Genomic DNA, 121896 nt, shown 5'->3' with positions numbered 1-121896 from the left:
GGTAAAATGCATAGCTTCCTGGAGAAGTAACTCAAAAGTACACATCTTCCTGAACTAATGGCCCTATGTATGAAGAAGAAATCATATGGAGTTTTTTTCCTTGGCATCCAACTCATTCCAAAGGGTTTAAGGCAAACCATCACTCTTAATCCAGAATTTAGAGCTGATTCTTTATGAATCCATAAGAGATGAAAAGAATTAATTATGAAAAATTTTATAAGTTGAACTAACAAGGAGTATTTTATTTTTCAACAACTGTGCACATTAAACAAAAGATGAATAGAGGCTTTATTAACTGAGAAAGCAGAGAATTATCAACTCTTAAGACAAGGATAAAATACTATAAAGCTACTTTTATAGCCCTGATTCAGTTGCCTTAACTAAGGTTAACTCTTAGTGATGGGCAAAAAGATCATACATGAAGAACATTCAAATCTGAAGTATAATGCACTCCTGTCTTCATCGATTGCCAGAATCATGTGAGGGTGAGCTTGCCGCTGACTGACAAGCTGCAAGCCACACAATGTCTCCTGAAAAGCAAAGGTGCTGTACCAGATGATCACAGAAGCCCTTGCTGCTCAAACTCTGAATCCAATGTATTTTAGTAGGTATCACCACCCATTACCCTTTGGAGATTCTCACTGAAAGCAAGTCATTCACAAGTGGGAAGAGCCTACTTAACCTTAAATAAGAACCAACTGAAGCTGACCTAATGTCACTGTTACCAATGCGGGTTGTAATAAAATGGCCGTTCTAAGTCATTTTCAAAATCAACTTTAATCTTTGATTTTTAAATCTTTTTTGAATAGTCATTTTACTACAAGCTAAAATGCATAAGTCATGATCAAAACAGCATTTTCTCTTGCTTTTCTATACTTTTCTGACTTGTAACACTACACATCTGTCAACAGCAATTTTTTCTTTTACTTCAGTAATAAAGTAGGCACAGATTTGTCCACAGCAAACCCAGTCTCACCAAGCTGTTTTGTTTTCCCTCACTGTGCGCCACCTCTGCTTTGGCCCCTCTTCTGCTGAACCTCTTTTTTTCTTTTTTTTTTGGTAATATATACTTACTACAGAAGATTTTACTTTACCTATACATATTAAGCAAAATAAGTTATAGCCTTAATATGTTCAAATTACAAGTCACTTAAAAGCGTTTTGTACATTGAGGCTATCGGGTTATTTTATACAAGTATTTTTTTATAATTCTCTCACAAAACAGCTTTATATTCAGACTTGTTGGTGTTAACAGTCAGTGCTCTAGGCCAGTGATAGTCAGAATCAGAAGTGAGTGCACGAAAAGATAAACCAGTAATCATCCAGTCTTTAGCAGGGAGAAGACCATGACCAGCAGGGAGGGGTCACTCAACTCGGCATGTGGGAAGAGGCTGATGCCAGAGGGGACTGAGAAAGAGTTCTCGAAGTGTGGCAGGTCTCTCCTTAATGCCAGAAGATAGATCTTCCTATAGGCTTTTTAGAAGTTATATTCCAGAATAATGAACCATCCTTGCCATACCTCGAGTAGAACTTGTGTTCTGTAGCCAAAGGATTTTGACATCTTAACAGACACTTCAAAAGTGCCCCCCAAAAAGTGTCTAAAAGACAATCCCATTACATACAAACTCCACAGTACTCATCCTTAGGTGAATATTTTACTTAGTACTTTCCAGTTCTGAGTACTCAATTCCACACAAATATTTTGTAGTAATCTCTGTTCAATCCTGATGTGATGAAGTGTTTGCTTCCACTTGGACTCAGAGTATACGATTCTGCTTTTCATGTGTATCAAATAAATTTATGGCATCTCTTTTATGATCTTCAGCATTAAGAACTAAAAAAAAAAACAAAACAAAACATGTACACTCACACACATTCTAATAGTAAACATTTTGAAAAACCAGCCCAATTAAGTCCAGCTTGGCATATTCCCAGAAACTATCATAAAGATGACATTATCTTACATCACAACATTACAGTTGGGAATTGAATTTCCTAATCAAGGACAAGATCAAAAGAGAGACCAAGTATATGCCCAAAATGTACACAAAGCTATCTAAAACCTCTACAAATGTTTAAGTTAGTGAAATAATGTCCCAATGTCCTATATAAAATGGAAAATACTAAAAAAAATTCTCAAAATTTGATACAATCACAATCTCATCTGCAGCATGAATCCCTATCATACCTCCAGAAAGTATGTTTAGCCTCAGTACACCTCCAGCAGAAGAGAACATATTCTTAAAAGTCATTTCCAGCTTTGAAAAGCTTGCTACTACAAAGTTCTTTCTAACACAGAACTGAAATATATAAGTGGCTTCTAATATCTGGTCTTACACTATATTTTAACATACAACACAAAAAGATGTCATGGGGGAGATGATGTGGTTCAAGCAGCTGAGCTCCTGCCTCGCACATGGGAGGTCTGGGTTTAGGTTCCTGATTCCTCCTAAAGAAGATGAGCAGACAACAGGCACACAACTAACAGACGAGGAGCCATACAGGAGGGTGACTGGAGGGGGGCTAAAAAAAAGTCACATTGAGACCTAAATCCAATAATATTTTGATTTATAACTATGACACATTAAATGATTAATGATGGGATTAGCCTTTAAAAATTAAATGTGACTTCCAAAATTCCCTAATAAAGTTGGAGCTAATGCCATTTTTTTTTTATTTCCCTGGTGCAAGCAGTGTCAAACTATTTCAATAACAAATGTAAAATTTGAGCTGATGTTGACGACACTTCTTCAACTTAAAACTGTTTCTTAAAAGAGCAGGCAGCAATTACCTTCTTTACCTTGCCAACCTCCTAGCATTAAAACCTTGTGCAATGTCTTCAGGTCACGTGGGTACAGGGAAACTTATAACAAGGCTTCACTGCAAAGAACATGTTTAGTAGGACACTAGGGTCATTTAAAAGGTGGTTCAAATAGACGTAGGACAGTAACCAGACCATAAATTATGCTATTCAAGAATTGAGGAACAGATGAGTGGAGTCTATGACAAAGAACAGGAAAGTTGCCAACAGTCTTGTATTTACATAGCATTCTTACTTTTAACATATTGACTTTGTTGTTGCTTTAATTACCTAAATAATAAGCCATTAAAATCAAATTAGGACTTCCATTTCTAGAATCCCCAAACAATTCTATCATCTACAAGATGGATAAAATATGAAAGATATTTTTAAGAATGCACTGAGTCATAAGGAAACACTGGACAATCCAAAATTGAGGGACTATTTTACAAAATAACTGGGCAGTATGCTTGAAAAATTTTTTGTCATGAATGGTAAGGACTGAGAAACAGTTCCAGTTTAAGGACAGTAGAGAGATTTAACAATAAAGGTACTATATGATACTGAATTAGATACTGGTCCAGAAAAGGGATACTGGACAATTCACTATATTTAAATAATGTCTATAAATTAGATATTAGCCTTCTATCAATATTCATTTATTTTGATAATTATACCGTGGTTGCAGATGTTGACATCTGAGGAAATTTGGTGAGGCTATATGAATTGTTTTTACTATTTTTTAAAATCTAAGTCATTTCCAAATGAAAAGTTAAATTTTTTAAAAAATCAGGCACTAAGAATAATGCATTGCCTGTATTGCATTAAAAAAAGGAAGCTGCAAAAGCCAAAGTAAAGGGAGAGAGACTTCCTAAAGGTAAAGGATCAAGCCAGTTTTAACCCTGAGGCTTTCTGCTTAAGCCTGAAGTTACCAGTTGTCTGCCTTCACAGCCCCAAAAGGTGCAGGGGAGGGGGGACAAGAACTAAACTAGGGTTCCACTTAAAATGCAGAGTCAAGCAGGGAACCCCACATAAAGCTGAAACCACAAATTTCAGTATAAATATAATGGGAAATAAACCCACAATGAGCTTGGGGCAGAAGAACCTAGTTGGGCAGATCGGGGGATTCTTAAGCACAGGATAATGACTGTCCAGGTTTATAGTTTGAACTCATATTTCCTATGTAATTCAAAAGACCTCTGAAGATGAGACTTTGAAGAGGTTGTGAGTTCAGTGTCTCCCTGTGACCAGCAAAGCCAAAATGACCTGCCTTCCTTGTTGGGATGCAAATGTAATTCAGGTCTCAAGTATTTCCCAGATAAAGTACAAAGGAAAACTAGAAGCTCACAGTTAAAAAGCACAAAATACACAAGGAAACAAGTTATCATGAGTGAAAACTAGCAGAAACAGAAGAGAGAAAGACCCACAAAGTTTTCAGATATTGCAATTAAAAGACATGAATATAAAAACAACTCAACATATTTAAATAAATAGATGCTTTGTAACACGAGCAAGGAACAAGAGTCCACAAAAAACTACCAAAGTTTAGATATGAAAAATAAAATTAGAATTTTAAAAGACTGAATTAAAGAGCAATTAATACAAAGTTAAAGGAAAAGTGTGGCACCTGGAAATTATTTCTGAGGAAATTATTCTGAATACAGCCTAAACACCATGGACAGTATTTACAACAAAAAGGTTACCTTCAGAAGTTGGCAAGAAAAGCAATTCATTATAATTAAAATTGGTAAATAAACATTTATCCTGCCTACCCTACATGACCAATACCACCGGATAACTGAACATAGTTGAAGGATAGTGTCTACAAAAATATTCCAAATAACAAATGAAGCAAATGATCTATCATTAAAATTAATAGATAACCATCATTAAATTAATAGATAGACACTGAGCATTATGAGCCGTGAACTAGTATCACAAAAAGAATGAGACCAGACCTTACATGCCTCCCAAAGGAAGCACACACCACCCTCTACACAGCCTCACCAGGGGCCTGAGCCTGAGCCTGCGTCTGACCAGGCCACTGCCTCTATACTGCCCATTTGCAGCAGAGAGGACAGAAGAACATGCTCAGCTGCACCGTGGACATACACTCAGCAGTGTCCAGGCTGTGGGAAACTTGATAGGTCAAAGAGCTTGGGTGCTTTAACAGACTGCTTATAAAAAACAACAACAAAAAACTGGCAAGACTTAAAGGTGGTGTCCAGAGACACTCACCTGGATGATAACCCATACACTCAAGGAAATGCCTACTATAAAGTTAAGATGGTGGTTACTACTGAGGGGGAAAAAGGATCAATTCTGGGACTGGGACGGGACATGGAAGGGGTCTCTGAAGCCAGAAAAGTTCTGTTGACTGGGAGGCAGTTAAAAGGCAGTTCATCTTCAAAGAACCCATTTGTTTTGTGTAGTTTTCTGATTCTGTGTTTAATTTTAAAATAGAGACTAAAAGAAAAATCTAAAAGCACACAAATAACTAGATGAAAACCTAGGCAATGTGGGGAAAGCCTATGACTCAGTTTCCAGAAGCAAAAACAGAAATGACAAAAAATTTTGAAGCTTTGCCTGGCAAAAAACACCACAAACAAAACCAAGGCAAACTAGGAGAAGTCATTTGGAACTTATTTCAGAGATTTAAAAATTATATCATTCTCCCTCCCATATAAAGAGCTCTTAAAGATTGAAAAAACAGCAAAAATCAGATACAAAAAAATTAATTTTCAAAAAAAGGAAACTATGAGCCCAGGGTGATACTAAAACAAACAAATGGATGTACTTGGGTGTACTGGGTGAGGCGCTTTCTTAAAGAATAACATCAGCTAATAAATGTGACGGGACAACAGAATTAGAAAAGTCACCATTTTGCAACATCCAGTGTAATAAGTGGTTTCAAAGAGGTCCAACAGTGGATGGTAAAGTCATAGCATTTCATAGTGGTTCCTACGTAATAACTAACTTCAGAGGCTGGTTACTAATTACAAAGGGAAAATGTACTTTTGCAATGGAGAGACCTGGTGGTCGCCACCATAACCAAGGGATCAAACTTGGAATCACCAAGAGTGGGTCAGCCTGATGTTATGTGCCTTCTGGTGTGACACAAGAGGAACACCACTTTAGCTAAAAAAAGGTTCAACCTGAATCCAATCATAAGCAAACAGACAAATCTAGAATGTTTCACAATCTACAAGACACTAGCCGAGACTCTTAAAATCCAAAATAATATTACAATATAACTATTCAGTACAGCTCTGAAAAGCTGCTTGGAAGTTCTGCACGTATCAGGGCTTTCTGACTGGCGCTGTAGTGTGATCAAGCAATGAACTAGCATTTTGTTGGCAAACACTTAAATGTCACAGAAAGAAAAAGTCCTCCGAATGAAGGCCTACAGGTTTAAGCCCACTGAGAAGGCAGACTCCCTGGAAGGGCTGAGTCATCTTGGGCCTCTCGCCTCCCCCACTACCCCCTGCTTCAAAGGCTGCTGAAGAAAAGAGGTCTCCTTCAAATGACCAACTACTTACAAAGTTACGGGTGAGATTTTTGGTGCAGTCACTCCAAAAGTGAAGGACCAGGAGGAGGAAATGGAAGGTGAGCCCCCCCACCCACCACCACAGTTTTTACCACGTAGGTTTCTGTCACCACCTGCCAGGGCTGCCTGCTTGTCTGTTTCAGATTCCGCCTCATTTTCATCCATGTTGTAGTCGTCATCCCCTCCCAATTTTTGCTGGTTTCTCCCTGTTGTGGCAAAGACAAATAAAACATAAGTTATATCATTTCTCTATCTATGCCACAGGAAAACCAGAGCCCAGGGCCTGGGGTTATACCAGTCATCGTTCAGCAATCAGATCCTTTGGCTACCTCTCAGGGAACGGTACAGACTTGGGCATCTGCTTCCGGTACACATACCAAGGAGGAGCTCTCTCCTTAGGTATGCACCCCTTCGACTCTGAGTCTTACAGCCTAAGCAAAAGGCTATATTCCAGACGGAAAATGGGGAAACTAAAGCACAGTCCTGGTTTCTTAGGAGATGATGAACTGAAGATTAAAGGCAGGCACCATCGTTTCAAGGAAACAACAAGTTTCTAGATATCAACAGCATCTCCTTAGAATGGCGCCTCACTCCAAGAGAGAGGAGAGTTACTGTTGTGCACCAAAGGATAAACTCTTCCACTGCACAGAATTAGATCATTCAGGACTACATTCTCACCTGGAGAGAAGGGTGACTAGCCCAGAAGATCGGAATAAACTGTATTCAAGAGACATACTTACAGGGTTTAACTAAAACATTTTATGTCTGTAAAGAGGGAAGCAAACAAAATCTTTTTTAAAAAGCCTGCCTGGAAAAGCCAGTTGTAATTACATTTCTCTGCACGGCCTGAAGTGTACACAAAGCACAGGCCTGTATGCCCTGTAGATTTATTCTCCAAAGCAGAAAACTGCACCTGGAACCAGGTGTATCACACCGATCAAGCAATATCTCAGGCCCACGTTGGCAATGACACCTCTGTGAGTGGCCGATGAATGGACTAGAACTTCAGCACCGCTGGATAAGGGTCCCAGGCTTTCTTTCCCTGCTTCACACCTCCAGTGTCTTCTACATAAACCACTGTTGGGCAAGTGTGGAGAGCAGGGGCCAGAGCTGTGGTGCTAAAGGGAGGCTGATGAAATGCAGTTCTTCAACACAGACCTTATGAGGACAGCTTCAGGAAGAGAAGTTTAAGTGTAAATTAGATTTAAATGGAATCAGTGGAACTTCTGCAAAGTACACATTCTCCAACTTCCCTGGCCTGTTCCGTCCATAGCCCAGGTGTCTCCATAACTGCTCCTGGTTCACCTAGGACTGAAATTTTCCATGTCTCTAAGGAATCAAAAAATACATCTCAGAATATTCCATTGATCTCAGTGTCCCACATTTTCCTGTATTTCTTTTAGAAAGAAAAAAAAAGCCAACCAGACCAGAAAGGTAGGCTCCACGTATCACTTTTCCTCAATGCTCAAATACGAATTAAACTCCACCTACCCAACTGTGCATTCACTCACTTGCCAGGCATTTGCCGACTATCGATGCTGTACCAGATGCTACATCAGGAAGAGGAGATAAAGGCAAGAAACGGGGTCTGCCTGCCAGGAGGCTATGTTTACTCATCTCAGCGTCTTCCACCTAAAGAAGTCTCCTCTTCCTATTATTTCTAAAACCTCAAGTACAAGAGAGTACACTATTCCTGCTTCTTGCCTCTGACTTGATAACTGAAAACAAAACAAAATGAGCTTCCAAATCGTTAACTGCTATCTGGTAAAGTTAGGAGGATGGGAGCAAGGAGCCAGCGGGCGGCCTCGGAGCCCCTCCACCGGCCTTCCTCACCTGCGTCCTGCTCCTCCTCCTGGGCATCGACGACGACGAGCTGGTCCCGCCCAGGGCCTTCCGTCTCCTGGTTTTCCCGGCTCGCCGACAGAGCACCTGGCGCCCGTGGGGCCTGGCCGAGCTCCCGGGCTTCCCCGAGGCCTCTCCCGTCCCTGTGCTTGTCGTCCTCAGCAGCCTGCTCTGGGCCTGCCTGCTGCAGCAGCCCCAGGCCGTCCCTCCGAAGCTCCTCACTGACAGCCGGAATCTCGTTGGCCTCCTCTGTGCACAGAAGAGTTAGCTGTGATCGCACCGGCACTTAGTGAAAACACAGACCAACAACAGAGGCCTCATGCCACTCCACTCTCAGGGCCTTGCCGAGGAGTGTGGGCAGGGGAGCCGCTGGGGCCACTTGTCTCATGAGCTCGGCAGAAGACCCCAGGCCTCTCTGTGCCTGAGGCTCATCTTCTCAACCACAAGGAAAAGTAGTGTAGAAAAAATTATCTGGACTCAGTTCTCTCAGATACAGCAACACACTTCCACAAGTGGAGGAGGGTGCAACCGGGTTTCTCCGACCGCTGTGTCTGTTTGGGACAAGTATGTGGAGGCAGAGAATGCCTGTGTGCCTGGGAGTCACTCACAGTGCAGGGACACAGCGGCTCCCACTGTCCCTAAGTGACAGCCACTCGTGACTCAGCTACCTTTTCTTATTCCACAGGCCCTCTAATGCCCGAATAAAGGTGCACCCTGCACCCTTCTGCACACAGCTGCCAAAGAACAAGGCACTTCATTTACAGGGTTGAGACATCAGTAGGACAAAGAAAAAGCCCTGTGTCCCTAATTCCAGATGCCCAAGAGACACCACCTGCCACCTCCCAGGCCACCCCCAAGCCCGCTGTCTGCCCCAAGGAGTGCGCTCCGTCCTCATCGTATTTTATGAGCTGCACTGTTGATTTGATTTGTATGGGGCTCTGGAGGGCCTAAAAGTTCCCTGCCAGGCTCCCACTTACCTTTCTCACCTTTTCTTTTCAAATCCAAAGCTGCCTCGGAACTTGGAGCTGGTGTCTGGGGCACGGCGCTGCTGGGCGGGTTTCCTTTCCCTTCTGGCACCTCTGCCGGTGCCCTGGGCTGAGGCTCGCTGAGCACGTGGAGCTGAAACAGGAGCAGGGGCTCCGTGACCAGAACGCTCGACAGCAACCCCGAGCCTCGCAGGAGACCACCACACCCTCTGACTACTAACGGGAAACCCAGGGAAGCGCCCAGTGCTGCCCGATCACACCCTGTCACAGGCAGAGCTGAAATCAGAAGACTTGAGGCCGAGTCGAGGTCTCCTCAAGGCACTTCCAGCAACGGGCAGAACAACTAGGCAGAAGGCAGGGAACTAGAAGACCTGAACAGCCTGAAAGAATAAGACTGAATGCATGACGCAACAAGAGCAAAATACAAATTACTCTTCAGTGCACATAAAACAGTCTCCAAGGCAGAGCATGTTTTAGGCCACAAACTAAGCCTCGATAAATTCTGAAAGGCTGAAATCAAACACAAAGGGAGGAATTTCTAAATCAATAACAAAATGAAATTTGAGAAATTCACAAATACGTGGAAATTAAATGACAAACTCCTAAAAAACCAAAGAAGAAACCACAAGTCAAATTAAAAAATACTTTTGAGAAAAATGAAAACAAAGACACAACATACCAAAACTTATGGGATACAGCAAAAGCAGTACTCAGGGAAATTAATAGCTGTAGATGCCTTTATTAAAAAAATAAAATAAAGACCTCAAATAAAAAAACCTAAATTCCGTTTTTAAGTTACTTTCTGAAAAAGAGCAAATTAAACCTAAAGCAAACAAAAAGAAAGAAATAATAAAGATTAGAACAGAAATTAATGAAATAGAGAATAGGAACACAGAGAAAAATCAGTTAATCCAAGAATTAGTTCTCTGTAGAGATGAACAAAATTGACACCAAAATTACTAAATCAGGGAAGTGGACGTGGCTCAACTGATAGAGCATCTGTCTACCATATGGAGTGTCCAGGGTTCAATCCCCAGGGCCTCTTTTTTTTTTTTTTTTTTAAGATTTATTTATTTATTCCTCTCCCCTTCTCCCCCCACCCTGGTTGTCTGTTCTCTGTGTCTATTTGCTGCGTCGTCTTTGTCCGCTTCTGTTGTTGTCAGCCGCACAGGAATCTGTGTTTCTTTTTGTTGTGTCATCTTGTTGTGTCAGCTCTCCGTGTGTGTTGCACCATTCTTGGGCAGGCTGCACTTTCTTTCGCGCTGGGCGGCTCTCCTTATGGGGCACACTCCTTGTGCGTGGGGCTCCCCTATGTGGGGACAGCCCTGCGTGGCATGGCACTCCTTGCGCGCATCAGCACTGCACATGGGCCAGCTCCACACGGGTCAAGGAGGCCCAGCGTTTGAACCATGGACCTTACATGTGGTAGACGGATGCCCTAACCACTGGGGCAAGTCCGCCGCCCCCAGGGCTTCTTGACCCATGTGGTAAGCTGGCCCATGCGCAGTGCTGCTGTGCACAAGGAGTGCCCTGCCACACAGGGGCGCCCCCATGTAGAGGTGCCCCACGCACAAGGTGTGCGCCCCACAAGGAGAGCCAACTTGCACGAAAAAAGTGCAGCCCACCCAGGAATGGCGCCACACATGGAGAGCTGACACAACAAGATGACGCAACAAAAAGAAACACAGATTCCCGTGCCGCTGAGAACAACAGACGCGGACGAAGAAGACGACGCAGCAAACAGACACAGAGAACAGACAACTGGGGTGGGGGGAATAAATAAATAAATCTTTAAAAAAATAAAATAAGATAAGACCCAACCTCCACTCTAATTGAAGAAAATAGAAACAAGTCTGCTCGTGAGCTAAAATGCATGCTATTTGTCTTTATATGTGTGGGTTTTTACTGCTGATGGGCAGTGGCCATCTGAACTATTAAAATGAGGTTCACATGGGGCACAGCCCCAAGGAAAACACTGTGAGAATTTATGAGGTGCATTAAAGTGGGACATATCTACACCCACTGGAAGACCCCCGTCGGGTATCTGAAGTTAGCAGGAACTGGCAAGTGGAGATCTTGGTGCACTTGCTTGAGGTAAGCACCTGGGTCCATGCAAGGAGTTGTCATGGAAGGGCTGTAGCAATGCAGAGATGGGCTGAGCCTAGACACATTCCTCCTGCACCCTCTGAGGCACAAAATGCCATGAGAACTCTTCTGCCTGCCAGCAAGAGAGAAAGAGACTGGAGGGGGCTATTGGCAGATTCTTTGGGGGTTGGGAGGAAACCCCCGCTCTCCCCCCACACACAGAGAGATGGAGAGCCAGACTGATGCAAGTAGCCTACAAATGGGTCCTATCAGAAATAAACTCAATCTGGAAAGGGCTTTGCATACCTGGTGGTAGATGTAAATGTTCAAAACAGTATAAAAGGACTACAACGGAAGATTTGCAGTGGCCACCAAGTAACATTTCCTCAGAACAAGGAACACACTTTCCACCCATAACATGCAACAATGGGCAAAGAGGTATCAATGTGAGAGTAAAGGTTTGAGGACTGCAACAGGAACCTGAAACGGGGGGTGAAGGGCTGGCTCATGTGCCTTCCTGAGTCTGCTCACACTCAACATGAGGGAAGGCAGGGAGGTCCCCCTGGAGAGGCTGCTCTGCTAGTTGTGAGACCTGGGGGAGAGGGTGTGGGGAAGATGCTGAAAGATTACACAGTTCTTCCCTACATGATCTCAACTTTTCTATTGCCCCCTCCCCTGCCACATCCCCTCAACTTTCTTTTATTCCTACCTTATGCAGTGGTTCCACGACCGGGCCTGCAAATCCAGGCGGCGGGAGCAGAGATGATTCTGAAGGGAAAAACTGTACCTGTGTTTTTAAATCGCGATGACAGAATTCCTAAGGGCCGGAAGGAGTAGACGGAGCCTTCACCCCACATGGGAACCTGGACTTGGCGGTGAGCACAGCCGTACCAACGAGGGCTGAGCGCCCACCGCTCGGAGCTGTGCAGCCCTTCCCCACACGAGCGGGAGGGACCTGGGTGGGGAGGCACCTGCTAGTCCAGTGTGGTCCCAGCAGTCGGGACCAGCACCATGGCTCCAGCTAATGCCCCTTCTAAAGGCGGAAAGGTTTGGGGGAAAATAAATGATAAGTGGAGATAAGGGGGACTAGAAGTTGAGGGCAGACAGATGAACAAACGGGTATGCCATGAGGGAGACCCAGTATTACACTGGTACTCGAGAGCAGGTGTTCTTAACCAGGGGTCCATGGAAAGATTCAGGGAGGCACATGAGCCTGAACTGAAAATTCAAGAAAAGCCATTATTCCTGTGGGAACGTGTTGGTGCAGGAGTGATATATATATATTAAATAACGCACAGTACAGTGTGGACTCAGTAAGGCATCTGTGGTTTTCACCTGACTGGCAAAGGGGTCCATGGAACAAGAAAGGTTCAGAACCCCTGCTCCAGAGGGGCTCAAAGCAAGAGAAGGCATTTCTCTTAGCTTAATTGTAACAGGTCCTGCTAGGACCACTCCTGCTTTTGGAACCTAACAAAGTCGGATGGAAGCCTGCAAACCTGAGTGACACTGGTCACGTTTGGTCGTGTGACATGATGACGGACTAAACTTATTATCAGTGGCTGAGTGGGACTCTCACAATGTGCCAGTATCTTTCAGGTTACATATACCACCACACTACAATATGGTATAACACTGGCATTGTTGGAAAGATTGAAATATTAATATTGATGTCAAATATATTGGGAAATTGAGTGAAGCTGACTCCTTAAAAAGTCAGGCATATGATCAACTTTCTTATAAGACGGCCTTGATCAATCGCCAGGGGTACCCTGTGTAGTAAAGAACTTCACCTTGCCTAATAAGAGATGTGGTCTTTGCCATTTGCTTCTAGGAGGTAATCTCTAAGTCCTTACAACATCATGCCTGATAGGATTGTCTCTGTTTGCCTAGAAGCTTTGGGCCATGCTGGAAGGTCTAACAATGTGATTTAGGGTGGGGGTTGCCCACACCAGACAGTATTTAAGGTGGGAGATGACCAGGCCAGAAAAGTCTAAGTGTGAGTTGACTTTGGGTCACCCAGTGCCAGTCAGTCTTGGGAGGGGCTGGAGACTGAGCTCAGCGACGTGGGCAACCAATCATGCCTACTGGATGGAGCCCCAAACAAAAGCTCTGAACACCAAGGCTCAGGGTAATTCCCTGGCTGACAGTATCTGTGTAGTCACAAGAGATGTCAGGGGAGTAGCGCTCTCCTGACTCCAGAGAGGGGACACTGGAAGCTCCGCGTTTGGTACCCTTCTTTGACTCTTCTGCCCTATGTGCCTTTCCCCTTGGCTGATTTTAATCTCTATCCTTTAGCTGTAATAAACCATAACCATTAAGTTCTGTGAGTCCTTCTAGTGAAGTATCAAACCTGAGGGTAGCTCTGGGATCTGCACCTCACCATCCTCGAACTTGTACTTGAAAGCAGAAGTGAAGGTGGCCTTGTGTGGTCGTGTGTGAACTGTTCCTTAACTTCACAGGTGGCTGAGCTCTGCTAGTGTCAAACCTAATGGTGAAAGACTAAATGCCTTCTCCCTATGTTCAGTAACAAGACAGGGATGTCTATTCTTGCCATTTCTCATCAATATTGTACTGAGGTTCTATCCAGGATAATTAGGCAAGAAAAATAAATAAATACCATTCAGAATGGAAAGTAAAAGTAAAATCATCTCTATTTGCAGATCACATGATACTCTATGAAGAAAAAACCTAAGGAATCCACACACAAAAAAAAAAACTTAACAGAACTAATAAACAAGTTCAGCAAGGCTGTGAGATACAAATCAGTAAACAAAAGTCAATCATTATTTCTATACACAAGCAATAAACAATCTGGAAATGAAATGAACAATGCCATTTACAAAAACATCAAAAAATAAACTGAATAAATGTAGTGTATCTCTCCTCTGAAAACTACAAAGCACTGCTGAAAGAGATTTTAAAGAAACCTAAATGGAAAGACATCTCACACTCATGGATCTGAAGACTTAATACCGTTAAGATGCAATACTTAATTGATGTACAGATTTACAATCCCTATCAAAATCCCAGAGAGTTCTGGGAAGATGGCATTGGTGTGCAGAAGCACGGGTCAACTCTCTCACAAAAACAAAGAGCCAAAAGCTGTCCAAGGGACCTGCTTTGGGGGTCAGCAGACCAGGACAGTGCTACGCTAGAGGGTGCGGTACAGAGAAATGAAGAAGCCAAAAACAATAAACTTGAGTTCCCAAAAACCTTGCAGTGGCTGGGAAGGGCTCCCCTCCCTCAGCCCTAAGAAACAGAGCCAGGATAAAACCCCTGGCTCACTTCAGCCAACTGAGATGGGAACAGACGTCTTTCGTCTCCCTGTCAGCAGTTTTAAGAGAAAAGAGAGGGAAAGTAAGGGGGCTTTTCTTTAGTGAATCCAGCCAGCAAAACTGGCTTTGAATCTCCGCTCTGGCCAGACAAAAATACAGGAAAGCAGAGACTGAAAGAAACACCTCACTGGAAAGGTGTGTGGAAGAGTGTCATATGCTGACCAGTCTGGAAACTGCATGGAGAAAGAACATTTTAGGGCTCTCTTTACCTGAACCCCTGGGAGAAAATCTGTGCCCCATTAGTGAGTCCCTGGCCTGATTCTGATAACTTAAGCTGGGCAATTTTAAAGACGTAGAATAAGGTGAACCAAATATCAAAGAAAAGCATATTTAGATGCCTAGACATCGGTAAAAAATTACAAGCCATATTACAAAACAGGAAGAGATGGCCCAGCCAAAGGAGATACTGGATTTAAAGCAATTAATCAATGATAATCATACAAGGTTCCTAAATAAATCCAGAGAATTCAAAGAAAATATGACTAAGGAGATGAAGGATATTAAAAAGACACTGGGTGAGCATAAAGAACAATTTGAAAGTCTGCAAAGAAAAATAACAGGGGTTAAGGGAATAGAAAACACCATGGATGAGATTAAAAATACATAAGAAGTACTTAAGAGCAGTTTTTAATTGCTCAAAGACAGAAATCGTGATTTTGAAGGCAGAATATTTGAACTGGAAAAGACAGGAAAACAGAAAGAGAAGAGAATGGACAAAATAGAACAGAGTTTCAGGGAACTGAATAGACAATGCAAAACACACAAACATTCTCATTATTGGTGTCCCAGAAGAAGAGAACGGAAAAGGGGCAGAAAGAATATCTGAGGAAATAATGATCAAAAACTTCCCAACCTATATGAAAGATATAAATATTAATATCCAAGAAGGACAACACACCCCAAACAGAATAAATCTGAACAGAACTACCCTGAGATACCTATTATTCAGAATGACAAATATGAGAGATAAAGAGAAGATTTTGAAAGCAGCAAGAGAGCAAAGTATCACATAAAAGGTAAACTCAATATGATTAAGTGCTAAACTCTCATCAGAAACCATGGAGGAGAGAAGAAAATGGTATATATTTAAGGTACTGAAAGAGAAAAACTGCCAGCCAGGAATTCTGTATCTGGCCAAACTATCCTTCAAAAATGAGAGTAAGTTCAAAGTCCTCAGAGACAAAAACTGACAGAGTATGCTAACAAAAGACCAGTATTAACAAGAGGTTTACTGTAATTCTGGTCTTTTCAGGGAGTGCTGCAGCCTGAAAATCAAGACAGGTGTAAGGGGAGCAGATGTGGCTCAAGTGACTGAGCAACTGCCTCCCACATGGGAGGTCCCAGTTCAGTTCCCAGTGCCTCCTAAAGAAGAGGAACAGTCACAAAGGGCAGACAGACTAGGGAGACACCTGGGGAGAGGGGAAACAAGGGTGAAAGACTTAGAGAAGAGTGTAGAAATGATGATTATTAGGAAGGATAAATTAAAAGGGAAAAAAACAGACAACAGTTAGATATGACAATAGAAAGTCAAAGGACAAAAATGAAGTAATGCCTTTACAGTAATAACATGGAATATTAATGGCTCGAACTGCCCAACAAAAGATACAGACTGATAGAATGGAAAAAAAGAATGTGAGTCATCTATATACTGTCTACAAGAGACTCACCTCAGACATAAGGACACAAGCAGGTTAAAAGTGAAGGGTTGGAAAAAGATATTCCATGCAATAGTAACCAAAAAAGAGCTGGAGTAGTGATACTAATATTGGACAAAATAGATTTTAAATGTACAACTATTATAAGGAACGAAGAAGGTCATTATATAGTAATAAAAGGGGCAATTCACCAAGAAGAAATAACTATACTAAAAAAATGTATGCACCTAACCTGAATGCTTCAAGATGCCTGCGGCACACACTGGCAAAACCGAAGGGAGAAATAGATGTGTCCACAATACTAGCTGGAGACTTCAATACACCACTCTAAGTATTAGACAGAGCACCTGAGCAAGCCTGACTAACAGGATAGAGAACTACAGAGCATTGTAGACATCTACAGAGCACTGCACCCCAAAACAGCAGGATATACATTCTTTTTGAGCATGCATGGATCCTTCTCCAGGACAGACCATATTTCGGGTCACAAGACGAGACTCAATCAATTTTAAAAGAATGAAATTAAACAAAACATTTTCTCTGCTCATAATGGAATGAAGCTGGAAATCAATAATGGATGGAAAAGGGAAAATTCATAAATATATGGGGATTACATGTGGAGCTGGCCCATGCGCAGTGCTGATGCGCGCAAGGAGTGTCCTGTCAAGCAGGGGTGTCCCCCGCTTAGGGGAGCCCCACGCGCAAGGAGTGCGCCCTGTAAGGAGAGCCGCCCAGCACGAAAGAAAGTGCAGCCTGCCCAGGAATGGCACCGCACACACGGAGAGCTGACACAGCAAGATGATGCAACAAAAAGAAACAGATTCCCCTGCCACTGACAACAACAGAAGCAGACAAAGAAGACGCAGCAAATAGACGCAGAGAACAGACAACCAGGGTGGGGGGAGAAGGGGAGAGAAATAAATTTTTTAAAAATACATGTATATGGGGATTAATCAACACACACTTAAATAATTAGTAAGTCAAAGATATTGCAAGAGAATTCAGCAAATATCTTGATATGAGTGAAAATGAGAACACAACCTATGGGACACTGTGAAAGGCAGTGCTGAGAGGGAAATTTATAGCCCTCAATGCTTGCATTAAAAAAGATGAAAGAGCTAAAAGTGAAAATCTAACTGCACACCTGGAGGAACTAGAAAAAGAACACCCAAACCAAGCCCAAGGAAAAAACAGTAAAGATCAGAGTAGAAATAAATGAAATTGAGAACAAAACAGTAGAATCACAAAACCAAAAACTGGTTCTTTGAAAAAAAATTTTTTAATTGACAAACCCTTATTACTAAAGAAAAAAAAAGAAGGCGCAAATAAATTAAATCATAAATAAGAGGGGGGACATTACCACTGGCCCTGCAGAAATAAGAGATCATAAGAGGATACTATGAACCACTTATGCCAAAAAACTAGACAATGTAGGGGAGGTGGACAAATTCCTAGAAACACACAAACCACCTACACTGACCCAAGATGAAACAGAAGACCTCAATAAACCAAGCACAACTGAAGAGACTGAAACAGTCACCAAAAAACTCCCAGTGATGAAAAGCCCAGGACTAAGTGGTTTCACAGGTGAATTCTACCTACCAATCATTCAAAGGCAATCTAATACCAATCTTGCTCAAGCGCTTCCAAAAAACAGAACAGCGAAGAATGCTCCCAAACTCATTCTATGAAGCTAACATCACCCTAATACCAAAACCAAATAGATACTATGAAAAAAGAAATAACAGACCAATATCCCTAATGAATACAGATGCAAATCTTAAACAAAATACTTGCAATCTGAATCCAAAAGCACATTAAAAGAACTATACACCAGGATCAAGTGGGTTTTATCCCAGGTATGCAAGGGTGGTTCAACACAAGAAGTCAATTAGTATAATAAACCACAGTCGTAAATTGAAGGAGAAAAACCACATAATCCTCTTGATTGATGCAGAAAAGGCATTTGATAAAACACTCCACCCTTTCTTGATAAAAACACTTCAAAAGAGAGGAACAGAGGGAAGCTTTCTCCATGCGTATATGAAAAACCTATAGATAGCAGCTAGCACTGTACTCAGTGGTGAAAGACTGAAAGCTTTCCCACAGAGATAAGGATGCCCAATGACATCACTGTTTTTCAGTATCATACTAGAAATACTAGCTAGAGCAATTAGGCTAGGCCAGGAAATAAAAGGCACCCAAACAGGAAAGGAAGAAGTAAAACTATTCACTATTCACTGATAATATGATCCTGTATCTAGAAAATCCTGAGAAAGTCACAACAAAGCTACTAGCACTGTTAAGACGAGTTCAGCACAGTGGGGGGATACAAGATTAATACGCAGAAATCAGTAGCGTTCTATATACTACTGATGAACAATCTGAGGAGAAAGTCCTACAAAAATTCCATATGCAATAGCAACTAAAAGAATCAAATATTTAGGAAGAAACTTAAAGGACATAGAGAACCTATATTCAGAAACCCACGAAACATTGCTAAAAGATACCGAAGAAATAAATGGAGGGACATTCCGTGTTCACGTATTTCGGGAGACTAAATATCAAGATGTCAATTCTACCCAAACTGATTTACATATAGAATACAATCTCAATAAAAATCCCAACAGTCTTTTTTGTAGAAATGGATAAGCCAATTATCCAATTTATTTGAAAAGGTAAGGAGACCTGAATAGCCAAAAATGTCTTAAAAAAGAAGAAGTTGGAGGACGCTCACTTCCTGACTTTAAAGCATACTACTAAGCTATAGTGGTAAAAACAGCAAGGTACTGGCATAAAGACAGAATGACCAATAGAAACAAACTGAGGACAGAAACAGACCCTCACCAAGGCAGTCAAACCCTCCTAGCTGGGCCAGAACAATCTATTCAACAAACGGTGCTGGGAAAATTGGATCTCCATATCCAAAAGAAAGAAAAAGGACCCCTATCTCACACCTTATAAAAAAATTAACTCAAAATGGATCAAAGACCTAAATATAAAAGCGAAAACCATAAAACTCCTAAAAGAAAATGTAAGAAAACATTTTCATTTCTTGTGTTAGCAGTGGTTTTTGAAGCCTTACACCAAAAGCACAAGCAACAGAAGAAAAAGTAGATAAATGGCACCTCCTCAAAATTAAACACTTTCGCACTTCAAAGGACTTTGTCAAATGGGTGAAAAAGCAGCCAACTCAATGGGACAAAATATTTGGCAATCATATGTCCAATAAGGGTTTAAAATCCATGATATATAAAGAGACACTACAACCCATCAATAAAAAGATCAACGTCCTAATTTAAAATGGGCAAAAGACTTGAAGAGACATTTGTCCAAAGAAGAAAAACAAATGGCAAAGAAACACATAACGTTCATCATCACTAGTGATTAGGGAAATGCAAATCAAAACTACAATACAATACCATTACACACCTATAAGACTAGTCACTATTAAAAAGTTGGTAAACTGTAAGTGTTGGAGAGGATGTGGAGAGATAGGAAGGCTTATTCACTGTTGGTGGGAATGTAGAATGGTACAGCCACTGAGGATGACTGTTTGGCAGTTCCTAGAGAAGTTGACGATAGACTGGCCACGTGACCCTGCAATACCAGTACTAGGTATACACCCAGAAGAACTGAGAGCGGTGACACACAGACATCTGCATACCGATATGCATAGCGGCATTATTCATGATTACTAAAAGCTGGAAATAACCCAGGTATCCATCAACTGATGAATGGAAAAACGAACTGTGGTATATGCACATGATGGAGTATTATGGAGCGGTAGGAGGAAATGAAGTTGTGAAGCATATGCAACATGGATGAACCAGGACATAATGTTGAGTGAAGCAAGCCAGACACAAAAGGACAAATACTGTATGACTGAACTATTATAAACTAAATAGATTGTGTAAACTCATGGAGTTAATAATTAGAATATAGGTCACCATAAGAGAATGGAAAGTTGAGGGTTAATCAGCGCAGGACTGTTAAAAGGTTGTATGTAAATCTTTGGGAATGAAAAAAAAAATGGTGAAAGCACAACATAGTTTAACTAGCAGAGCTATTATTTAGGTATGACAGTGGTTTAAAGGGTAAGTCTAAAGTCATGAATATTACTAGAAGGAAAGCTAAAAAGTAACATGGGACTGTGTAACATAGTGAAAGCTCATGTAAAATATAAATACGGGTGATATTGCACATAAGACCGTTTTTACAAAATATAAATACAAATAAACTAGAGAGACAGAAACAGAATAGCAGCCATGTAAGGCAGGGGAAACAGATTGAGAGGCAATGTTTTTTTGTTTGTTAATTATTACAATAATGAAAATGCTCTAAAAATGGTTAAAGTAATGAATGCACAACTATGTGATTATACCAAATACCACTGATTGTGCACTTTGGATGAATTTCTTCTTTATTAATATGTATCAATACAATTGGTTAAAAAAAAATCCCAGCTGGCTTCTTCGAAGAAATTGGCAAGCCAATCCTAAAATTCACATGGAAATTCAATAGACACAGAATAGCCAAAACAATTTTGAAAAAGAACAAAGTCAGAGGACTCATTTTTCAGTATTAAAACTTACTAAAAAGCTACAGCAGTAAAGATTATGTGGTGCCCATATAAAGAGAGACAAATGAGTCAATGGAAAAGAACTGAGAATCAAAAAATAAACTGTCATATTTATGGTCAACTGCCTTTTTTTTTTTAAGTACCAGGGATCAGGGAATGAACTTGGGACCTCGTTTGTGGGAGGCTGGTGCTTAACCACTGAGCACCATCAGCTTCCCTGAGTTGTTTTTTCCATTTGCTTTGCCTGTTGTTTTTGTTTGTTTGTTTGTTTCAGGAGACACTGGGAACCGAACCTGGGAACTTCCATGTGGGAAGAAGATTCTCAACTGCCTGAGCCACATCTGCTCCCTTGTCAACTGACTTTCGACAAGGGTATCAAGACAATTCAATAAGAAAGAACAGTCGCTTCAACAAATTGTGCTGGGAAAACGAGAAAGCCACATGCAAAAGAATGAAAGTAGACTCCTATCTCATACCACATACAAGAATTAAAAGTGGATCAGAGACCTAAATGTAAGCACTAAGACCATAAAATTCTTAGAAGAAAACACAAGCGTAAATCTTTTTTAACTTATCAGATTGGACAAAGAATTCTCGAATATGAAAACAAAACAAGGGACAAAAGAAAAAAATAAACTGGACTTCATCAAAATGTAAAACTTATGTGCTTTAATGAACACCATCAAGAAAATGAAAAAGCCAACTCACAGAATAAAAGAAAACATTCACAAATCATATATCTGATATTATTTATCTCTATATCTAGGATATATAAAGAGCTCTCACAACTCAATTATGAAAGCACAACTCAGTTAAAAAATGGACAAAGGATCTGAATAGACATTTGTCCACAGAAGAGATACAAATGGCCAATAAAGCATATGAAAAGATCCTCAGCATTATCAGGCATCAGGGAGACGCAAATTAACAAGAAACACCACTTCATACCCACTGGGATAGTTATTAAAAACAAGACAGAGAAGTGTTGGCAAGGATGTGGAAAACTAGAACACTCACATAGTGCTGACAGGAATGTAAATAGCGTAGGCACTTTGGAAAACAGTCTGGCAGTGCCTCGAAAGGTTTAAACATGGTTCCACAGTTCCACCCCTTGGCATCTACCAAAGTCAGATGTAAGCATACGTCCACACAGACACGCACACAAACTTCCCAGCAGCATTATTCCCAACAGCCGCAAGGCGGAAACCACCCAAATGTCTACCAGCAGAGGAATGGGTAAACAAAACACAGTATACCCAAACCATGGACTATTATTCACCCACAAAAAGAATGAGGTTCTCATACACGCTACAACATGGATGAGCCCTGAAGGCACTGTGCAGAGTGAAAGCAGCCCGTTAGGGAGCACCACATGCTGTATGAATTCATTTATATGAAATGTCCAGAATTGGCAAATCTATAGAGAATAAAAGTAGGTCAGTGGTCACCTGGGGCTGTGGGGGATGGAGGAAATAGGGAAGTAAACTAATGGGTACGAGGTTTCTTTGGGGGCTACTGAAAATGTTCTAAAACTGATTTTGGTGATGGTTGCATAACTTTGTGAATAGACCAAAAACCACTGAACTGTCACTTTTATATGGGTGAATGGCACAGAATATGAAATTTATTTCAATAAAGCAACTATTAAAAAAAATAAACTGCCAGAAGGCTTGTGCTCTGCTCCTCACGGGCAGCAGGAAAGGCACGTGGCTGTCAGCCGAGGTCCAGGGTGGGCTCTACCTGTAAGCACATGGTGCAGCCTTGGGCACGGGACTCTGTGGGCCTCGGCTGCCAACGAGGGAATAAAAGTCCCCCGGTGTGGCTCTGAGGTTTAAATGAAATCATTCCCATAAAGTGCAGGACTTGTAACCGAGGCCAACAACTGCCATCAGAGTCAGGGCAACCCAGGGCCAGGTTTGACTCTGCAGTGACCAAACCCACAAGGGAAAGCAGAGCTTAGAGCAAATCCGACAGCAGATAAAAGGCAGGCAGGCCTGGGAGAGGCCAGGAATGCCTTCCGGAAATCCCTGGCAGAACCCCCCCCCCCACTCACCTGCTGACTTTGGTCTTTTTTTTCATTCAGCTCTCTGGAATTTACAGCTTCATTTCCCTTTCTGGTGACTTCTTCTATTCGCTCTTCACACTGCTCCTTCACCTCCTTCATCTGATTGATGCACTGGTTCCTTTGGTGAAAGAAAGCACAAGAAAGGACCAAGTATTTATAGCTGTGTCTGTCCACCAAGGAGTTCCCTGCTGTGACTGAAAAATCCACTTCAGTAAGAGACACCCATCACTGAGTTCCTGCTTCGGGCACTTCCTGTCTGAAGTGGGCACTTAAGGCACAGCAATGCGTGTGATTCAGAGTAAATTGTACCTGCCTGAACCTTACTAAAATATGCCACATTGTTCTAAAACAGGTGAACTTTAACGGCTAGAAAAAAACAAATTTTTTAACTACAACCTAAAGTTAAAAATTGGCAGTCTGAACTGCCAATTAACTAAGATACTGTGAAACAGCACTTCTGCTTTGTGCCTGGAATGTATTTTATGAGAATCTCAGGTGTCAGAGCTGTAAAGTAATTGAGAGACTACCTAGTCACACCTACTAGTTTTATTTAAAAAAAAAAAAAAAAAGGAAGCTAAGAGGTGAGCTGTCAGATGTGGACCTGGATCACAGAGAGAGAACTTGACAAGGCTGCAACTGGAAACGGCTCTCGAGGTTTCCTGACTCTGCTCTCTACCACATAGGCCGCCTTTTCTGAGTCTGAAGCATTTTATAGTCAAGTATGAGTAATAACTACATTCAACTGGCAACTCAGTTCAAAGCATTTACTGGGTTGCAATGTACCACGCACCAAAGGGTTTCAAGTACTGCAGAAATAATTTAAGACGGAGTTCCTGCCCCTGACAGTTTATAGGTCAAGAGAAGAGAGGACCTGCTGAGAAAATCACTTAACTAAAATTCTACAAGCATGCATGCCATAGTTGGTAGACTACCGCAGAGTAGCTTAAATGTGGCAAACAAAAGGGGAATCATCTGTAGACTGAAAGAACTGAATGTGTCCAATTCACTGTTATCCAAGTCACAGAAACTCAGGGTTAACAAATGAGCAGGTGCCTGGCCATTATGGAGCCTTTAAACCCTCAAAGGACAGACAGGGGCTAGTGGCAATATCCCCTGAATGTTGCACTGAGGCAATGAAATATTTCAAAACAACTCTTTATTTTAGAAAACACTTAGACCTGTGGAATAATGACCCATGTTTTCCTACTGTCATTTCAAATTTTCCCTTGAGAACTTTCTAATACCTTCTAGTTTTCACAAATCTGTTGTTTTTAAGTATTTTATATAAAGTAACAATTATTCTACAAATATTACTTTAAAATAAAGCCTTAGGTTGAAAATTTTTTAAAGAATTTTTTAGAATTAATAATAAGGGCTACCAGGTGAAATTGTTTTCACCTGCTCCCAGCCCCTGCCAAAATCAAGTTCCAAGAGCATTTATTTATTGCTCAGCACTGCAGAAAAAGTTTACCTCCCCACATTCCAGCTCTACCACAATTAAGGACAACCTCTGCAGGAGGCCCCAATTCCTACCCAAGGCCAGGCAGACTGTGGCAGTGTTACTTCCTGCAGGCCTCGGGCCAGTTTATTCTTTATGTACCTGGAAAATGTTAAGGCATTAACTGGAGCTAAATTGTAGATAAATAAGGACTTGGCCACCAGCAATTATTTTAACTGGTGCAGTTAATGACCGATTATCAACAGTGGAAAATGCACAATACATAAACCAGCTGGGGCAGTGACCCGACCATCCAGGATGCTTATCATCACGGTATGACGACTGCGTTCTAGCAACAGTGTTCACAATCTGTCAATTTCCTCCTGGCGATCAGGTGCTCACACCTGCCAGGTCTAAGTGCTTTACAGAAAAAAGACTGCAAGGCTGCGTTTGGGGGGTGCACCATGATCGCTTAGTGATGTCAGCCTGGGGGTAGTAGTAAGAAGTAGGAACATGTGTCCCAGAACTTGCTAACTCTACTAGTGAGGAAAGAACATTAACTTGTGCATCTGGGACCCTGCCCTTCCCATCAGCTTTTTCATTCGCAGCACTGCCTTCTACGAAAGGATTAGAACAGACTGGGTGTTTTAACTGAAGATCTGCAGTTATGCTTCAGGAGGGCTATGAACGTCAAGTGTTGAATGTACAAGTTCACGTATACATCCGTTTATAATTTGCTAATAACACGCCCATGCCTTTTATCAGATCCTCAAAAGGATCTATAATCTAAAGAAAGTTCAGACCAACTAGCTTTTCCCAGCTTCCAACATTCCATGACTGTTACCACCGGGAAGCATCCTGTATCTGGCACAGAGCCTTGGACACAATTAGTAAGACTGATGCAGGGAAGCAAACTTGGCCCAGTGGTTAGGGCGTCCGTCTACCACATAGGAGGTCCACGGTTCAAACCCCGGGCCTCCTTGACCCGTGTGGAGCTGGTCCATGTGCAGTGCTGATGTGTACAAGGAGTGCCGTGCCATGCAGGGGTGTCCCCGCGTAGGGGAGCCCCACGTGCAAGGAGTGCGCCCTGTAAGGAGAGCTGCCCAGTGCGAAAAAAGTGCAGCCTGCCCAGGAATGGCGCCGCACACATGGAGAGCTGACACAACAAGATGGTGCAACAAAAAAGAAACAGATTCCCGTGCTGCTGACAACAACAGAAGCGGACAAAGAAGATGCAGCAAATAGACACAGAGAACAGGCAACCAGGGTGGGGGGCGGGGAAAGAAATAAATAAATCTTTAAAAAAAAAAAAAAAAAGACTGATGCAATCAGCCCAAAAGAGCTTTCAACCTGGCCGCAGCCTCCAAGGAGGAAAAGGAGGCACCCTGCACGCACACACAGCCAGGCGTGGGAGGTCCGCTCGCCGCCCTCACGGCAGTGAGCCCGGCCAGGACGAAATCCTCTGCATCGACATTTATGGAGTGAGGCCATTAATAGTTTTTTGTATTTCTATCAATGGAGCAGAAATAGCCACATTAAGGACAAATAATGAGCCTGGGATACTTCGTTTCTGTCTAGACTAGGGCTACGCGCACTTTGGCCCAGATGAATCTCTGCTGTGGTGACTGCCCTACGCCTGGAAGGAGACCTGCCGAGCTGCTGTGGCCGCCAGCAACGTGCCCAGACACTGCTAAGTGGCCTGTGCGCCCTGAGGAGCGCTGGCCTCGCTGAGGGCATTTCCAGGTGTTTATTCCTAATTATCTTTCCATTATAATGAGTATCTATTCAAGCCCTTTATACACTGAGTTTGGGGTTCATGTTTTCAGTGTTCTTGGCTTTGAAGTGATTAGGAAGACAGTACCGTGAGCGAAAAATCTTCTGTAGGAACACAGGAAATCACCCCTGTAAAAGCAATGGCCATGAGAAGCTATCTTTCTCACCCATCACCAAAGACAAGTGCAGACAGGTAAGTCCTACCAAAAAGCAGTCTGGCAACTTAGACCTATTGATGTGCCAAACTTACAACTGTTCTTCTTTAGAAGGCAACAGTCCCCTCCCTGCCCCCATATATTTTTTAAAGTTATTATGCCAATTGATGCCACTGATTTGGAGCAAGTTACAAATAACCACAACTCAGAAGCAACCTAAATAAAGAAAAAAGGAAATGGGGGATTAATCTTGGCAATTAAGTAAATCTCCATATGATAAACTATTAATATTAAGAAGCAATTTTTAATGATGAAACATTTTGAAGCAATATAGAATTTTTTATATATAACGTTACTAAGTGAAAAGTTGATTCAAAGATTTTTATGGTAACTACAATTAAGTAAAAAATATGTATGTGCTTGGACGTGGAGGTCAGTTAAGAGAGAGGAGGGGAGTCGTGCGAGGTCCAGGCTTCTGGGTGGCTGCCTCTCTCTCAATCCCACATTTCCTCTCTCTCAATCCCACATTTCCCATGCTTTAGCTACTTTATTTTTATAAGCCAAAAAAAGGGGTGGAGGGGGGTAGGTGGAAATACACAGACCCAACTCATTCTCTACCTCCTACATTAGTTTTAACTCTTTTACAGATGGCTTTGCTCACTTTTTTAAAGATTTTATTATTATTTTTTTATCTCTACCTTCCCCCACCCCAATTGTCTCTCTCTGTGCCTTCTTCTGTGACTACATCTATCCTTATCAGCGGAACCAGGAATCAGTGTTTCTTTTTGTTGCGTCATCTTGTGTGTCAGCTCTCCGTGTGTGCCGCACCATTCCTGGGCAGGCTGCACTTTCTTTCATGCTGGGCAGCTCTCCTTATGGGGCACACTCCTTGCGCGTGGGGCTCCCCTACGTGGGGGACACCCCTGCGTGGCAGGGCACTCCTTGCGCGCATCAGCACTGCGCATGGGCCAGCTCCACACGGGTCAAGGAGGCCCGGGGTTTGAACTGCAGACCTCCCATGTGGTAGGCGGACGCCCTATACATTGGGCCAAGTCCGCTTCCCTTAGCTCACTTTTTAAAAGGTTCTTGTTTTAAACATAAAAATACTCCATTCTCACAGAAATTTGGAAAAACACGGAAAAGCCTCAAGAAAATAAGATGTCCACAATATCATTACCCAGCGATAAATCGCATTGATGTTTTGCCAAAATGCCTTTTAGCCTGAGAATTTGCTTTAGCTCACTTACAAGTACTTTTGGAACACATTTTTAAAGGCTTTAGATTGTTGACTTAGCCAGTGACCCTCTGCTTCACAGAGACAATTTACAACAGCTTTAAGCTGTTAAGTCGTTCCCTGCTTCCCAGAACTGCCCTCGTGTGTGTGCACACGTGCATGTGTGCGTGTGTTAGGACCTTTCTTAGGTATTTTAAGAGCTCACTGGCTAACACTTCCGTGGTTTCCTTGAGTACTGTAGACACTTAAAAATAAAGGGCCTGAATGCTAAGAAGGGGCCATACCCTTCTCACCAAGCCCTGTAAGAACCAGAAGGACCAGACTCTACACCCAGGAGGGCACAGACGTCACACTGGACGCGTCCAGCCCTCAGCATCAAACGCGTGAGCCTCCTGCACGTCGCGTGCTCGATCCCGAGGCACACTTACAGGTCGTAGGAGAACTTCCTCTCCAGATTGGTCTGGTTCTTCTGAAACTGGAGGACATCGTGCTGCAGCTTGCCGTAACTCCTCTCCAGGGACTTTAATTGGTCTAGGCCAAAAGGATGACAGTTAAGTGCACAGGCCATTCAGCCAAAACACGACCGTGGCAGGCATGTCAAAACCCACAGAGCGGAGCACAGGAGGCAGGAGCAAGGGACTAAGGGGAGACAGAAAAGGATGAGAGCACAGTCCTGCCCAGGTAATCACACCCCACCCAGGAAGCTGCTTCTGGAGATCGAAGATCGACAAACCTCCTTTAGCAAATGTCTCTGCTTTTCTCTCTGAAATCTCCTTTATGATCCCCAATAAGGACATTCTATTTGCCTGTTTCTTCCTTAGTCAAAGTCAGCCCCAAGCTACCCCACAAGGTCACACACAGCACCCTGTGCTTATGTCTGTGAAATGCTGATTTTGACATCTGGTCAGATAAGCATCCATTCTATAAGCTGCAGCCGCCGGCTACAGGCCAGCATGATTCTATCGGTATTTTCTGCCAACCTAGTCTCTGAGGCCCCGTGTTCATTTAATCACCCAACACACTTCTCTTTGAGGCAATCCACCCACCCCATACATGCTGCCCCAAGGACGTGGCTCATAAAGCTTTGTAGAAAAGAGCAGCCACTGAGCTAAAGGGCTGAGCCAGGGAAGCCACTAGACACGAGCCAGAGTGGGCAGCCAGGTACAGCCAGGGCTGGACCCCAGCCTGGAAAGAAACCACGCAGGGCCAAGCTCCTGTCCGACTTGGCTAGGTCACATTGTCCAGCCGTTCGGTCAAGTGAGTTCTGGCCTGATCGTTCCTGTGAGGGTATTTTGCAGATAGATTTAAATTAGGAAGTGACTGCATCTACAAAACACAAAGGAGACTGCCCCCAGCAAGAGGGTCAGCCTCCTCCAATCAGCCAGGGGTCTGAGAGAGAGAACCGAGGATTTCAGGAGTCCGAAAGAACTGCTGGCTCTACTGCTGGCTCTCCTTGGGCCGGCCAGCTCCTGCAGCCTGCCCTACAGTTAGGACTTACCAATCCCCCAGGAGCCAACCCTCATAAGAAATCTCTTAATGTTCCCATGTTTGGACCTCCTGTTTGGTTCTGTTTCTCTGGAGAACTGCCTAATCCACATCGAGGTCTGTCCTCAGAACACCAGGGGGCAGGGGGGCCAAATTAAATAAGAATAAAGGATCCACAACTAGTACAAGTGACATGGGCCGACCTGAAAAGTAAACCAGTGAGGAAAAGACACCATCCTTAAGAGGCCACACAGAGCACGATTCCATCTGCGTGTCATCCTCGCAAAGGCAACACTGCAGCATGGAGAACAGCTCAGTGGTTGCCTGAGGTGGGGTGACGGCAGGTTTGACCCCAAAGGGGCGAGGGGAGGCGGGAGCACTGTGGGGACGTGTAAGTGCTCTATCACTGTGCTGGTGGCATGTAGGACACGTATTTGTCAAAATTTATAGAACTGTACGTTCTGCAAAGGGTAAACATTACTGTATGCAAATCATATTTGAATAAACCTAACTTAAAAAAAAAAGATTCTATAATCAAACTAAGGACCGGACAATACAGCACTACTCAGCAATAAGGAAGGAGCGCCTGATAGCCTCAACGACAATTTTGGAGAATCTCAAAATAATAAGTGAAGAAGCCAGGAAAAAAAAAAAGAGCACAACTGATTCCATTTATATAAAATTTTTTAAAATACAAACTAATCTACAACGACAGAAAGCAAACCAGTGGTTACCTGGCGGGGAGGAGGATTACCAAGTGGCACAAGGGAACTTCTGAAGGGGGTGATTACATTCTCTGTATCGATTTGGGGGGTGGTTTCTTAGAATGTTTGCATATGTCAAAATCGTCAAATTGCATCCTGTAAAGATATATTGTCCCTTGTATATCAATTATACTTGATTAGGGCTGTTTAAAATACTAGGAGAGACGACAGACCACACCCCTTCTTGGAGATGAGTGGGCTCCGAGAAGCCCCTGCACTGAAGTAACCCATTTAATTTTGTTTATCCTACACTTCCCCAAAGCGAATCTTACAAAGCACCCTCTTCTCATATAAGAGCCATTAACAGTCTTAGAACCTCATCTGAAACTGAAATTCTAGACCAGCATGGTTCAATAAAATATAATGCAAGCCACATGAGTAATGTAAAATTTTCTAGTAACCGCATTTTTTAAAAGTGAAAAAAAAACAAAACCAAATGAAATTAATCTAATAATATATTTTGTTTAAGCCACACTATACAAAATACTAACATGTCAACAAATAACGGATGTAAAAACTTATATTTTGCATTCTTTTTTCATACTAAGTCTTTGAAATCCAGTACATTTTATACTTGCACTACATCTCAATTGATATGCTTAATTTTCACTGGAAATTCTTGATCTGAATTTGGATTTCATAAAACTTATAGTTAAAGAAGCAGATGGGTGTACCCAAGTTGTCTTTAAAGACAAAATGAAAAAATTATGACATTGGGGGAATAACTGGAAGAAAATGTCACTGTACATATAGGACAATAGATCTTACAGTGATGAAAGGCAAAATGTCAAAAAAAATCTTTTTATATTTTTTTCATTATTTTTTATTATCAAAATTTTTTTTTTTAATTTTTTGTATTTTATTTTTAAAACTATATTATTATTTCATTTTCTTATTAACTGTATTTGGCTATTTTATTGGCTTCATTTTTGAAGAAATTTTGGATCACAGAAGGGTAAATTACAACTGTGGCAGGGGAGGACAGTTTGTGTGGGGTGTCAGTGATGGGGGATACAAGGGAGGAGGTTCACCTGGGCATACCATACCTATAAGGCATATAAATGTGTTCAAATGTTCATGGGGCATTGTGACAGTGGGTGGAGATTTACATAATAACCAAAAGAATACAGAATTCCTATCCTGGGGAACTCGGCCACATTCTCTAATGGAAAAGCAAGAATCCCCCAAGGACAGAGGCAATGGCTGGTGAAGGAGGATGGTCCATTGACAGGCCCTTGATAATAGTGACTGTGCTCATGAACCTTTACGCTTGAAATTGAAACTTAGCCTAGTATTATAGAGTGCCTGAGAGCCTCCTTGTTGCTCAAACATGGCCTTTTTCTAAGTCAAACTCGGCATATAAATGCAATAACTTCCCCCGGCATGGGACATGACTCCCAGGAATGAGCTTCCCTGGCACCAAGGGATTACTACCAAGCACCAACTAGCAACGCAACTGGAAAAAGACCTTGACCAAAAGGGGGAAAAGGCAAAGACAAATGAGTTTGTGACTAAGAGACTTCAAAGTGAGTCGGGAGGTCATTCCATAGGTTATGCTTATATACGCCTCAGCAAGATCTCACTGACTACCAAACTAGACACTACCCCAAACAATGAGGCTCCTGAGGGCTCTGGAGACACCCTGGCACTATAGTCAGGGCAGAGAGCTCAGGAGTTTGATGCCTTGCCAGTGGGCGCTACTTTGGGGTTTGTGCTCCCCAGTGTGACAGAATTAGACTCAGTTGTGGTTTCCCTACACATGGCTCTTCTGTCCCTTCTATTTGAATCTACAGTTGGTGCTGGAGTTGGTAGGTGAACATCTAAGAGACTTGAATCTCTGGGCTGTCCATGTGCCAGCTGGGCCCTGAGCCTCAAAGGAGTTGCAACACCTACTCTCCAGGTCATTGGACTCACCCAGGACAATTAACAAGGAGATAATGATGCACAATCACCATACCAAGGAACCAAGAGAGTCTACAACTGCAAGCAAGAGAGTCCCATCCATCATCCGTATGGAACTGAAGCCCCCTCTCAATTATATGTAGGTGGAGTTGGCATCACCATTCCAGAATCCTCAGGACTGGGGAATGAACTATGAACTAGAATGGACTTATGGGCATTCTACTATAGATTTACTGTGATTCTAGCAATGGAGGAACTCATATCATTGATGTGGAGGCAGTGGCTACTGGAGTTTCTGAGGTCAGGGAGAGGGAAAACAGGTGTAATATGGGGGCATTTTTGGGACTTGGGAATTGTCCTGAATGACACTGCAACAACAGATACGGGCCATTATATATCTGGCCATAACCTACAGAGTTGTGTGGGAGTATAAATTACAATGTAAACTATAATCCATACTTAGTGGCAATGCTCCAAAATGTGTTCCAATGAATGTACCACACTAATGAAGGATGTGGTTAATGTGGGTAAATGTGGGTGGTGTGGGGAGTGGGGCATATGGGAATCCCCTGTATTTTTTATGTAACATTTATGTCATCTAAGTATCTTCTTTAAAAAAAATAAAAATTAAAAAATTTTTAAATAAAAAAGCAGATCATTGTACCCAAGTTGTCCAAAACATACTTAAGCTTCCCAATAACTAAATCGAGTATCTGTTTTAAATTTAAATTACTGCAAATAAAATTAAAACTTTAAATCTAGTTCTTCCATCCCCCTCGCCACACTGCAAGTGCTCACTGGCCACATGAGGCTGGTGATTTCCATGTCAAACATGACACTTTGGAGAGGCAGGCACTGGGCACAGAGGGGCTGACTTAGTGCTAAGGGATCACAGGACCCAGCGTTCCTTCTGCCACGTTCTAAAGCCATCCTAGACCCTGCTGGCCCCGTCAATCACAGCAGAAGTGAGGGCACTTCAAGGGAAGATACTCATGTGCCAACTCTATTGGTGCTTCAGAAGGGCCCAAAGAAGAGACAAAACCTAAACTGCCAAATGGAGTTAGAGTAGCAAAGAAGTAGGGCTGAGGTCCAGTGGACTTTTTAAGTTTCATGAAGAAAATATGAATTCAGGGTGACCTGACTAAAACAGACCATATACATAGTACTATTTCTTAACATATTCATAAACAAGAATCTGAATTCTTCTGTACATAATTGCTAGCAATGTATATCTATTCAGTATTCTCTCATTTTAGAGAAGAAAACAAACTTGGAAATGTATTTCAGCAAAGAAGAAACAAAAGCTTACTCAGTTACTCATTAACACTGCCCATCATGAGATCGTAACAAGACACCAACGGTCCTTGAGAAGGACAAGGGGAGACGTGGGTTTCTCCCACAAGGCCCAATGTCTGCTGGGCAGCAAAGGAGCATCGAGCCTACCTTGCAGTGTCCTGATGAGCTTCTCGCCTGAGGTGATGTTATTCACGAGAACCGCCTGCAAAGACGACAAACACAAAATGAAAACCTCCACAACCTAACGACTTAGAAGAATCTTGAGAAGATAAACACATATGGGGGGGGAAGGTTTTTTTTTTTCTGGAAGGAGCAGCTCCCACCCCCAGTCCAAAGCAGCTGCTTAGCAAGGAGCCTGGCATTCAGCTCTCTGGCTGGACTATCAAATGTCGGCAGCTGAAAAAGAGATCTGCTTTCCAGCCTCTGCGCACCCACCCGGAGGAAGGAGCCAACGGAACCCCTGGCACCCGCTCAGCTCCAGGACACTCAGCAGCCTGTGCAAGGGGCCTGAGCCAGGTCTGGCTCCCCCCACCCCCCAGTTCGAGTCAGCAACCTCAAGGCCACTGGTTCTCTGAGCCAGGCCAAGAACATCCTCAAACTCTGCATTCCAGGCAGACTAAAGGAAAAAAAAGATGAGGACTCAGTGGTCACTCAACCAACGAAGCCTCTTGATTCACTTTAATTTCTGGCCTTCCCTCTTCCACCCACAGAGTCTGCAAGCTTGGGGGGTGGAGGATACACACAAATCAAAATCAGGTTCCAACAGCAACAATAGGGAGAGAAGCAGCAACACCTGACTCAAGATAACAGAGAAAAGTAGTGTAAGAAACGGAGCAGAGAGTAAGAGCCGACCAATACATACTGAGTAATTATGCCAACCACTGTTCTAAGCACTTTACTTCCTCTCACGTATTTATTCTTCAGAACAGTCACGTGGGGTGGGCAGTTTATTATCCCATTTTAGGGAAGGGGAAACCAAGGTTTGCTCAAGTGGCTCAACGTCACGTGGCTATTAAGTGGCAAATCCAAACTTCAGGCCCGACAGCCGTGCTCCAGAGTCCACGCACTTTGTCATCACTTGCTGTGGGGACCCAGGCTCCCACACCCCAAGTCCTCAGCATGGAGCTGCCTGCATGACCCAAACCTAAGTCCAGAGGGGAGAGAATACATAGATGGTATCGTAAACTATGGTCTTCCCAGAGCACGAAACGTCCTTGGTAAACGTCCTTCCTACATGTGCAGTAAAAACATCACCAGACCCCATGTGACGCTTCATGAGACCCTGCAGGAATCTGTTCTCATACCCTATGGAATGACCCTGTTCTTAAACCCCTTACATCACCCTTCATTTTCCCATCTCTATCCAGAGCACTATCTTCATTCTCTGGACCACCAGAGAGATTCTCTCCTGTTTGTAAACCAGTAAAGCTTACCCTTGGAAGAGGAAGTGGCTCGAGGGTGAGCTCCCGCCTACCACATGGGAGGTCCTGGGTTTGGGTTCTAGTGCCTCCTGGGAGGAAAGGCAGACACCCACACCCGCCACAATGAGAGCTAGACACTGCAGCCTGCAGCAACAAGCAGACACCTAAATGCACGGATGCCACAAAAGCAGGCACCACAGTCCGCAGGGAGCCGACATGGCTCAGGCCATGTGGCATTCGTCTCCCACGTGGGAGGTCCCGGATTCACTTCCTAGTGCCTCCTGGAGAAGGTGAGCAAACAATGAGAGACAGACAAAAGAACCATCTGGGGGAGGGGGAGGAGACAAATTAAAATAAAGAAATAAAGAAATCTTTAAAAAAAAACCACAAGCTATCACTGAAAAAAAAAAAAAAGCTTACACCTGGTAAGCATTCTTTGGTCTCGCTGCCGCACCAACTTGTGCCCTTCAGGAGCTGGGCTGGAACGCTTGCCAAGCTGGCGGCTTAACCCTTGAGGAAGGCATGTTAGGGACTGGATCGTGTTCCCCACAGTCTTACCCCCAGACCTGTGGAGGTGGAAATGTTACCAGCTAAGGTGAGGCCACACGAAATCAGGCTAGGCCGTAGCCCCACAGGACTGGAGTCCTTACCAGCAGAGGCAGCTGGCCACAGGAGGGGGAGTCGGACGTGGAGAGGAATGGCCCTGATGGGGCAGAGATGGAGTTATGGACTGCCACCAAGCCACCACCAGAAAGCCAAGACTTCAGAGAAAGCGCAGCCCTGCTGACACTTTGATCTTGGACTTCTAGCCTCCAAATCTATGAGACGATAAATTCCTGTTAAGCCAACTGGTTTATGGTATTTTTCACAGTAGCCCAGGCAAACTAAGACACCACCTGTTCGGGACTGAATCATGTCCCCAAAAAAGGGCATGTTCGGGTCCCAACCCTCGGTCCTGTGGGTGTGACACCCTTCGTAAAGAAGACCACTGGAGATAGTCTTATTAGTTAGGGTGTGCCCAAACTGAATCAGGGTGAGCCTCCACCCAGCACGGCTGACGTCCTTGTAAGCAAAGGGAATTGGACATGGAAGGAGAAGCCACAGGGGGGCAGCCAGTCAGCAGCTACGAGTCAAGAGAACCTGGAAGAGAAAGGAGCAGACGCTGCCGTGTGCACTGCCATGTGATGGAAAGGACAGCAGCCGGCCCCAGGACGTCCTCTCTCTCCAGGGAGAAAGCACTGCCTTGGTGACACTTTAATCTTGGACTTCTCCTAGCCTCGAAACAGTGAGCCACTAAATTCCCACTGTTTAAGTTATCCAGACTGTCGTATTTGTTAAAGTAGCACTGGCAAACTAAGGCGCTAATTTAGTGGGCTCGGGAAGTGGACGTGGCCCAGTGGTTAGGGAGTCCGTCTACCACATGGGAGGTCCACGGTTCAAACCCCAGGCCTCCTTGACCCATGTGATGAGCTGGGCCATGAGCAGTGCTGATGTGCGCAAGGAGTGCCCTGCCACTCAGGGGTGTCCCCCGCGTAGGGTCGCCCCACGCGCAAGGAGTTCAACCCGTAAGGAGAGCCGCCCAGCACGAAAGAAAGTGCAGCCTGCCCAAGAATGGTGCCACACACACGGAGAGCTGACACAACAAGATGACGCAACAAAAAGAAACACAGATTCCCGTGCGCTGACAACAGAAGCGGACAAAGAAGACGCAGCAAATAGACACAGAGAACAGACAACGGGGGTGGGGGGAGGATAAACAAATAAATCTTTAAAAAAAAAAAAATTTAGTGGGCTGCACCCAGCACTAAAAATGAACAAAAACCTAAAGAAGGAGGGAACAGACTATTACACAGAGTACACCACACAGGTAAGTGCTGTTTTGTGAGCACACATACGCACAGCATATATGTGTACTGGGACATAATGCAACCATTTCTGTGTCATAAGTCACCAAAGTGTGCAGAACTCTCCACTGCTTGACAGGCTCCCTGTAATTTGGAGGCACATTCTCATCCCACTCCTGGTGAGCGGTGGACAAGGAGGGCCACGGCACCTGCTCTCTGTGCCTCTAGTTTGCTCTTTGGTCCGTCTTTCTATGCAGCCCTCCCCGCTTCTTGGGACCGACAGAGATAAGGTTATCAGAAGCAAGGCTTTCTGGGGAAGCTGTTTCATGACTACAAGGATGTACTCCAAGAAATGAAATCTGGCAGCCGAAAGACCCACGGCTGTTTATTTTGGGAGATGTGGGGACACTGAACATTGAACATTTCCTGGCACAAAAGGAAAGAAAGGTATCAAATCACTCTCTCAGGAAGAGGTTCTCAAGCCAGGAGAGAAGGGGAAGTGAAAGGAGGGACTGCACACAGCTGGGAATCCGATTTACGCGGCTCGTGATTGCAGTTAGGGAGAAAGCTTGCAGTTAGGGAGAAAGCTTGCAGATGGTCAGTTAAAAGGGGAAAAGATGGCGGAGACTGAGAAGAAGTAGGTTCGTGGGGACACACTGGAGAGGTGCGGGTGCCACCCCCCACTCCCACCAGGATATTAAATGCCACGTTAGGGAGATCACAGGGAGACCCAGAGAAAAAGGAAGCCCTAACTAAGGCCCCGCGAAGCTGGAGCCGGGCTGCAGACCCAGGCAGGGCTGGGGCGGCGGCCTCTCTGCCCTGCCCACGGTGTGCAAAGAGAAGCTCCGGCAGAGGAGACACTCCGCGAGTTAAATAAACTAGCTTACCTCTGAATTTAAAAAAAAAAAGACATTCACAGAAAGTTTTACATGTTAGCAGTAAAAGCAAGGTGCTGAAACTTCCACCTTGTATAGGTAACAAAACCTCTTTCCCTCCGAACATTATTGTTAAAAGAAAAAAGAAAAAAAAAAGGAAGACTTAAAACGTTTACACACTGATTATCAAGAAAACTGCTACTGCCCGGAAAATCCTTTCTACAAAAAATTTTGACAATTTGACTTGTCCCTCCTGCACCCATTCCCTTTCGCCACTGCTCATACCCCGCACACCCCCATAATCCATGAGCGCCTTCAACTATCTGAGCTTTTAGAAATGCTGCAATTTGAAATGCCTGAAGATGCTGCTGTCTTCCGTGGGATTTTATTCTTGCAAAGAAAATATATTTAATTATATTCCCCATCTATTTACTTATGCATAGAAAAATATAGTCTGCACTTAGGAAAATGAAGGATCATAAAATGCCATCAAGAGCTTTTATATCCAGTTTTTCATTTAGAGACAATCTTGTTGAGTCATTTTCAGGAAAACTGTGAAAATGCTTCCTAGTTTCTTCTTGGGCTCAACATAGACTAAACAGAAAAAATACCTGCATTAAGCGAAATTATTTTTAAAGAAATTATATGTTCTACTCTCAACAACCAGTTTCTCACATTTGGGTGCAGAATGGCCTTTGGGGTGAGGTGCATTCCCTGACCTTTGTGTGACCTGACCCTCCCCTCAGCACTGGACAAGAATGCAGTAAGTGCCACCGGATTTTTAACTGGAAACTGAGAAATAATTGTATTTGCTCAAAATATATCTGCAGTGGGTTCCTAGAAAAATAAATCCAACATTTCAAAGTAGGAAATCTACAATAAACTAGCACTTTTTCAAATCTCAACAGGGTATAAATGACCAACTTCAAAAATACTAACTTTTGGGAACCAGAGGTGGCTCAAGTGATTGGGCTCCCACCTACCACATGGGAGGTCCGTGGTCCGGCTCCCAGTGGCTCCTAAAGAAAACAGTGAGCTGGTGCCATGGGCAGGAGTGGCAAGCTAACACAAGATGATGCAATGAGACACAAGAAGAATAAAATAATGAGAGACACAACAAAGTAGGGAGCAGAGGTTCCCAGTGCCTCCTGAAGAGGGTAAGAAGGACAGCAAGCTGCTGTGACAAGATGATGCAACAAGAGACACAAGGGAAAAAACAGAGTGAGAGATAACAAAAAAGGAGGCAACAGAGGTGGCTTAAGCAATTAGATGCCTCCAACCAACATCAGAGGTCCTGGGTTCAGTTTCCGGTGCCTCCTAAACAACAAAGACAACTAACAGACACAGCAAGTTCAAACAATGAGGGGGTGGGGAGACAAATAAATAAAATCTTAAAAAAAATTCTAACTTTTGAAAAGCTAACTGGGAGTGTATTTTGTTTTGTTTTAAACACAGGTTTTTAAAAATTTCCCCCTCTCCCTCCCCCCACCCTGCTGTTTTTGCTGTCTGTGTTCATTCACTGTGTAATCTTCTATATCTATTTCTCTTTTTGTCTTCTCTTCTCATCTTTCTCCTCTAGGATTCACCGAGATTTGATCCTGGGGACATGTGATGTGGAGAGAGGCTCTCTGTCAATTGCGCCACCTCTGTTCCTGGTCTCTGCTGTGTTGCACCTTGACTCTCCCCTTCACCTCTCTTTTGTTGCATCATCATCTTGCTGTATGACTCACTTGCACAGGCACTGGCTCACTGCATGGGCACCGGGCCAGCTGTGTGAGCACTCAGCTCACCGCATGGGCACACTTTCTCTTTCCTTTTTTATACTAGGAGGCCCCAGGGATCGAACCCAGGTCCTCCCATATGGTAGGCAGAAGCCCTATCACCTGAGCCACATCTGCTTCCCAGGAGTGTACCGCTGATTACAAAGGGGAACGTCGCTTTTACTGTATTTGTGTGGCTCATTAAAATAAGCATTCTGCACTGAGGGTGGGGGTCTTCTACCTAAAGGGGCCCTCGTCCCTATTTAACAGCTGAACTCAAAGCGCCCACAATTAGGCACCTTGAATCTTCTTTGCAGTGAAATTTCAGTTAGTGCTTGTTTTAGTTTGCTAGCTGCCAAATCAAATACGATGCAAGGGGGTGGCTTAACAACGGGAATTTCCTGGGCTCATGGTTTTGAGGCTAGAAGTCCAAAATCAAGGCATCAGCAAAGTGAGGTTTTCTCCCAGAAGACGGGGCGTTCTGGGGCTGGCCGCGGAGATCCTTGCCCCTGGCTCTTCTGTCGTGCAGCAGCGCATACGGCAGCCTCCCCTGGCTTCTCCCTTCTCTTCAGGGCTCCGCTGGCATTTAGCTTCTTCCCGTGGCTTTCTCCTCTATGTGCCTAAATTTCTTTCTGCTTATAAAGGACTCCAGTAACAGGATTAAGACCCATCCTGGGGAAGAAGATGTGGCTCAAGTGACAGGGCCTCCACCTACCATATGGGAGGCCCTGGGTTCAATCCCTGGGGACTCCAGGTGAGAAAGAAGAAGAGAAAGCATGCCTGCATGGCAAGACAGTGCCCACGAGTGCCCATGTGGTGAGCCAGTGCCTGCAGTCCACGTGGTGAGCCAGTGCCCTGCGCAAGTGAGTCGCGCAGCAAGATGACGACACATCAAAAGAGAGAGACAAAGGGAGAGACAAAGGTGAAGTGCAGCAGAAACCAGGAACTGAGGTGGCACAATTGACAGGGAAGTTCTCTCCCACCAGAGGTCTCCAGGATTAAATTCCGGTGAATCCTAGAGGAGAGAAAATGAGAAGAGACGACAACACAGACAGCAAAAACAGCAGGGTGGGAAGAGGGGAAGGGGGGAAATAAATAAATAAATAATCTCTAAAAAATCTCTAAAACAAAAAAAGACCCATCCTGAATAAAACGCATCCTGGGCCATACCTTCTACAAAGCAACCTCATCAAAAGGTCCTATTTATAAGGGTTCACAACCACAGGAATAGATCAGGTTTAAAACCATGTTTTTCTGGGGTACATACAGCTACAAGCTACCAAAGTACCTCAATAAAACCAACCCTAAAATGCAAGATTTAACCAGGGAACAGGTGTAGCTCCCGCTTCCCATACACAAGGTCCCAGGTTCAATCCCCAGTACCTCCTGGAAAAAAAAAAGGCAAGACTTAAGCTTCATGTCCCAGGAATGAATGGAGTCTTTTTTTTCATCCCTACCAGTTTCAGAACTCTACCAGAGTGGTGCTATCAAAAAGAAATACAGGGAAACGGACTTTGGCCCAGTGGTTAGGGCGTCCGTCTACCATATGGGAGGTCCGCGGTTCAAACCCCGGGCCTCCTTGACCCATGTGGAGCTGGCCATGCGCAGTGCTGATGCGCGCAAGGAGTGCCGTGCCACGCAGGGGTGTCCCCCGCGTGGGGGAGCCCCACGCGCAAGGAGTGCGCCCGTGAGGAAAGCCGCCCAGCGTGAAAAGAAAGAGCAGCCTGCCCAGGAATGGCGCCGCCCACACTTCCCGTGCCGCTGACGACAACAGAAGCGGACAAAGAAACAAGACGCAGCAAATAGACACAGAGAGCAGACAACCAGGGGAGGGGGGGAATTAAATAAATAAATAAATCTTTAAAAAAAAAAAAAAGAAATACAATTTGAGTCTCATATGATATTTCAAATTTTCTAATAACCACTTCAAGTAAAGTAAAAATTAAACAGGTCAGACAAAGGATTTGAACAGATATTTCTCCCAACAAGATACACGAATGACCAATAAAGCGCATGAAAAGATGCTCAACACTAGGGAAATGCAAATCCACAGTGAGCCACCCCTTCTCACCCACTGGAATGACTATTACATTAATTTTTTCAAAAGCACTGACGAGGATGCAGAGACCTAAGAACACTCGTGCATTGCTGGTGGGAATGTAAAATAGTGCAGGCGCTGTGGAAAACAGTCTGGTGGTGCCTCAAAAAATGAGGCATAGAGAGCATATGCCCTGGCAATTCCACAACTAGGTCTATACCCAAGAGAAGTGAAAACATATGTTTGCACAAAAACTTGTACACAGCACTCACAGCAGCACTACAAATAACTAAGCATGCCCATCAAGAGGTGAATGGATAAACAAATAGAGTGTGTGCACACACTAGTGGAATACTATTCAGCCATAAAAAAGAAAAGCAGCACTGATACATGCCACGACACAGATGAACCTTGGAAACATTATGCTAAGTGGAAGGAGCCAGACATACGACAAGATCCCATTTCTGAAATGTCTGAAACAGGCAAAGCCACAGAGACAGAAAGTCGATCAGTGGTTGCTGAGGGGGAGGGAGGAATGGGGAGTGACTGCTTATCATGGGTTTCTTTTGGGGTGATGGAAATGTTTTAGAATGAGATAGTTGTGATGGTTGCAGACATTCTGAATATACTAAAAAATATTGAATTGTATACTTTACAATGGTTACAATGGTATATTTTATGTTAGGTGAATTTTCCCTCAATAGAAAAAAACAGGTGAAATTAAATATTTTATTTAAATAACCAAATCTATGCAAATTATCATTTTACTATGTAGTCAGTAAAAATTACTGAGCCATTTCATCTCTGACATGTGGCATATTTTATACTTAAGGAACATCTCAGCTCGGATACGCCAAGTGCTCAACAAGCCACATGCGGCTAGGGACAGCAAGGTCCCTGAGGAGTATCAGGAGGGAAGGAGAGACATGAGAAAAGAGAAATAGGGTCCCCATAGCCTGGAAGCACAGAGTAGGTATTTATACACGGCACCCTGTTAAGATGACACGCACACATTCACATCAAGAACAAAACCACCACTGAGGCCAGCGGCCCAGTGGGCCCACTGGTAGAACACTGAATGCATGTTCTCACAGAAACAAGATACAAAGCAGGCAGGTGACTAGTGCAGTCCACAAAACTCTAAACCAGGCGTTCTTAACAAGGGGTCCGTGAGCTTGAACTGAAATTCAAAAGAGCATTATTCCTGTGGGGACGTGCTGGTGCAGGGGTGACATATTTATTAAATCACACACAGTATGGTGTGGGCTTAGTAAGCGATCAGCAACCACTGATCTGTCCGTGGAACAGAAAAGCTTAAGAGCCCCTGCCCTACAACTAACACAATTAACCTTTGTGATAAGAAACATACAAATGCAGAAATATGGACAACGGATATTTGATACTAAGGCATTATTGGGGGTTCTTAGGTATGACCATGGTATTGTGGTTATGTTAAAAAGACGGAGAAAACCTTACCTCATTTTAGAAATCCATACTGAAAATTTTTGGATGAAACAGTGAGAGGTATACTGACACTTGATGTCAAACAACAATGGTTCATTATACCATTCTATTTTCCCATGTTGAAAATTTTCCGCAATAGGTCTACACACACACAAACACACAATCTTCATACACAGCCAATAATTAAAACTGAGAAGCAAAGTTAAGAATTTTTTTAAATCTTAAGCTCAAAGCTGATTTTAGAGGAAATCTGGGGTAGTTTTAGAGGTACAGATCTCTACAGTACGCTATTATTTATTTGTAATTCCACTTCTAAAATGATCCAGTTTCCCTATCCTGGATATATCTCCATCAACAATTTATCCGTTTTGATAAAGGACTCTGAGGCTCATTAAAAAATAGGATAAAAGGGAGAAGTAAAGAGATGAGGCGGCGAGAAGCTCTCCACTCATCTTAATGAGAAAGATGAAGGCTGACTCTGAGGAAAGAGGCGGCCTACCCCTGGGTGCCCAAGGCGGCTTTTCAGGAAGGACTGCAGCTCAGACGGTCTTATGAGATTCAATTTCCAGCTCTTCAACTTCCAGATACACTCTTTTCCTAACGTTGCAGAAATCTCCTTTCCCAGCCTGTGCTCCACCAAGTGGTGGAAAACCCTCAGGGCACCAAACAAAGGACAACTGGAGGACCTGGATGTGGCTCAAGCATTTGGGCACCCACCTACCACAAGAGGTCCCAGGTTTGATTCCTGGTGCCTCCTAAGGAAGACAAGCAGGAGAGTGAGCTGACACGACGGGCTGACCTGACGGACTGGCGTGATGGGCTGGTGCAGTGAGCTGACACAACAGGGAGACACAAAGAGGAAACCCAATGAGACACACAACACGGCAGCGAGCAGAGGCGGCCCAAACAATTGAGTGCCTCTCCTCAACATGGGAGGTCCCAGGTTCAGTTCCTGGTGCCTCCTAAAGAGAAGACAAGCAGACAGATTGAACGACAACGAATGGACAAGGAGAGCAGACAGCAAGCACAAACTATGGGGGAGGAGGGAATAAATAAATAAAAGAAATCTTTAAAAAATAAAAGGATAACTGGAGAATTCAGACCCCCCAAGGGGCTTACATAAGAAATACTAGGAGGGGCAGCCTGGGTTTAGAATTAGAATTCAGATGGGATGGCTGTCACCAGGACTTTACACTGCTCTTGAATTGAAAACTAAATTTGACTTTGATAAAAAATGAGACTGACTGGCTGATTGGTTTGACAGTGAAGTCTGGCTACATCATTTAAAGTTACACTGTATATACTTTCCATAAATTGGGTAAGCTAAATTTGCAACTCCAATGTATTAAAAATGTATTTAAATATATATATAATATTCAGTATGCAAGAAATCAGATCCTCTATAACTAATAAACATAATTTTTTAGATGTACACCTAAAAATATGCAAAGGGACAGGTGATTTTTGACAATATGTTCAGCAGGTGAGAAGGCAAAACTTTGAGGAGCACGGCACTGAGGGAAGCAGTTTGAAAGACTTGGGTAGAGAATTCTCCCCACAAGCAACATGAGGGGGTGCAGTTTGTACAGGCAACCTTGGCTGCTCCCCAGAGAACGACTGCGGGGAAGGAGTGGTTACCAGAGAGTCAGTGTGTGACCAGCCTCATGAAGACACAGGGCACCCAGGAACTGGTGCTTAAAACTTAAAAAGAACATCTACTTCCCACAGAGGTTAGGATTTTCTAAAATGCTGCACGGCATGTGCTTTTAGCCCACAAGGCACAGCTGATCTGAAACAAAGCAAAAATACCAACACTTTCAATTTTTGCAAAGGACTGTCAGGGAAGTACTCCGTGTCTAAAACAACCAATGATCTAAAGAGAGACCGACTGGGGTCACGGCCCTGACTTATTATCCAGATTTTATCGTGTGTAGATGATAAGGAATGCAGCTGGGTCGGCTGGTTTTAGCTAAAGATGTGAGGATGTGAGACTTATACTGAGGTACCTAAAAAATTCTTTTGTAATACCTCTGAAATAGAAGAGAAGGGTGGGCAGAGGGTTGGCGTGGAAAGGGCCCCCACCCACCTCTGAGGCTCAGGTGTCACCCACGCCTTTGTTAGCACACAGACCGCAAACAGGAGCTGCTCCTTGTGCCTTCCACCCGAGCTGGGATCTGGGATCTGAAGCACAGCGGAGGTGTGACCGCCACACCCGCGCCAGGAACAGACCTTTCACAATGGTTTGAGGAGTACAGCACGGTGCTGCTCTAGAGGAGTTCTCTCTCCTCTCTAAATACCGTACTAAGCCATTTTACTATTTCTTCTCCTTTTAAATAAAGGATCACCAGAAATGAATTAATGGTAAATCCTGTTTCTCTCACTGCAAATATTCTATTTGCTGTTTTCTTGTTCCTACAATAACCATTTGGTCTTTCTCCTACTTACCGACTCTCCTGAGGCTATGCTTTCAATAACGTATTTCATTCACCGTTTTCCTCTTCCTCCTGAAATGCCTTTTCTCTGGAATTCTGACACCTGTAGTACATCCTGATTCTCCTCCTACAGGTCTAACCAAATTGCCTCTACCACCATCTTTCTAACCATCCCTTTCTGAGACTTCTTTGCACTGCAAGCACATCAGAATTCCTGAGCTCAGCATACTTCCAAACCTGAATTTCCAGCCTGAATGTTCTGGTCTGTAACCACAGCCCACGATCTCTAACCCCCAAAGCCAGGCACTGGTTATTTTCCTTTCACTTTCAAATGAGAAATGCTGGAACCTGCTTTACTCTGATGCTTCTCTGTATGTCACATGTGGTGTGAGGATTCATATTTGATTCTGATAAGCCATGGCAGAACGATCTTTTTGAAACAAATCTTATCATGCCAACCCCAGCTCGCCACTTCAACGGCTTCATGTTGCTCTTAGGTTAATGATAAAACTTCTACAGTGGCTACAAGGCTGCCAATGATTTGGCTTTCGCCAGTTTCTCCATCTCACCTCACATCACACACCTCGGATTTCTCCCTACTCCAGCTACCATGGTTTTCTCCAGGACCTGCAAACCAAAAATTCCGCTCTTGTAAACCAGCAAACCTCACCTGCAGACAAGTTTCAACTTAGGGCAAGCATTGCTACAGGTGAGGAGCTCCCTCTGCTGTCTTACACACCTGCCCAATTCCTGCCGGCATCTGATTTCTTGGCTTGGAAGACAGTGTGTGGTGAGGCACTCAGGTTGTGACCAGGCCTTGAGGACACAGAGCCCTCTGCCATCGGGGTCAGCACCGACGGTCTGCTCCGCCTGGCCTGCTCCTCCTTTCCCCTGTCCCAGTTAAGCCCCAGCCCCTCTGCCCCCTGGGTTCAAGCACCGCTTCCTTAAGGCAGGCTTCCCTGGCCTCCTTGCTTATCTTAAACCCCTGTGTATATCACCAAGCTCTAAACCTCCTCTCAGACGCACGTAGTTTCAGCTTTACATGAATTTCTTACTGATTAACAGTTGTTTCTCCCAGTAGAGTGTAAAGTCCCTGGGGGCAAGGATCAAGCTCTGATACCTGGTAGCCTGTATAAGAAATACCTACTGAACTAATAAACTGTATAAATTAGGTCAGTTCTCTGAAAAAATAATAATTAATTCACAGGAAATGTTAAATAAAAATAAAGTGGCCAGCAGAGTGGGTGTGGCTCAGTGGTTGAGCGCCTGCTTTGCATGTACGAGGTCCAATCCCAGGTACCTTCTAAAATAATAAAAATAAAAATAAAAAAATAAAAAGAAAGCGGCCACCTGCACTGGGAGTTCCCAGGGGCGGCCCCCTCTCTGAGACCTGGCAGGAACATTTTTAAAGATAAAAAGTAACCAAGGATGGGATTTTCTAAGAAGAGCAGAGTAGTCCCAACAGAGGTGCAATTTCTGCAAGATTTAGTGATTAGCTGGTCTCGGTCCAGTAGAGACAGCCTATTAAAAATGGACAGTGGAGCAGAGGTAGCTTGGTGGTTGAGCACCTGCCTCACATGTAAGAGGTCCTGGGTTCAATCCCTGGCACCTCCTAAAGAAAAAGAAAAAAAAATGGACAAGTATGCTACACAAACCAATGCAGATCTGCTCCCCACCTTGTAAGCCATCACCCTGTGCAAAATGGAAACCTAACGCCAGCAAAGAGAACACTTCCTCACGTGCTTCCGTGTGTGACCTGTGTAAGCCCCCCTCTCTGCCCCTTGGCAGAGCTCCCTTCCACCTTCTAAATGGGAAGCCGGTCAGCTTATGAACTGCATCCTAAACTGCGTGCAAAGTTTTCCTTTTAACAGAAAATAAGTAAACATTTTTTAAAAACCTAAATGATAACAATACAATTGGGAAAGGAGCCAGATGCTTCAAAAGGTGCTAGTAATTTCAGTTTCTCAAACGGATAGGAGGGACCCCAACCTCACTCTTCACCTTTGAACTGTACATTTATTTTATATAGCTCTTTTATGAGACTATTTCACAGGAATAAAAGAACAATTACATGATATGGGTTTCACAAGTCCAACTATTTACACTGTGATATGGCAAGGCTGAAAAAAAGCCCTGTGTGGATTCTGGTTCTGGGTTTGCTGCTGATTTGCTCCTTGACTTTGGGTGTTTCCCTTAAGTTCTCTGGGCTTCAATTTCTCCCGCTGGAACTCTCAGGGTGGGCCGGCACTGTGTAAACAGGGGCACATTTTAGATGGGACAATTATTTATTTTCTGTACTGTCCCCCATATCACAGCACATTTAGCATCTCTGCTTCCCTCAGCCTCTCCAAATGCCCACAGCACCCTCACCTGCACTATATGTGCCACCCAACAACAAAAAAAGCACCCCACACATCCCCAAACGGCCCAGGAACAGAGGCTGAGGTTTAGGAGTCAAAGCATTCTTCTCTCCAAAAGAATCCTCCACGGTCCCTAATTTTTCACATGGGTTGTGTGGGGAGCCTAAACTATCAAACTGATCTTGACCGTTGAGACGTGACTTTTTCCTGTTTTCGATCTGTTCAAGTTGCTTGTAACCAATTAGTCTACTCACACAGTGAACCCTAGTAACCATATTTGGCTGTTCTCATTCCTCACTGGATTCTGCTTGTGCTCATCCTGGCTGCTGCATATAATTTTAAACTGGGGCCATCACATTGTATTGTATTTTATGATCTTAACACGGAGAGTATAACGGATGGAAAACCTACCAAAATAAATAAAACAAAAGTATGGCCTTGGGTGTGCATTAAAGGGCATAATCCATGTTCATACAAAAAAAGCAAAACAAAAAACACAACAAAAGGATGGCAGTGGAGCTGCGCCAATCTGTGAGGCAGGCTACAGAGAGGGCTGGGCCCTGGCTCAGCCTGCACCCGCCCCCCACTGCTCCTCAGAGTGAAAACTACTGGCTGATCTCCAAAACGTCTGCGATTCTAAACACCCGGGAACAGAACGAAATCTTCTGGCTCGATTGTGGTGTTCTGCCTGAAGTAAGCACCACCGAGGGAGTCATTCCCCTGTGAGCTGGATGTGGGAAACCTACTGCCCTACAGAAGATGGACATTTCATACACGGCGCATCAGGTGGACGAAGGCAGCAGGCGCCACCTGCAAAGCACAGCTTTTCTCCAGCCTACCCAGGAGGAGGGAAATTCAGTAACCCACACACCTGCACAGCACTACGAAGCGCCCAGCTGTGCGGGAGCCTCGAGCACGGTCATGGGCAGTCCACATCCCCGCCTTCCAGGCTCAGCCCTCAGTGGAGAGGGAGCAGAGGGCATCTCCACAGAAGGCGGACGGACGAGAGGGAGAACGGCAAGCAGCAGGCTGATAACTGCAGGAGGCCCTCACAGCTCTGGGGGCAGTAGAGGGAGGCCCAAAGCCCCAACCAGGAGAGAAAGGACTGGGCCTGAGTTTTAAAATCAATGAACCTATTCTAGGAGTTAGAGAAACTCTGTGAGGAATATCTCTAGGACGCTGCAAAGTACAAGAATTTGCACCTTGGGTCATTCAAGGCCCAGCCAATGGTAAAGCCACAGGAGTGTGCACGTTCATGTCAATGTAAGCCTGAGAACGAGTCAGTGAGTCAGTGTGAGAACGAGTGTGCAAGAGGGTGAGTGTGGGTACTTCAAGACCATGATGTAGGCGAGTGCCACATCAGTGTGAGAAAGTGAGAGAAGGTGAATGGCAGGAGAAGAGTGAGTGTGAGTGAAAGACAGAGTTACAGAGACAGAGGGACAGAGATGTCAGAATCGACAGCAGGGTCCTGTCAAAAAGGAGCTGGAGAGAATAAAGAGCAGGCGCTCTCAGCTGACGGCAGGCATGGAGGTCTGGAGCTATGGCTGCAGGAGAACGTACTGAAATCACGTTACCAGAAGGTGCTGTGGGGGTATTAAACTACCAGCTACGCCCAGGCACAGTTGCTCTACGCACCGAAAAGAGCTCCTGCCAAACAGCCCCGCACTGTTCTGGAGACAAGGACGGCACCCTCCCACCCTGCGACATCACGCTTGGCTGGAGGGGAGGGTCCGGGGCAGTCCCAGCGCTGACCTGGCATGACCCAGGCAGGTCACAAGGTGCCCACAGCTCTGCAGAGCAAGGCTCCGAGGGGTGGTTTCTATCATGAGGACAGCCGCGGGCAGGGGAGGGAGTCCCGGACCAGTACTGGCCACACCCCACCAACTCCAGGACAAGGCACAGGGAGGACGCGTTAAGAGATGACAGAAGCGGGAGGGAGGCTGCGCCTGACATGGAGAACCTCCTGGCGCTGCCTCCCAGGCTACACCCCACCCGCCGGCCTCTAACTCCCGCCGGTCTTAGGTCAAAGAGAACTCCTGCAAGGACCCGACTCAACTCGGCAGGCTCCTTGGTGCTTCTCCACCAGTGACTCGCAAGCAAAAAGAGGAGCCAGACCGCAGGCCTGACTGTCACCTACCGGCACTACTGCCTGGAAAGCCAAGCACTCTGCTGCTGCCACACTCCGCTGCCCACCTCCTCCGCACCAGCCCCACCCCTCAGCTCTCCTAGCAGCTTTAATTCCCAGCCACTTCTGAGCGGGGAGTGCAGGTAGCTGGGAAAGGATGCCCAAGGCCCATGAGTCCACCAGCACTCAGGTGTGGCTGAGGTGGGGGCGGGGAGCTTGGAAAGCTTCATCCCGCTTAGTTAGAGGAAGAGAAACACGTCATGGCACAACGTACAGCGCCGGCATCCCGGAACGTTCTTGCGCTGCTCCCTATCCAGCCAGGGGCTGCAGATTTCCCACCTCGGCTGGCTCTCCCGAGTGAGCCGAGCACTGTCTATGGGCCTTCGTCCTGTCGTCGCCAAATGGAAATCCCAACAACTTCCAGGCTCTCACCTGCAAGGACGGTGACAGTTTAACCAACTTTCTGCAAGCAGGTGTACACTAACACTTGGGGACTAAAGAGAAAACTAAAACTGAACTACAGGTGATGTGGCATAGCCCATGTTCCAGAATATACTCCATATATTATTCCTTAATATAAACAACCATAAAGCTCCACTTACATGTCGGCTCTAGCCAAAGCCAAAGAGGAAAAGAAATTAAAAGCTAGGGCAGCTCATTTTGTGGTGTTGGATTAAGAAGTATAGAAGTGAGATGAGATTCTGAATGAATGAAGAGCAAGACGAAAGCCAACCACAGAAGCAACCAAGTTATCCACTTACCAACTATAGCAAGGAAGGAAGGACATGCTCTTTGCAGTGAATAGGAAATCAAATTTGTTTCAGTTCTATGCAGAGCAAGAGAGCAAAGGGCAGACAACACAGGCCAGGTTTGTTCAACAGCAACGTCACAGTACAAGAGCTTGATTTCCATGTGGAATTACTCCAAAGTAGAGTTTACAGTAAAGTCAGGTCTCTCTTCAAGTAAGCTTGCTCTACATTGTCTCCAGAGGCCCAGTGCCCCGGGTCCCTTTCCTAGAGGGTAAGAGATAAGGACCTACAGAGAAAGTGAAAGGAAGAGAGAAACCCCATGCAAAACTGGCTGCCTGGAGACAGCTGCAGCAAAGGACCTTGCGGGCAGCGGCGGGCCTCCGGGAAGGAAATGGGAACAGGACCTCTAAATGAACTGCATTTATTTTACTGCTCCTCCTACATTTTTTTAAGTGGGTGGTAAATGATTTCAGTTTAATTACAAAGTTGTCTTTGAAGCCCAAATCCAATCAGCAAACCAGAGAACTTACAATCTAACGAGATAGAACGTCTTCTGAGTACAAACACTTTTTTTCCAGGGAAACAGATCTCCAGTTGATTTAATTGTCCTGTTTTCACTTTCTGCCTCTCTCTAGAACTCTTTGCGCCCCATCTGTCACCGAGGCCTGTCGAGTCCTCTTCCTGGATGTCTCTCAAATCTGTTCATTTGGCAAAATTTGTCTGACTCCTTCCCCGGTTCAGTGCAACACCGTTTTTCCGCCAGCTATGGCGCGAGCCGCCTGACGGGCAGGCCTCCTCGCCCGCGGCCCGCCCTGCACATTCTCCACGCGTGGATCCAACTGCCCTGGTCCGCTGCTCAGAGCGACCTTCAAACCAAGCCCAAGCCGGAAACCAGGGCCACACTCCTCACGGCCTCAAAGGCCCCCTCGAGCACTTCAGGAAGATGGTTCCAACAGCAACGAAGGAAGCCCCTGCCCCTCCCAAATCTAAAGCCAAAGTAAAGGCTTTGAGGGCCAACAAGGCGGTGTGGACAGGCGTCCACAAAGGAGGGCCCGCGTCACCCCCACCCCACCAGCCCTAACGCCCGGCACCCGGCGAGAAACAGGCCCGACCACTGGGCTATCTCCAAGCTCCTCCCGAGTGCTGGGCCGGCCGTGGGGAAGAGCGAAGGTAACGGCCCGGCTGCTCGTGTGGCCACCGAGGCCACCGAGGTCCAGCAGACTGTGGGGCAGCCCGGTGACCGTGATCAGGCCTGACGGAGGGAAGAAGGAATATGTCCAATTGCTTCCTGATGCTTTGGGTGTTGCCGACAAAACTGGGATCATCTAAACTGAGCCCAGCTCACTAATTCTAAATATAAAATTTTTTCACCATTTAAAAAAATGGTGAAATATTTTTTACCTCCCCCACTTTTATCCCTACACTTTGTACCCTAAGACCACTCTCAGCAACGAGCAGCCCTCCCACCCCCGCCTGGCCACCTTCCCATACACAGTGCACACTTCTTCACGGGGCCTCTGCCACTGTTCGCACGCCCGACCCCTCAGACACACTCACGAGGCACACCTCCACGTGAGCACGGCTCTCCCGTCAGCTCCCTCGGCACTGTGGCTCCTGGTGGAGGATACGGATCATCAGCTCCCTGTCTGTCCCATTCTTTCACCTGGCCTTCCTGTACAGCAAAGCCATGGGAGCTAAAATCCACTTTCCAGGCTCATTTCCCCAGAGCCTTGGATTCCAATCAGCAGCACGCAGTGAATCTTGAATGCTGAACTGAGGTAAGGGGTGGGAGGTGCAGAACTGAGCAGGGAGGGCAGTGCCAGGCTCTGGAGCAATGCTGCACAGCAGCCTCCCATCCTAGCTCCTTGGGAGTGGCCAAGGGTGCTGGCTCTTTGGGGTCCGTCCCAGGTAGGGCTCCAGGACCCCAGCAGCCAGCTGCGTCTGCTCCTCCACACCTTCCCATGACTTCAAAGGCACCCACTTCCCTGAACTGGATCCTGTGGCAGTTTAAGATTATCTATGAATTCCAAAAAAGAAGCTATTTGATTATGTTTATAAATTGATCTGTCCCTCTGGGCATGATACCCTTTGATTGTATTAGATTCAGCTGAGATGCCTTTGATTAAATTATGCTAAGATCAGGGCTTTGATTCGACCATGTCAGTAGAGTGTTAACAGTCCCCGCCCCCTTGGTGGGCTATAGAAACAGACTTTCAGAGATGAAGATACACAGGGGAAGGGACACAGCTCCACAGACACAGCAGAGGCCCCAGGAAGAGAGAGGAGTCATTCGCCTGAGAGTTTACAGCTGACCTTGTGAGGGAAGCAGCTGAGCCCCGAAAGAAACGAGCCCGAAGCCAGCCGACAGCTGAGCTCGGAAGAGGCTGGGCCCTTGGAGCCTTAAGGGGGAAGAGGAAGGATGAGCCCTCGCAGGCATTACCCACCATCTCGCGCCAACACACGGCAACACACACTGGGTGAGAAAGTACCTCTTATGGTACCTCGAGTTGGACTCTTTAGGGCCTTGTGAATGTAAGCTTCCACCCCAAATAAATACCCTTTATAAAAGCCAAGAGATTTCTGGTCCTTTGCATCAGCACCCCTTTGGCTGACTAATACGGATCCTTTCTGCTTACACGCCTTGGGTGGTTTCCCTATGATGGACCTGACAGCCGCATTTACAGATCTTTCTCCAGCTCTGAGGAGCAAATGCACAGGCCTGGCTCATCACTGGCCACCTTGCCCAGTGCCTGGTAGAACAAGTTCCAAATGGATGGGCAGAACCAGACCATGGAAACTTAATGGAGATAAAAAGAGGAAAGCTGTTCTGGAACCCTGGATTCTTCAGCCAATCACAGGGATAAAAGGGGATAAAAATCAAAGAAGCCAATTTTATCTGCACGAGCGCATTCTGGTTCCCTGAGAAAAGCAATCCTCCAGAAGAAAATTATCACACTCCCAGTTCCCCAAGAAAAGCCGGCACAGAGAGAAGAGCCTGAAGCCCCTGACACTGCCTCACTGTACGAGGAGACGGCAGCAGGGGAGGCCAGGGGTCCAGGCCCACCCGCACAACGGCCAATCACCAGGGCCAGGAACAGCCCCGTGTCCCCTCAGGGGCCAAGCTTCTTCACCCTTGTCTCAGAGAGAATATTGCCTGTCCCTAAAAATACTCAGGAATTTTGAGAAATTAAGGGTGTTCGTGTGAGAGAGCAAACAGAAAACATTCAAGTAGAACGTGATGACCAGACTTCTTCATTTAATTCATTTCCTCTTACAGAGGCAGACTGTCCGAGCAAGTCACTCACAGAAACACACGCAGTCCCGAGAAGGAAGCAGCCTCCATCCCAAGGAGGACCGAGGAGCGGGTGAGCAAGCCACTCCCAGGTCCCACGAGCAGGAAGCTCGCCAACCGTCGTTCAGAACAGGAAAGCACTGTTAGGCCGACGGTACTTTCATGCCACACGCCTCCAACGGCGCTTCACCGGGCCTCCCCGCGCCCCAGGCACCCCGCGAGAGAGGGGAATGCCTGGGGGCTCCTGGGGGCCGCCTCGGTGAGGGCTGAGGACACCAGGTGGACGGGAGGCTGGGCTGACGCAACCCTGACCTGCACGCCCATCCTCCCACCACCTTCTCCAGCTGCCTCCCTCTAAAGCTTTTCTTTCTTGTGCGCACAAAACAGCAAACGTGCCCACGGTATCTCCTCTTCCATTCTTTCACCCAGTAATCGTCCTCTTTTAGGTCAGTTGCTCCTTTTTAGAAAGGATATAGAAACTCTATTTCCATTACAAATGAAATGTTACACACATGATTTTCTTGCACTTTTGCAGTGTTAATTTACATATTTAAACAAAGAAACAAAAAACATAAATGCCAAAGCATATTAACTGCTGCAATAAACCAAGCCTAGTGAGAATGTCACAAATGCAAATATCAATAATGAAGTTATCTCCGATTCTAACTTTTGGCCAGAAACAGGGGAGCGGCTGTTTCCCATGTACAAGGTTCTGGGTTCAATCTCCAGTACCTTAAAAAAAAAAGAACACAGCAGCAGCAGGCAGCTCCACATCCCCTGACAATGTGCTACTTCCCTCAGGATCTCCCACACTCTTCCCCAAAACATTTCAGACACGATGCTGTTGCACCCCTGCCTTCTGCGGTTACTGATCGGCAACCAGGAAAGAGGTATGGCACCAGAGGTCTTGACAGGTTTTCAGACCCAAAGTTATAAATCAGCCTTCTGCCAACAAAACGAAAGAATGAATTCAAGCACTGTGTGCCACCCACAGGAGATAATGCAGACTGACCTTGAGAAGTTGAGTCCTCACTGGCATTTGCAAAAAAACTTACCAAAACCTGAGGATCTGTTTCTACTTAGGCCCTTTAAAAATCTGTTTTACATCTACCCAGATAGATATACACCTATACAAGGAAAACAGTAGTTCACTGGGGGGCTGGGCGAGGATATTAATGCAAAAACAAGTGTGGGGGTTTTAAAACATGGCCACAAGTTCTTAGAGACTCTCCCCTTGTATGTGTCTAATTCCCCTCCCCTTAAATGTGGCATTGCCTCCCTGACTTGATTCCCATGAACCCACAGGAGCAATCTTGCTGACTTTGAGGCAAGGTCGGCCAAAGGTGACAGGGCTTCCTCCAGGCCCATCCCCTCTCTCCTCCTGCCAGGAGGCTCCGCTTGCAGGCTGGTCGCCGCGGCATGAGGAAGCCAGGTGTCTCCCCTGCAGGAGGGGCGGCTCCAGCCCCGGCCAAGGTCTCAGGTGACAGCTGCACTGCCCGCCAGACACGCGGGAGGGAACCTTCAGGTGACCCACAGTCTTCAAGGCGCCCCAGATGGTGGAGAGTGGAGTAGAGAAGTTGCTCCTGCTGAGCCCTGGCCAAAGTGCAGATTCATTAGCAAAATAAATGCACGGCTTTAAGCTGCTGTGCTTTGCGGTAATTTATTATGCAGCACTAGATAATCGAGATATCCATGTGAAGGGTTGAACTGTGTCCCCCTCAAGTCTAACCCTCCAGTCCTCTGAGTATGACCTTATTTGGAAACAGAACCGTTGAAGATGTGATTAGTTGAGATCAAACTGGATGCAGGCGGGCCCTGCTCCAACATGAGCAGTCTCTTCTTAAGAGAGGAAATGTGGATACAGGACAGACAGACACAGAAAAGACAGAGCACACGAACAAAGAGGCAGACTGCGGTGACGCCGCACAGGTCAAGGAATGCAAGGAATGCCCCCAGGAGCCGGGGAAGGCATGAACAGACCTTCCTGTGCCCCTGGAATATCAGAGGGAGCATGGGCCTACCGACACCCTCGTTCTGGACTTGTGCTCCCCAGAACTGCGAGACAGCACATTTCTGTTATTTTAAGCTGCTCAGTTTGGGCTACTTTGTTATGGCATCCCTAGGAAACCAAGACAGCGGTATAATTCCATTCACCTGAATCAAATATAGGTCTTCATATTCAAGACAGCGTCGCCTAGACCCATCAGATATCAGGGTGGTCTACAAAACTTTCCTTTGGCAAACATTTATAAAGAATCCTATTACCTGGAATTATACCCCTGACTTTCTCCCTATGAAGCAGTTGCCTCAACACATCTAAGATAATAACACCAGTTTTTTCTTATCAACATGCTAAAAGTAGACATGTTCAAATACGTACTTTTCATCTTAAAGAACCCCACTTATATTTGACAGGTTTCACGGCATACATAAATTTATAAAATGTAATCAGTAATTTATAGAAGCTTAGATATAATCTGTACTTTAATAAAAAGGTTTGGGAGGATACCCCTTGGTTAATGTCCATGATTGAATGACAGGAGATTTCAATTTTCTTTTCTGCATTCCTAGGAATTTTCAACATTTTCTACAGTGACAATACTTAAGGAGTTAAGAAAAAGACAAGTTTTTTGAAAGTTCTTTAAACCTATCTTATACATAACCTTTTTTTTTTTTTTTGCTTCAAAACAAAGCTTAAATGTAGCATATAACACCTAGAGTTATATATAAACACATATGAACTTGGACTATGACATTTAAACAGTCCAACTGTCTGAATCACACCCATTCCTGCAACAGAGAGAGGCAGAAGAGGGAAATGGAAATGGCAGCTCGATCCCTCAGGTGTAGCTCAAGGCTCGTGTAAGTATCACCACCAAATAACCAAGACAGGGCACCCTGAGGGGTCACTATCTCTGGCCCCTGGGGGGATCCCCTCTTGCACCAGGCTGATCCCCTCATCCAATGGGCTGTGGACAGGGCAGGGGGAGGTGGCGAAAGGGAAGAGCAGCCACCAGCCTGCTTCAGCAGGAGCAACCCGGGTGTTTACACGGCAGGCAAGGAAACCTGTCCTTGCCTTTGTCTCCAACACACTTCCTAACCAGTCAGGCGGGTTTTGTCACAAGCCCCACATTCCCATCTCTAACCCTTTGCTTTATGCTGCACCTCGTGCCTGATGGGCTTTCCTTCTGCCCCAAAGTTCTCCAAGTCCTGTTTTACATCCTAGGCTCCAACCTAGTCATTTTTCAGAAAAGACTACAACTTCTTTAGCCAATGCTGAGCTCTTCTTTCGTGTAACTCCTATTGCTGTTAATAATTATTCTCTAATCATCTAAAGGAATCTCATCTTCCTCCAAAACAGAATGCAAGCTGCAGAACTAGACATTCATTAAGCGCATGTATATCCAGCAGGATTCCCATTCATTCATATATTGACCAAAAAATTTGCACTTCTATTAAGTGCTAGTCCCAAACCCACTTGACTTGAGACATGACCAGTCATATAACTTAAGAGTGGAATAGGTCAGGGTAGGAGAATGAAATAGTATGCACAGAAACTGAGGATCAACTGATCTGCAGGTCAGGGAGGTGGGAAAAGTGAAAGCTAACAGTACAACCATTTCAGGGTGAGCAATGTGGAATAACTAATAAAAATGAAATTGTCTATCACCTATGATCCAGCAATGCAATGTCTAGGTTTATCCCCATGTCTTTCAAACCCTCTTGACCATGACCCCCAATGGCAAATTTTATCTCGTGATTCTGTGCAAATGTTCACACAAAAATACATTTTTGTAAAAGCAAAAACAAGTTTCACAAAACAATACAAAATAGTGCTTGATATGTACAATAACACCCTCATTTTTAATCTCATAACCCACTTCATTAGTCACAGCCCAGTAAATGGGTCACACTGCCAGTCGCAGGGCCAAAGGGGCCATGTGAAAGCACGCACAGTGAGACCATCTCTGTAACAGCAAAAACCACAGACAACCTAAGAGAGATCAATAAACTGTGGTAGTTGCACAGCAAAATAGGGCACCGCAGCTGGAATGAGAGAACTGCATTTGTTAAACCAGGAAAAACCTCAAAAACAATGCTGTTTTTCATGTTTGTTTGTTTTAGGAGGCACTGGAAACTAAACTCAGGTCCTCCCCTGTGGGCAGCAGGCACTCATCCACTTGAGTTACAGCCGCTCCCAACAATTTATTTATATGTAAGTTATAGAATGATATGTAAACAACAGGTACCTTAAAAACTCACCAAAAACAAAACAAAACAAAACACATTTTTTGGGCACCTGCAGTAAAAACTCAGAAACAAAAACGAGAACAACAATCATTAAAATCACAGTAGGGAAAAAAAAATCACAGCACTCTACAACACAGTGAGTTCTAATGTTAACTATGAATCATAGTTAATAGCATAATTACAGCAATAGTGTTTCATCATTTGTAACAAAGATATCACAACTAATGTAATGAGTTAATGATAAGGAAAATTGTGCATGGGGGGGTATATGGGACTCTATTTTCTGCATTATTTTTCTATAACCTACAACTTCTTTAATAGAAAAAAGAAAGGTTTTAAATCACCATAGAGGTTATCTATGAGGCTGGAGGGAAAGAAGGACTAGAAGAGACCAGGGAGGCCTCAACTTTATTTATTTGTTTTTAAAGTTCTCTCTCTCCTTTTTTTTTTTTAAGATTTTTTATTTATTTCTCCCCTTCCCCCCCCTCCGCCCCCCCGGCGCTGTCTGCTCTCTGTGTCCATTTGCTATATGTTCTTCTGTGTCTGCTTGCATTCGTGTCACCAGGAATTTTTTATTTTAAATATCTGGGTGAGGGACACCATAATATTAGCTTATTTTCTTACCTTTCCACATGTCCGGCTAGTTCAATAAAATTGTTTTTGGTCCCATGGCATCATCACAGTGTGCTGTCCAGATGCTCACAGCTTGTTTCACATTGGCCCACCCACTGTGGGTGACATTTAAAGGGGCACCTAGGCAAACGTCGCAGCATGAAGGACATCACGATAACCTGTCTTCCAATTCTTGGTGAGTCGGCAATCTTGGGAAAAGAGGTGACCAGCAAATTTGCAAACAGGCCTATCTACCAAAAGTTTTCAAAGATTTCAGCAAACATGGGTAAAGATGAAAGAAACAGCTTAGAAAAGCAAGTGTTAAGTCAATACTTTGTAACAGCATTACCTGATTAATTTTTAATGAATTACATCTCTTAATTTTACATCATTTCATTGAAAAAGTTTAAAAAAAAAACAAAACCCTAATAATGCATTTTTCTTTTCAGAAGTAGAATACTGCCAAACACTTGCTCTCAACCACCAGTCTCTGGAGCAGCTAGCTGCATCACATTTATCTGGGAACTTAGGAAAAAAAAAAATTTCTGTGTATATACAATCCTTTAAAAAGTATATATTCTCTGAGCCCCAATTCCCAGAGATCCTGATTCAGTGTAGTTTAAAAATCTATACTTTTTAATGAGCTCCCAGGCGATGGCAATGTGCAACCAGGCTAGGCCTGACTACTCAGAAACAACTTTCCTAACAAGTAAATTCAAAACTCCAAGATCCAACAACGGCCAATCTGATAAACTGAACTGAAAATTCTGCATTACAGAATAGTAACAAGCAACATACATTCACCAGGAGCAAAACTACCCAATTAGAAGGTCATCTCCTTTTCCACCACCCAATTTCCCTGTCCCCTGCTTCTCAGCCTTGTAGAGAAAGGAGAAAAGGCATCAAAGAAGTGAACAAGATACAGCCTTTACCCATCTGCTCCTCCACAGATGATTACTCTCCCGAGGTCAAGAGGTCAAAGCCAGGCTTTCCCCAGAGTTCTGCCATCTTTCATTAACAGCTGTGCTGCCCAATAAGATAGCTGCTGGCTATATTTAGTTATTTAAATTTTAATTAGCTTAAATTAAATTAAAGTTTCAGGGCCTCAGCCCCCCAACGTGGCTAGTGACTACTGGACTGCACAGAGCAGATCCAGAAAGTTTCCAGTATTGCAGAAAATTCTACCGGACAGTGCCAATGCAAAGTACGAATTTCATTCTGAGAAGGAATTTTCACCACATTTCCCCATGATATGTTTGGTTTTATCCCACTTGAGGGAAACAATGCTCCTGCATTGAGTAACAGTGGCTACCCAAGGCAACGAACACTGGCGGCAAGGGGAGTATCAGACTCAGGGAGATTTGCAAACTGCCCCCACCCCTCCACTCACACTTAAGAATCATGCTCAGAACACTGGGTCATTCTTTAAAAAACAAAAAAAAGAGTTTCATTCTGATTCAAACCACGAGTATTAACCTTCTAAGAAAAAAAAAGAGCTAATGTAGGTACAAGCATGGGGCAACTCACTGGCCCTGCTGTCTGGGAACTGCCTGGATGTATTCAAAGAATCAGATGCTTTTTACCTGAGAATCTGAAATTGGGACCAAAAGAGAGCTAGCTGGAACAAAGTAGTCTTCTGAAGCCAGGAGATATAAAAGTGTTATAGATTCCCATAACGAAAAATTTTTAATCTTACAAAAGTAGATGGACTCATATAAGGAACCCCGATGTACCATCATCCAGCTTCAGCAATGATCCACTCGGGCTGGTGTGGTTTCCTCTATCCACCCACACCCCCTTAGTGTTCTGAAGCAACAGAGAGCTTTGGAGAGGCCATGGACTGCTGCCCTGCGCAGGGTAGGAGCGGGTGAGGTGGGGCAGGGGAGCTGCCTCTGCGAAGAGGGAAGAGGCCAGCCTCAGAGATGAAGACGGGCCAGGAGGCTGTGCAGGATCCAGTTCTGGGCCGGGGTGCCAGTTCCTAATTCTCTGAGCCTCAGTTTCCTCACCTGTAAATGAGTACCAACCTTATGAGGCTGCTGAAAGAACGTACAAATAATCCTTGTGAAGCGCTCTCAGGCAGCATCTGGCTTAGCAGAGACCAGGTGAACGTGCACCTGCTTCTTGCTCTGGGGGCTGTGGCTCCCACTCTTTCCGTGGCCCGGCTGCACGGTCTGGCCTGTAGTTCCAGTCACTATCCCAGCGTCTTCCTAATCCTTTTATTGATGCCACCACAACTCAGCTTCAATTAGAGAGAAAACGAGAGTCCATACCCAAATGGATAATATTTCCTGACTGCTGCAGCGGTTACTACTACCTCTGCTATGACTGCTAACACTAGTACTACATCTAGTTTGTAGTAACACTAGCTGTCATTTTTTTAACTTTCACTTCATTTCAAGCACTCTGCCGACCCCTTTATAAACATTATCTCGTTGAATCCTCACAGCCACCCTGCAAGGGGGACTGTTATTTCCACTTAACAGTTGCGAGAACATGCCTAGAGAATTTAAGGGACTTGCCTAAAATCTTGTGGCTAAGGAAAACTAGGATTTGAACGCAGGTCTGGCTGACTCAGAAGCCCTATGGCCTTTTCTGCAACACCAACATACAGCCAAATCCCTTCCAGAGCTAAAATGTGATGAGGGAAACCGGCCCCCCCGCCCCACACCAAAACTGAGTAATTTTATAGCACATATTCTAAAAGTTAAAAATTCTAAAAGAAAATGGGCTCTTTTCAAATGGATACTTGACTTTCAAATGTATGTTTCAAATGTGTGTTGTAACCGCAAGAGCCTCCTGCCCCCCGTTTTCCAAACAGTTTGTTTGTTTGAGGTACTGGGGTTGGGGATTGAACCTGGGACCTTACGTGTGGAAAGCCGGTGCTCAACCACTGAGCCTCACCGGCTTCCCTGAGCTGGTTTTTTCATTTTGTTTGCTTGTTGTTTGTTTTTTGTTGCTGTTGTTTTTAGGAGGCATGGGGAGCCAAACCCAGGAGCTCCCATGTGGGAAGCAGGTGCTCAACTGCTTGAGCCACATCCACTCCCCCAGTTTTCTGCAAGTGGAAGAAAAGGGGTAGGGGAGTAAGGCCTTGCATTATGGCCCCCTTTTTTAAAAAGCCATAAAACCGAAGTATTACGAACCAAGGACAACAGTCTCCCAGTTTCTGGTGGACAGATGTTCCTGTCTGTTTCTTCCTAAGGGCAGTTATTTTTAGGAAATGCACAAATCTTATTTCAAAAAATTCCAAGTTTGTGGTCTTAGTTTCACAACAGAATATCCACAAATAAACTGGTATTTCTAAGTCATTACATTTCTACATCATTACCACAGGATTTGCCTCAGAGGTACTGTGAATTCTCCTCAGTGAATGACTCAGCACAGCCCACTCTCCCTGGGGAGCTCCCGGCGGGCTGCAGGCTGCCTGTCAGGGGCTGGAACCCCACCAAGGCGTAACCAGCCGTGGTGGACGCCCCACGGTGGCCCTACCCGCCCAGCACGTGCGCCCACACTTTCAGACAACACGCGAAAATATCCAGGAGCTTGGAGAGGTATCAAGAGAGAAACGAGTCGTTGATGTGAATTTCACAGATTGGTAATATTTAAGAAATATCTGATAGACTGGGGGAGTTAAGAAAACAAGGATACTTAAAGCCCCCATTCACATACACACACACTCGCATACACACTCGCATACACACACGCTCATACACCCACACACTCGCATACACAGGCACTTGCGTACACACACATAGACAAGTCATACACTCATATACGCATGCACTCGCACTTGTATACACACACATACACACTTGTAAACACATATACTTATATACACACTCATACCCACACATGTACTCACACATTCGTACACACACACATGCTCGAATACACGTACATACACACTCATACACAAATGCTCATATACACACACTCACATACACAGTTATACACCCGTACTATCTTCTATCCCTACCATTTCAAACAGAAAAGAAATTTTAAAAACAAAAACAAAGCGAGGCCAGAGGCTCAGAGTAAAAGGCAATTCTTCCTTAAAGAAGAAGATTTCAGGAAAGCACAGTGACACCTGTCCTTCCTGGGGACGCTCTGCCCAGCTGGGGCCCCAGTGGAACTAAGGAGGAAGAGTCAGCCCTGCAGACCAGGAGAAGGAAGATGGGCTGACAAAGGCCCCCAGAATCCTTACTCGCCTTCCCTTTCTTTCTCCTAGTTCCTTCTCACTGAAAAGTCAGTGCCCTTCCCTGCCCATTCTTCACGTAGCTTGGTAGGGGTGGAGAGGTGGAGAGGTAAGAGAGTTTTTTCTTATTAAATTTTAATTACGTAAGTTATTCAAAATACATTTTTCTGGTAGAAAAAATATTTACACCTACCCCCAAAAAAGACAACGTTCAGGCAATCGCACACATACACAGCAGAGGTGAGGGAGCGGACAGTCAGGCCCAAAGACCTCCTCCTCACTTTTCCTCACTGCCTGCAGATGGGAAAACCTGCTCCTGCTGGTCCCGGGCCACCTGGGCACTGAAGGGCATGAGCGAGCACCAGCTCGATGGTCCTCCCCAGCCCTGGGAGCCCTGTGGGGCAACGCTGCCCCGCTCTCCTGGGTCCCTCCCCAGCTGCTGCACCCCCTCCTTCCCCCACCACGGAGCACCTGGGGCAGGGCCAGGCTCTGCGCCTCCTACCACCGGTGGAATTTCTATGAACTCTCTTCCCTAGGAATAAACTCGCCTTCCTCCCCAAAGGGTATTTTATGTTCTGCAGGTGTATGACCCATGAGAAATGTCTAGATCTTGTTATATTCAGTTAAAAGAGATTTCCAGAGCTCAAAAAATATCTCACCACACTTGAGAAAGGTGAACAAGAATGAAGAAGCCCTTTTTAAAATAGTGCTGTATTAAAATAAACAATTCCCAGAGAAGAAACACGTATCTGCGCCCAGAGGCCGGCATTCCGTGAAAGAGAAACGTACTTGTCGCATTTTAGACCAGTTACGCAAAAAAAGTCTGAGGTACTCGCCAGAAATGACTCTTTTTCTGGTGGAGAGCTGGCCGCTAATTCATTCCAAAACCCTGCCTACCTTCCAGATAGTGGATCTAGGGATACAGCCTTCTTCCAATAAACCAGCAGTTCACAGAGAGAGGTGCATGCATTAATAATAGCCGCTAGATAATAAATGGCTGTGAGTCTGAAGCACTGTTAGAATAAAAGCTATTACTAACTCCCACCCTTATGCAATTTAATCAACAAGAAAGTATAGCTATGCATTCCTAAGAAAAGCAGAAGCAGGGAGCCCATATATCGATGCAGGATGTGACTGAGTTTGTTTTTTTTTTTTAGCTTAAAAACCAATGTCTGCGTGAGTTGCCTACTTCCTTTGTGTTTATTCAGATGTCTGCATCCATTCTTCATGTGAGAGAGCTGAGGGCACAACTGTTATTTCTCTTTGAGATACAAGCCACTAGCACAGGCCCTGCATGAAGTATTTAATACACATCTGCAGAAAGAAAGAAGAAAGGAGAGAAACCAAAAGGAAGATGATTCTGATGCCACCTTAGTCCCCTGGCATTTCTCCCATTTGTCACCACTGCAAAAGGTTTCACAACAAGCCCACCCAGTGGCTTTGGGAAGAGGGGAGGGGAATAGCAGAGGCTTGAGCAAAAGGCTAATTCCATTTAATTATGTAAATAAACACACAGCCACTTACCCTCCCATTGAGAAGAATTTGACAGCTTATAAACTGCTCTTTTGAACAGAAATAGGAGGAAAGCAAAGCAGGTCTTGCCTTTTCATCCTGGTATAATTTGTTGACACTCTCCAGCTGAAAGTTGTGGCTGGACTGGATTTTGTCCAGCTGCTCTCGTTGCTTTTCCAGTTCTCCCTGGAACTCGTTCTTTTTCAACTCCACAGCACCTCGCTCCGCCGCTGCCCTTCGGACCCTGCCTTCCAGCTCCATGATCCGCGTCTACAAAGGGAGCGCACGGTAAGGGCGAATGTGGAGCCGTCACCACAGACCACCCAGCCCGGGCCCCTCAACAAATGCAACACTGGGCCCAAAGCCAGCCCCCCGGCTCATTACACAAGGGACGTCTTTCAAAGGCTCATTTGAAAAAAAATCAATTGCATGGAAGCTGGAGCAAGTTCTTCCACAGTACGATGCTATAAATGGAAGCAATCCCCTCTCGGAGCGGCAATGACTCAACCGCAAAACTGGAATACCACCCCAAACGTTCAGGGCCTCTGTGTGGCTTAAATGGAGTAAGGACATAAAATTCATCACGCTTATATGGCAGTTCCTCAAAAAGTTAGATACAGAATTACTATGTGATCTGGCAATTCCATTTCTAGGTATAACCCAAAGAGAGTGAAACAGGATCTCAAGCAGACACTTGAGACCAATGTTTAGAGCCGCTTTATTCTCAGTGGTCAAAAGGTGGAAACCCAGGTGTCTCCATCAACAGATGAACGGATCAACCAAATGTGGTTTATACACAAAACAGAATATTATTTGACCCTAAAGAAGAAGGAAGTTCTGAGACACGCTGCAACATGGAAGAACCTTGAAAACATTACGCTCAGTGAAATGGCACATGAAGATACTGTATGAGATCATGTACAAGATATAACTAGAAACAGCACCTGTGCAGGAAAAGAAACTAAATTAGATTACCAGGGGATGGGGGAATGGAAAGAGGCAGGAAGAGAGAAAAAAATTTTTCAATTAAAAAATTAAAATAGAAGACATTCCTCATGCTTTACCTGGTGTGAGGTGGTACTCAAATATTTAGTTCCTTCTCCCTGCGAGCAAGACACCGAACAATTCTTCTTTTTTTTTAAAGATTTATTTATTTAACTCCCCCCCCCCCCCCCCCCGCTCCCCTGATTGTCTATTCTTGGTGTCTATTTGCTGCGTCTTGTTTCTTTGTCCGCTTCTGTTGTCGTCAGCGGCACGGGAAGTGTGGGCGGCGCCATTCCTGGGCAGGCTGCTCTTTCTTTTCACGCTGGGCGGCTTTTCCTCACGGGCACACTCCCTGCGCGTGGGGCTCCCCCACGCGGGGGACACCCTTGCGTGGCACGGCACTCCTTGCGCGCATCAGCACTGCGCATGGGCAGCTCCACACAGGTCAAGGAGGCCCGGAGTTTGAACCGCGGACCTCCCATATGGTAGACGGACGCCCTAACCACTGGGCCAAAGTCCGTTTCCCCCGAACAATTCTTTATCAGACAAGATTTCTGAAAATGGACTCTGCTCTCCAGCTCTGGGCACAAAGACCACTTGTGCCCAGAGATGAGGGGCTCAGGGGAAGCTGAGATGCAGGACTATAACCCTGGGCAGGTGTAGGGGGTGATGGCTGAGTTCATGTATCAACGTGGCCAGGTGAGGGTGCCCAGTTGTTGGTCAAGCAAGCACTGGCCTATTACTGTGAGGGTGTTTTATGGATTCAAATCATCAGTCAGTCGATTGCCTCTACGGCTGACAACATCTACAATCAACAAAGGAGACCGCCTTCAGCAATGAGAGAAGTCTCATCGGATCAGATGAAGGCTTTAATGGGAGAAGCTATGGTTCGGCCAGTCAGAGAGAACTTCCATCTCTACTTCAGCCATCCAGCTTCTCCTGGGGAATTCATCAGAACCTTCATCAGAGTTCCCAGCCTGCAGCCTGCCCTACGGAATGCGGACTTGCCAATCCCCATAGGTGTGTGAGCCAATTCCTGTAATACATTTCGTAATATTTACATATATACACATCTATTGGTTCTGTTTCCCTGGAGAATCCCGGCTAATACAGTAGGTGAGGGTGAGGTGGGAACAAAGAAGTAACAGAGCTTGGGTGAGATGGAAATCCACGGTTAAGAGCCCAAGTTCTGCCCTCAAAAGGATGTTGGTCGGAATCCCTGCTCCACCTGTACTTATCCTCCGAGCCTCAGTGTGCCCACTCTGAAATGGGGAAAATAAAGTCCCAACCTCGTTGGGATTGCACACAAGAGACTATGTGTGTGAAGTGGTGAGCACTGTGCTGGACCCAGCACAGACAACGATAAATGGGGAAGTTGATAATACCGTTATCATCAAATGATGATGCTAAAGATGGGAACCTTTAAAAACACTTTCCCTCCACCCATCATTCAAATACTTTTCCAACACCACTCGTTGATATCCAAGGAGGACTGCGGACTTGAGAAAGGGTCAAGGTCAGTGTATTTAATAACTGTCTTTTCAGACAAGCCCCAAAAGCTTGACTGAACACTATTCAGCAACAGGAAAAGCCACAAACGAGCCCGCCTGTGAAAAGGACTGAAGGAACCGACAGCAGCAATGGGGTGGAGAGTCTAGCCCAGGGCTGGGCTGGCGGTCAGGCTGGTCTGAACACAGAACCAGTAGCACATTCGTGTGTTCAAACAAATGACTGATCAATTCAGGTGTCAGTAAGGAACAAACCCCCCGGCCTCACCACTCGGCACTTTCGTACGTCATGACATGCACACGGACAAGCAAAACCACCTGCAGGTCCACGCTCCGGGAGCTCGCGATCCAGTAGTTGAAGCCCAGGACGATGATGCAGGCCACCAGGGCAGCCAGCACAAGCGGGGGCGCCTTCATGCTCCGACGCCCGTTTCCCAGGCCCATCATCTCAGAGGTGGGGCCGAGAACCTGCCAAATAAAAATAAGGAAATAAGCCTCAAGTCTCCCATTCCACGGCAGGGGCAGGCCATGCCCCCCATCACAGCCACCAGGAGAGGTGACGGGCCGCAGAAGCACAGGTAAGATGAGGCACCTCTGCGGGCCAACTGTGGCCTCTTGCTGAGGACTGCGGGGCGAAGCTGCCCCTGGAGAAGAGCGTCTTCTGTGAGCCCTGGGCGGTGCGGGCAGCCCCCCAGACCAGCTCGTAGGAGGGGGAGCGCCGCCCCGGACCACATCTCAGGCCCGCTAGAGACTAGTAATTTCTCTTATGCTTCAGTTTCCTCGTCTGTAAAGGGGAATAATTATAGCACCTACCTAATAATTTTAATATTAATACCTACCTCCTCCCCAACAGACTGGGGGAATTAAATTAGCTATCTATGTAAACAGCAACTGCAAATATGAAGAGCCTCCACATCGCATGAGAAAGAATGCATTTCTCATTATTCCCCAAAGATGCCTTTTGGATTTGATTCCTAACAAGGGAGGGCTTTTTATTCTTTGACAAAATCAATGGAAGTGTTTCTTAAGACCAAGGAAGAAGTCCATTCTGGAGGCGAATGTGAATTCCCACTGTACAAATCATGGCTATTGGCGTTACCCACGCGAGGCGCTCACAGCGGGGAGTCTTTATTCATGACACAGTCAGAATGTGAAGGTATGCGACATGGCTGAGGTCACAGGGAAAGTCTTCTGCTTTGGGATTCAGGGCAGAAATGAGGCGTTCACGCCGTGCCAAACGGGAGGACAGCTTCCTCCGAACACTCACTTTTCTCACTCTAGAGACAGTATTGGTGCAACAGAGTGGTGCGCCTCACAAGGCTGCGGAGGGCAGATTTCAACAAAAAACAGCACCTCAGTCAGTGGGAGAGCTACAGAGGTCACGGAGCTTTGCTTTTTCTGAGGCACCAGGGGCTGGGGATTGAACCCGGGACCTCCTAAGTGGGAAGTCGGTGCTCAGCCACTGAGCCACACTGGCTCCCCTGAGTTTTTTTCCTTTGTTTGCTTGTTGTTGTTTTTTTGTTTTTAGAAAACGTGACCTCCCATTTGGGAAGCAGGCGCCCTACAGCTTGAGCCACATCCACTCCCTGCACCTGCACCGAGCTTTTTTTAAGAACAAAAATTACGTCTTAGAAGGAGCTCTAAATTATGTTGGAGTGCTTCAACTCAAAACCAGCTCTGGTTAGATACAAGCATTGGTGGCCTCCTGGAAGGAAAGTTGACTTTTCCAAATGGTTTTTGCTGAACCAGATAAAACAGAACCTTATCAGAGTAAAGGTGGCCACATCAGCACCGCAATAAAACATTCTGAGAACAGAGAGCCTTTCATTCCCAGTATTCCCAGGGATGGGTTTGGAGGAGGGGGAGAAGGCAGAAGAAAGAGAATGGCAGTAGGAAGCAGGGGAGGGCGAGGAGGGATAGGGAGGGAGTCAAGGAGCCAAGTCGCTTTCCTGGGACAGGACTTGCTCACGGGGGACTCTCCTTCAAGACCAAGTTCTTGAGAATGCGCCATACAACAGGTGACAGCTAGATTTTGCCCTCTGGCATTTCCATGTGTGTGTGCCATTGGAATGCGTCCTCGTTCCTTACCTTTAGGGTACTGTAGTAGGTTGGAAACAGCAGGTTCTTAATCTCTACCCCATTCCTGTGGGTGTGAACACATCGTAAATCGGACCTTCTGGAGGATATTATTTTTAGTGAAGGTGTGGCCCAACGGAAGCAGGTGGATCTTAACCCTATTATTACCGGAGGCCTTATGAAAAAGAGAAATCAATGAAACCTGGAAAAGAAAGGAGGGGACACGGCCATGTGATGGGAAAGGAACCCAAGGACTGGTGGGCGGAGTCCGGGAGGGAGAGAGGCTTCTGGCCCTGAAACCAACCCACTGAGTGGTATTTGTCATAGCAGCCTAGAAACTAAGGCAGGTACTAATGTGGAGCCTGTATGGGGCTAAATGAGCAATGTAGTTGAACCACCTAAAATAAAGCACCATAGGAATTAATACCAGGAGATGTGAGGACTGAGTTCAACCTTAATGCGTGCCTTGCTCACCAAGTTATGGTCAATTTTGGTTAATATCAGCAAGCACTGTATAGGACAGTAATGCTCAGAAACACTGAACTTCTAGAGGTTTCTACAGATCTGTTGAAAATGTGTTCAACTGCCCTGTCCTATCAATTTTGACCCAGTCTTTTTTACTATTTTTAACCCATTTAAAAAGATAGAGAGGGAAGCAGATGAGGTTCAGGCGATTGAGCCTGCCACATAGGAGGTCCCTAGTTCAGTTTCCGGTGTCTCCTAAAGAAGACACCAAGCTAGTGCAATGGGCAGGTGCAGCAAGCTGGCACAACAAGAGACACAAGAAGAAAAACATAATGAGAGACACCACAAGGAAGGGAGTGGAGGTTTCTGGTGCCTCTTATAGAGGACGAGCAAGACAGTGAGCCAACACGATGGGCAGGCTGACACAATAAGATGACGCAACAAGAAACATACAAACACACAAAAGAAAAACACAATGAGAGATAAAACAAAGCAGGGAACGAAGGTAGCTCAAGTGATTAGATGCTTCCCTCCCATATTAGAGGTCCCGGGTTCAGTTCCCAGTGCCTCCTAAAGAAACAAAGACAGACAAAGCAAGTGCAAACAATGAAGGGGTGGGGGAAAATAAATCTTTAAAAAAATAGTATATATATAAGGAGTCAATGTGACTTCCACAGTTGAGCACCCACCTCCCACATGGGAGGTCCTGAACCCTGTTCCTGGTGCCCCCTGAAAAAAACAAAAACAAACACCAAGCAAAACAAACAATAAAACCAACTCAGGGAAGCCAATGTGGCTCAGTCGTTGAGTGCCTGCTTACTACTTGAGGTCCTGGGTTCAATCTCCAGCCTCCAGTACCTCAGAAAAAAAAATTATATATATATATAAATATATACAAAAGATCTGTATGCAATGGGCAAAAGTATATAACTAAGTCTCCCTCTTCCCACTCCAGGATAAAGTAACAGAATTTTCTGTGCGTGTCCTACTCCAGCAACTTTCAATCCTCTCTAAGTGTATCAGAATCACCAGGGACAGCTTTTCAAAACTATCAATACCTGGGCCCCACCCCTATATTTCAAAATCAACTGGTCTGGGGTGGGACCCAGGTATCAGTCTTTTTTCATCTCCCCAGGTGATTCTACTGTGCAGCTACTAGTCTAGATGATCAAGATGTTATGTTTCCAGATGTTATGCCAGATGCTTCCACATGCATATACAAGCACCTATATCTATTTTGAATCCAAATAAGATCACACCATTCATAGTGTTCCACAAATGCCACGTATCACTTAGCAATACAGCTTGCTGCCTTGTCCTAGTACACGTTCCTTTTAAAGGGCTGTAAAGTGCTCCATTATAGACCAAAATTCACTTAGCCAATCTCCTACTGGCGGCTATTCATAGTTTCCCGGCTTATTTCCAACAATGCTGCCATCACTGTGTGTGCACAGCATGTTTGTCTTTTCCAGATGCAACTTCGAAATCCAAAATGCTCTAAAAACTGGAAAGAATTCTTGTAACTCAGCAATGAAACCTAACCTGACCTCCGGGCAAAGCCTGATCTGAACTCACCTGAAGGCACTTATAGGCTTTCTCTTCCCCCATTCATGCAAAGAGGAAGAGTCAGACACTTCAGAAAGATTCCTGTTTGATTATGGGGTGCTACCCAGAACCCCTGTGGGTGTCACCCAATACCTCATAAATGCATTCCTTAGGGAAGGGAGGTGTCCCAGCAGGGGTCTTACTATATGTAAGGCGTTGTTCAAGCTCGGAGGGGGGTATTATCATCCCCATTTTGCAGGTGATGAATCACAGACTGCCAGACTGTAGGATAAATGTTCCTATGAGGAACCGCTGGGCCAAAGCTTAAAACGGATCCATCTTATCTCCTCCAAAGTATCTAGCAATTAAGAAAGGAAAGATAATACCTTTACAGGGGAGAATCCTGGCAGACACCACCTTAGCCAGCTGATCACCATGAGCATCACCAGGAGTAAGACACATTGACATCAACACCCTGATACGATGCACTGGGAGCCTTCTTCCCAAAAATGGACAATCTCAGTCTAACCATGAGAAAAATCCAGTGGAACCCAAATGGAGGGACTTCTACAAAACATCTGAAGAGCACTCTTCCAAAAGTGTCAAGGTCATGAAAAACAAGGAGAGACTGAAGAACACTCACAGACAAGGCAATTACAGAGACACGACAACAAAATGCAATGTGGGCTCTTGGAGCGGATCCTGGAACAGAAAAAGGCCATTAGTGGAAAAACTGGTTAAGTCCAAATAAGTTCTGTAATAAGACAGTGACAAGGTTAGTTTCTTAGTTTGGGTAACTCCTGTGGTCATGTAAACCTAAATTATCTTAAAAATTCTGATGAAGGCAGTTGCAGTAATTTACCCTCCCCCCAGTAGTATGAGAATGAATTGTTATTTTCCCCGACACAATAACCAACAAAATGCTTTAATTTTTGGCAATCTCACTGACAATGATTTTTTTAAAATACATTTCTTTCATTTAATTATGAGTACAAATAAGCATCTTTTCACTTACCTGATTATTTTTATGTTCATTTTTCATATTCTGGGCTTTATTTTTAAAACCGGAGCAGTCATCTTATTGATTTGTAAAGAGCTCCTTGTACGTTAAAAATAAACTAACCTTTGATCTTTCACGTGGATGAACATTTCATGCGTCATTTCATTTGTATTTTGACTGTCTATATGGAATTTTTGCCCATAGGTTTTATTTCGATTTTTAAACAGCCTAATTTGTCAATCTTTTCGTTTATTGCTTCCAGATTTTGTTTATACTTAGGAAGCCATTCCCCATTCTAAGTTTAGAAACCTATGATCTCTTACAACATATAAATGGTGTTCTATTAACATTTAAATTGTGCATCCATTTGAAATTTCTTTTTGATTTAAGGAATAAGGAAATATAAAGAATACAGCTTTTTTTGTTTTGTTTTTAAATGGCTGGCAAGTTCTTCCAGAACCCTTTATTGAATGATCTATTTTTCCCTAGTGCTTTCAAAGTCTTTGTCACATACTAAACTTCCTAAAAACAAAGTTAGACAGGATCCTTAGAAGACCTTACGCTATTCCAGCAGATGTAAGTGAATGGGTGGATGTACTGTAAGGTTGAAAACAGGTGGGAAGAGGACTTGGCCCAGTGGTTAGGGCGTCTGTCTACCACATGGGAGGTCTGTGGTTCAAACCCCAGGCCTCCTTGACCCGTGTGCAGCTGGCCCATGTGCAGTGCTGATGCGCACAAGGAATGCCGTGCCATGCAGGGGTGTCCCCCGCGTAGGGGAGCCCCACGCACAAGGAGTGCGCCCCATAAGGATAGCTGCCCAGGTGTGGCGCTGCACACACGGAGAGCTGACACAGCAAGATGATGCAACGACAAAGATACAGATTCCCGTGCCGCTGACAACAAAGAAGAACACACAGCAAATGGACACAGAGAACAGACAACTGGGGTGGGGGGATGGGGGAAAGGGGAGAGAAATAAACTAAAAAAACAGAAACACTCAATTCCCACTTCAAAGGAAGCGTACAGAGGATCGTTTCATATACCTTACTTTAGTCTGGCAATAAAAAATTTACTGTGCAACTACCAAAAGGCTGGCACTGTGCTAGCATGAGGCAGCTCAGTTTCGTGTGAAGAGAACAAATTCTAGCACCCAATGGCCACTGCCTGGTTCCAGAACCAGGGACCCTCTCCTCTCATGCCTTGCTATCCACCCCCACCCCCTAGGATTATTACGAAGATAAAAAGAGTTAAGGTAGGAAAAGTGCTTAAAGCCACATCTGGCACATTGTGACTGCTCAGTAAATTCTGGCTATTATGATTATTCGGGAGGGAAAGCTGAATAGCAAAATCATTTCTAGATTTAAGCTTTTTCTGCATTTTATGCAGAAAAGATGATGATGTTTCCCTCCACGATCATCCTACTTTAGAGCAATCAGCCATGTGCTCTCCTCCACCAGCACCAGGAGCTGGCCAGCCAAGGGCGCTGCAGCAGCTGACACCCCAAGCCCAGGCCATGCTATGAAAGAAAGTCCTCCCTTCAGAGAGGTTTGTGGAGGCCCCTCACCCAGCCCAGCACCTGGAAGCTGGGAAGGTGGCGGCTGCCCAGACAGCACCTTGGAGAGCCCTGGGCTCCAGACACAAGCAGGGCTGTGGAGCTAAGAGGGAGGGAGCCCGACTCCTGGGAACTGTACTAACCGCAGTCCAATAAAAAGAGACACACAGGTGAGAAGTGACACCAACAAAGGCCGAGGGCAGGAACAGCCAGGCTTTGCCAAATACTTGAAACACTCTCCTTTCCCCCCTTACAATTAGTTTGGCTTGGGGTTGGGATGGAAATGGTTGGGAGATGCGTAGCATAAAAGGATGTATTAATTTAATATCCATTTCATTTTAGGCTTGAGAATGTGTTTTGAATCATATTTGATTATGGGCCTCTGGCATACCTGAAAGGATTAACTCAAATCAGCTTACACTGAACTCTGTGAGCCCAAGGCTTTCCCGGTTTTAAGTGGTGTGGTTTTGCATTTACAAGTCTCTAGATAAATCAGAAAAGTTAAGCCAAAAAAACTGCAGATTCCCACCTATTGTCTTAGATAATTAACAAATCAGGAGAGTTGAACTGCCATCTTTAAAAAGTTAAAGTTATTGTTTGACTATAAGACCTAAATTTTTATAAGAGACCAGAGAGACCTCTAATTACTTAAAAAAAAAAAAAAGAAAGGAAGGAAACGGATATGGATATGGATATGAAAATGGGTCATCTGCCAAATTCATGTGCCTCTTGAATATCCTGGTTAAATACTTCCATTATTTTCTTATTTTCGTAAGGGTTTTTAATCATATAGGCAAATACACATACATGCGCAATCAAATCAGATTAGCGTGCTTAACTAATGTCACCAGTGCAGAAACAACACACCTTCTCCAAACAGTGGTCAAGGCACACCTTTCAAACCTCTGTAACGTCCCAGAGGAAACAGCCCCACTGACATCTCAGAAAGCAGGACCTGCTTGGCAAGAAGTTCTTAAGCGTCTCTGCAATGAGCAAACAGTTCCCTAGCACAGTTCCAGAGGTTATGAAAGACTGAGTACTAACATTTTTTGAGCATTTAAAACTATACTCCAGTCCAATACACCAAGTCCTTGTATTTATTTATTTTTTCCCTGCTTGAATCTTATTCTTGTAAAATTGAAACATAGCCTAGTAATACATATTACCTAAGAGTTACCTCCTGAAAACCTCCTTGTTACTCAAATGCGGCCTCTCTCTAAGCCAGACTCAGCATATAAACTCATTGCCTTCCCCTCCGTGTGGGACATGACTCTTGAGGACGGGCCTCCCTGGAACTGAAGGATTATTAGCAAGTGTCAACTAATGATGAGTTTGGAAAAAGACTTCGGCCAAAAGGGGGGAATAGTGATACAAATGAGTTTTTACAACTAGGAAATTTCAAAGTGAGCTGGGAGGTCATTCCAGAAGTTGTGCCTATGCACGGCTCAGGAAGGTCCCACTGACTGCCCCAGTAAACAATGCCTCAAGCAGGCGTAGTCCTGAGGCCTCTAAAGATACCTGGACACTACGGGAAGGGCACACAGCCGGCAGACAACCCCAGGAAACAGGCACCGTGTCGGTGGCGCTTATCTTGGAATATACATTAACCTATCTCACCAACATAACAGCGGTAGACTCATTTATAATTTTCCTATGCATGACTCTTCTGCCCCTTTTATTTGAACCTATCATTAGCACTATAACCATTAAATACATGTCCCAGAGTCTTCAATCTTCGGTCTCTTCATATGCTGGTTGAGCCCTGAATCTCAGCAGAGTTGCAGCCAATGCCTACTCTCGCGGACTCACCCAGGACAACTAACAAAATGATGACAGACAATACCCAACCCCAAAAAAACAGAGTATCTACAACTTCCAGCAATTAAGTTCCATCCATATGCCTTATGGGAGCCAAGCCCTCTCTCAGTCAGAAACAGAGTGGGCATCACCATCCCAAAACCCTCATGATTAAGGAATGAACACACAAAAAGGGGGGAATGCAATTATGGACCAAAGTACACTTATTATTATTCTAGTAAGGGAAGAACTTGTAACACTGATATAAAGGCAGTGGTCACCAGAGGTTCTGAGGGGAGGGAGAAGGAAGAATAGGTGTAACAAGGGGCATTTTGGGGACAATGGAATTGTTTTGCATTATATTGCAATGACAGATACAAGCCATTACACATTTTGTCAAAATCTATAAAATTGTGCGGTGCAATGTGTAAACCATAAAGTAAATTACAGGCTATGGTGAGCAACAATGCTTCAATATTTGTTCGTAAATTATAATGAATGTACCACACTAATGAAAGATATTATTAATAGGGGAAAATGTGAAGGGGAAGGGAGTGGGTATGTGGGAGTCCCCTATATTTTCAATGTAACTTTTTTGTAATGTAAAACTTATTTTAAAAGAAAGAAAAAATACAGACACTCCCCCATCCCACCTGTTTCCAAAGCAGGGATCAGCAAACTAACAAGCCGCTGGCCATATTCCACTTGATTTTTTAAATTTATTTCTCTCCCCTCACCCCTCAGTTGTCTGCTCTCTCTGTCCATTCGCTGTGTGTTCTTCTGTGACTGCTTCTATCCTAATCAGCGGCACTGGGAATCTGTGTCTCTTTTGCTGCGTCATCTTGCTGTGTCAGCTCTCCCTGTGTGTGGCGCCATTCCTGGGCAGGCTGCACTTTCTTTCGTGCTGGGCGGCTCTCCTTATGAGGTGCACTCCTTGCGCGTGGGGCTCCCTTATGCAGGGACACCCCTGAGTGGCAGGGCACTCCTTGTGTGCATCAGCACTGCGCATGGGCCAGCTCCACACGGGTCAGGGAGGCCCGGGGTTTGAACCGCAGACCTCCCATGTGGTAGGCAGACACCCTATCCACTGGGCCAAGTCCGCTTCCCTTGATTTTTGTAAATAAAGTTTTACTGATATAGTATTGTCCAGGACTGCTTTCCAGTTACAAGGCAAAGGTGAATAGTGAAACAGAGACTTATTTAGAGGGTATTGTGAGGATTAAATGAGCCAAAATATTTACTACCTAGCCCTTTATAGAAAGTTTGTCAAATTCTGCTCTAAGGTTAAATGATAAAATCTAATTGTATTCTGCTTAAATTGCTTTAAAAACTTACTGGGAATTAAAAAGAATCCTCTCCTTGCATCTCCCCAACTCCTGATTATAAACACCATGTTTTCCCCAATTCTGGAGGCTACTAGTTTATAAAGATATACCCTGAAAAAAACTAATGTGCATAATAAGTGTTTGTGGTGAAAACACCAAAAAATGATGTGGATGAATGAAAATGAATGAGAGAACCAAATTCCATCTTGTTTTATCCAGCAATTGGAATTTTCTGAAGAAGGACACCTGCCACCTGGACACCAAGATTCCAACTTGGTAGGAACTCCAAGTTTTTACTTCTAGTTCAGAAGTCCACAAACTATTGCCCAAGGACCAAATCCTGCCCCCTGCCCCCCCATTTTATACATGGCCTGTGAGCTAAATGGATTTTACAGGAATTGGACGTGGCTCAACTGATAAGAGTATCTGCCTACCATATGGAGGGTCCAGGGTTCAATACCCAGGGCCTCCTGACCCATGTAGTGAGCTGGTCCACGTGCAGTGCTGATGCGCGCAAGGAGTGCCGTACCACGCAGGGAAGCCCCAAGTGCAAGGAGTGTGCCCCACAAGGAGAGCCGTCCCACGTGAAAAAAGCGCAGCCCACCCAGGAGTGGCACCAGACACACGAAGAGCCAAAACACCAAGATGACACAACAAAAAAGAGACGCAGTTGCCCAGAGCCGCCTGACAATGCAAGCAGACGCAGAAGAACACACAGCGAACGGACACAAGGAACAGACAATGGGGGGGGGGGGGGAGAAATAAATAAATCTTTGAAAAAATAAAAATTAAAAATAAATGGATTTTACACTTTTAAATGGCTGGGAAAAAATTAAAAGAATAGTATTTCATGATATGTGAAAATTGCACGAAATTAAATTTTCAGTGTCACAAAGTTTTATTTGACCACAACCAGGCCCATTCATTGTATCTGCATATCTGCTTTCAGGATGAAACAAGAGCTGAGTAGTTGTGACAGAGACCACACATGGCCTGAAAAGCCTAATATTTACTAGCTGGCCCCTTACAGAAAAGTTCTGCCAACACCTGCTGCAATTCAGTGGTTTCCAAGTGTGGTCTCTGAACCAGAAGCATCAGCAACATCTGGGAATTTTTAGAAATGTAAATTCTTGAGCCCATTCCAGCCCTAGCAAATCAGGAATCCTGCAGCTGGGCTCAGTTACCTGTGTTTAACCAGCCCTCCAGGTGAATGTGCTGCACACTAAATTTGGAGAACTACTGTTGTAGTTACCCAATCTGTCAAGTGAATCTTGATCTGGCTGCACTCAAAATTTTAAGAAGCAGAAAGGGATAGCAGAGGGGTGTGCTGTTTATCTTCAGAGAAACACTGATTACTATATTTCCCCACAATTTAAAGGTTGGTGTTTTTTTCTCTTTTGGTTTTATCCCACGACTGCCTCCCACCTTCAATCTGCATCAGCAACATAAAACATTTTTTCTCTACCTTATCTACCATTACCTGTCCTAGAGAAATAAGGTTTTATGAGAGGAAAAAGAACAACATATAAAGGACCCCATTTAAAGTAACTCCATAGTCTAAGGTTCTTTTCCCTCTGGGCATCTCCATCAGAGTCACTGTCAGGTTGTGGACAAAGGTATCTGTTCTTTAATCAAAATGCAATGATCAGTGAGCCCCGAGCAGCACAGCCTGTACAGGACACTCTAACTTACACAGAGAAAATAGGGAAAGATAAGGTATAATCCATCTACTACCCAGATATAAATGACAGAGAACAAGACTGATGGGCTGGCATCTCTTGAGTTCTGCTAGCACTGAAATCTGAAGAGAAATAGAGCTAAAATAATTCCCAGGCCAATCATCAGCATATTAAAATACTGTCCCTAGAAATTCAGCAAGGCTATATTTTGAAAGAATGAGAGCTCACAGCCAATGAGTCATCCCTGAAGATCCAGCCTAACCCAACTGAGACCCCAAATGTCTGCAGCCCGGCCAACATCATGCAGAATAGAAGAACCTGCCTACTGAGCCCAGTCAACCCACCGAATCAAGGGATAATAAAAGGAGGTTTAAGCTTTGAGATGGTTTATGTCGCAACAGATAATCAAAACATAAAATGCTGAGTGAAAAAAATTACAGAGCAGCAATTACCATGTTTGCTGGAAAAAAATGTTAAAACCTACTTATTACTTGAATACATTTTTCTATGCGTTTTCTACAGAAATCAGATTCCCCCCTCCATACTCCTTCCCTCCCATGGCTGATTTTTCATTTTTGCATAGATCTAACAGGGAAAATAATGTGATAACTTCTCCATGGTGATCAAAATACATCGTGAAAAGCTAACATCTTTTCTTTAAACACCCTCTCTAAGAGTTCAATTTCTTTTTTTTTTCCCACTGACACATTAAAGATTGAGTGCCTGGCCTAAGAAGAATACGTTTGTGCAAGTTACTGGGGTCTACTAACAAATAAAATAAAATCATCCCTCCCAATAACATAAGCTTAATCTTTTCAAAACACAAATAGGAGGAACTCAGGATGCCTTTAGAGACCCACAACGACAGCCAAGAGACTCTACTGCTTTCCAGGTTCCATGCTCCAAAAACATCAGAAATACTAAAACTGCCTAAATGGTGCCAACCTGATGGCCTTGAGCCAAACACACAGTCACTCTAGAGCTGTTAAATACTGAACATCTTAGTAATCCGCCACTAGAAATGTAACACAACACGTGCATTATATAGGACGGTGGGACCTGGAGACCCCCAAACCAAACAAAGCAATTCTCAACACCGTGGAAGCCACACAGGGCTGTTTTTGCAAACGTGGAGATGGGACATCTGAAAATCACCAGCATCATAATGGAATTCCAAAGATAGTGATGATTCCTAAATTCCGCTAATATTCATAAAAATGAGTCTATTTCCAATTTCGCTTTCTTAAAAAAAAACATTAAAATCATTAAATAGGGTGTTAAATATATACTCATAAACAAAAGCATAGAGACCAGGAGGCTTTTTAACAGTCCACCAAAAGTTGTGTGACTCCTCCACACTGTAAAGGTAAAATATCAGTGTGACAGAGACCCTGTCGGCATCCCCAAGAGCCGGGCTCCCCATGTGCACCGGCAGTGGCAGCTCCCCGCCTGAGGCTCGCGGGAGGGCCCCCGCGCAAACCCGCCCGTCACCTGCCAGGACGCAACCTCTGTCAAAGCGGGCAGTAAGGGGGACCGGGTAGGGGGAAAGGGGCAGAAGAAGAGGTTACCCGGCCAGACCCTTCGTCGTGCAAATCACGTCCGCAGAACTGAACTAGTGCGACTTTGGGGACGCATGCTTTTGACTTTAAATGCTGACGCGCGTGACAAAAGCTAAGGATGAAAAGAAAGGGCCCCACACAGCCCAAGACTCGCCTCCGCAGGGGCAGGGGATCTTTGCGCCGCCCCTCGCAGCAGGGCCGGGGGTCCACGCGCCCGGGTCTCGGACGAAGAGAGAGGCTTCTCCGCTCCACGCCCCTGGGCGAGGGCTCCCACGCGGGGAGGCGCGGGGTCACCCCGGCCCGAGGATCAGGCGGGCACCCCGCGCCGAATTCAGTCAAAGGCTGCAGCGAGGGGGGACGCAGGGGAGGGGTCTCGGAGCACGGCGGGGGCTCGCGAGCGCAGGGCTGAGGAGGGAGAAGGAGGGGAACCGGCGAGCTCCGCGCAGGCGGGCGGCGAGAGGGCGCGGCGGGGGGCGCTCCGCCACACTCACCTCCTTCCGCGGCTCCGGCGGCCGCTCGGCGCCGTGGGCCCGCGCTCCGAGGCTGCCCCAGGCCCCTTCTCCTTCCCGCCGCCGGCTTCGCGCTCCGCGCCCGTGGCCGCCGCGTCCCCGCCGCCGCGTCCGGCGCCGCCGGGTCTCCGGCCTCCGCAGCGGCGAGTCCCCGCCCCCGGGCAGCGCCGACGGCGCGGGGGGAGGAGGCGGCGCGGCGAGGCGAGGCGAGGCGAGGGCCGCCGAGGCCGCGCCCGGGCGTTTGGCCGCACGGCGCGCGCGTCCCGGCCCGCGGTCGCTGCTCGGCGGGAGCCGGAAAACTGACGCAACGCCCCCTCCTCCGCCCGGGCGGCGGCGCGCAGCCCCTTCTCCCTGCACCGCCACCCCTGCGCGCCTGCCCGACGCGGGAGCCGAAGGATCCGAAAGGGTCTTTGCTCTGGAGCAGCGCGTAGATGGGAAGCGATTGCTGAGAAAAGGGACCTGGAGATCCTCCCTCCCTTAACCTCCCTCACCCTGTTCCCTGGGGGAATTTTCTCGAACAGGCAATTACTTCCAGTGCCAAACTCAGAGGTCCCTTTTCTGGAGTCTCAGCCAGAACTGCCCAGTGTGGTGGCAGCAACTACATAAAGATGATATAAAACGCCCAACGGAAAACAGTGGTCCTTAGGGTTCTCTACCCCCGAAGTCACCTTTTTTCTCCTCCCAGGCATTCCCTGTTGGCCGTACTCTCCCCCACGGTTACCTCTCAAGCCATAATGTTTCAGACTCTTTATCACTGGACTAACATTCCTAGGCCCCGCTGCAAGCATGACCTTCTAGGACCCGTTGGGTGAAGCCTGGGAATATGAATTTTTAACAGCGCCCCCAGTGGCTCTTAGGCACACTCAGGTTTGAGAAGCACCGTTCGGCCATACCTCCTTGGAGAGGATGCTACAAAACTAATGACTTCCATTCAACCAGAGTAGAAAACATTCTAAAGCAATGGTTCTTAACATTGGCAGCAACAGCCAGATCTAGAATTATCTGGTGAGACTTTACAGCGTCCAGATGCCAGGGTCCCACTAACAGAGTTCTGAGCCACGACTTCGGTATTTTTATTTTGCTTTAAGTTTCCCAGATGATTCTAACCGGTAGCCAGGATTGAGACAATTCTAGGGTCATCTCTTTTTACTCATACCCAGCCCTGATTTCTGGTGTCTGGAAAGGAACCCCTTCCTCTGCACCCCTCCCAAATCCCAACAACAAAAAATAAACAAATAAATGCACACACCCTTAGGGGAATGCTCACAGCCAAAATTGTTTTCAGTCAGAACAAGGACTCATGTTGAAAAAGGTGACCAAGATACCTTACTGCTACCTGAGGATGGGCCACCTCAATTATAGGAAAAGTGTCTGTGTGCGCCAAAACCTTGTAAATGAATTATGAGAGACAACACAAGGCCCCTTTAGAGTAATGTTCTATATTCCAAAATGATATTTGCGTTACCCACTGTTACCAAATTGTTCCAGGGTCAGAATCAGCATTCAGAAGCCAAGGATGTGTTGGATACCTACCTGCCTGGCTCTTTAGGTGACTTGGCTTGAATTGCCTTACACTCTGATCTTCTAGCGACTTTAGGTGGCCACAATCAGGATTTGGGGGCAGGTACAATAAATTCCCTTCACTGCTCCTTTTAGCTCTCTCCTTTATATTTCGCATTCTTAGACCAGTGGACCATAACTTCCATCTCATTTTATTTGCCTCTAAGTAGGTCTCCATTAGTGTCTCTCATTTATCAGCACCTAATTATTCGATGACTAAGCCAGTGATTCTTAAACACTCTATGGAACAGGTCCGTATGCCTGACTGTTAGGGTTGCTGGCTGAATTAGATATGCCTCTGCTAAGGGGGATAATCAGTCTGTACAAGTTTCATGAGATACTTTATGACTAAAGTTGGGATTTTTAAGAAGCCCTAATATATGTACTGCATATATAAATACTGGATTTGCATTCCTTATAAAGCTTTCTTCTCTTCAAGCTTCTCGCCCAGAAAATTGAACCTAATTGGTTGCTGGCCCTAAAGTTTAATTGTGCAGATTTTGATTAAAAGTGCAAGGGGCTGTGGTAGGTGGTAACAGTGGACATCTATGCTCTGCCTGTTCAGCATCCTTTCCCTCATTTTGCTATCGGCACCAGATTTTCATACAAGGAACTTCCCCCATACTCTTCAAGGGCTACACCTTTGTTTAGGACTTGGTGGCTTAAAACAGTACAAATTTGTCTTATAGTACTCTGGGTTGGAACTCTTATAAGAGTCTCACTGGGCTAAAACCAAGGTGTCAGCAGGGCTGCCCTCCTTTTTGGAGGCTCTATGGTAAAATCCATTTCCTTGCCTTTTCCAGCTTCTCGAGGCTGCCCACCCTGTTTGGCTTGTGGCCCCCTGCTGCCATCTTCAAAGCCAGCAATGCTCTGTCTCTCTAATCCTGCTTCTGTAGTCACATCCACTGAGCCAGGTTGGAAAGGGTCCCTGCTTTTTAAGACCTTGAGATTACATCGGACCCACCAAATAATCCAGGATAACCTCTCTACCTAAAGATCCTAATTTAATCACGCAGGCCAAGTCCCTTTTTGCATGTAAGGTAAAATATTCACAGGTTCCTGGGATGAGGACACAAACATCTTTGCAGAGGCATGATTCTGCCTGCCACAGATCCCTGCCCTCCCTCATACCAGAACCATTATACTCTGTTCCTGGAATGAATAAAGTGATGGCCCAGGGACCGAAAAGTGTTGATGTGCATTTATCTCCATGATGACTCCCATCATTCCTTGGTACATAGATCCCTAGGGCTGGTTTCTATACTTTCTAAATCCTGGCTCTTCTGTTTAACCTTCAGTTCTGAGCATTTTCCCATAGCCTATAACTTGCTGGAGTTAAAGTCATGCATAGTAGACCCAATTTATTATAGAGCAACCCTAATGCAGGGTCAATAAGGGTTCTTGGTTGCAAGCAACAGAAATAGACTCTACCAATCTTAAGAAGAAAGGGAATTTATTGGACAGGTATCAGAGTCTCACAGAATCCATGGTGAGCTCGGTTTAGAAAACCTTGATGCTGCAAAGGAGAGCTAGGCAGCAGAAATCACTGCAAAAGTGACACAGCAGGAAGAATGAGTGTAGTAAATGTGCCACAGTTTGCTGGGGCTTTAAGGAATAAGGCTGCCAACTGACCCCAGGTCCTTGCAACACCTGCTCAAGGTACAAAGTTTTAGGAGGGAGCTGGCTTGCTTGCCCATCCCCAAAGCTAGGAAAGGGACAACCCTGCTGGCTTCTGTAGCAGGGAGTGGCCGCTAATTCTCAAGGCTACTCACATGGGACATTCCCCAGCAGGGAGATTGGGATGCCTATAAAAAGAGAAGACATAGGGAATGGAGGTAGGTTAGTAGTTGAGCACCTGCTTCCCATATACTAGGTCCTAGGTTCAATCTCCAGTACTTCCAAAAACAAAAACAAACAAAAAGAGGAGATAGGGGAAAGTGGACTTGGCCCAGTGGTTAGGGCATCTGTCTACCACACGGGAGGTCCACGGTTCAAACCCCAGGCCTCCTTGACCCCTGTGGAGCTGGCCCATGCACAGTGCTGATGCGCGCAAGGAGTGCTGTGCCACGCAGGGGTGTCACCGCGTAGAAGAGCCCCACGTGCACGGAGTGCGCCCTGTAAGAAGAGCCGCCCAGCGGGAAAGAAAGTTCAGCCCGCCCAGGAATGGCGCCGCACACACGGAGAGCTGACACAGCAAGATGACACAACAACAAAAAAAAGAGACACAGATTCTTGTGCCGCTGACAACAACAGAAGTGGACAAAGAAGACGCAGCAAATAGACACAGAGAACAGACAACTGGGGCGGGGGAGGGAAGGAAGGGAGAGAAATAAAAAAATAAATCTTTGAAAAAAAAAAAAGAGGAGATAGGATGCTGGCAGGCAAAAACCTAGCAAACATCCCCTACAAATTGCCTAAGGGGGATTCAGAGAACTGTGGAAGGTCAAAGGAGGTAGAAGTCATGTCTGTTTAGAAAAATCAAGAAAGACAATGTTGAAGGTGGGGTAGAACAGTGCTGACCTTCCTATAGAAATAAAGTGCAAATTACAATGTAATTTATATTTTTTAGTAAGCCACATTTAGAAAGTGAAAAGAAGTAAAAAGCATTTGAATCGCATATTTTATTTAACCTAATAGATCAAAAATATTACCACTTCAGCCCATAATTAATATATAATATTAATGAGATGTTTTACATTTAATAAAATGTGTATCAGAAAATGTTTCATACTGCTTCAGTTTTATATAAATTTAATTAAAATTAAATTGAAAATTCAGTTCCTCAGTGGCACCAATAGTCACATGTGGCCAGTGGGTACTGTAGTGGACAACATACAGGTCTAGAAGGATAGTGTATCAGTCTGGGTCCAATCAGAAAAGAGAAAACACACAGTAATTTGAACAGGAGAAGTTTAAAATAAAGACTCATCAACCATAATGGGACTGGAGTAATGAGGATTTGGCTAGTAAGAAGTGAAGAGACCGCTAAAGAATGTAGGAGTAGCAGGTATACAGACTGCCAAGATTGAGCTACAGGGAAGAGTCTCCCACCTATCTACACACCCCCAGAAATGAGCTCAAGACCTTGTTGGAGAGGTACAGCTTCAGCTCCCTGAATGGCAGAGAACGGCTGTGTTGCTGTACTGGTAGAAACTGCTGGAAATCTCTCCTATGGGACTTCTAGAAAAAGAAGCTGGTAGGTGTCTCAGTGGTGGCATTCTGCTACAGAACTACTCTAGCAAGGGTGTCAGGGGAAGCGGCTAGCCACCACGCACTGCAGAAACCAGCTGCTGGGGGAGCTGAGGGCTGTTGGAGCCAGACCCAGGTCTAGAAGAGTGGATATTTTTCTAAAGGCAGAAATGCAAAGGAGGGACACTCCAGCATTATGACAGGCCTAGAAGTAGAAAAGCATGAAGCAGCATAGCAGACGGTCTCGTTTGGAGAAGATAAGACAGAAATGCAGCACTTTTTCCAAGGGATCCAAGAGTCTACCTCAGACTCTCAAACCTTTCTGTACAATATTCATATCTTCTTTGCATACCAGTATAGGTATGTCACCAACCTCTTTAATCACTTATAATACTTTATGGGTTTTTTTGTCTATATGAAATCTGAGTTTAACATTCTGAAATAATCTGTCCAAATTCCCTCCAACCACGCCAGGTTGCTATCCCCCTCTTTCCTACAGTCAAGATTTGCTATGCTCTTCTGCCTAAAAAGACCGGTTTCCCCATCCTTTTCTCCCAGTTCAGCTCAAAAGCCCCAGCCAGAACAAGTTCTTGGAGTACTTATCACATTCTTCCCCACTTTGCAGACTGCAAAGAGCCCAAAGGAAGGGATTCTTCTTTTGTTAGCTTTGTATTCTCCTCAACATTTGTATAATAGGTACTGGATAAATATTTCAGACTGGATCATAAGCTACCATGTGCATTGCAATGCCCAGCACACTGTCGACAGGCTCTGTATATTAGTTAAATATATGAACTACACTGAATAGAAGAGAAAGTCCTTGTCATAAATACCTTGCTCTGTCTGCTTTATGACATTGATTTTTCCCTTCTTCTGGTACCAGTATCACTATTTTTCTTTGGAGAACTCTTTCCTCATTCACTTTTCAATTCTAAATGGCTACAGTGGGCTGAACGGTGCTCCCCAAACACACACACAAAGGTCTGTCTGCATCCTAATCCCCAGAAGCTGTGAGTTTTCCATCTGACTGCAACTGCAAGAAAGACCCTGAGCAAGATATACCTCTCTAAGCCTATCCAAACATCCAGAATCATAAGGGATCATAATAAAACTATTGTTGCCTTAAGCCACTCAATTGTGGGGTGGTTTGTTATACAGCAATACATAACCAGAACAGCCAGCATAGCACTCAAACTTTAGTATTGATTGGTTTTCCAGCACCTTCCTGGGGCCAGCGAGGTGATGGCAGTAGGAATCAATCAGAAGAAGAAACATCAAGGACACAGTAAGTCAGGACCCAGGGGGAGGAGCTGCGAGTGCAGGGGGGTGGGGAGTAGAGAAGGTGCTGCTTGGAAAGAGATGCAGCTGCTCCGCCTTGCCAAGGGAATCTTCTTCCACCATCAACTTTGATGGCACTGGTTTATCACACAGTGCTCTAGAAGAAACTGCAGGATGTGAATAAAAACATCAGAAAGCAGAAAGCTAAGAAAACAGGGGGAGGGAGAAATTGCCATTTTATGCCACTTCAAATTCTACCCTAGTGTGCCAAGGGACCATGACTGGAAATAGGCAAAGCAAGCACACAGAAGTCCAAATTATGTACAGTCAAGTCTTCAAAATTGTAAAGGAGGCAACTTTTGTCTCTTTTTGGGCTTCTCTCCTCACGGTTTTCCTCATGTTTCTGACCCCCCTTCCAGGGATTCAATCTCGGCTTTTGCACCGGTTTGTTAGCTGATGATCACGTTACATTGGCCCTGGACTCCTGGAAATGCAAAGCCGTAACTCAGCATTTCCCCCAAATGGTGGGGAATGGGTTTTGACACCTAGACTTCTTTCACAGTGTTGCAGGATGATTAACAGTACCCTGGATGTACAAAGAGAACACTACTTTGCCGGATTTGCTCTAGGTTCTTGGTTAGGTTACAAAAAAGAATTCTAGGTACATGCTAGTTTAGTTAGGCCAGTAATTTATTAAGGAACTGAGAGAAGAGAAATGGGAGAAAATAACAGATTATGGGTACCCAGTATACTTGCAGGTTGGTTCAGACAGAGAGAGAGAAAGGGCTAAAAAGGGGTAAAAGGGGCTGATTTACAGACTACCAGTCCCCATTACAAACTACAAATCCCCATTACAGATTACAAGTCCCCAGCTCTCCTTGTGTGCTGGGCCAGGCAGGGAGAAAAAGGGCAAAGCCGGGGTGAAAAAGGGTAAAAGGGGATGCTTTAGCATCTGCGCTTGTTTTTTTTCTCTTTTTTTAAAGAATTATTTATTTATTCTCACACACACACACCCACGTCGTATGCGGTCACTGTCTGCTCTCTGTGTCCATTTGCTGTGTGCTGTGTCTGCTCATCTTCTCTTTAGTAGGCTCGAGAAACCAAACCTGGGGCCTCCCATGTCGGAGAGAGGCACTCAATCTCTTGAGCCACCTCAGCTCCCTGGTTTGTCGTGTCTCTCATTGTCTTTCCTCTTTGTGTCTCTTTGTTGTGTCATCTTGTAGTGTTAGCTCACCATGCCTGCCCATCGCGCCAGCTTGCCTTCTCCAGGAGGCACCAAGAACGAACCCGGGACCTCCCATGTGGCAGGCAGGAGCCCAATTGCTTGAGCCATACCCACTTCCCTGTCTTGCTTTTTAGACCATTAACTACCTGCCCCTTGTTAATTTTCAGGGGAGGAGTTCCAGCTGTTTGCTGTTTTGATTGGTAATCCCACTTGTCAGTTCCCCTGGGAAGCCCAAGGACAAGACCCCTTGAGAATATCCAGGGCTCTTCCTTGGTCCTGGATGAAGTCGCATTCCAAGTGGGGAGTTTTTGCGAGGTTTTTCCAGCAGCCATCTTGTGGGGTCCTTCCCTCAGGGGTGGTTCCATCGGCCACGTGTTTCACAGTCATGGTTTTCTGCCAGGTCCCAGATTCATCTTTTCATTCCCTAAACTAGTCTACCTCGCTACTGCTTTCTTTTATTAAGTAGATCTCATCCTGTTCTTGAGTCTCAACAGAGGGAATGGTAGCAAATGGGGAAGAGGGACTTAAATTAGCCAGTTAATACTTATTTCAGTCTCTCAAATAAATGCTAAGGTTTTCTAATTTCCTCCTTGTTCTGCTTTTCAAAAGTCTAATGGAGAACATATGTGATATTGTATTGGCGGTAAGAAATAAGCCTTAGATTCAGCCAGCTGCAGAAAGGATCCAGTTCTTTCCAAATATGCTGTTATTCTTTTCCAAAAGAGGGTCTTTGGTGGTTTGGAGCTGTATGTACCCCAGAAAAACATGTTCTTAAATTTCATCCATTCTGTGGGCATAAACCCATTGTAAGTAGGACATTTTGATGAGGCTTTTTCAGTTCAGATTTGACCCACCTCAACCAGGGTGGGTCTTAATCCTATCACTGGAGTCCTTTATAATAGAATGACATTCAGACAAAGAGAGAGAAAGCCATAGGAGAAAGAAATTGAAATCTGTGAAACCCAAGGAGAAGGGAGAGACCAGCAGATGCCACCATGTGCCTTGCCATGTGACAAAGGAGCCAGGAATTGCTAAAAAGCATTGCCTTGATGATGCCTTGATTTGGACATTTTCCCAGCCTCAAAACCATGTGTGAATAAATTTCATTGTTTAAATCAAACCATTTCATGGTATTTGCTTTGAGCAGCCTAAGAAACTAAAACAGCATCTTTGACTTTAGTCTTGAAGAGAGATTTATCCTCCCATGTCACAGAATCCTAATGCTGGGACTCTAGATCAACTAGCCCAGGGGTCCTTAACAAGGGGTCCATGAGATTGAATTGAAATTTTTAAAAAACACGTTATTCTTATGGGGATGTATTGGTGTGGGTATATGTTTATTAAATAATACATAGTATAGTGTAGATTTATTAAGGGGTCCATGTTTTTCACCTGACTGGCAAAAGGGTCCATAGAACAAAAAAGGTTAAGGGGAAGCAGACTTGGCCCAGTGGATAGGGTGTCCACCTACCACATGGGAGGTCCACGGTTCAAATCCCGGGCCTCCTTGACCCATGTGATGAGCTGGCCCACGCGCAGTGCTGATACGTGCAAGGAGCCATGCAGAGGTGGCCCCACATGTGGCGGAGCTCCACACGCAAAGAGTGCGCCCCGTAGGGAGAGCTGCCCAGTGCGAAAGAAAGTGCAGCCTCCCCAAGAATGGTGCCACACACACGGAGAGCTGACACAGCAAGATGACGCAACAAAAAGAAACACAGATTCCCGGTGTCACTGATAAGGATAGAAGCGGTCACAGAAGAACACACAGCAAATGGACACAGAGAGCAGACAACCGGTGGGGGTGGGGAGGAAGGGGAGAGAATAAATAAAAAATAAATCTTAAAAAAAAATTTTTTTAAAAAGGTTAAGAACCCCTGATCTAGCCTAACATTCTTTCTAAATATTTTTTATTATTTTCTAATATTACTCCTAGTATTCCTTTCTGCCTCCTGCCCACTCTTCCATCCTTGCTATTTGATCTTCTGAGCCAGAGGTCCTCAAAGTTTTGGTCTCAGGACCCCTTGACACTCTTAAAATTTATTAATGACCCTGACACCTTTTAATCATGTGGTTTAACTATTGATATTTTAGAAATTAAAACTGAGAAACTTTAAAAATATTTATTAATTCATTTAAAAATAATAAACCCATTACACATTAACATAAATAACATAATATAACCCCCATTGTGTATACAGGTATCATCTGATCCTCTTTTCCTTGCACTGTGGGAAATGGGACTCAAAGAACTGGCACAAATGCTGATACCCTTGTTATTGCTGTAAGTAATAAACTCTCCTTTATTTCTGACCCAATAGTCTCATATCTCCAACCAGTGTCCATGAAACTATGGCAGGCCAGTTTGTTAACTTGCAAATAGGATAACATCTCAGACCCTTCACAGTCCTTGACATAACCTACAACTGAAATTTAGCAGTCCATTCAAGTATGAATGCATACAGTAGACCTTACAGTATTAGCAGTACCCATGACTTTGTAACTAGTAGAAAACAGATATTTTCATAACACATTTTGTTTGTGGCAGATGCCTTAAACTAACATTTATGGGTATCAACAGTTTGAAATCACAGTAGTTGATCTTATTAGTTAATGCACTAATATTGAAACACATTTTACTATATCACAAATTTTTAAAAATATATTCATAATTATTTCAATATGATTGGTTTCCTTTGTAATCCTGCATATTTTATTTTTATGCACTTATTATTGCTTAATAAGAATTACTCAGTGGTACAGAATTTCTATTTGGGATGATGAAAAAGTTTTGGTAATGGGTGATGGTGATGGTAGCACAATATTGTGAATACAATTAATATCACTGAATTAACAACGTGAATGTGGTTAAAACAGGAAATTTTGTGTTATAGACATGTTACCACAATATACTTAAATTATTCTGAGAAAGGACCCACGTATTCTACAAGATGGCTCAAAAAAGGTTAAAAAAAACTCTGTATTTATTGCCTGAGGGTATGCCTAAGTAAGGTAGAAACCCCAGAAAGAACAAAAAGTAGATGAAATTATTAGCCTTTCAGGAAACAGACTTGGCCCAGTGGTTAGGACGTCTGTCTCCTCCTTGACCCGTGTGGAGCTGGCCCATGCACTGTGCTGATGCGCGCAAGGAGTGCCGCGCCACGCAGGGGTGTCCCCCGCGTAGGGGAGCCCCATGCGCAAGGAGTGCGCCCCATAAGGAGAACTGCCCAGCGCGAAAGAAAGTGCAGCCTGCCCAGGAATGGTGCTGCCCATACGGAGAGCTGACACAAGATGACGCAACAAAAAGAAACACAGATTCCCTTGCCGCTGACAACAGACACGGACAAAGAAGATGCAGCAAATAGACACAGAGAACAGACAACTGGGGTGGGGGGGAAGGGGAAAGAAAAATAAATAAATAAGTAAATAAATTTAAAAAATTATTAAAAAAAAAAAAGAAATTATTAGCCTTTGGATTTCAATTGGCACCAGGGAAAATGGAGAGAAGCATACCCTTCAAAACAGATTTGGAAAAAAGATCTTGAAAGAAGTCTGAAGCCTCCTGAACCTGAAATCTGGACTGGATTCCTGAGTTGGGGGAGGAGAACCGGACGCAGGGGTGAGGCTGGTGAAGTCTGGATGGATGATACGGAACAGGGCAGCAGGGGTGGACTTCCCCTCCAGGGGCCACCAGCCTCCTCTTGACCTGCAGCCCCCTCGGCCAACCTCCGTCTTCCATCCGGGTATGTGGGTGAGGTTCTCCCTCCTCCCCACCGGGTCTCAGCCCCCAGCTGTGGTTGCTCCAGTAGCCCATCCCATCGCCTTTCCATTGCCCGGGATGGAGGCCCCTTGAGATGGAGGGTGGGGTCTAGACCTCGGAGGGGTCTTGTGGAAGGAAAAGGCCCGTGGCCTATATGATTGCGTAGGACTGGCCGGAGTCATTAAGAGATTTTCCTCTGAGTGGGGACGAATTAAAACAACTCCCGCCACACAGAGAAAAGGGAAGAGGCCTGGCGGCGTGCAGGCAATTTGCCCAAGAGATCATATTGTCCCTGTGCTGAGTGAAAGAAACTCAGAGTGGCCTTAGCGGCCCTGCGGTGGCTGCCGTGGAGAGCCGGGGGTGTGCGGGGCCGAGAGGCCGGGGTGCGGGAACAGAGGCGGCGCCCCCTGCAGCCTCGGAGGGTGCTGATGTCAGCAGAGCGCACCCATTGCCATGGTAATGAGCCGTGGAAGCTTCTCCAGGAAGAGCAACCCTCGTAAAAGAAAGGATCAACCAGGGCTGCAGTCGGAAATTAGAAAGGAGACAGAGAAGAGGGACAGGACAGTTTGAATTGGAGCCGGCTCTCGCCTGAGAGAGTAGGGAGGGCAGCAGACCCGCAGGCTCGGGAGGCTCGGCTTTCCAGGGTGTCCCCCTGGAAAGCCGAATGGCTGTTCAGCTGCCTGCTGTTCCATCATTAGTGTTTGATCGCCTGTGTGTCTACGCTGTGCACTCCCCACTCCCTAATATCTATGTGAATATTTTAAGGCAGACTCTCTAGAGATAGAAAAAAATATATCGAGGTACTAAGACTTTTGATACTTTTAAAATCTTTATTTCCCTCCTCTGCTGTAATAGAGCACTGATCACATGTGGCCAGAGCATCTGGAAGGGACGGAAGGAGGCACATACTGCCAAGGAGGAAGAGCGGGGACGGCCGCTGAAGATGGACTTGCCACTTGAGTAAGAATCCCAGGAATCTTTTGGTCAGTTCACAGACAAGAAACCTGAAAAGGCAAGGCTTCCAGGAATTCAGTTAGACCTCCCTAATGACAGGCCCTGAAATGAGCATTTCCAAGATCCCAGGCTAATGTGACATTTCTCCTGTGGGGTGGGAACAGCCCCGTCTACTTTGTGACTGACGGCAACAACAACCCAAATTCCGTATTTCTCCTGAAGGCTCAGATCTATGGAGACCTCAAAATTGGACACTTAGTCCAACCTCCCTCCTCCGATCCCCACCCCCGTTAAATAGGTGACTTGGATTCTGAGAGATGGCCATATCAGGCTGCTAATGACAGCGACACTGGATACACTGGATTCCTACTACTCTCCTTCCTCTACATGGTGATGGCCTGAGTGTCACCATCCTCACTCTCCTTCATTACCCGTGACAAGAAACACTGCAAAGTACAGAGTAGTTAGAAATATAAAGGCATTTCTAGAAATAATTTAGAAAAATAAGGATTAGACACCCTCCATTCCACTGGTTCTTTATATATCATGAGTTTGGTTTTAACCGCTTATATCAATTTCACAACTTCCATTATTATTCCTTAGAATGATTAAGTATTTAAATATTTTTTCCAATTTATAAATGAAATCTTGAAATTCTTTGTCTGGGTCATGAGAGTGATTATAGATAAAACCAGATACTAAAGAACAAGAAAGAAACAGAGGAGGAAGAGAGGAATAATAAGGAAAAAAAAAAAAGTTCACATCCCCAGAATCCCTTTCTTAGTCATCAATAACAAGATATGGAAGGAATAAAAATTAGGAAAGTTCTTTTATCTACATTAGCTGCAGTACTTCCTTCTTCCCCTTTCTAATTCCTCAGCCCTAATGCCGTTATAGTTTGCTCTCATTTCCTCACTATGAGTTTTAAATGAATGATGATGGCATAAACCATTTCTACTTTCAGGGGTATTTGCATTTTAAAAGGTATTAAAGTCTTAAGCTGAAGGAATGAAGATCCACTTTGGAATTTGAGGCATTATGGGGGGGGAAATGTGGAGGTCAGAGCCCAGATTTATGCTAAACTCCACATTTTAGATGGTTCCATCTAGACTTAGGCAGACAGAAGGGCTCCAGTGTACACCTTTTGGAATCAACATATCAGCAGTTTTTAAGGCTCTTGAGACCCCTCAGTGCATTTCTTTTAGAAATTACAATAAAAAATGTATTTCTTGTTGGTTCTGAGCCAAAACTGGGTTTGTAGTAATCAAATTTAAGAACAACATAGCTTCAGTGGAAAATATGAAACAATGAGCTGGACACTAGAAATTCTACTTATAGAAATATAAATAATATAATGTGACAAATAGCATGAAAACTAAGGTTGCTTTTGTGACTTGTTCTGTGTTATAAAACATGGACAAGAACTGATTTCATCTTTAATATAGTTGTATTTTTAAAAATAAGATGTAGTACTGTTAAAATTCAAATATTATTTAATCATGCTTCATCTTTTTGTAAATTCATTAATATATACTCATGTTTATAAAGTAAAGGTTATTTTGTTACTGGTAAGCTCTGTTTTAGAACTGGTTATGACTGTTCAGAATTAAACAGACAATCTCTTTACTCATGCTAAAACAAGGAGCTGTTACCTCTACTTCTATAAAAAAAAAATAGGAGGGGAACAGGTATAGCTTAGTGGTTGATGGCTGGCTTCCCATATATGAGGTCCCAGGTTTGTTCCCCAGTACCTCCTAAAAAACAAACAAACAAACAAAGGTTTAAAAAGACTACAGAATTTGAAGTCTAATAAGTATTAATACAAATATCTTTAACAATAGCCAATAATTTTCAGTGATTACTCTTGTCATACTTTGTGTTAAATTCTTACTTAGTCTCTGCAATAACAACTCTAGGATATAGTACAATTATTATTATTTTACAAATGAGAGTGCAGGTTTGGAGATTAAGTAACTTGCTCCAAATCATAGGAAATGGTAGAGGTGAGATTGAAAATCAAGCGTGTCAAGCTCTAGAACTCAGATTCATAACCATTATACTATACTGGCATATTGGGCATAGTACATATTCTGTGGCCTTAGAAGTTCATAGACCACACAGGAGCCTTTCTATCTGAGGCCTCCTGGTGGCCCGAATACTGGATTCAGGTTGGACTCTGTTTTCTAAGGCAAGGCTGGGACACCATTCAGTAGCATGGTGTTCTTTTCAGATATGCCAAAACATGATGTTTGCATGAGGTAGGAAAGAAACAGTTTGGTAGACCCATCTCTTGCCTGGCATGCAAAATTTACATACAATGAAATACACAAATATGAAGTGTATATTCACTGAGTTTGTTTGTTTTTTAAAGATTTTATTTTTTTAAATTTATTCCCCCCTTCCACAGTTGTCTGCTTTCTGTGTCCGTTCTCTGTGTGTTCTTCTGTGTCCGCTTATATTCTTGTCAGCAGCACCGGGAATCTGTGTCTCTTTTTTGTTGCGTCATCTTGCTCCATCAGCTCTCCCTGTGTGCAGCCCCACTCCTGGGCAGGCTGCACTTTTTTCGTGCAGGGTGGTTCTCCTTACAGCGCACACTCCCGGGCACTCCTTGCGCGTGGGGTTCCCCTACACAGGGGACACCCCTGTATGGCATGGCACTCCTTGCCTGCATCAGCACTGCACGTGGGCCAGCTCACCATATGGGTCAGGATGCCCTGGGTTTGAACCTTGGACCTCCCATGTGGTAGGCAGATGCTCTACCCATCGAGCCAAATCTGCTTCCCATGTTCACTGAATTTTGACAGAGCATTCACCTGTGTAAACAACAAAACCCTATCAGGATAGAAAATATTATCATCACCCTAGAAAGGAACTTTCCAGTCAATCCCTACCCTTTACCAGAAACATAACCACTGTTGTGATTGTTTTTTCTGCTTGCATTGGTTTTTTCAAAGATTTACTTGCACTTACGTTAAGCTTCCCAGAGGCCTTCAGGTCATTTGTTACATCATTATCAAGCTCCTGCAGAGTACAGTGGATACCTATATTGAAGAAGGGCAAGGAAGAAAATTTGTGCTTTCAAGTTTTTTGTTTTTTTAATCTGTAGAGCCACTGTGGGATGCCCCGGGAGGAGAGGCTTTCTCAGTATCAACAATTTACAGATTTTCTATGAAGCATTCGTGTGGCTACCAAACATATTTGACTGAGGCATGGACACTGAGCGGGTAAACACTGTGTGACTATGACAGGCCTGGGTGGACAGAGCTGGCTGCCTTGGCACCGGGGACTTGGCCATCATGCTTGTGTCGGGTGAGAATGAAGGCAGAATCTTCCGCAAAGCACAGGACCACTGTGAGGTCAGCATTAATGAGCTGTCTGACGAGACAGCTGTCTTCCCCTCCATCGAACAGGCACAGTACAGGAATCCCCCGTTCTAGAATGTGACAGTCTGCCCCTCTTCAGAAGACAACACCAGGCGTGGGGATGAAAAAACACCAACGCTGTTCTCCCCGACAGCCCTTCCCACCTCATCTCCGTATTTCCCTCTTTTGCATCACTACCAATCCTAAACCCTTATTCCTGATTGGTCAGAATTGTTTTTCTAAAAACAAAAGTCATGAAAAAAACATCTATAGAGGTGGATTATTCTAAGTACTTTAACTGTTTAATTTAAAATAGAACCAAAGTGTCACCCCAAAGCGAATGACTACAAAGAGCAGTCAACCAAGTCAGCCACAGTTAATCAACAGTTTTCAAAAGAAGTAGCCACCAGACAGCTCAGGCTCTAGATCGGCAGAGAAGCAGGATATTTGTCTCTCCTTCCAAGGCTTGCAGAGAGTTCCTATTCTCCACTTCCTGCTGGATCCTTTGTCAAGAGTAGCCCCTTACTTGCAATCGCCCTTTGGCAGTCACAACCGCCCCTACCAGGTAGGAAGGGCAGGTATTAGAGTTCCCATTTTACAGAAGAGGAAACTGTGGTTCAGATGGCCCAAGTGTCAGCCTCCTGCTCACACAGCAAAATGAAACATTTCATTTACCCATTCATTTGTTGATAGATGCTTGAGTTGTTTCCAACTTTTGGCTATTGTGAATAAGGTGATTATAAACGGTGCACAGCATTCAGTCATAAGATAGGTTTGGCCTGATACTTGCTGCAACGTGGAATAACCTTGAAATCGTTATGCTCAATGAAGTAAGAAGACATATGAGGGCAAATATTGTATGATGTTTTTTTGAAGAGGTGTCTAGAAATGATAAATTCACAGTGACAGAAAGTAGATTAGAGGTTCCCTGAGGATGGAGGAAGATGGGAAGGGGGAATATATGTTTGGTGGATATGGAGTGTTTGTAAATAAAATTAATGGTGAAAAAAGGAGAGGATGTGTGTCTTCCTTATGCCTTCTTCCATCCTGCTGAAATGGTCACGTGGTGCTGAGTCTTCTTGGACCTCACTGGCACAGGCTATACCCTCATTTGGGCACTAAAACAAGACAGAAAGAGTCTAGAACATTTTTTTCTTAAATATTTCAAAATAAATTACAGCCTGAAATTCGTCCACAATACTTTAATATGCATATGAAAAAAAAAGTTTTGTTCCTCCTAACCGTTGTTATGACATCTAGCACAATAATCACCTCCCTAATATCATCTATACTCAGTCTATATTCAAATTTCCCCATTTAGGGTCTTGTCTTGGCTGTGTTTTTACTTAGATTGGGAACTACTCCTCCCCACAACCACCTCTGCCACTGCCCACTTGTCTTGAACGTTCACCTTGGTTACAACTGTTAAATTATAAACCCTCATGTTCCAGTGTAAAAGTTATGGCTAAACACCAAATTAGGCGTCTCAGCTCTCCCAGGACTTTGCTCCTAGTAGACACTCCTGTCCCAGAACAATTAAATCAGAATCTCTGGGAAGTGGAACCCTGACTTTTTTTTTCAAGATCCCCAGGTGATTCCATTGTACAGACAAGGTTGAGAATCTCTACTCTACAGATGCAAATTTGAAATTATTCATCTTCCTCTAAAATCTTCTTTTTGGGATTCTTCTTTTGGCCAAAAAAGGAGAAATGGGAACTGAATTTACTCTCCCTTCTGAAACAACCAAGAAAAATACATTAAGTGCACACAGGCATATATGAAGATAGATCATATTCTACGTCATAAAACAAGTCTCAGTAAATTTAAAATATTCAAGGCATAGGAAGTATGTTCTTTGACCAAAAGGGAATTACATTATAAATGAATTGAAAAAAGAATTCTGAAAATCCCTCAATACTTGGAAACTAAGTAACACACATACCTATTGCCTTAGTTTGCCAAAGTGCTGCTGACACAAAGTGCCAGAAATGGTTTGCTTTAATCAGGGGGATTTATCTGGGGTAGAAAACTACATTTCCAAGGCGATGAAATTTCCAAAGCAAAGGGTCAGCAGAGATGCTTTCTCAGCGTCCTGCCACGTGGTGAAGCAAGATGGCTGCCAACCCCAGCTGAGGTCTCTCCCTTCCCCTCCAGAACCTACCATCTCCCAGAGCTCAGCTGTGGCCAACCAGGCATATGCCTTGTCCTTACCGGCCCTCCACTCTCAGTTTCAGCTGCTCTGCTTTTCTCAGACCCAGCAAGAAGGTGGAGGCTCAACCTGAGTCATGCCTTATGATGCAGTCCAATCAAAAGGGTCTCACACCCACAGGGATGGATTAAAAACATAGTCTTTTTCTTTTGGGGATTTACAAAAGAACTTCAAACGTGACAGACAAACTGCCCTAGCTCACTGAAAAAAATTTACAACGGAATAGCCCTACATCAATAAAAGACATTAGATTTAAGTTAATAACCTTTCCGTAAAGAAGTCTCCATACCCAAATGGCTTCACAGGAAAAATTTTTAAAAAACATTTAAGGAATAAATAACATTATTAAAACTCTTCCAAAAATAGGAGAGGAAGGAATACTACCCAACCCAGCCTATGAGCATTATTCTGATACCAAAACCAGATGAGAGAATCAAAAGAAAAGAAAACTACAGGCCTTCATGAACACAGATGCAAATTTCCTAAACAATATTTTAGCCAATCAAATATAGCAATATCTTAATAGATAATACAACTTGACCCAGTGTGGTTTATCCCAGAAATGAATGGTTGGTTTAACATTTTAATGTGATTTAACATAATCCACCATAACAACAACAACACATAAAAAACCAAAGAGGCAAAGTCACACAATCATCTCAACAGATGCAGAAAAAGTATTTGGCAAAATCCAGCATTCATTCCTGATAAACGCAACTCAAAGTAAAAGAGAACATCCTTAATCTGATAAAGGACATCTTTAAAAAACCTACATCTAACATCATACTTAATGGTGAAAGACAGTGTACTTTCCCTTTAAGATCAGAAATAAGACAGGAAGATTGTTTTTACCACTTTTATTTAACATTATATTGGAGATTATATTAGGGTAATCTTCAAATGGAGAGAAATATCTTGCTCATGTGATGGGAAACTCAATATTGTTAAGATGTCAATTGTATTTATACCCAGTGTCAATTGATACACACACACACATGCAATAAATCTCAAGAAAAATAATCTCAGCTTTTTTTTTTTAGAAATTGGCAAGCTGGTTCTCAAATTCAAAAGGAAAATCAAAGGACCAGGAAGAACCAAAACAACTGGGGAAAAGAACAAAGTTGGAGGGTTAACACTACTTGATTTCAATAATTATTATAAAGCGACACTAAACAAAACACCATTGTACTGGCATCATGATAGACAAAAAGATAAAAAGTACAGAATTGAGCATCCAAAAATAAATCCACACTTATAAAAGCAACCGGTTCTTTTGTATGAGTAACAAAGGTAAAAGACAATGGACTAGAGAAAAGATGACTTTATCAAAAAATGGTGCTGGAAAAATTGGAAATGCATATACCTGGCATCACATGCAGACCATGAATAGCCCAGACTTAAGTTACATCACTTGATAAACTTGCCGTATGCTTGCACTGGTGACACCATCATCCCAGTCAAGACAGTGATCATATCCATCATCCCCAAAAGTTTCCTTGTGCCCTTCATAATGCCTCCTTCCTCACTCTCCCCAACTTCTTTCCACCCCCAAGCAACCACTGATGTGCATTCTATCAATTTAGATTAGCTTGCATTTTCTAGAATTTTATATACATGGAATTATACAATATTCTTTTTTTGTCACATCCACTTTCCTAAATTTATTTTTTTGAAGAGACAATACATTCACATGACTCAAACATTAAATATGTATGTAATGGAAAATGCTCTCTCTTGGTCTCCACCACCCAGCTCCCACCCCCAGCAAGGTAATTACTGTCCTAATTTCTTCTGTGTTCTTCTAGAGGCTTTAATGCACTCTCTTCTGTACCACTGACAATCATAATGGAGATACTAGGGTTTTTTGATTAGCATAACTTTGGAATGATTCTTGAAATCAAGTAGTGTTAGTCCTCTAACTTTATTATTTTCCTTAGTTGGTTTGGCTCTTCCAGGTCCTTTGCATTTCCTTTTTCTTTTTTTAGATTTATCTTTTATTTATTTTTCTCCCCTACCCCCCATTGTCTGCTCTCTGTCCATTCGTTATGTGTTCTTCTGCATCCACTTGTATTATCCAGCGGCACTGGGAAACTGCGTCTCTTTTTTGTTGCCGTCTTGCTGCATCAGCTCTCCATGTGTGCGGCACCACTCTTGGGAGAGCTGCACTTTTTTCACACAGGCGGCTCTCCTTACAGGGCACACTCCTGGCATGTGGGGCTCCCCTACGAGGGGGTGCTCCTGCATGGCACGGCACGGCAGTCCTTGTGTGCGGCGGCACCGTGCGTGGGCCAGTCCACCACATGGTTCAGGAGGCCCTGGGGACCAAACTCTGGACCCTCTATATAGCAGATGGATGCTCTCCCCATTGACCCGTCTGCTTCCCTGCATTTCCTTTTCAATTTCAGAATCAACTTGTCAGTTTCTACCAAAATAACATGCTGAGAAATTGATTAGTATTGCACTAAATATGCATGTGCACACACATAAACACACACACAAACAAATTTACTTACCTTTTACTCCAAATGAAGAATGCTAAGTCTAGATATCTTAAAAATATTGTACGTTAAAATTATTTTCAAAAGATGATACATCCACACAGTAACAAATTCGAAACATAGTGAAAAGTATCTACCCTCTCCTAACTCCTAGCCAAGCAGTTTGTCCCTAAAGGCAATCTTTGTTCCTGGTTTCTTGGGAATGCTTCTGGGTTATTCTCTGCAGAGTCTTATATCCTCTCTCTCTGTCCCTCTGTCTCTGTCTCTCTTTTTTATAAGAATGGAAACACATTGTACACAATGTTCTGCCCCTTGCTTTTTGTCAATCTCCAACATATTTCAGAGCTTGCTCCACAGCAGCAGGTGTAGTTCTGCCTCCTTCTTTTTAATAGCTGCATGGTCCTGACATCGGTGCTTTAAAGCCATGCATTTAAATGAGTCTTCCTCCATTTGTTCCTCTCTGAAGTCTGTGATTACACAGGGTTAACCCTGGCAGACCCTGTATCAGCCAGGTGGCACTTGTCTGTTCCAGCCTGTCTTATTGTTGATTTATAGGTCCAAGAATTTATGGGTTTATTGGGGGCAGGGACCCAATTATCCATAGCTGTATCCTCCTCTGCAAATAGCAGATCCAAAGACAGAGGACAGCACAAAGTGTACATCCAGGCAGCTCCAACTTTGTAGAGTGAGCGAGAGGGATTCACAAGAATAAGCATCCTTGTGATGAGTGAGAAGCTGGTTTCTTAGAGACAAACTCTGTATACTTCAAAGGCTGCTCCGAGGCCCAAAATAACACCGCCTTGGGGTCCGTGTATGCATTGTTTGTCCTTTGGAACTTTCCTCACAACATCCTTTGGAAAGGGTTTCGAAAATCATTAAATCTGGTTGTGGCTGTCCATGGTGGTTTTAGCAGCCAAGCCATGTTTGGGCCGGGGGTGGAAAAGGGAAAACAGGCTTGTGCCAAGTATTTCCTAGAGGGGAGCTGTTTCACATTTACAAAGAGGTGCTGGTCCATTCTGCCCCTGAGCCCGCCCCTCAGCAGTGTGCGCCTTTGTCAGAGCCTGGCTTGCCCCCCAGACACAGGCAGAGGGTGAAACAGCTGTTCATTCAGGAAGAACACTGGCTGTCTCCATAACAACCATGTTCTACCACAACACCGGACGGGGGCTTGGGTCTCCTGGCCTGAATGCAAATGTCTGCGGTTTTGCACTGGGCCCCCTGAGCGCCAGCAGGATTGTGAAGCAGGCGGGGCTTTGGGCTCAGCTCCCCACTGGAGGGAATTGTGACCCCAAATCTAGCAAATCGGTGGGTGGAGCACGCTGGTTTTCTGAGTCTCTTCTGAAATGACTTTGAAATCGATATCCGGGTTTGACTCTAAGATCTAACCTAAAGGAAAGTGCTTCGTTTAGTTTGTAACTTATTTTCTTGGTGACAAGCTTTACATTTTGTCTGGGATTTTTTGTTTTGTTATAGGTTAAAGGCTGTCACCAAGAACGAGGATCTTTTAGTCACTATTTGGAGTCTTGTTTTATTTGAAACTGGTAGGCACATGTCCACTGCCGAGACAGAGTCCTGAGAGTGATGAAGTACTGAACATTTTTGCCCTTCGAACAAAACGGACATATGTAGACACTGATAATCAGTAACTGCATAAAATTTGGCAATATGCCTTTCAATATTCATCACATTTTTTACAAGATTTACAAATTCAGGAACATCAAGGCACATCGCTACAATTTATTAACAATGTCCTATAAACAATAAATGCACCCTGAACACAAAATAAAATATTAAAGTCCATGAAGACTATTGATACTGGCTGAATTTTTGGTGACTTTAGCAGCTCAGCCAGGTGCTCAAAGAGGAGAGCAGCTTAACTTGAAAAGATTCTGTTCTGTTATAGTTGAGTACTCAGGTCATTGAAGAATTTAAGTTCAGACCCAGTGGATCTGCCTCTTCTTGGTTGTCATAAAAACCTTGAAGAATCTTCTCCCTCTGCTATGCTAGACATTTGATTTGCCAAAGCTGCAGCCAAGAACCTGTGGCGGCTTGGAGCTATGTACCCCAGAAAAAACATGTTCTCAATCTTAATCCATTCCTGTGGATATGAACCCATAAGGTAAGTAGGACCTTTGGATGAGGTTACTTCAGTTAAGGGGTAACTCAACAGAATGAGGGCAGGTCTTAATCCTATTACTGGAGTCCTTTATAAGCAGAATGGAATTCAGACGCAGAAAGAGAAAGCCAAAGGGAACAGCCAGAAGCTGGAAGTCAGTGGAGTGAAGAAACCAGTAGAGGCTGCCGTGTGCATTGCCATGTGGCAGCAAAGCCAAGAACCGAGGATCGCCCGCAGCCAGTCCCCAAATGCCACAGCCTTCTCAGAGAAATCACCACCCTGATGATGCCTTGATTTTGGACTTCTCCCAGCCTCTGTGAGCCAGCAAATTCCTACTGTTTAGACCAACCTATTTATGATATTTGCTTGAGCAGTCAGAAAACTAAAATATGACCTGAGTGAGAATCTCCACGGGAAAAAACCACACTGTACCGATGACAAGGACAAAGAAGCGAGTGATGATGGTGGAGGTACGGGCATTGGATGGCCAGGGGTAGGAGACACCCAGAGCAGAAAGGCAGCAAAGCACAACCAAATATAAACACTCACGGAGAACCATTTACTTATTTATCCACTTATTGATTCATTCAATAAATTCAGTGACTTGCTATTGAGTCCCTACCTTGTATCAGGCACTGTTCTTGGAGCTTGGGATGCATCAGTGAAAATGATAAATATTCCTGACATTGTGAACTTACATGCAGTGAAAAGGAGAGAGACAGTATAAACGATCAACATAAGCAGTAACTAAAAGCATAATGATGACTCCATATGTTTTATAATGTGCTTTAATGGTGCACAAATGTGATTTATACCCATTATCTTGTTTGAGGGATATTAGGATGAGGAAATGAAGCACAGGCTTCAGGTCATATGGTTAGTAAAAATAGTAGTAGCTAATATATACTGGATGCTTACTAGGTGCTAGCAATTGTCCTGAGTGCTTTACAGATGCGGTAATTCATTTAATCTTAACAAAAACCTTAGAAGTTGATTCCTATACCTGAGGCACAGAGAGCTAAAGTAACTTGCCGAAGGTCAGGTTGGGGTAAAGGCTGAACCAAGATTTGAACTAGTACGTGTAAAACCATCAAAGCTCTCATCCCTCTCTGCGGTCATCACGCCTTTGATTGCGGGCCTGCTGGGCAGACCAGAAGCTCCATGAGAGCAGGTGCAGGCCCGCCTGTTCCATGGTTTTGCTGGGCACACTGCAGGGGTCCACAAAGTCTGGAAACACAGGCAAATATGCATGATGGCATCAAGGACGTCTTAAATTTCAAAAAGTAATATATGATCTATGTTTTCAGAATTTATGGACACCCTGTAGGTACTTGATAAATGTATGTTTTATGAGTGAATGAAACCTGGGTACTTGACTCTTAACTTTCTACTCTCCAGATTGTTAAAATCTATTCCCTGCCATAGTTCTCTTTCTAAAAGTGCAGTTTGAGAGGGGGGTGGGTGAATGAGGTGGGGGGCAGTAATTACCTGGCATTATCCAAGAAGGAAGATTGTTTTGCCTTCCAGGGTCATCCTTTCCTTTAATATTTAAATAATACTTATGCAGGTCCCATGCTCTATGTCTGCAGAAGGCCCAGTCCCCTCTGCAGGGGTCACTTTTTTTTTGTTTTTTAACTTTTTTACGTCTCTTAATATGCATTGAAGTTTCACATCCCACATTTCATTCTGTGAAGAAGAATAAACTATTCATTTCGATTTAGGCAAGATATCTTTTATGAAGAGATTTGTAGTAATTCCATTAGTCAATACTTATAATTTTATCACTTTAAAAATCTTATTAGCATTCATACTTATTTATTAATGTAAGTGCTTTTTTGATTTTTGACCATCCAATAGAGCTCATTTAGGAATTAATATTACCATCTGGAGGTATTAAAATATACACTGGCACTGAACAAACAGACAGACACAAAAAGAGTTGCAACACACAGACAGAAACATAGAGTTCATTAATTTGACTCATAATTCTTACTCCTTTGGTATAGCTAGTTTTACTGCCTTCAAGATTTTTTATTTTTATTTTTTTGAATCAGTGTTGCTTATAATCTGCAACCTTGTTTTTGGAGATAATTTTACTAGTAATCAGCAAGTTAGGAATATTTAAGCATGATAAATGCAGTTAAGCTTTAATTTACCAGTTTAGATAGATATTTAGCACGCATATTTCAGATTATTGACTTTTAGGAGTACGCTTGGACTTAGGAGTCAGCTAAAAGCTAACCTGTACGAGGCAAGCAGTTGTAGGTTAAGGAAGGTTATTAGGGACAGCTGGGTGTGATAAATTGAGAGGGATCAGAGGAATAGGATCTGGAAGGTGTTTGATTTGGGAGAGACTGGAGATTGAGAAGGGGATGTGGCTTCTGCCTCAGCCACTTCCTGGAGAGGGAGGACAGGAGCTAGGGAAGGAGGGGCACATTGTTTTGTTTTGTTTTTTTAATTTCACCCCCACCCCCACCCCCTGTTGAATGCTCTCTGTGTCCGTTCGCTGTGTGTTCTTCTGTGTCAGCTTGTCTCCTCTGTAGGCAGCACCTGGAACTGATCCTGGGACCTTCTGGAGTGGGAGGGAGGTGCTCAATCTCTTGTGCCACCTCGACTCCCTCGTCTGCTGCAACTCTTATTGTCTCTCCTCTGCGTGTCTTTTTGTTGCATCATCTTGCTTCACCAGCTTTCTGCTTGGGCCAGCTTGCCATGCAGGCCAGCACTTCTGCATGCGTTAGCTTACCACGCGGGCCAGCACTCCACACAGGCCAGCTTGCTGCACGAGCCAGCACTCCTTTTACCAGGAGTCCCTGGGAATCGAACCCTGGACCTCCCATATGGTGGATGGGAGCCCAATATCTTGAGCCAAATCTGCTTCCCAGATGGGCCACATCTTAACTAAAAACAACATCTTCATGAGATCCTATTTACAGTGGGTTCACACCTACAGGAATGTGCTTTAAGATTAAGAACACATCTAAACTTGAAGGATGTAATTCAAGCCACCACACCAGCCCGGTCCGATTATCCTTGAACTTTGTTTAAATGAGATACAAAACTATTTTTTTCTTGTTTAACTTTTGTTATTTTCAGTTTTCTATGACTTGCAGGTGAACTTAATCTTTATTGATGTAGTGTCTAATTTGTTTCATCTGATGGACACAAAATTTATTTCTCTAGTTCCCCAAGGCATTGCTAATATGAGAGTGTTAGTTAAAGCTAGCTCCTCTCACAAACTAAAAATACAGAAAAGAAAAACTTAGCACCCATCTCAGATATCACTGCTCTGGAAATCCACTGGCATTATCTCTTCTTGGGATTATTCCTTCCTAACTCTTCCCTGCTGCTATAAAGCTAGGACCAGCTCCTTTCCTTCTTCCATCGGGGACCCGCCTCATTCTGCTACTGCCAGATCCACCTTTTTACATTACTTAAATTCCAATCACAGGAATGACCTTTCAAAATAATATCAATTACATTATGTTGAATATTTGATGTCTCAGTCTGAAGATTCTGCTTTTGTGTAGGGACTTAGCTTATTTGTGTCTCCATGACAAAAAGGATTTGCCAGTAAGATCCCTCCCAAAACTGATGGGGACTTTCTCCTCAAATCAAAGCTCAGCTTCCATCAATCAAGAATGATGTTTAGAAATATTATCATGCTCCGATTTCCAGCCATCAGATATAGGGATGCCATTGTCAGAACGCAATTCTACAGTCGTGAGGGTGCTCACAGAAGGGGAGTGTATTGACTACATTTCTTAGCTTGTATAGATTGATGCTTTAACATCTATGTGTGTCCCAGGTGGCCAGCCTCCACCCGTGTATCTGTTCCTCCTAGATAATTCCAATGCATTGCTGGGCACCGGTTTCAAATACAGCACGCCAATCCCACGCTGGAGCCCTTGCGCGGCTTGCACGCTTCCCACGGAAACCACAGTAAAGACTTTCTCCATCTCGTTTGCTTTCTCGGCCTTGCGACTGATGCTGATATTTTCCCTTACGTGGCCCTGCCCTCTCCCCAGGGAACTGTGAATAGAATAAATCCTTCGAACTCTTGAGTCTCTCTCTTTTGATCTCTATCTGGCTTTACCGTACTGTACACAAGGTAACATGAACAAAGGAATCGGTGCAGCGAGCGGGATGGTTTGGGCCCCAACAGGAGAGAGGTGCTAGCACCTCCATTGCTCTTAGCTTACCAGCGGAGTTAGTGGGCACAGGAGGCCTGGAAGGTGGCTTGCCAGCGAGCTTGTGCTCTGTGCATGGCAGCTGTACCATCTGCGGTTTGCCGTCACCTCCCAGCCGCAGCTGTGGAACTTGAACTCCAAATCCATTCCCAGCATGCACAGCTTCCACGCCAGGCGTAGGCCTCCCCCAGGTATGGTACATTTAGGGTCCGTGGGTGAGGTGCAACACTGACTACCAGGGTCACAAAAGGCTCCCCAAAAGGCAGAGGAGCTGGGCTGCCCCTAGTGCCGTGGGTGGGCCTTAGCCAGTCAGCCGGCCGCACCAGCAAACGGCTGGACACGCCTGAGTCATAATTTACCCTAGGTGTGTGTCTGACCCAGTTGGAATAGTGGGAGACCATCCACAGATAGCCCGAGAGCTTCGGGAGGGGCTGGTGTGGAGCACTCCCTCCCTCGGGATTCGAGATGACTCAGCCGAAAAAGCGGTTGTGTTGGGCCTGGTGGCTCCTGTCACGCATTTGGGAAGGATTTCCGGGACCCGGACAGGTGGCATCGCCCCAGCCCATGAGACTATTAGTGGAGATGGCCACACGGGTTGTGACACAAAAGAACCCCCTTCTTAATCTCATTGTTTACAAAATTACTATACCACGAAGGGTGGTAGGAGTAGCCACTAGAACCACCAGTCTGGCCAGACAAACCCAAATGATTCAAGCCAACCGAAAATGTCAGGACACTTACCTCCTTTGCCCAAAGGTATATATGGCCCTAACTTTCGCTAATCAAAGACAAGATCCATTGGTCCAAATAGCACTAGATAATAGACTGACTCTGGATTACCTTTTAGCCATACAAGGGAGATTACGCTCAATGGAACCTCCTGCTTCATGTAGATTAGTAATGCTGGGCAGGTCTCCACAACACGTAAAGAAAGCTATTTGTGCTTTCTATGCTATCCCTAAATTATTCAACAAATACTAGCTTCCGATTTATTTTCTTGGTTACCCAGCCCCCCACCCTGATAAATAGGTTGGGTTAGAAGAGATTTCTAGAGATTGCTCCTTGTTATAGTGGGCCTCTGCAGCATTTGAAAGGGTAACCTGCCAGTAAACCCATCTTCAATCTCTATACCTTACAAGTGTGCTCCACAATACATGTCTCCTCTGTGCAAATATCTTCTATAATGACACCCAAAGATCCCCCCATGTACTCACACGAAGGATGATGATGTCATAGCAACGCTAGACTAATTCTATTAACCACATTTTCTAGCTTCTATAAATTGTCATTTTAACAGCTATAGGCATCACCACGTGGCCAAGCTCCATCGGTGTATCTGTTCCTCCTAGATCATTCTGACCCCAGTTCAGGGGCACCACTTTCCAGTACAGCCTACCAAGCCTACGCTGGCCAGCCCCTGCAGCCCGCTTGCATGCTTCCCACAGAAACCACAATACAGACACTTTCGCAGCCCTACTCGCTGCTCTCTCTCTGCTTTGTGATGCACACTGATGGTTTCCCCCTTGTGTCTGCTTGGGGATCAGGCTCTGGCCTTTCTATACCTCACTCAAGGGTAACATGAATAAAACAGCAGGTCAAGCAGAAAACTGAGCAAGTCAAGAAAAACGAAACCAAGAGAAGACAGGAACAGTTTTGCTTTTGGATGGAGAAGAAAACAACTAAGACTCAGGAATCCTGAGACCCATCAAACTAAGCAGAAGTGAGTATTGACTAAGCTCACTGTGGAAGGAACATCTGGGTAAATTAGCTAAAATTTCATAGACCACACATGGAAGCACACTGTACTGTTGACAATTTGCTTACCTGCAGCAAGGTTTGAGCAGAAAATGTACTTTTAGGCTGGGCAGAAAGAGATGGGTGTGGCAAGGAACAGCTGTGAGAAAGGCAAGTTAAAACTAAAGCACAGGGAAGCGGATGTGGCTCAAATGATATGGTCTCTGCCTACCATATGAGAGAACTGGGTTTTGATCCCTGGGGCCTCCTGGTGAAAAAGAAGAAGAGAAAGTGTGCCTGCACAACGAGCCAGTGCCTGCATGGCAAGCCTAGAGCCCTTGCAGTGAGCTGAGTTCCCATGAGAGTGCCCGTGTGGTGAGCCAGTGCCTGTGTGGCAAGTCAGTGCCTGCGTGGCGAGCCAAGTGCTCACGTGGTGAACTAGTGCCTGCGCCAGTGAGTCACGCAGCAAGATGATGACACAACAAAAGAGAAAAGAAGGGGAGAGTCAAGGTGAAGTGCAGCAGACACCAGGAACTGAGGTGGTACAATTGACAGGGAACCTCTCTCTACCTCAGAGGTCCCCAGGATTGAATCCCGATGAATCCTAGAGGAGAAAGACAAGAAGAGAAGACAAAAGAGAAATGGATGCAAAAGATCACACAGCAAATGGACAGACAGCAAAAACAGCAGGGGGTGGGTGGGAGACGGGGAGGGGATGAAAGAAAAAACTAAAGCACACATGGGAGTGGAGGTGGTTCAAATGGTTGAGCACTCGCTTCCCACATGTGAGGTCCCAGGTTTGATTCCTGATGCCTCCTAAAAAGAAAGATATACAACAAGCAAACAAATGAAAAACCAACTCAGCAGAGCTGATGTGGCTCAGTGGTTGAGTGCAGGCTTGCCCCTTACAAGGTCCTGGATTTTATCCCCGGTACAAAACAAAACAAACAAACAAAAACTAAAGCACACAGCTTGCAAGTTTTTACTGTGGTAACATATATATAAACACAAGATTTCCCACTTGAATCATTTTTAAATGTACAATTCAGTGGCATTGATTATATTTCCAATGTTGTGCTACCATGGCCACCACCTGTTAACCAAAACTTTTCATCACCCCACACAGAAAGTCTTTCTTCCCTCCACCCACTTCCCCTGTGTCTGGTAACCACTAATGTACTTTCTGTCTCTATAAATTTACCTATTCTAGATATTTCTTATAAATGGGATCATATAATATTTGTTCTTATGTGTCTGGATTGTTACATTCAGCATACTGTTTTAAGTTTCATCTAAGTTGTAGCATGTATCAGTGTTTCATTCCTTTTTTGAGGCTGATTTATATATTCCATTGCTTTATACCTCATTTTGTTTACCCCTTCATCTGTCGATGGGCACTTGGTTTGCTTAAACCTTTGGGCTATTGTGAATAACGTTGCTACTAACATTGGTGTAAAAGTATCCGAGTCCCTATTGCTGATTCTTTTGAGTACATATCTAGGAGTGAGTTGCGGGTGCCACTTTCGACATAATAATTCTATTTTTAGTCTTTTGAAGAACTGCCAAATTGTTTTCCATTGCACCTGCATCATTTTACATTCCCACCAACAATGTACGATGGTTCCCTTTACTCTGCATCCTAACCAACACTTGTTATTTTCCATTTGTTAAAAATAGTAGCCATGCTCGTGGGTGAGAAGTGGTATTCATTGTGGTTTTGCATTTCCCTCCTGACTAGGGACGTTGAGCCTCTTTTCATGGGCTTACTGGCCGCTTGTATAACTTTGGGAGAAATGTCTGTTCAAGTTCTTTGTCCATTTTTAAATTGGGTTCTTTGTCTTTTTGGTTGAGTTATGAGTGTCTTTTGAAGCATCGTTACTGCAGTACTCAAAACAGTCTACCTGTGGTCGTGTGGTCCCTGAGCCTGGCTTAGGTCCCAGGGAGACAGAGCTCACTTGCAAGCATGTTGACAGAGGCAGAGTTCCAAGGACACTTGTGTGAGAGATTGAATCACGTACCCCTCCAAAAGACATGTTCTTAATCTTAATCTGTATTCCTGTGGGAGTGAACCCATTTGTAAAGAGGGCCATTTGAAGATGTATTACAGATTCAGGTTAGATTCATTTGTGAACAGGATCTTCTAAAATCCTACTTAGGTGTGGCCAAAATGAATGAAGGCAGGCTTTAATCTGTCTGAGAGGAAATATCCATGGGAGATGAAATTTCCATAGGAGAGAAAGTTCTGAGGTAGCCAGCGGAGCCAGAAACCAGAAGCTGGAGGGGAAGACATAAGGATAGCAAGATCACATGTGACAGGAGGCAGAGATACAAACCAAGGAATCCTGAGGATTGCCAGCAGCCAGTGCCAGGATGCTACAGACTCTGGGGAGAAAGCATAGCCTTGCCAATGCCTTGATTTTGCACTTCTAGCCCCTGAAACCATAAGCCAACCCATTTTGTGATATTTGTCATAGCAGCTCTGGCAAACCAAGACAATTTGCACCAAAGGTGCATGCCATCTATGCTGAAATAAACTACAATGAACATCTTATATATTTAAGTGCTAGCTTAATTAAATATTATAGGCAGGTCATTTCTAGGCTAACAGAACAGGTTCTCTTTAAGATTTATGAACATTTGTATCTACTTGGATTTAGGTCTGATTTTTTTTAAAGCAAAAGGGGACCTAGATGAGCCCTGGGTGACTGTCCACATATGAAACTCAATCCGACTGGTTTTTAATCCTTTCATGAGCTCTTGAAAGGGTTGCTCCAATTAGAAACCAACTATTAGGAACAATGGCAGTAAAGAATGCTGATGGAAAACCATTGAGAGGGTAAGGGGAAGATATGATTTAAAAGACATTCTCACCTAACAAAAATAGGGATGGGTCTCTTGATGAGCAGAGAAATTTAGAGAAGAGGGAGGGAAAGAGCCAAGAAGTCAAAGGCAGCCTTCTCGTGCCCTCACCCTGCTTCTGCTAGGTAGAACCTTGAGTGATTGAATGGGTGTGGAAGGAGGGTACTGAGAGAGGAGAGGAGCTTTGAGGAGAGGGGGATTAGGAAAATAGATAGGTTCTGAGTAATCTGAAACCATTTTGGCTAGTGCTGAAGAAGATCCAAGCTTGGCATTCCAAATGGTGCCACATTCAGCACAGGTGTGATGGGAGGTCCCTATTGAGATGGCATGGAGATACCAGTTTCCAGGGGTCGTTTTCAGCTCTAGAGGATCCAGAATCTCTGATGCAGTGGAGGCTGAGAAGTGGGGGTTACATTAAGTTATCTTTGGCCAATGGTAGCCCCTTCAACTTGATGCCTAGTTCTTTTGCTGTAATCACTTTAGCTTTGATAACTTAGTTGCTTTCTAGTATGACATGATGACCAGACTTATCATGTCTGTGTCCAGTCTCAGGCATGGGTACAGCTATTTTTCCCAGGAGCCCTGGTTCCTTTCAATGGGAAATGATATTTGGAGAGCATGCTAGATGCTGGGGGTACTCACTGCTACTGGGTTGGTAGTTTTTACAAAAAAAAAAAAAGACTTTTCAGTGGAAGGATATAGGAAAACTTCTAATATGTTGCATTTCAAGTATATAATAATTTCATGATACACCCAATTCAAATTTAGGACCACAGAATTTTACTTAATCTCTTCTATTTTACAATCTATATCCTTTTCTGAGACCAGTCTCAGATCAGCAACACCAAGTACATGATTCCTGGAAACAGTTTTCCCCAACTGTCTTTAATCCACTCTCCTTTGCAGTTGATGTGAGACTCTGCAGGATGTCTTTTTCTCTCCTGGATGAGCAGCCTTTGTTTATGCTGCTCTCAGGAGAGAGACCTGCAAGAGAGAGCAATCCGTCATGGCTGACACTTCATGCAGGTTTCCCTCCGTCCCTGCCTCACTTCACTTCCCGCCTGATTCTTGGATAAATCAGTAGCACATTAACCTTTTCCTCAGGTTCTGCCTTCTGGGGGTATCCAAATTATGATATTTGTCCAAAAACATGTGTATTCTAAAAACCTTGTTCCATTTTGCACTGCCAATGGGAAAATAGAGTGTCTTTTTGCCAAAGCCCTGAGTATGACCAAAACTTCTGATAAATCAGATAAATAAAAATAATCTTGTTTTCATTTGCATTTCTTTAGTTATGAAAGAAATTGAGTATCTCTTCATAATCTTACTGTTCACTTTATATCTTACCTCTTCTCATTCTTTGCCCATTTTACTATGGAACTATTTTATTGTTTCGAGAGCACTGTTTGTACTAGGGAAATTTATTAAGGCAATTAGGCTGTTGACTGTCATATGTGGTGCAGATATATTTTCTCAGCTGGCATTTTTTCTTCAGCTCTGCAGAAGATTTTGTTTTTCACTGATGTCAACTTATCAGTTGTCTCTTTTATGGCATTTTCTTTCACCTCAGGCCTAAAAAGTCTTTTTCTCCAAGATTATAAATATATTCCTCCATGCATTTTTTAGTCTTTTTTATGTTTTTACTTTTTATATTAAATCAATGATATAACTATGTATGATTTTTGTATAAGGCATTCTATAATTTTATGTACTGTGAAACACAAAGTCCAAAACATATTAAAGAAAAATCTGCCTCAAATTAAGAAAACTCTTAGTCCTGGGTATACATTAATTTCTAGTTTGCAATACCACAGGAAAAAAAAAAAAAACAATGATCCTTCTGGAAACTCAAGTGTCTAATAAGAATTAACAAAACAATATAAAACTCTAAAAAGTTCATGTGAATTATTGTTAAGTAAAAAACGAAGTTACAACATTGTATTTATGCAATGACTACATGTTATATAAAATAACATGGAAAAATGAAAATGGAATGGTTTCTCCCTGAGAATCTGAGCTTCTTTTCTGTTTTTTAATTTGTATTATCGTTATAATGTTTACTGGTACAGCAATTTTTAATCCCATCATATGTCCCTTTATAATATTGTATATATCTGCAGACTATTTTGAGATAAAAAATCAAAAATGCGTGTTGGGTGTTGGAGAAAAAATGGAAGTAATCACAATGAGATCTTGGGTTAGAAAAAAAGACATCTAAAGATGTTAAGGCTATATAAGGTAAATAAAATCATGCTGATTTTAAGAAAAATGCAAAAATTTTTTTGAATCTCATAAATGTGGAATAAACCAGCAGATGCAATTGTTGCCTCTAATATGAGACCTGAAAAAGGAATCAGATGTAGAGATAGAGAAAAATATTGTTGCATTTATGTTGTATGTTTTATGCTATTTTAGATTAACACAAACATGTTAGTTTATGTTACTATGGTAAAGTTAATAGTAGAGGCTTTTGGCGGTGATTTAGTTTTCTTGGCTGCGCAAGCAAATGCCATGCATTGGGTCAGCTTAAACAATGGGAAGTTGATGGTTCACGGTTGGAAAGGCCAGTGCTGTTTGAAGAACTGACTAAGGTTGACAACTTCTATGTTGGAGAAATAATTAAAAATAAAAATCTCCTGTTAACCCAAATAAATCCTTTCCACAAATTATGGAAAATAAAGTTTGGATACACATTAAACCAGACTGTGACCTGCATCACAGGTACTCTGCTAAGGAAATTTTAAAAGCAGACACAACCCATTATATACATGCCAATTGCCTTTATCCAATGGAAAAATAAAATGTCTGATATCTTCACAAGAAGTTATGAAGTTACAACATGGAGCCAGTACCTAGGCTAAAATTCCATAGAGTCAAGGAGACTAGGCAGCATCCTCTTTGATGTTCATATTTCAAAGAGATGACTGCAAGGTTCCAAGAAAGACATTCCTGGAACGCAAAATTGGCGGGAGACTTATTTAGCTTTCAAAAAGATTTACGTATATCTCAAAGAGATGTTGGAAGGATTTAGAATTACAAGTTTTCTAAAGGAAATGGTGAAAGGAAAATGGAGTGGTGAAAGGTTCTTTTGGCACCAGGAAATATTTTAAATTTTTATATTTGAATTTACCCTTCCAGTGGAGACTGCTGATTGTTTTCTTCTTCTATAACAACAAAACTGAAGCTGAATGCAAAGCTGCTGAGCTACAGACCACATTTCCCAGGCTCTCCTGCAGCTGGATGTGGTTCCATTACTAAGTTCAGGCTAATGGAACATGAGCAGAAATGTAAAACTTCTAAGACATCACCAACCAGAGGTTAAATGGACTGCCCTGGAGTTCTCTCTTTTCTTCTTCCTGCATGGATACAAACGTATTTCATTCATGACCTGGATGGAGATATCTCACCCAAGGAGATGAAACAAGATGGAAGGAACCTGGATTCCTAGATGGCTACATGGAGAAGAGCTGCCCCACCAACCTGGTCTAATCTCTGTTGGGGTAGTTACATGAGACAGGAACAGCTTCTCTTCTCAAGACCTGGAATTTTGAGACTTTCTTGCTAGGCTCCAAAAGCAGTTGGCCATTTCTCTGAACAATACAGGACATTAATGCATTCATTAACACTAATATAGAAATATCAAAGTCTTCAGTTAGGGGCTGTTTTCTGGAGCTTTGACAACAAAAACAAATTACAGGAGGATTTAAGGAATGGCTACCAGATCTGCCAGATTTTAAAGAAGAGCTTGTGGGAAACAAAGGCATGTTGTTTCCATGGAAGCAAGTTACTTCCTTGACCACTGAGTCAAGCTGTCCCTTATGATTATCGGTGCGGAACACAGTCTTGGCTGGGTAAGCACACCTGCAGGCAGAACAATACCTATAGAACAGAACAACCTGAGTAACAGGATTTATGAGTATAGTTACTGATTCTTATAATAATAGTTCCAGTAAAGTTTGTTGGGTTTTCATCAATCACTAGTTAATATAGCATGAGGTAAGGGTAATAGGTAACTTGATTTTGTGCTGAATGTCACGTAGGTTAGGGGTATATATACTAGCCCCTCGACTCAATAAAGTTGTCTGATGAGCTTGAGAAATCAATGCTCTCAGATCCCCTGAACCCAATCTTCCTTTGTCTTTCATTCCCGATACCTCGGGTCGCCGACCAAGACTCCGACAAGAGCTGACTTATTCAAACTGCTTACCTATTTGACCAAATCAATTGCAATTGAATGTGGACACAAGTTTTGTTATGAGTGCCTCTTAAGAAGGAAACCCCTGGTGGGAGCACCTGCCTTGTTTGCTGATGTGGGCTAGGGGTGGGAGGCTGTTCATCTCTTCATAGATAACCTGAGCTGTATGTGTCCTGAGCTGTATATGTGGGACAGTAAGAGCTGCAGCCCTACCCTTGGTAACTATGGCAACAACTCCAGACATGGAAAAACAATTTAGCAATGCAAACTCTATAAACTTGAAATATTCAGGGAAAATGCAAACCAAATGTGCTAAAAGCTTACCTAGAGTATAAAAGATATATGTTAATTCAAGCTTAATGAGCACTGAAACAAAGAACCATCTGGCCCTTCCTCTGTATAAAAGGAACACAAAAATCTTGTTCAGAGCTCGGGTTTTGAACAGAAAGCTCCTGAGTCCGGCTGACCGTAAATAAATTACTTTTTCCTTCCCAAAATTATAATGAGTCCTGGCCTTTTCATATGCAATAATTGAACCTCTCTTGATGTCTACAACATTTGCGGGCTCGTCCAGGATTTGCAAATGAATGCCAGTGAAGGTAGCATTTTGCTACCCCTTCTGGATCCCAGAGGAAGACGGGAGGACTTAGGTGAACCCAAGTCTGGGCACCCCTGGATTACATTTAATCCAGAAAAGATGTGGGCTCCATCAGAATCTTCCTAATGAAAATTGAGGGCGATGAAAGGTCTGGAAAAAAATTCTGGGAATGAAAAAGACTTCAAACACAGAAGAAGGTAAGACTCCCTGGGGAGCATGGTCAGGAAAAACCCTAGCTTTAATTGCTAGGAAAGGGAGCCTGATCACCTCCCAGGAGGCCCCATTACCTCCAGAAATTTGGGTGGAAGCTGTCTCTTCCAGGTCTGACAGCAAAGGAAAAAAGAAAAGGGAAAAAGCCTGGTGTTTGGGTTTGTCTAACTGCATGTTAGTATCTGGTTCTGGTCCTGTCTCCACTGAGGTAGTGAAGGCTTGATTATAATAAGAGAGGATGTTTATAGGTTTGAGTCCTAACGTCCTGGAAATTGGTTTGGATTTTGAAAAACTTGGTTACAGGAAAATGAATCGGCTTTCTAGTGAAGTTTGGTCTGGGTGTAAAGTTAAACAGTGAATGGATTGTAGTTTATAAAGCAAAAATGCAGTGTTTGAATGTGTGTGTGCATGCTCTGCTGTCTTGCCTCTCTGGGTCTGCCCCATTTGCTGGAGTTCAGGATTGTCTGTGTCCGTGCCTGCGCCACACACCCAAGTTTATTAAAACTGGCCCGGTCAGTGTAGCTGATGGAGCCAGTAACTTAAATCACAGCCCTGCCAGGGCGGGGAGGTCCCCAGGAAAGGTGCCGAATTTGAAAATTTCTTTCAAGCCATTTTAGCAGCTTGGAACTTGCTATTATCACCTTCTCTCTCCTCCCACCTTTAGGAGGATGCATAACAAAAGTGGAGCGCTGGGAAGGGGGAGTGGCTTGCCCCCTTCCAGTGAGTCCATGCCTTCTATTCATAAGCCACATTCCTATTTAATCACTATGCACCCAAATGCCTGGAAGGAGGGAGGTAAAGGAGACACAGGATCAGAATCAGGATAAATGCAATAAAATTCTTTAGCATCAAAGGCCAAAATAAATTGACTTCTGCCCAGGTTCTGCTTTTCTGAATCTCTCCCTTTTAAGTCTATGTAGAAAAGCTCAATTTTGCCTATAAAATGTATAAATAGTAATCGAAATAAGACTTTGTGTGCCATCAATTAGGGTCAAGGAGTTCCTTAAAATGCTAAGATATGGAATTTGGTTTTAATCTGTGCTTAACTTTGTGTTCAACTTTAAAATCTGTGTTTGGATTTTGTCAGTTTGCTTGCATCTAAAAACCACAGTAAAAGGAAACTTAAAATGAATCTTTAAATGTCAATAATTTTTTTGCTGGGGAATTAAATGCATAACCCACAGATGAAATTTGTTCAGTTACTAGGAAAAAAAACAGGAAAGCATCTAGGGGTTATTACTAATAAGGTTCTTGTAACTTAATTAATAAAGGTATCCAATTCATCTTAAAATAGAACATACTGAAAACTGTAACTAAGAATGAAAATCATTGTATAAGTACCTTTATACTTATATATATATATAACTAAAGTTATTACAATGGAGTAAATGTGACCTGGATTTTGGCTATTGTAATAGTGATATTGAATTAATTTGCCTCTATTTATGTCTACTTCAAGTTCATCTACTGCTTACTGTAATATTGGTGTGTATTACTCAAGCTTATCCTGCAGCTATTTTATAACTAATTTCACCCCTGGTCTTCAACTATTTTGATGGTAATTACAAACTGCATTTGCATTTACTTAGAGTTCCCACAGGTCTGGCCCACCGTTAACAAACCAATGTAATAATTAAACTTTAAAACTTATAGTTAAATTAAAAAGAGGGTTTATGCATATCACTTTTGTGCCACTCTAAATATTTTCGGTCTTCTCATTTTTTCTTTACCCTTTTACAGGAGAAACTGTCTTTTTCCTTGATCTTTAAAATAATATAAATTAATTCTGATTGGCCATTTCCACCAGAAATCAGAAATAACTATTGCCAGGTTTTCCAATAGTAAACAATATTCTTCTCGGTGTATCAGGTCTTACCTAGCAACTTCCCCGCCGCCATTGTTCAGACTCTCTCCAAAAAAAAGAATAAAAGCTACCCGGTTTCTTTCCAGTCTAAACAGAAGCCCAAATGCTTGCCAGGTTCCTTCCGAACAGCAAAGTAACTAGAAAAGTCAGTGAGAGAACTATATTTTGAATTAACCAGCAAAGAAAAAGGTTTTAAATAACTAAATGGTGTTTCTGTATCAAATATTCATGTCTGCCTATTTGCTAAAGTTAAATATGCAGTTATATAAGTAATATATATTTCTGAAACCTAAATTAAACCAAAAGGTATAAAAGGTCATGTAAAAAATCTAAATACAGAACTGTTAAAAAGCTATGAAATCCTTATTAAATCATAATTAAAACAGGTTAAATAATTGCTTTATATTCCAAAGCCTAAAAGTTAGTATGCTTTTGAAATTATTCACAGTTTTTAAATTATCAGAAACAAAAGGTTTTAAGCCCCTGTAAAAAAGGAAAACAACATTCTTTGTTTAATCAATAACAATTTCAATGTGTTTTGCTTAAATATTATCTCTTGGGTTTAAGATTACCAGGCTAATAAGTTAACATTGTATGTGTTGAATCTTTAAAATAATGGAAACTGTAAGCTCATGTTTAATGAAATTAAATAAAGTGTAAAACTGCTCTCTCTTAAATGCAAGAGGTAAATCCCATTGGTTGCTAATTGTAATCTGGAGTAAATTTGCCAGTCTATAATTGTGGTGAATTGTGAAAAGTTTGTAAAAACATCTTCCAAACTGAAACATTTAAATGGTTCTAGTGCTAAAAGCCATTGTTAACTAAAACCTGGATTGGTAGTGATGGCAAAAAGTAACTTCATGGTAATAAAACCGGTCTGAAAGTCACCACAAGGTGCATATTTAAGTAAATGATAATGGAAAGTTACCTTGATTCCATTAGGAATCTTCCATTTTCATTTTAACAACGAAAAAGTTTTTTCCCCTCTATTACTAAAGTAAAATACCTACTAATAGCTTCATAGTAAAATTGTGGAATAAGCAGTCATTTGAAATGTTACACATTGCATTGGAAATATTTAAAAGGTACAGAAAAATCAAGAGATAAACTTCAACATTGTCACGCTGTCTTGTGCATTCAAACCAGGCCTTGAATACATTATAGGTTGCCTCTCCATAGGAGTTATTGGCTAGGCTAGTCACTGATCTGCCAAACAATAGAAGTATTTACTACATCAGGCCTCTGGTTGTGCTCCTGAAGTCCTTGGAAACTGCGTTGCAGTTTCAAACTCCTGCAGCAGCCAATGATAGCTCAGTACAGCCAAATATACAGTGGATATTGCCTCCAGACTGACACTGTTCCATCGTGCCAGAGACCACTGTGCACCAGGCCAGTAAAATACTGGAAAGTACCTCTCTCTAGGATCAACAATGCTGCGACTTGCTCACTTTGTAAAGAACATACTAAGTGGAGCCATGATTACCAGAATACTGTAAGTAAAACTTAAACACAATTGGCATTATGGCATTCTCCCATGGAGAGATAACATGTAAAGTATTACAAACCTGAAACTTAAAACTGTTAATTGCAACTCAGAATCCTTATGCATTAAGTAATACGTTAATTAATATTAAGTGCTGTACCTTTATCCTGTTCTAAATATATGCCTAATAATTATAATGCTACCTTTTTTATTCTAAGTCAAGTACAAAAGTACATTAGATATGTTAAATTCCTGGTAAACTTCATTTTCTAAATGTCTATAAAATAAGGTAGCCATCTTAGCTAAAAACTATGGGGCCACCAGTGGCTTGCCGGTAGCTGGTTATTGGGGCCAGGCTCAGCCACCCTACTACTCTACTATACTCTACTGTGGAGTAAAACAAGGCTTCCTTGTTAGTGATGGCTCACCTATTGAACAGTCAAAATTACCAGGAATTGTACAATTAAAGCCAAAATGTAAAAAACTTTTATTCTGTAGTTCTGATCACTCCCACAGCTAAAAACTAAGAGAATTTCCAACTTGGTGCACTAATCCTGAATGAAACCAAGTGCCCAAAGGTACCAATTTACCAGAAGCACCTGATGGAGCACATGAGTGCCAATCATTAAACAACCTGAAATGCATCTTCAGAACAAAGGTAAGTACCTATTACTGTTATCAAATACAATTTCCCTGAAAATAAATAACTTAAAAAATAAAAAAAAAAATATATATATATACTGTTCTCCACCAACTTTTAAAAAGGATGCCATCTTTATAGGCACCTAACCTTGTCTACCTCTGTAATCCAATGTCCTCTTTTTTAAAAACAAAACAAAACAAAACAGGTATTCCAAATTTTTAATTAAGTTTGTTTCTTTCAGAATGAACATCTTATTAACCATATGAAAACTTCATCCAGCTTCATATGGAATGCCAGATCCATCTTCCTCCAGTCAAAATAAAATATCAAAGTTTTTTCACCTTGTTAGGTAAGGACTACAACCCATGGCCAGCAGGAAGTAGTTACAGAAAAGAGATCATCTCCCTTCAGCACCCCTTTAAGATTAAAGGTGTAAACTCTAAGGGTAAAATAAAATTAATAGATGGATCTGGAGTCTGGAAAGAATTCCACGTAAGCACCAATAACCCCCAGGATGACTGCTAGGGGGTCCCCACCCTCAGGATTCTACTGTCCAGGATGAGAACTTTTCTGAAAAGAGGATAAGCCCCAGATGCTACCTAGGAACTTTGTCTTTAGGTCCTCACTGACAAATTGATAAGTGGACTAATCAGTCAAAACAGCAAACAGCCACCCACCTCATAACTCCAACAATAATTATGCCAAAGCTTAGCAAGTTAACCTGGCATAAAGGGGGAAATGATGCGGGCTATGGGTGGGAGGCTGTTCATCTCTTTGTAGATAACCTGAGCTGTATGTGTCCTGAGCTGTGCGTGTGGGACAATAAAAGCTGCAGCCCTGCCTTTGTCAACAACTCCAGTCCCAGAAAAACAATTTAGCAATGCAAACTCCATAAACTTGAAATATTCAGGGAAAATGCAAACCAAATGTGCTAAAAACTTACCTAGAAATATAAAAGATGTGTTAATTCAAGCTTATTGAGCCCTGAAACAAAGAACCATTTGACCCTTCCTCTGTATACAAGGAACTCGAAAATCTTATTCAGAGCTCAGGTTTTTAATGGAAAGCTCCTGAGTCCGGCCAGCCATAAATGAATTACTTTTTCCTTCCCCAAATTATAATGAGTCCTGGCCTTTTCATACGCAAATAATTGAACCTCTCTAGACATATACAATAATGCAAGGATATTTACAAGTTGAGAGATCCAAGGTATAACCTGCAGCTAGGAATGATGATATAATAGCAAAGCATCTGAAACCTCAATTAACAGACTTCAAAAATCACCACTGTGAGATACATGAAGAAAATATGAAGATAGAGTGTGATAGAGCAGGTACCCCTTTGCAAGATAGGTTTTCTATCTCAGGAACACAAGTCTCATATAACAGTCACCATGGAGAAAAAAAAGAAATCTTCAAGGACGAGGTCAAGGAAATTCTGAATTTTCTATGCAAGGCATTAGAGTCTTACAAGAGAGGACTTTCCTTGGAAAAAAATGAACAGGTACCAAGCTCTAGTCACTGACGTATCAGTGCAAGATGATGAACTTTCCCAAGGTGGTTTTGAGAGGGTTGGGCATGAAACAAGGATGGTTAGAATGGATAAGAACATATTCAGTGGCTATAATACTGGATGGGGAAACATCGAGTCTTTATGCCATTGTGCCCCTGGATTTGAAGAGTTGGTTAATTCAGAGGTCAAGCAGGTCCTGATTAACCACATTGGAAGATTTGATTATCACACCATCATGGGAACCCAGACCTTTACCTGAATTACATTACTGGGAGGTGATTGAGGGAAAGAGAAATGAGTGGGAAATAGGAGTCTATAAGGCTTCCTTCATTAGAAAGAATGTCTCTTTCTTGAAAAAGAATTTATATATTAGCTAAAGTGTGCTTGGCATAGACTGTTATTTTTTCTGTAACCCCAATTCTTTAGTATTAGTTTCTCTTGCAAAGTCTTCTACAAGCAAAGTGGGGATTTTACTAGATTATGACTTGGGGGGTACTTTATTTTATGATGTTATGAGAGACTGCCCCATCCTTGTTTGCCAGTTTTGCCATTAGGACTGATGAGTCCTACCATCTTTCCTTGTTCTCACAATA

The 121896-nt window shown here is 43.9% G+C and overlaps 1 protein-coding gene across 6 annotated transcripts; it reads right to left on the bottom strand.

Annotated features, from left to right (window-relative positions):
• Positions 1-221: 221 nt before the first annotated feature.
• On the bottom strand, positions 222-80687 carry GOLM1 (golgi membrane protein 1). 6 transcript variants are annotated; one of them, XM_071216648.1, is made up of 10 exons: positions 80592-80687; positions 66682-66831; positions 63962-64141; positions 33092-33146; positions 27926-28028; positions 22886-23015; positions 9167-9308; positions 8181-8438; positions 6440-6553; positions 222-1834 (listed from the first exon to the last, which is right to left on the bottom strand). In XM_071216648.1, exons 2-10 carry the CDS (start codon positions 66808-66810, stop codon positions 1758-1760), a joined length of 1188 nt encoding a protein of 395 aa, XP_071072749.1. In that variant the 5' UTR covers positions 66811-66831; positions 80592-80687; the 3' UTR covers positions 222-1757. The 6 variants fall into 6 exon arrangements, with proteins under 6 accessions (XP_071072749.1, XP_058157554.1, XP_012381826.2 ...); XM_058301571.2 differs by having other exon boundaries at positions 80539-80677; XM_012526372.4 differs by having other exon boundaries at positions 9176-9308; positions 80539-80677.
• Between the last annotated feature and the right edge of the window lie 41209 nt (positions 80688-121896).

Source organism: Dasypus novemcinctus, chromosome 8, assembly GCF_030445035.2.
Source record: "Dasypus novemcinctus isolate mDasNov1 chromosome 8, mDasNov1.1.hap2, whole genome shotgun sequence".
Lineage (NCBI taxonomy): Eukaryota > Metazoa > Chordata > Mammalia > Cingulata > Dasypodidae > Dasypus > Dasypus novemcinctus.
The sequence above is the reverse complement of the archived record's forward strand: the minus strand, read 5'-3'. Positions and strand labels throughout refer to the sequence as shown.

What these genes read in the sequence shown, in the direction of transcription:
- GOLM1 (XM_058301571.2), bottom strand. Translation starts at nt 80,658, where the DNA reads ATGCTTGCAGCGGGGCCTAGGAATGTTAGTCCAGTGATAAAGAGTCTG. An exon ending in AATTATACCAGGATGAAAAG is followed by an intron (nt 33,147 to 63,961) that starts GCAAGACCTGCT and finishes TCGTCTTTGCAG; the next exon opens with GCGGTTCTCGTGAATAACAT. An exon ending in GAAAAGAAAAGGTGAGAAAG is followed by an intron (nt 8,439 to 9,166) that starts GTAAGTGGGAGC and finishes TTCTGTGCACAG; the next exon opens with AGGAGGCCAACGAGATTCCG.